Source organism: Hyaena hyaena, unplaced genomic scaffold (assembly GCF_003009895.1).
Source record: "Hyaena hyaena isolate Hyena2069 unplaced genomic scaffold, ASM300989v1 scaffold_12, whole genome shotgun sequence".
Taxonomy (NCBI): Eukaryota; Metazoa; Chordata; class Mammalia; order Carnivora; family Hyaenidae; genus Hyaena; species Hyaena hyaena.
This window is the reverse complement of record NW_024080644.1, coordinates 2,366,451-2,492,319: the sequence shown is the minus strand read 5'-3', so window position 1 is coordinate 2,492,319 and position 125,869 is coordinate 2,366,451. Positions and strand designations below refer to the sequence as shown.

The window sequence follows — 125,869 nt, the reverse complement described above, 5'->3', positions numbered from 1 at the left end:
GTGGTCTCTCCTGTGTCTGGCTTCTTCCCCTGGGCGTAATGTTGTGGTTTTTTTTTAAATGTTTATTTATTTAGAGAGCATACGCATGCATGCATGAGCCAGGGAGTGACACAGAGAGAGGAATTCCCAAAATGCAGGGCTCCAACTCACGGGCCGTGAGATCATGACCTGAGCTGAAATCAAGAGTTGGACACTTAACTGAATGAGCCACCCAGAGGCCCCTGGGCATGTTTTTAAGGTTTGTTTATGTCACAGCATGTGTCCACAGTTTCTTTTTATTGTTGAATAATATTCCTTGTATGGATATACCACATTTTGTCTATCCATTCACAATTTGGGCTATTAAGAACAATGCTGCCAAAAACACCATAAAAAAGTCAAAAGACAAATGATAAACAAGGAGAAAATACTTGCAACACACACCACAGATAAAGTACTAATATGTCTAATACATAAAGAATTTTCCAAATTTGAGGTGAAATTCCAAAATTCCAGTTTAGAAATGAGCCAAAGACGTGAATAAACAATTCACCCCAAAAGATACTAAAATGACCCGTAAACATATGAAAAGAAATTCACTAATAAGAGTGCAAATTACAAATGTTATTGAGAACAGTGACTAGGATGGCTTAAAAAAAAAAAAAAGACAGGTAATTACAAGTGTTGGCAAGGATGTGCAGAAACGAACCCTTGTGCACTGCCGGTGGGACTATAAAATGTTGCAGCCTGTTTGGAAAACAATCTAGCAGTTCCTCAAAAGATTAAAGAGTTACCATAAGACCCAGCAATTCCAGTGCTAGGTATCCCACAAGACATGAAAACATACACCCACACAAAAGCTTGTACACAAACTTTCACAGCGGCATTATTCATAACAGCCAAAAGTAGAAACAACCCAAACGTCCATCCCTTGATGGATAAACAAAACGTAGTCAATGCACACAGTGGAACAGCCTTCTGCCATAAAAAGGAGTGGAGTATCAACTATATGCCTCAACATGGATGAACCAAAACAATATGCTAAGTGAAAGAAGCCAGACATAAAAGTCACATTGTATGTTTCCATTTATACAAAATGTCCAGAATAGGCAACTTCTTAGAGTCAGAACGTTTACAGGTTGTCTGGGGCTTCAGGGAAGGAAGAATGAGGGGTGACTTACTACTAGGTATGTGGTAGGGTGCCCTCCCTAAGGAAAGAAAAAAAAACCCTCAAGGTTAACCTGGCTATATATGCGTACTTGACAACATCCCTTACAACCCTGTAACATGAGACCGCTTAATCAGACTACATTTTTGTGTTACCACATACAGGGAACAACAACAACAACAAAAAAGTATATAAAAAACTATGCCACGTGGCGTTCGGGGCTCTGTTCTTTGGTTATGAACCCAACTAAGTGGTGCCGGCCGGAATAAAGTTGCTTCCCGGAAAGAAAAGCCTCCGCGTCATGACTGTGCAAGAATCCTGCTACATTATTTGGGGGCTCTTGTCTGGGATTCGGAGACTGTGCATTTCCACCTCCTTTGCCCCCAGGGTTGCAAACCTCAGGGCACCGGGAGAGGCAGCCTTGCCTGGTGACAGCAGACCGCTTGATCCGCAGGAGACAAGGGTGTGCTGGGGCGAGGACCCCATGTGCGCCAGCAGAACCCGTGAGGCCCAGGAACCAGCTCAGGGAGTGCCCATCAGGCTGGTAAGAACTCGGGGTCGTTTTGGCAGACCTGCCTGTAAGGGGCAGAAGGGGAGCCTGATCACCTCTCAGAGCTGCCCTAGTAGTTCCACAAAGGATGAGGAACAAAGCTGCAACTATAAGGCATTGGGTGCTGCGCGGCAGGTTGAAGTCGCCACGTGACTGTGTGTGGGGCCTTGTCTCTTGTTCATTTCCTCGATCAACGACTATGATAATTAGAGCCAACTGTCTCTGGTTATTCTACCTCAGAACAGGGACAACTTTAAGGAATATTCACAAGCAGCTGCCAAAACTCCTTTGTGTTGGGCAAATTCCCTGTCTTCTCTGGACTGACACTGAACTGCCTAATTCTACTGGTGGAAAACAAAACAAAAGAAACCTGCAGTCTGTTCCTCTGCCTGAGCTGACAAGATTTACAATAGGGAATTCTTTCTCTGCCTTCTGCTGGCACCTCCTCTCTTCTGCCTTCCCTTCCCTCTGGTTTCTGTACCACCTGGGGGTGGGGGCTGCATAACTGGCCCCTCAAGGCCTCAGGCACAATCAGCTCCTCATCCCACCCTAGATGTTGAGGAACGAAGACCACCAACATCAGATTTCCCCACCAATGTTCCCAGTAAAAATTAACCATGGGGAACAAATGGTCTTATGTGGACTAAAGTAAAACATATTCAGTGTTTAAGCTAATTTGGTTTGAGATAGACAATATTTATCAACACCAAAAAAATTTTATTCTACCTAGATTTGCTGAAGGTCAAATAAGCTCATGGTCTCTCTGTTCCAATTTGTTAACAAAAGGATGACTTAAAGTGATGGTTAATTTTGTCTGTCTCAAAGTTTTCATGGGTGATTGTCAAGATAGCTTTCAAAGTCTTTGGGAACCTAAAACGTCAAAGTTTTGCTTGCATGATATGTTGAGATTGAATTCATTGGATATCTAATGAGATAAGAGGCTAAAGCACTAATTACTAGATGTAGGTTTGTGCTCTGACTTGCTGCAGAAAAAAAAACTAAGGATATTTGGAACTGTTGAAAAACATGCTTTGTGCTTAATGGATTCATAAGTTTGCCATCTAAAAAAAATTCTGATGTAACAGAGTTCACAATTGGTTACTACTTAGTTTTCACTGGAGACTAAGGTTTCTAAGAGTTAAAATTCTGCTACATGTAGTTAAAACTGATAAAAATAAGAAAAGCAACTCTGTATGTAGAAAAGTAGGAGATATATAAGAAAGATGTAAGAAATGGAAATATATTTTTGTTGAAGGTAAAAGAAAGTAGTTTTGTCCTAAATGAGACTGGTTATTTGGAGACAAATGGCTTGGGACAAAATCTAAACGCAAAGAAAAGTTGTAGAAGGTTCATGAAGGAAAATCTTTAAAAAGAAATTTTATGTGTGGTCAGAACAGACTAAGGTTAAAATAAATGGATTTTTTAAAGTACACAGGGTTAAGATGAAAATTCCTCCTCCTTTGGTCCAAAGGCTGGGAAAGTGCTGGCAATACCCTTAGTGCCAGCCTCCAAAATCCTCCACATTTGTGTTGTTCCTGTTTAGCAGAGGAATGGATGCCTCTGCCATGTGAGGGGTGGGTGATATATAAAGGGCTTTTAGTAAGATAAATGGGAGCCATTTTACTAAGCTTAGCCCACTGTATGCCGAAAATGGATACCCACGTGGCCAAAACATATTTATGTAGGTGCTATTGAAAAAGTCAGGGGAATAGGCCTTGACTTTGGTTCTTTAACCCCCTCCCTCAATGGCCAATGATCAAGATGTAAGTTACTGTTGGGCCAAAATAAAATTAGTGCATCCTACGACAACCAAGAAAATCTTGCTCGGTCACAGTCCATACCCCCAAGGTCCTACAGGCGGGAAATGGAGGGGTTAAAAAAAAAAATCAAGATATATGTAAGTGATGTAAGGTGGATTCTAATTTAATGACAGCCCTTTCTAAAGTCCAGCAGTCAGGAGTGGAAACAATTAAGGGCCCCTTACCTGTGTCCAAAACAGACCTAGAGAAGGAGGAAGAGAAGTCTTCACCTCGGCCTCTTCCTTCTCAGGTCCTCAATCTATATATTAAAAAAAAAAAAATTCTGCTTCCTGCTACCCACTGTATCCAGGCCCTTCCTGTAATGTAACAGGCATGTCTCCCTTACAAGGAGCCAGAATGCCAGGAAAAAAACAAAAACAAAAAAACAACCTTTACATTACAAGACATACAAAAAGAGATCTAGGTAAATTTTCTGATTGGGTAAGTATTTAAAGACTTTTCAGAATATTACATATGTTTTTGAGTTGACCTGGAAAGATATAATGCTTCTGTTAAATCAGAATCTTAATGAGACATGTTTTGAAAAAAAAATTAAGGAAATCTAAGATTTAGCCCTTAAATTATGCTAAATTAGCCACCATTTTACAAATATAAAATGGGAGTCCAATGGCCTTCCTGGAGAGGCTGAAGGAGGCTCTCATTAAATATATGGCTATCTCCCCTGACATCCCTAAGGCTGAGATAATTTTAAAGGGCAAATTTGTCACTCAATCAGCCCTAGATATCCAGAGAAAATGCAAAAAAAAATCTGAGGCCTTAGTTTTGGCCTTACATTCTATGTCAGACCGGACTTCTCAAGGTCTTGGCACCAAGTCCATTTCGATGGCCATTCAGAGCACTATAAAGAGAACGTCCTCAAAGGGGACAACCAAAATGAAAACCCCATAAGCCACACCCCTGATATGGAAACAATCACTGGAGATCTGAATGCCCACAGGGACCTCTATCTGTGAGGGCTCAGATAACCCATGTCCCTGGATGTCCCCGGAAGGGACTAACCAGGCCCTGGGACTCTACACGTTGGCTCTCTTTTTTAAATTTTTTTTTTTTAATGTTTTATTTATTTCTAGGAGAGAGAGAGAGAGAGACAGCGTGAGCAGGGGAGGGTCAGAGAGAGAGGGAGTCACAGACTGAAATAGGCTCCAGGCTCTGAGCTGGCAGTCAGCACAGAGCCCGACGCGGGGCTCGAACCCACGAACCGCGAGATCATGACCTAAGCGAAAGTCGGACGCTTAACCAACTAAGCCACCCAGGCGCCCCTACACGTTGGCTCTCTTAAACCAACTGTCTATCAGAAACCCAGAGCCTCGGGTAACTCTAAAATATAGAGGGAAAACTGGTTGATTTCCTTCCTGACACCAGAGCTATCTTTTCTATCCTCCTTTCCACTCCAGGCCAACTATCCAAATGCAGCATGACTATTAGAGGCACCTCTGGAAAACGTCTAACTAAATTTTTCTCTCAGCCCCTGGGATACATACAGAAAAAACTAATGTTTTCCTCATTCTTTCTTGATAATACCAGAGAGCCTTACTCCTTTGCTAGGAAGGGACATTATAACTAAATTAGAGACAATGGTGCTACTAACTCCAGGACAGATGAACAATTATGTGAGTTTTTGGACATTACTGGATATTGTAAGCTGTAGATACGAGGGTTCAGGAAAATAGTTTGCTGCTAGATCAATTATTAAAGGCGACTCAATCCCACCTACTCCCCCTGCCCCAAATAAATAAACAAACAGGGGTCTGACTTCTAGACACTGTCTCCAGCCCTTGGAATGGTTACAAACAGAGCAGGGCAATTACTATTACCAAGCTCACAGAGCTAATAGATTATTAAAACACAGCATCAGGCCTTTCATTTAAGGAGAGACAAAACTTATCAAATGGCCCAAAGGATGTTTACTAGAAAAAATTTGTCAAGGACAGTTCTGCAAGCAGTATCAGGCTGTGAAGTATGTCTTAAAAATAATCCTTTCAACCACAAACTTGCTCTCCCAGATAATCAAGGAACTGGAGACTATCCAGGAAAGACTAATAATTAGGTCTCACTCAGATGCCAAGGTCAAAAAAAAAAATTCCAACACCTGTTAGTATGGGTTAATACTTTTACTAATTGGGTAAAGGCCTTCCCTTACAAGACAGAAAAGGCACAAAAAGTAATAAAAATTCTGCTTTATAAAATAATACCCAGGTTTGGCTTACCTAAAAATTTACAAATCATAATGGTAAATGGCTGTCTTGACTCTTTCTCTAGTAGACGACTGGCTCTTGGAAAAGTTTTACACATCAAAATAAAGCAGACTGTCTGCTTATACTTAGCAAAACTCTAAATAATACCTCACAAGCATTAGATGCTTAAAAAAAATTATTTTTTAGTTAAGTTAGGGCCAAACTCTTGAAAACAGAGCCACCATTGATTACTTACTGCTCATGCTTCTCCATCACCTGGGTTATGAGAGATTCCCTGACATATGTTGTTTACAAAGTCAGGGTCTCTCCCAGATTGTTTGACAGGTTTGGAAACTGTAGACATTATCCATCTTGTTGGTCAGTAACGTCTTTACTTTGTGTATTTCTCTTTGTGTCTGCTAATGTTTATGCTGCCTCATGCCCGCCAGCCTTCCTGTAAAACCATACCGTGAGCCACTCAACTGATCCTGGGGTAGCCTCTAACTGCTGTACCCCCACACCGTCCCTTATCAGCTTGAAGAAGCCAGGAAGGTCATCATCCCTATTCCCTAACAGCAGTTACAGGCCCTCTTCCAGGGAGAAATAAATAGGGAAAGGGCTAACATTAGGCAGGGAGAGAAAAGGGACCAGGGAGGCAGACTGCAGCTGCAAGTGGGAGGCTAAAGAAGCAGATGGGGTTCTCCCCTTACGAAATCCTTTATGGGCACCCTCCGCCATTATCAAGGGCATAAAGCGGGGATCTAAATGAGACAATCTAACCCTAAAACAACAGATGTGGGCCCTTGGCTTCACCCTAACCGCCTTTCACCACTGGGTCAGGGAAACTGTAAATCTGACCACAAACGCTCATCCCTTTAAACCAGGAGATGCAATATAGATAAAGGAGTAAAGTGTCCAACCCCTAAAACCCCTCTGGAGGGGACTGTTCACTAACATTTTGTCCACCCCTACTGCAGTAAAGGTAGCTGAAGTGGGTCCCTGGATTCACTACTGCAGAGTGAAGCCAGCATCTCGAAACTGAGAGTGCATTCCTGATCCATCAACGCCGTGCAAGCTGAGCATACAGAAGAAGCAATCCGCACCTCCAGAGGCTCCGGGAGACTGCAGCCCTGCTTTAGTCACTCCGGAAGCTGACTGATCTATGTACAGCAGAAGCTTGAGGAATCTACAGTCCAGTGAAACAAAAGACTATCCTTATTTTCTATATATTTCTTTACTGTGATGCACTGCCATGCCTTGTTTCTCACTATTATTGTGATTCTTTGCCTTGGATTGGCCGAGGCCGCCCAGGCCGGCTGTAAATGTGGGGAGAGGTTTCTGTGAACACTCACCTTCCTTTTGTGGACAGGATGCTTCGTTGGTACCAACATGGGGAAGCAATGGCCATAAGAGACCAAAAAATTAGATCCCCACAAACCTTACAGTAAGACAAAATACCTCATTCCTACTATCAGGGTTTGGCTTCTCAAAAACTCAATTATTGGGGAAAAAAATGTCTTGCCTCGTGGGGAAAAAGTTTATTGTCTCTGTTAAAAACTTAACATGCCTATGCCAAAGATTTTATAACTCAACTGCCCAGAAAACCCAATGGTGGGGGACCCCAGATCACCTTGAGCCAGATCCCCAACCATTGTCTAACTTCTCTCATCTCTGAGAGGCCTGAGACAATGTCAACACAGCCATCAAATGGCAGATCCCAGGTGGACTGTATTAGATATGTGGAAAGACAGCCTATACAATACTTCCCTCAGGCTGGTCAGGGTCATGTGTGCTGGAAACTATTCGTCCATCTTTCTTCCTGCTCCCGCTTGCCAGGGGGGAACATTTGGGAGTCCCAGTGTATGGGGACAGGGAGACTCAAAGGAAGCAGCATGCCTTACAAATTGACAATTAAAGAGATAATAAATGGCCTCCCGAGCATATAATCCAATATTATGGCCCTGCCACCTGGGCAGAGGACAGGTCCTGGGTCCTATTTACTCCCATTTGCATGCCAACCTGGATAATTAGACTACAGACAGTTGTAGAAATGATAACCAATGAAACTGCCAGAGCTCTTCACTTACCAGCCAAGAAGCAGACCAAAATGTACAATGCCATCTATCAACACTGGTTGGCCTTAGATTACATGCTTGCTTCTAGAGAGGTGTTTGTGGAAAATTTAACCTGAGCAACTGCTGCCTACAGATAGATGAGGAGGAAAAAGTCCTAGAGGAGATCACAGATCAAATAAAAAAAGGTTACTCATGTCCTAGTCCAGACCTGGAACGGGTGGAACCCTGGGGAGTTATGTGGAGGATGGGTAACTCTCAGGGAATTCATAAACCCTCATGGGAATTATCCGCCTAATTTTAGGAGGGTGCTTAATCTTACCCTGCTTAGCTCCCCTGGTTGTATGGTCTGACTCCAGTCTCATTAAGGCCATAATTCAATTTTAAAAAAAGATGGCCATTCATGTAATGATGTTATAAAAATATAAACCTCTAAACCAAGATGATGCTCTTTGACCCTAAATAAAGGGGTCTGAGCATCAAAGGGGGCAATGTGGTAGGGTCCCCTCCCTAAGAAAAAAAACCTCTCAAGGTAACTTGGCTATTAGGAGTACAGGACAACATCCCTCACAACCTTGTAACATGAGACCACTTAATCAGATTACATGTTTGTGTATTACCATCTATGGGAGACAAAAATTAAATTAAAAACTATGCCACGTGGCATTCAGGGCTCAGTTCTTTGGGTACGAGTCCAACTGAGCGATGCTGGCTGGAATAAAGTTGCTTTTTGGAAAGAAAAGCCTCAGAGTCACAACTCTCTGCATGAGAATCCTGCTACAGGTACAAGGTTACTTTTGGGGGTGATGAAAATGTTCTAGAATGGACTGTGGTGATGGAGGCACAGCTCTGTGAATATTCTGAGAACCAATGAATTGTGTACCCTAAATGGGTGAATTATACAATATGTGAATTATACCTCGATATGGCTGTTATAAAAAAAAAAAAAAAACCTACCAGGAGATACCATTTCTCTACTGTCACATCAGCAAACATTCTAAAGTTTCATAACATGCTCTGTTGACAAGGCCGTGGGGTAACACACACTCCTGTACATTGTGAGAATGCAAAATGGAAGGCAAATTTGGCCATACCTAACAAAATTAAATTTATATTCACCCTCTGACCCAGCAGTAACATTTCTAGGGCCTTGCTCTTTTTTTTAAGTTAGTTTATAGATGTATGTATATATGTAATCTCTACACCGAATGTGGGGCTCGAACTCACAACCCCAGGACCAACAGTACATACTCTTCCAACTGAGCCATCCAGATGCCCCTCTAGGGCCTTACTCTTAAATACGCCTATAACAACAAGAAAATACACATGCACAAGGATATTCATGATTACTCATAAGAAACTACCTAAGCATCTAAATGAAGGATACTGGCTACATAAACTATGACACATCCACATAATGGAATACTTCGTAGCTGCAAACAAAACAAAACAAGATATGGGGGGGGGGGGGCATGCCTAAGTAGCTCAGTTGGTTAAGTGTCTAACTTCAACTCAAGTCATGATCTCATGATTCACAACTTTGGCCGTATTGGGCTCTGTGCTGACAGCTCAGAGCCTGGAGCCTGCTTCAGATTCTGTGTCTCCCTCTCTCTCTGCCCCTCCCCCACTCATGCTCTGTTTCTCTCTCTCTCTCTCTCTCAAAAATAAACATTAAAAAAATTTTTTAAAAAGATATTGGAAGATCTCTATGAGGATGATATGGTCATTTCCAAGAAAAAAAGGTAAAAAAGAATAGTCTGTTCCCATTTGTGTAAGAAAGGAGAAATAAGTGAAAATGTACTTTATCTGCTTATTTTTGCAAAAGGAAACACAGGAAGGAAGAACCAGGAAAAAAAAAAAAAAGAAATTAATTACAAGTGGGGTGTGTGTGTGTGTGTGTGTGGTGGGGCAGACAGCATGGAATAAGTCCGGAAGGGAACAGCCTTTGCAGGGTGTATCATTTTGTGTAGTTTAATGCTGGGGTCAGAGGGGACAGCTTTTGAAGGGCTGTCTTTGTCCAAATATGGACCAACTGGGGCATCAAAATTAAGATGACAGTAAGGATCCTAATCCACTGAATAAAACAGGAATCCAGGAGCCCCTATTAGTAATAGATAGGTAAGTATACACATGGGGGAAGACGGGAGGTTCTTCTTTACAGTACTCCTGACATATATAAGGAAGAACTGCTAGGACTGGAAAATCTTCACCTTGCTTCCATTATAGTAAATACTGATTTGGATGTGACTCATCCATAGATGCTAAGTCTCTGGGAGAAAAAGTCTGATAAGGAGCAGGATACTTAACATACTCTTGGGGGTATCCATTTGCTGACCGCTTTAATTAGCTGCGAGGGACAAAGTTGTAACTACAGCGGGGAACCTGGCCAGTGCTTTGACCAGGTGATCAAAATGAACATTACAGTGATGGGCAGACGCACACGTGCTTCTGGGTGCGATGCTCGCGGAAGGATGCAGATCATGGACAGTGGCTGAGAAAGTGTAATCTTTCTGAATCTATGAGGAAACATCCAGCAAGCCCCGACTGAGAGAAAGCTCTATAAAATCTCTGGCCTGTGATCTTCAAAAATACCCATGTCATGGGGCACCTGGGTGGCTCAGTCAGTTAAGCGTCCGACTTCAGCTCAGGTCATGATCTCACGGTTTGTGGGTTCGAGCCCCATGTCGGGCTCTGTGCTGACAGCTAGCTTAGAGCCTGGAGCCTGTTTCAGATTCTGTACCTCCCTCTCTCTCTGCCCCTCCCCTGCTCACACTGTCTCTCTCTCTCTCTCTCTCTCAGAAATAAATAAAACATTAAAAAATTTTTAAAAATACCCATGTCATAAAAAGTGAACAAAGGCAGAGGAACTGTTCCAGATAAAAGAGGAGCATGAAGCGCCCCCTGCAACACTGGACTGGATCCTGCACTGAAGAAAAAATGCTATAAAGGACATTACTGGGACAGCTGACAAAACTGAAATATGGACTAAAGTCATATAAAGTATTGTATACAATGTTACATCAGTGATTACTGCGGTTACATGAGAGAATCTATTTTTCTCTCAAATGATTCAGATAAAATACATAGTGATGTGTGTTTGGACATACATATGTAATGTAACACACATACACACACACACACACACACACACCCCAGAAAGAAAATGATTAAGAAAAAAAAAACCTTTCCATGTTTGTTTTAAGATTTCATTTTTAAGTAACCTCTACACTCAACATGGGACTCGAACCTATAACCCTGAGATCAAGAGTTGCACACTCCACTGGCCAGACCAGCCAGGTGCCCCAACCATGGGAAAGTTTTAAATTGGCTGGAGTGGTCTGTGCTGTGTCAGCCTGGGTTAGCCAGAACCCCGTTTCCCAGAACCACCTTTCCCAGATGGCGCCACATCAGAGACTGGACACACACAAGTAAAACAGGACTCTCCAAAGGCATTCGGGGCTAAATGCAGTGCAAGAGGCAGAGGTGTTGGCGACTCGAGCTTGTTCTATTCTCTGCTCCGTGGCCAGCTCTTCTTCCTAACTGCGGGTCTTACTGACCAGCAGTGGCCCCCTCCCCGGGCCCATCACCAGACTCCTGGCTGCAGCACCTCCGAGGCCGCAGCCCCGAGGCCTGTCCGCCAGCCTCCCCTTTGGTGTCCCAGGCCCTGCTTTGGCAGCTGAATGGGCCTGACTCCCCACAGCCGGTAGACCGGTTGGTGACTCCTTGCCCTCCAAGTCCCCCTTTCAGACACAGTCACCTCCCCAGCTCCTTCCATGGCTTTGTTCTATTGTCTATAATAAATCCCTTCTCCCTCCCGGTGGCCCTGCCTCCCTGACAGGCCTGCCATTGCTGAGTCAGAATAAAGGCTATATGAGAGTCCTCTGTATTCTTAAAACATTCTGGTAAATGTGAAATACTTTCAGAATGAAGTTTTCAAAACTCAAAGTTCTACGTTTTGGTTAAATTTAAATATTGGATGATCCACTCACTTAAAGGTTAAAAAAAAAAAAAGGTTTTCTGGGGCCAAGACTCAGTAGGAGAAGTAGGTAGAGCTACTTCTGACGACAGGACCCTCCAATGAGGCCCTGGCAAGAGAGTGGGTGGAGGGCAGCTTTGCAGCCTTCTGCTCCGTTCGCCATGGACTTGACGGCAGGACACGTGAATAGGCAGAAATCAGACAAAAGATTATAAGGCAGCAGCATTTCGCTGGGAGTTGGAACTCCCCCTCCTGCCACGTGACTGCACCAAGGGACCCAGACCAGGCTATGACGAGCTTTATAGCCAGAGAAAATGAGACGCAGCACACTTAACTGATGTTCTCACAGCTACTGAAAGATGCACCCACCCAGCCTTCAGCCACTGTATTCACATGAGGAAAAAAGAGTGCATGGAAAGGCGAAAGATTAGAATCAGGGCCACAGATGGCTCTAAAATTACTTTCAGCGGTAACTGAAAATAGCAGAGTCAATATATCCACCTATTGTTTTATTCATCCAGCATAGGCAGTATGCTATTTATTCCCTTCGGTAGAATTTAAGAGCAAATACTCCAAGGAGATCAGCATAGATGTGGCAAAAAAATTTTTTTTCATACAATACCCAAGTCCTAAATGTTCGGTTTTCGCAGCCATAACTCATGAATAGTCATATGCTTTGTAAACGTTGGCCAGCATTCCAGGGCAACTTTAATGAAATACATTTCTGACTTCTGTTTTAAAGCAGAAGACAGAAAATCGTTTTAAAAAAAGAATGCTGCCACCATTAGAGTAATACCGAATTCAGGCAAGAATCGGCAATGGATGCTAAAATTAGTAGCTTAAGTATTTGATGAGAAAATAGATATTTACATAGTCTCAAAGTACCTCCCCACAAATTACTTATTACAAAAGGGAAAATACTGACTTTACAGTGAAGAAACCTGGCAAAGACTGCCTTACTGTTACTAACAACCAGACACACAGACATCACATGCCTCCTCATGTGACACACCGGCGATGGAACATCCCCTTTGTGGGGTTCCTGCCCAAAACGAACACCCTGAAGATGGGCATGAAGAAACATCAAATGAACCCATATTGACAAGACATTCTAGCAAACAGCTGGTCCGTACTCTTCTAAAATGTCAGGTCATGAATGGCAAAGAGAGGCAGAAGAAGGTGAACTGTTCTAGATGAAAGGAGGTAAAAGAGACACCACGATGAAATGCACGGTGTCATCCTGGTCTGGATCTGGGACTAGAAAAACAAACCTGTGAACAGGACATTACTAGGACAATGAACAAGGTGTGAATGAGGACCGCAGATTATAGGATTATATTGTTAAACGTCCTGGTTTTGATGGGTGTGTTGGGGTAATGCAGAAGAAAGCCATGAGTGTCCGTGTGCTTAGGAAATACACACTGACATTCTTAAGAAATACCCTCAGAGGCAGAGAACACTTCACAAGGACTGTTGCAAAATGTTAGAATTGGTAAATCTGGGTGAAGGATTGGGGAGGGGGGGTGTTCTTTTGACCCTTCTTGCTTTGTTACGCTTGCTTTAAGCTGTTTTAGCTTTTCTGTGAGTTTGAAATTATTTCAAACTAAAAAGTTAAAAAGAATAGGTAAATTAAAAAGGCATGCTCTCTATGGGCCCCTGCACTGGAACTCACCGAAGGGTCGTGTGGTGCGAGGGCTGTTAACATCGGGCAGGATCTCACGGGCCCTATGAGCTGGATTCTTGGTTAGAGGAGGGAACTGGGCAAAGGTTTGAATCCACCTTTGTATTTGGTTGTCTTCTCCCATTGTTTTCCTCTGAAAGAGGATAGTGAACTGACGGACCATGTTCATGTTAGTGTCTCCAGGCTGAGTCACACAGTAGACCCTGACAGCTTTATGCTGGGAGAGGCAGCACGACAGGAGAAACGCCACTTCCAATAATATCAATGGTAAAGAGGTAGTATTCAAAATAATGATAAACCTTCAGCTGTTTAGTCTCATCTATTAAAACACAGTGCAATACACAACAGGGCTCACTTACCTGTGGGGAAAGGTAGCCACTGGTCAACATGAATAGTAATGGCACCCCGGCGGACTTAAGGGTTAACTTGCTTCAAGTTAGCACACTCCTTGCTTGCTGACCTAAGGTCTTTGATCTGCAACGGAACTGATTTACTTTCTTTGAGATTTGCAACTAGTGGCCTTGGGAAATGAAGGGACGGAACTTTCCCAGGCCATAGAGGCCAGCAAGTCTGTCTGAGGCTGCCTCGGCTTTCTGATTAGCCCAGCAATTTTTTAGCAAAATGTTTTCTTTTTGTAAGGTCACACAAATGACTTTACTGACCTCCCTTTGTGCATCTGTAGACCTTGCCCTCCTTTGCAGAAAGGACAGGGTATTCTTGCACAAGCCCCCGCATACCAAGGAACCAGATCTTGCACAACCTCCCGCGCATGCCAAGGAACCAGAACTTCTTGCACAGCCCGCCCTCCTGCCTCCCGGGTACCAAGGAACTAGGACTTCTTGCACAACCTTCAAGCAAGATAACTCTGTAGCTGGCATCATCGGGTCTGCACGTAATCACGAATGTCACAGACCACCGCATTCCCTTTAAACTGATTAAACCCCCTTAAAAATCTCTAGGCCAGGCAGAAACCTCAGAGTCGGCTCTTGGAGAGAGTCCACCTTCTCCCCAGGTGGCAGGCCACCCGAATAAAGCTATTCCTTTCCAGTCAACGCTTGTCTCTTGAGTATTGGCCTTTCACGCGGCAGGAAGCCGAACGTGGGTCCGGTAACATTATTTATGTTTGCTAGTCCTAAAATTGTTTTGTCACCATCTTTGCTTCAGCCAGGAAGAAGTCTCTGTAGTTGTGCTCACTCCTAGCCCTGTATCTTTCTCCAGTTTCCCTTCAAGTGCTCACCAAGCTCCATCACTATGTCTTGCCCTCCGCCTGGGCCATTCTGGTAATTGTAACAACCAACACATAGAGCTACCAGGCCCAATCCTTATACAAACACTAGATTTAGGCTGCACCTACCAGCTGGAATGTTCCAGGAAAGCCACACATTCCACACATTGCATGTACCTCCATTTCTCTAGCTGTAAAACTGAAACGCAGACCCGGTCTTGTTCAATGTGTTTTGGGCCATATCCGGTCAGCACACTAAAAAGGCTGATGGGGAGAAAACAGTTTCTTTGGTGATATTTTCCCTGGCCTGAGGGAACTCACAACATGGCAGGAAAGACAGAAACACATCCGATGTTAAAGTGATTTGTGCAGAGGACTCATGTGGTTTATTGCAACCATGGCAAATGACAGCCAACCCCCAATGATGTGGATGCAGACCCCACCCTCATGACATGATCTCTTAAGGCTTCACACCTATTTGTAAAACAAGGGGGTTGGAGCGGATGACAATAAGACAAATTCACTGAGGACTTACTATATACCAGGTCCCGTACTAAGCCCTGAACAAGGATTAACACAAAAAAATCTCACAATAGAGGTACCTCCTTCTGTGAGGTAGGTACCTCTATCCTCATTTTACAGATAAACTGTGAGATCCTTTCGACTCCAATGTTCTATAATTCTGTAATTACAAGTTAATATAATAAACAGTGTTTTCCAAAGGCAGCCACAATATTTCCCACCCCACATGCTCTTTAAGTTTATTTATTTTGAGAGAGACAGAGACAGTGCCAGCAGGGGAGGGGCAGAGGCGGGGGCGGAGAATCCCTAGCAGGCTCTTCGATATCAGTGCAGAGCCCGATGTAGGGCTTCAACTCACAAACTGTGAGATCATGACCTGAGCAGAAACCAAGAGTTGGTTGCTTAACTGACTGAGCCACCCAGGTGCCCCTCACACACTCTTCTTAAAGTGTGACTTTGGCACTCGCACTCCTGCCTTTGAGAGGTGGGTCTATGTACTCTCTCATTGAATTTGGGTGGGCTTATAATTGGAGAAGCGATGTTATGTGACTTTGGAGGCTAGTCACAAAAGCCAATATAGCTTATGTTAGTTTTCTATTGCAGCACAACAGATTACCACAAACTTGGTGGCTTAAAACAATTCCGACTTATTAGCTGGGTCTGTAGGTCAGAATTCTAGGCACAGCATGGCTGGGTTCTCTGCTCGTGGTCTCACAAAGCTGAACTGAAGGTGTTGGCTGCACTGAGTTCTCAGAGGGTCTGGGGAAAATCCACTTCCAGGCTTACTCAGGTTGGTGGTAGAATTCAATTCTTTATGAGGATTGAGGTCTGCCTCTCTTTGCTGGCTGTCAGCTGGGGCTGTAGCTCCTAAAGGCTACCCCAATTCCTTGCTAATATGGCCACGTCCACCCTCAAAGCCAGCTGTAGATAATCTCCCTCATATTAAATCCCTCCCACACTTCAAATCCCTTGACATCCTTGGTCTCCACCTTCTAAAATGGACCCAGATTTAAATGGCTCAAGTGATTACTTGAGGCCCACTCGTAGAATCTCCCAATCTTAAGGTCAACTGACTTGGGGACTTACTTACACCTACAAAATCCCTTCTGTCATATAATCATGGGAGTGAAATCTAATCATATTCATAGGTTCCACCCAATCCAATGGGGGATATGCCAGGGCGAGGGTTACTGGGGGTAAAATTCTGCCTACCACAGAGCTTCTATTTGATTCTCCTGTTAACGCTTATTTTTGGAGCTCAGCCACATACTGTGAGGAAGTACAAGCAGCTTGTGGGAAGGAACTGAGGCCTCCCAGCCAACAACCAGTATCAAATTGCCAGTCACATTAGTGAGCCATTTTGAAAGTGCATCTTCCAGCCCCAAACTGAGCTGCCCCAGCTGGTGATGCATGGAGCAGTAGATTGTCCTTAGGGAGTCCCACCCAAACTGCAAATTTGGGAGTAAAATAAAGGACTGCTGTTGTTCTAAGCCACTAGCTCTGGGGTGATTTGTCACACAGCAACAGGTAATCAAGAACAAAGTAACAACCCAAGTGACATGATCTGCAAGTACTGAAAGTTTCTTTTGTGGACAAGGGGTGTGGTACCTTACATTTCTTTCAGGACACGGGAGCATCTGAAGGTGTAGGCCTAGAATGGCACTCAATTTGTGGTTGCCGGATTTGTTAATTCAGACTTACTCTGAACTAATTTACACTAGAATTCCAGTCATCCATATTTGGAAGCACAACATTTTAAAAAGGTTATCTAAAAATGATGCTGTGTTTTCCTTTTGAGCAATGGCTATACTATATAAGCTATATTTACAAAATACTTGGGGTATAAATAAACATAATGAATGTACTAATTTTTAAACGTACCATGGTCTTGTTTATAAATCGTTAAAGTATTAATATTTCAAAGTATATTTAATTGTCAAGTTATTTTTAATTGGAAAAAATAGAAAACACTTGTAAGATAATCATCAGTTGTGTCATTAAGAATTTTCCTCAATGGATATAAACTATCAGGTGAAAGACTGTTGAAGTAGAATTTCCACACCCTCTCAGAGAGGCTCCCCCTGTATTTGCTGATTTCAGAGGGGAGAAACCTGGCGGACAACCAGTTAACCAGATAATCAAACTTAACATCACGAAGGACACAACGTCACATGTGCAGCATTCTTGACCCAAAATGTTTAACCTAAATCTAATTATGAGAAATCCTATAACTGCAAATTAAGGATATTCTGAAAAACCGCTGCCTTGTAGTCTTCAAAAATGTCACTGTCATGAAAGACAAAAAACAAACAAAAACCCCAAAACCGCTAGGGAACTCCTCTAGACTAAGGGAGATTAATCTAAAAGAGGTAACTGAATGTGAATCTTGACTGGATCCTAGATCTCCCCCCCCCCACCGCCCCAACATGAAAGAAAAAAAAAAACAGCCATAAAACTCTAAAACTTAAATATGCACGGCATATTAAATAGTACCGTACCTAATGTTAAGTATCTGAGTGGACTGTTGTACTGTGGTTAAGTAGGAGAATATCCTTGTTAGGAGCCAGATGCTGAAAGATTTAGGGGTGAAATGTCACTGTATCTGCAATGCTCAGGCAAACCGTATCAGGGCTAAAATTGTGGACTTGCTTGAAGGACTGTGCAGCAACATCAAATCACCACTGTCCACAGACTGGGCAGAACAAGCAAAGTTTCCCCCTGGAAGGTTGAAGGGAAGCCCACAGCTGGACGGCCACTCACCTTGCTGGGTGCCACGTGGAGCCCAGAGAGGTTTACGATAGTCTCACCCCAACGGCGAGCAAAGACGAGGCCGCGGTCTCACGTTCGCCGGAGGCACAGGCGCATGCACACACATACACACGAGCATGCACGCCCCGCACACTTCCCGGCCGTCCTGTTTGGGGACGACAGCGAGGCTCCATCTCCAAATGCTACGTGGGAGCATCACGTGCTCGTCAGACATACTTTACGGCAGTCACGCGAAGGCACAGGGGTGTGGCCCCTTTAAGACCTCCCGCCCTTAAAGGCACCTGCGACAGCTGCACGAGCACTTTATGGCAGCCACGCGAAGGCACGAAGCCCGTGGCCGACGCTGCGTGGGGCGGGGTCTGCGTCCACGTCATTGGCTGGTTGGCTTTTATTTCGTTGGTGCCCCCCACGGCTCGGCAATCATGGCGACGGTGGCGGCACTGTGGCGGAGAGCGAGAGACTACATGAAGACCAAGGAGTTCCGGGATTACCTGACCAGCACTCACTTCTGGGGTCCCGTAGCCAACTGGGGCCTGCCGCTGGCCGCCTTTAAGGACATGCGAGCACCGCCCGACATCATCAGTGGCCGCATGACGACGGCGCTTATCTTGTACTCGATGGCCTTCATGCGTTTCGCCTACCGCGTACAGCCTCGAAACTTGCTGCTGTTGGCGTGCCACGGCACCAACGTCGTGGCGCAGAGTGTGCAGGGGGGCCGCTTGATGATCCACCGCCTCGGCGGTCACGTCGCCACCGGCACTGCCGCAGACGATGATGCCACCGCCGCCACCGCCGCCACCACCACCGTTCCCACCTGCGACCATGCGTGTACTTGCGACTTTGAGGACGACAGCTGCTGCTAGGCCGCCTCCAGCTCCAACACGTCGTCCTCCAAACCTGGCTGAGTGGACCGATCGAGTTTTTGCAGCTTGCAAGCCCTGAACTGTTACTCTTCCTGAAGAAAAGACCAGTGAAAAGTTTGGTTTTGACTCCAATAAAACAGTGCGAATCTGATTTAAACCTGCAGTTTGGTTAATTAAAGTAGAAATTAGCAAAGACCCGAAGCTGTTGAGTGTTTATTTCGTAACCTGGAAATACAGTGTTCTTTAGGGGAGGGTAGATTGGCTGGTGTTTCTCATCACAGGACCTGCTCGCACCTCGAGGGGTAGTTTTTACAGGAGAGGAAGACTGAATGAAAGCTTTCTCGGGATGTTACTTGTTTTGGGTGTCTAGGCGAAGTAACGGCACCTAGTAGCGTACATGATTTTTAAAACTTGGTACAGGCATTAATCTCTTACAGCAAACATAAGTCGGGGGCTATGTCTACGGAGGGAAATACTTCAAAGTGTCAAAGTGGGTTTAAATGAATTCAGTGAAACCCAGTTTAGACTTTTAAAAGGAGTGCTTATTAAGAGAACCTAGACTCTCTTGGCGACTGGAGGACAATGATAGACTCTACCATAGAAACAGGATATAGAACTCTGAGGTCTGTTGCTGTCAACCCTGGATTTTAGGTAACTAGAAAATAAGAATGACAAAATCATAATCCTTTCCTCTTCATGCCTAAAAATGGGGTAAATGGCAGCTGGTAAAACTGGTAAGCCTATTGCCCTGTGCTGAATGCTAGCTAGGGGTGGGGGTGGGGGTCAGTGGTCAACAGTATTAGCCCAGTGTTCCCCTAGGAATCCCATGGGTGCTAAGGACTTGTCCAACCAGGTTGCATGAAGCAGGGAAAGAGAAGGGTGGGGTTGTGGGTGTGAGGCCATTACCTCTGCAGCAGAGGCTACCCACTAGGATTTGACCCCGAATCTCTGGCCTCTGGAGGATGCAGGAAGTTCCAGAGTGGTCTGCTACGTGAAGACTACTTAAGCCCTACTTGGGGAGCCTGGGTGGCTCAGTCAGTTAAGCGTCCGACTTCGGCTGAGGTCATAATCTCATGGTTCGTGGGTTCGAGCCCTGCATCGGGCTCTGTGCTGACAGCTCAGAGCCTGGAGCCTGCTTCGGATTCTGTGTCTCTCCCTCTCTCTGCCCCTCCCCTACTCATGCTCTGTTTCTCTCTGTCTCAGTAATAAACATTTTTTTAAATAATAAAAAACCAACCCCCCCCATACTTTTGTTAAAGATTTCAAATGCAAAGAAATTGAAGATAACTCTCTGAAAGTTTCTGAAGACATAAGGTCTTGGACAAGACAGGCACACTAGTGAAACTCTGGAAGATTCCCCTTTATCTTCTTTTTAAAAATTATTATTTTTATTCTAGACAGTGCAAGCTGGGGAGAGGGGCAGAGGGAGAGAGAGAATCTTAAGCAGGCTCTATGCTCAGCACGGAGCCTGACACAGGGCTCGATCCCACGACCCCGAGATCATGACTTGAGATCATATCAAAGAGTCTGACACTCAACTGACTGAGCCACCCAGGCACCCCCGCCCCCTTTATCTTCTGTGGCATCTAAGCAGTAGTCCTTTTTCTAGGCAGTTTCTGCATTTCATGTTCTGCATTCAGGAGGAGATCAAAGTGTGGAAAACTATTGTGTATCAGTTATCTATTCCTTTGTAACAAATCACCCCAAAACTTAGCTTAAAACAACACATACTATCTCACCATTTCTGACGGTCAGGGACCTGGGAGTGGCTTAGCTTTGTGCTTCTGGCTCGGGGTCTCTCAGCTGTCAGCTGGGGCTGCGGTCTCTGGACTTGCCTTGGGCTGGCGGATCCATTTCCAAGTTCACTCACACAGTTGTTTGCAGGTTTCATTCAGTTCCTTGGCATAAGGGCCACAGGGCTGCTCATGACATGGCTGCTCACGACAGGGCTGCCCTCCACGTACCCCAAGAGAAAGCCCAAGATAGCCATAGTCTTCTGTAACATAATCTGGGAAGTGACACACAGGCACTTCAGCTGTGTCCTATTGGCCCATCTCTGGTACATTGTGGGAGGAAAATACAAGTGTGGGAATACCAGGAGACAGGGATCTTGGGGGCCATCTTGGAGGCTAGCTACCACGTATGGTTCTGAAATAAAACTTCTCATGCCTTTCTGAAACTCAGTGGAAGGTAATAAAGCATGTTAGGTCATCACCCATCTTCCCCCAAAGATGTCACAAAATGCTCAGTTTACAGTTTTGTGGTCGTAACTCACATGCACATATCAGAGAGCATGGGTTTGAGAGGTAGGAAGGAAGTCTCTGGAATATAGTATTATAGTATCTTAGATAGTTCAGACTATAATGGAATAATAAAAACCAGTTCTTAAAGTTTTGAAGTGAGTCATAACCTTTTACCAAGATTTTTATTAAAACTTTAAAGGAATTTTCCCCTTCACTACTACCTGAGTAGGAATTCATTATTTTTAGATCTGTCTTACAACAATGTATTTTGTAATTTGAGTATATTTCAATAAAAGGCAGGTAGGTTTCTAATTAACCTGGTAAGGGAAACATAGGTAATAATCTCTACTGATAATTTCCTATCATTTTACAGCATTTATAATTTAGAGGGCAAAATGATTAGAGAAAAAATCCAAAAGACTGCAATGCCTCCTACTCTAAAGCAATGCTCCACTTATAGGGTCTAATTTGTAGTATGCCCACCTAAGAGGTCTAACCCTCTGTTGCCTAGGATGTTCATGTTTAAAGCCATATAAGTGATTGATACTTGAATTAAAATGAGCATTTCAGGGCACCTGGGTGGCTCAGTCGGTTGAGTGTCCAACTCTTGATTTCAGCTCAGATCTTGATCTCAGGGTTGTGAGTTCAAACCCCACATTGGGCTCCAGGCTGGGCATGAAGCCTACTTAAAAAAACTTTTTTAAAACAAAATTTTTAATCGTTAGGGTAACAATCATTTCATAAACCTTCCCTAACTCAAACGATCCTTTCTGGCCCTGGCAATTTAACCTGTCTACAGATCTCTTCCACTACTTTATGAAGCCAATAACATTTTCTGAATTGGCAGAGCTATTTTTCCAGAAGTTTTTGTTACTGACACACAGGTTATTTCCCAGAATTCGGGTTTTATACTGAGTTTCATAAGTAATGTCTTTCCCCTTAGGTCCTCCGAGTTCTCTGGCAAAGCACGAGCTAAAATCCAAAGAACTACCTTACCTTTGCAACCATAATGCTGAAACTATTTCTCTCCTGATTCTTTCCACATATTGTGTCTCAGGGAGAGGCTGAGAGAGCAAATCATTTTGCTGGATGAAAACCAGGCACTCCGAGACGAAACAGCCCAGTGTGGAAAGAAGAGCATTTCCTGGGCTTTTCTGGACCCTGATGCCTCACAGGTGCCCCCAGAGGTGGAGCTGGCCCCCACAAAAATGGAGGCTACAACACATCCCGGGAAATGTGACACATAAGTCATGGCAGTTTGAATTAATGTTGTTCATGCCTCTTTATTATCTTGAAACGAAAAACTGTAATTAAAAACCTCCAAAATACCAGGAGCGCATGTTTGTTCTAAAAATTTCATGCGGGGGTATGTGAAGAACAGGAAGGCCGGATTTCCTCTAACCACCCCACTCAACCCCAATTCCTTTCACAGAGCTAAAACAGCAAAAGAGCTTGGCAAAAATACACAACTTCCAAGACCTTTTATTGAAAGATACAAATAGTTTAACAGCAGGCCACGCATTGTTAAACATTCTGCTTTTCAATTGAGTAGGTGTTTGAGAGCATTCCATATTACTGCATTGCAGCGTTAGTTTATACTTCTTAGCAAACTGCATAATGCTCGGTGGCATGGATGTGCATGGGATTTAACCCGTCATCTCGATGGATGGCTGCCGATTCGACTGCGAGCGCCCTTTTGGGCACACCCTGTGCTGTGTGCACAGATCCGGAGAGAGGCCTACAGGTTGATGTCCCTGTACACGCCACATTTGCTTTAACGCTCTCTCTGGGCGTGTCTCCTTTCTTCAATTTCAGTGTAATTAAATGTTGTCAGTATAATGTTTTTCTGAACAGTATCTTCAATTTATCAGAGCAGATGATAAATCCAGAGAGGGCAGCATGTATACCATCGTCCACACCCTAGGAATCCTCACATTTGCATCGATTCCAGGGCCTGGCTGGTGGCTGACACATGATAAATGTTGGAGAGAGAAGGAAAAGCTAACTAGATACAAGGGACATGAAATGAAAGTGTTCATAACCCTAAGTTCCTAAAGTTAGAAATCAGGTCTTAAATTGGTTAGTGACTCAAGATTTAATTTGATCCCGACTCTTGTACCTTGTATCTAGAAGCTAGGAAATGTTTCAGCCAATTTCTTAGTTTGAGGATAGTTGTGAGATGAATGAGAATTCTTACTTTACTGCTGAAGTCTTCTAAAGGAGCTGCATGAAATGAAGGGAGAAAGAAAATGTATGATTCAAGACTAAGCAGTAAGTTACAGGCAACATTTGCATTCATCCAGCGTTTACAGCATTATTTTACATGCATCTTAACGTAAAAATATACCAAATACACCCTACCCTCTGCCCATTGTCTACAAACCACATCCTTTTTTAAAAAAAATGTTTATTTATTTTGAGAGAGAGAGAAAACGCTAGCAAGGGAGGGGTAGAAAGAGAGAATTTCAAGCAGGCTCCACACTATCAGCTGTCAGCGTTAATGGTAATAACATTCATGGGGGCTAGGCTCTGTGCACTTGCGATATAAATGAGTGAAAAGAGTGGACTGCCACAGCGGTTGACTTTCCCAGGAGTGCTATAACAGGCCAGCAACTATGAAGCTTTCCCCGGCACTCCCGTTTGTGATGCTGGCTTGGCCCTCTGCCTGCTTTGGTCAATCAAGTCACACTGTGTTCTCCGGTCCCCACCCCACCGACCAGCCTGGGCACACCTCCCTGCCCTAGTGCCCGGGGCTTCCAGAAATGGATAGCAATAGTTCTGTACTGAATTGTAAATGGCTAGAAAATGGCCTTTCGGGCAATCTGTTTTCTTGCCTTCTTCCAAAAAGGAAGGATTTACATCTCAACATTTACAGCACAGCCCGCCCTTTGGGCATCCTTGTAAGTACGACTTTCAGGAAGGGGTGCGGGGACAGGGCTTGTGTGCCAGCTGGCAGAGAACTCTTTGTGGCCCTTCGCACAGGCCTGGCCAAATAGCCTTTACTGTGTTAAGCAGCTTAAGTTTAGGACCAGAAAAGAATAGCAAAAACCCTCCCCCCAAACCAATAAACCAAAACAAAACGAAAGGGAAAAAAAAAAACCAACCCTGGGTGAGAACAAGTTTTGGCACAACAGTATCTAACATTTTTTGGTCAGTTACAGATAACACAACACCAAGCTTATGAATATTAAAAAAATATTCCCAAAGAGTCAAAGGAAAGCCCATGAAAAGACAACAAAAATTCCTTTTTGTTTGGGTGGGGTACTCCGGTAAGGTTCTCCTTTAGGGCTGAGATTGAAGCCGCGCTGACGTTCACATAACATGCTTGGTTTTTGTCAAAGGGCAGCCTAAAACAAGAGAAAATGTTTAATTTTCTTTTATTTGAAGGGAAAAATGTAAAACACCAAAGACAGTTATTTTAACGGGTTTTTCTTACGGAAACTAACAAGTTGCTAGTAATGCCATAGGGAAGAGCTAGGCGTCCCTGGCGTCCTTTTAGGGCCGATGTGCTTTTTGATTATGTTAGAAAGTTGATTTACTTAAGACTAGACCAATGACCTCAGGTATGTTTGTCTAAACACAGCTGACAGGGAGATTATGTTGAATTACTTCACAGATGTCAGAACCATCAGTTAGAAAGAGCGCAAAGCTCAGTTGTCCTTTCTTTCAAATAATAAGGACACAGGGAAACTTCGGGTTAGACTCAATTATGAGAGAGATGCCTTTCCTGCAGGTGTCTGTGCCCCAGGTTCCTGTGAATCTGGTTTTTGATGCTGGAGATGGAGGCTGTCTAGCTTCTGCATATCTTCTGTAAGACCATTTCTAAGATCCTCGTTGTTTCTCAGAAATTCTTTCACCACTTCCAGTCGATTTAAGATCTGCAGGAGGAAACCACACAATGGATGGCTTAGAAAATTTTATAGCAGGCTTGTAATTCTGATGAAAAACTTACTAGCCCCAAGACGGGCTCCTGCTTAGGGGTCCACCATAGCCGGTTCTAGCGCCACATAAAGGGGTGTCTACTTCTCTCCTTACATTGTTTGTTTATTGGTTTTTTTTTTTTTGTTTTTTGCTTTTAGGGGTCAACATCCAAAATATATAAAGAACTTGTACAACTCAATAGCAAAAACCCCCAAATAACCCAAATAAAAGAAGGTTATTGTTAATATGTTTAAAATTTTTTTAATGGTTTTATTTATTTCTGAGAGAGAGAGAGAGAGAGAGACAGCGTGAGCAGGGGAGGGTCAGAGAGAGAGGGAGACACAGAATCTGAAGCAGGCTCTAGGCTCTGAGCTAGCTGTCAGCACAGAGCCTGACGTGGGGCTCGAACCCACGAACCGTGAGATCATGACCTGAGCTGAAGTCGGACGCTCAACTGACTGAGCCACCCAGGCGCCCCTCTTAATATGTTTTAAATGTCTGAATAGACATTTTTCCAAAGACGATATATGATTGGCCAATAAGTACACAAAAAGGTGCTCAACATCACTAATCATCAGGGAAACGCAAGACAAAACCACAGTGAAATCTCACCACGTGCCTGTCAGAGTGGCCATCATCAAAAGAAAAGAGGTAACAGATGCTGGTGAAGATGTGGTAAAAAAGGACCTCTTGGGCACTGCTGGTGGGAATATAAACTGGTGCAGCCACTATGGAGAAAAGTATGGAGGTTCCTCAAAAAAATTAAACATAGAATTACCATGAGATCCAGCAATTCTACTTCTGGGAATATACCTGAAGGAAATGAAAACACCATGTGGAAGAGAGATCTGCAGCCCTATGTTCACGAGGAGCATTATTTACAATTGCCAAGATGTGGAAACAGCCTAAGTAGCCATCGATAGATGAATGGATAAAGAAGTTGTGGTGTATATATTATTCAGCCATAAAAAAAGAAGAAAATCCCACATTTGTGACAATGTGGATGGACCTTCAGGGCATTACGCTAAATGAAGGAAGTCAGAGAAAAGACAAATATTGTATGATTTCCTTTATACATGGAATCTTAAAAAAAAAAAAAAAAAAAGCCCCAAAAAGCAAACTCAAAGAACAAGAGATCAGAATTGTAGTTACCAGAGGTAGGGGGTGGGGAGGGGAGGGTGTGGGAGGGAGTGAATAAAAATGTACAAACTTTAGTTACCAGATAAAAAGTACTAGGGATGGAATGTACAACACGATGATGACTGCAGCGAACACTGCTGGGTGATATACAGGAGAGTTGTTACAAGAGTAAATCCTAAGCGTTTGTACCACCAGGAGTTTTTTTCTTATTTATTTTATGTCTGTATGAGCAGATGGATATTAACTAAACTTACTGTGGTAAACATTTTATAATATATGTGGGTCAAATCATCATGCTGTATACCTTAAACTGCATGTCAATTACATCTCAATAAAAATGGGGAACATTTTTAATTTTTTGCTTTAAAACTTCCTGCATTTGAAACAAAACACAACTTCCTGCATTTGTAGGAAAGGTCTATATATCTGTCTCTATGTCTATATGTGTATGTACACACACACACACACACACACACACACACACAGGCACACATGTATATATACTGTGTATTAAAACAAAATGAAGCCCTTTCATCTGGGATTTATACCTCCACGTTTATTACTATTGAATATATGTATACATTTGGTATTATTAAATATTTATAAAATATATGTACGTTTAATAGTAATAAGTACATGTGCAAAGTTCAAAACGAACACAGGAGAACAAGGTAGAAAGTCAGTCTTCCCCACCCTGTCCCCAGTCACCCAGCTTCTATCTTCAGAGGGGACCACAACAAAGTTTCTCGTGTTTCTTCCAGAGCCACTGTATGCACTTACATGTGAGCATATGTATATACGTGTATATATACACAGTTAAAAAATTTTTTTCACAGTAGTTATGACTGACACATACACGTTTTAAAAAACACAAATGGCAGCATACTAGACATTGTCCCTCAACTGAGCTTTTTTCTATGGCAGGTTACAAAGAGTGGCCTCACTATTTTTTTAATGGCTAAATGGTATTTCAGTTATGGATGTTTCATATTTTAACATATTATTTCAAGTCTTCTGCTAGGAGCAATAATGCTGTAGTAACTAGCCTGGTACATGTGTCATTTTGCACGAGTGACAGGCTATTTGTAGGATCTGTTTTTAGAAGTGGAATGTGGCTTTAATTTTGAGAGTTTTCTTTTACTGTTAATAGATTTTGCCCAAACTACCATGTATACAGGTTATGGTGCTGATTTAAACTCCCACCAGTAATGTGTACTTCCTGACATTTAAACTAATAAAAGTATCTCAGAATAGTACAATGGAAGTGTTTTCACTGGGCTCATCCCCAGGATCCCCTAACCAGTCACTGTGCTTCATGCAAAGATGAGAGTCACTCATATTTTGGGGGCACGGGGAATTTTATTAAAGGGGGACCCACAACTCCAAGCTAAGTCAAAATGACCTAAAGCTGATGAAGAAAAGCAATGGAGTACCTTACCCCTAGCAGAGTGGTGGTTCTTACACTTTACAGAGAATTCATAATTGATTCTGACGCAGTAGGTGTGGGGTATAAGCTAAGCGGGCACTCAGGTTATTGTGATGGAGGTACATGAAACAGCCAGATGCTGGATGGTGGCGGGATGGGAGGGAGGAGGAAAACTGGCTGTGGCTTGCGGCTAGGATGAACAGGGAGCAGGGAGGGCCAGCGAGGAGCTGAAGATGGCCAGAGGTCTCCAGACAGGTTAGTTAAGTACACGGGGACAAGCGGCTTATTACACAGCTGGAAACAAGTCTACCGCTCCTCAAAGTTACCTGGGCTTTAAATAATAAATCTAGAAGCTGCAAAAATGTGAAAGAAAGATTGTACCAATGATACTACTCATAGCACACGCTTGTAACTGTGGGTACTGCACTGTTAGCTCTTACTGCCTGTGCTTGGTGCTGGGTTCCCATCAGATGCCCATGACCTCGCTGGCTGGGTCTGCGTACTGCACACGCACCAAGATGGAGTGGAGGGCCTCCCTCCCCCTGTCCGGAGACCTTCTCACTGGATGACTTGGACACTGTGATCCTTTTGCTGTGACATCTCGGCCCTCTGTGCCCTTGAAATGTACTTAAGAGGGGTGATTATTTTAGTTTGGTGGGGTTGGGGGGGGCTGCAGAGAGACACAGTAAAAAAAAATTTTTAAAGAATAGGGAAGACTTATACACATGTATATGTAAAAGGAGAAGAGGAAATAGAGATGGAAAAACTGAAAGTACTAGAAAAATCATGGAATGTAGTCAGACAAACTTGGATTTTGAAGCCCACCTTTACCACTTAACCAGCTGCATAACTTTGGGCAAGACACTTGACCTCTCTGAGCTCACTTCCCCGTATGCAAATGAAAGATGAGGATACCAACACCACCTAGGATTCTTGTGAGGACTAGAAATAATCTACTCTGGGGCGCCTGGGTAGATCAGTCGCTTAAGCATTTGACTGCGGCTCAGGTCACGATCTTGAGGTTCGTGAGTTTGAGCCCGGCAACAGGCTCTGTGCTGACAGCTCCGAGCATGGAGCCTGCTTAGGAGTCTGTGTCCTCCTCTCTCTCTGCCCCTCCCCCACTCTTTTTCTCTCTCTCTCTCTCTCTCACTCAAAAATAAACATTTAAAAAATTTTTTTAAATAAAAAAGAAATAATCTACTCCAAGCACTTAGCATTGTGTCTGGTACATTCATTCCACAAATATTTATTGAGAGCCAGTCTACTATGTGCCATGCGCTGCTCTAGGCAAAACATGCTTAGCACCCCCATTCTTCTGCTTAATCCCAAACTCTTGGACTTGTCTTTGATGCCTCTCATGCCCCAGTGTGTGCACCTTCTCACCATACCATGTGTATACCTCAACCCCGGTCTGAACCTGGTAGGTGCAGCAGCCTCCTCATGGGTCTCCCTGCTCCTGTCCCACAGCTGCCATCTCAGGAGTAAGAGCCTACGTCCTTCTTCTGATGGCTCACTGGCCAATATGACCTGCTTCCTTCGCCTTACTTTCTCTTACCTCCTCACGCGCTTTTCTTTCCTACCCGCACCCCAGCCGTCCTGCTCACCTTGCTGTCCCCGCTGCCTGAAGGCTCTCCCGGCACATGTGCACATGTGCACGTGGCTAATCCTCACCTCCTCCAGGGGGCCACCCTGACTACCTGACTGTAACCTGATACTCATCCCCATTCTGCTACTCCTTGTCCCCCCTTCTGTGCTCGACACAATACTTCTAAAGCTGAGAAGCTCCGTTTGTTTACTACATTGACTGTTTACTGTCTCCCCTTACAGGGATCTTTGTTTTGTTCACTGATGCACACCAAGCTTCTAGAACTGTGCCTGGTACATAGTAGGTACATGCTCCGTAAATATTTTCTGGAATATAATAAATGAAGGGTCATTTCGATCCTTTATCTGACTGAGTCAGGTACATTCTGTCACTGCCTCTTCTGCTTAAGTTGCTCCAGGGGTCTCTGTGCAGATGGTTCTCTCACCAGGTGAGAATGTGCAAATTCCTTACATGTTTTTTTAGCCACTTACTGTGCTTGACATGTTTTAGCTGAATTGAAAAAAATTTTTTTAACATTTATTTATTTTTGAGAGGGGGAGGGGAAGGGGGAGGGACAGAGAGAGGGACACAGAGGATCTGAAGCAGGCTATGTGCTGTGAGTGCAGAGCCCCATGTGGGGCTGGAACCCATGAACCAGGAGATCATGACCCTGAGCTGAAATCAACCACTGGCCGCTTAACCGACTCGGCTAAGTCACCACTCAGGTGTCCCACTTTAGCTGAATTTTTAAACCTCCGGGATCCTAACAGAGCACTGAGGGCTGGCAGGGCTACGTGAAGGGCTCTAGGATGGCAGCCGGATTCTGCTGCAGATGGGCTGGTGGTGGACACACTCCACACGTGTCCAGAGGGCCCCGAACAGCTGCTGCTCCCCTTTGGCTCTGAAGTGGAATGTATTTTACACTCACAGTTACATGGGCACAGTGTATTTTTAATGGGAACCCCTTCATAAAAAGGGCTGCAATCAAGAGTCAGACGCTTAACTGACTGAGCCACTCGGGCACCCATTTCTAACAGTATTTTAAAATAAAGTAAGATATGGGGTGCCTGGGTGGCACAGTCGGTTAAGCATTGGACTTCGGCTCAGGTCATGATCTCACAGTTTGTGAGTTTGAGCCCCGCATCAGGCTCTGTGCTGACAGCTCACAGCCTGGAGCCTGCTTCGGATTCTGTCTCCCTCTCTCTCTGCCTCTCCCCCAGTCATGCCCTGTTTCTCTCTGTCTCAATAAGAAATAAACATAAAAAGAAAATTAAAAAAAAAATAAAGATAAAACACCCGGATTTGGAAAATACAAGACTTAACTGTCCTCTTCATCATTGTAAACACCTATGGTGTGTCAGGGTGGGAGCATCCAAAAAGCAGTGGTACCCAGTCCCTCTGTTAAAGGAGCTCAGCAAGCTGAATGAAGCATCTAGGTCAAGGTCAGAATGATTAACACAGGCATATGGACCAGTAAGGGGCACAGCTTAATGAATGAAATACTTTATAGATAAACACTCTTTCTGTGTTTAGAGAGGCAACCAGCAAAACTACTTTCCTTGGACAAGGTACAATGGGGAGGCAAAATGATTTGTCCAAGATCTCCTGGTGATCTAGAATTTTAATCCAGCAAGTACTGGAATACGTCCGAACTTTACCAGAACACTGTTTGCTCTTTTATACCTTGCATGTAACAAAGGGGATTCATTTCTCCTGTATTCCCTATCAGGACTTCTGGCCATCATTAGCCTGCAGGGACCTAAACTGGAATCCTTGTGGATTCTTTGACCGCCTCCTTCCCCACCTCCTTCTAGCCCCGTGCCACACTCCAAGTAATGTAAGCAGCCACTAAGCCATCCGCTCTGCCCAAGCAATGCCTCCAGAATGCGGCCCCTCTGCCACACCTCAAGTTTCTGTCCTTTCTCCAACCTCACGTGCCTGTGACACTGTCCTGCTAGTCTCCAACCACCATGAGTTAACTTTCTAAAAGCCATATTGGATCCACTGATTAACTCTGTCTTAAAAACAGCCCTCGGCTCCCTACTGCTTTTTGGGAATAAGGTCCAAGCCCCTTGGAACAGCAAAACAAGCCTTTCAAAATACGGCTCCAAGCTACCTGGCTGCCCTGGCATCTGACTACATCTTCTACGCTGGCCTTGCCACTGTTCAGGCCCAAGTTATTCTTCGGTATCTCTGCAAGTGCCGTTCCTCCTGCCAAGAACGCCCTTCCGCTCTTGCCAGTTTGCCAAACGCTTACGTGATCCTCCTCAACTGCACCTTCTCAGCAAAGTCTTTTTTTGCGATGCCCCCCCCCCCCACCCCATCGACCTGCAGAAAGTCCCTGGGGCCTTTTGTTCAGAACCCTGTTGTTGCCCTTCCTGTGTGGTACCACTGTGTGCATATAGCAGGCACTCAGATGTCTGCTGTCTGAGGGAAGATATTTGTTTAAAGGTAATAGTAGTCTGGGTCAAAAGAATATGCATTTCTGGAAATGATCGCACTTATAAATCAGAAACATAACTGGCAATATATTAAAACAAGCTGCTCTTTTTCCCTGGCACCTTTCTTTGGTCTACACACACAGAGAAGAGGATACTTCTTTTTTTCTTACCTCTTCAGGCAACACATCTTGTTCTTGGGCTTGAAGATAGATCTCTTGAAGTTTCTCCTTTAGTAATTCCATTTCTATTTCATTTACTTGGCTCTCACTCAGGTAAACTCCTGTTTCATATTCACATCCATCTCGCTGATCTTCTGCGGGGATGTGAACAGCCCAGTCAGATGTCAACAGCTGTTTGGATCACCAAGCAAATATATGAATGATGGAATGGAAAAGAGGTTTCACTGGATTGCTCGAAGAATTTATAACTAAGCCTCTTTGACTGGATCCATTTTAATAATATCTTGTGACCACAGAAAAGCTTCTCAAGCCCAGCACAATTCCGCAGTTTGTATCAACGTTTCCCCCCCCGCCCCCCTGCTTACATTCTAGAATTTCATTGAAATCTAATAAACTTCAAATTCTGAGTGAGTGACTGGAGTTGCCTTTTTTCCCTTCGTGTTTTTTTTTTTTTTTTTTTTTAATGTTCCATTTATTTATTTTCAGAGAGAGAGACTGGGCATGCATGGAGGGGGCACAGAGACAAGGGGAGACAGAATCCCAAGCAGGCTCCAGTTGACTGAGCCTGACGTGGGGTTTGATCCCACCAAGTGCAAGATCATGACCTGAGCTAAAATCAAGAATCGGACATTTAACCGACTGAGCCATCCAGGGCCCCCCTCCCCTTAGTTCTTTATGTCAGAAGTGTTCAGTCTGATTATTACCTGTTCTATTCTGGAGTAGGCTGTGACAATCTCTGGGATATTCTTGAATTCATTCAGAAAATTTCGGATCTTCATCTGGAAATCTCGAAGCCACAGAGAAGACACTTTCATCTCTGAAGAATGCATAATCTCATTACGACACTTAATCACCTACAGAAAGGCAAAAAAAAAAAAAAAAGATAGAAGGTTTCAAAGTCAAATGACAGGGTAAACGGAGATTCTGGAGTTCCAAAGAAAAACTGCAGAAAGACTTTGTTAATTATGAAATCCACAAGGTCTCAGGGAGATGTTCAACTGCCTGCTGCTTGGAGTAACTGGAGGAAGAACTATAAACGAGCCTACAACTATTGTTGGCTCTTGAAATCTTGTTACTGGCCAGTTATCTCTTACACAACCTTCCAAATCTCTAAACTTAAAACCACCTGCCAGGGGCGCCTGGGTGGCTCAGTCGGTTGAGTGGCCGACTTGGGCTCGGGTTGTGATCTTGAGGTTGATGAGTTCAAGGCCCACATTGGGCTCACTGCTGTCAGTGCAGAGGCCGCTTCAGATCCCCTGTCTCCCTCTCTCTCTGCCCTTCTCCCATGCTCTTTCTCTCTCTCTCAAAAAAAAAAAAAAAAAAGGGATCAACTTTTGCCTATATTGTATGACAAACAATTCTGTCTCATTATATATTAATATACAATTCACATAAGGTCTTCCACATTCTTAGGTAAAAGATACGAAGGGGTCGACTTTGTACTGTGACAGTTTTTGCCTCTGCTGATACCACGAAAGATTCTCAGTCCTTTCAGCTACTAGCACGCCAGCAAAACACACGTCCATTCTCTCTGCATGTTATATATAATCCAGGCATGCTGTATACTCTTTTCAACGACCCTCAGACTAACCAATGTGTGAGAGCTGTTCTCTGGTGAAACAGAGAAAGTCTAAATCCCTCAGAGGAGATCTGACAAACAGAGTGATCTATTTGGACACTGCTTGTCTGCTAGGGTTTCTATTTTCTTCAGTTCTGTGTAACTTGACCTTGCAATTGTCTGGCCAAGAGATTCAGAAGGGCAGGATTCAAATGCTGGCATAGGACTGACAGAGTGATGCACTGCTGTCTGTTTTTTAAAGGTTTTATTTTTTCAAGCAATCTTTACAACCAACGTGGGGCTCAAACCTACAACTCTGAGATCAAGAGTTGCGCGCTCCACTGACTGAGCTGGCCAGGTGCCGGTCCTATTTATTTTTATATGGAAAAATTACCCAGCTTCTGTTGATGGCAGACCAGGGGAGAGAAACTGGTGGCTCATCTATTTTAGCAGTGAACAGCAAGAGATCAAGGTGTCGGGAAACCCTCATGGAGGGAGAACTCAGGGGTCAGTCTCCTACCTGCATTCGCATGGGGGTTCTCGGACACACAGAAGATGCATGTGACCGGAGCCCCACTAGCCCACTTAGTGATGCCCACCTTGAACCAAAGTCTAACCTTCCCTGCATGTCACTGTTCTGGGGAGAGACCGTGTGCTACGTGTGCGTGTGCACAGCTATTTGAGCACCACAGGGTGTCTTTCTCAGCTGCTCTTCACAGCACCGACCCAACTGACTCTCACTGGATGGTTTTATTTTATTATTTTTTTAAAATGTTTATTTATTTTGAGAGGGAGAGAGAATGAGCCGGGGGAGGGGGGGTGGCGTAGAGAGAGAGTGGGATAGAGGATCTGAAGCGGGCTCTGAGCTGTCGGCACCTGAGCCTGACATGGGGCTCGAACCCACAAACAGCGAGATCATGACCTGAGCTGAAGTCGGACTCTTAACCGACTGAGCCACCCAGGCAGCCCTCACTGGATGGTTTTACATCTGACAGTTCTTACCTCTGTGACTTTCTTTCGATCAATCATGAAGTGATCACAGGAGTTGATGAGGCTTAAAAGGGCAATGGCATCACATTCCTCAGGGCCTGTTTTGTCTGCCAGTCCTCGGGGCATGAAGGCCTAGAGTAGGGGAGGCACAAAAGACACCTGAGTCTCCTCCAACCCTAGGAACTGGTGGGCAAATGTTACTTGCCTGTTTCCCAAATGTTGATTGGGATGCTCTTACTGAGGTTTCAAGGGAGCCTCGTGAGTCCAAAACACAGGCTGGGAAACTGTCAGAGCTAAGCCTTGGCCAAGCACAATAACCGAAGGATTGCTCTATCTATCCCTCTGCTATCAGAAATACTTCAACACTTGGCATAGCTGGTTTTCTGTCTTTTCCTAAAGGTGGATAAGCAGGAAGCATAGGTAGAAAGCAGCTTTTTCTTTTCCCTCTTTTCCTTCCTGAAGTTTCAGTGGCTGAGTTGTTAAAGAAGACTTAAAATTTAGAAGTGATAGTTATTCCCAAGTGGGCACTTTAAGCTGACTTGAGAAAAGTTCAGTGTGGTAGCATCAAGTTAAAAGCCTGGGCTTTGCACTGTGATAGAGCCGGGTTCACATTTCAGCTCAGCCACCTGCCAACGTGGGTGACCCCGGGTGAGTTACTTACCCTCAGAGTCCTCATCAGTAAGTAGGGGATAATTGTCCTCATTTACCTCGAAGGATGTTGCGAGAATTATACGAATTAACGCAGGTGAAGGGCGGTGTCCGGCACACGGTAAACCAACAGGCCATAAACGCTGGCAATTAACCCACCTAGGGGTTACAGATGGGATCCTAGGGTTTGAGATACTAGATCTATCAGAAGGGCCTTGCTCTAGTGTGATCTTGCCTTCTGTAGGATTTTATGGCTCGGACCCCCAAAATGGTATCACAGCAAGGCTTGGGCCTATATCTCTCCTGCAACATTCCAAATTTACATCTGAATGCAACAATTTTACCAAGCTCAGCAGCTCATGAGTACATTCCTGCCAAGGGACTAGAAAAGATGACATAAGCAAATTTACTTGCAATAAGAACTCTAAATAAAGAGACCTATTTTCTTGAGAACAGACACATTTCAGCAGGAAGGCAACCACCATGTTTCCTACACTGTTGCTCATAACGGTATCACAGAAAGGGCTTGCGGTCAGTGCCAACACTCCACGGAGAGTCAGGGCTATGTTCCTGATGGTGGTGGAATCCTCCATTGAAGCCTCACACAATTAAGAACTTTGTGGGGCGCCTGGGTGGCTCAGTTAAATGTCTGACTTTGGGACACCAGGGTGGCTCAGTCGGTTAAGGGTCTGACTTCGGCTCAGGTTATGATCTCACAGTTTGTGAGTTCGAGCTCCACATCGGGCTCTGTGCTGACAGCTCGGAGCCTGGAGCCTGCTGCGGATTCTGTGTCTCATTCGCTCTCTGCCCCTCCCCAACTTGTGCTCTGTCTCTCAAAAATAAATAAACGTAAAAAAAATTTTTAAAAATGTCTGACTTCCGCTCAGGTCATGATCTCACAGTTCATGAGTTCCAGCCCTGTGTCTTGGTCTGTGCTGACAGTTCAGTCTAGAGCCTGCTTCAGACTGTTCTGCCCACCTCCCACCCCTCTGCTCATGCTCCTTCTCAAAAATGAACAAACATTTTAAAAAGGTACCGTAGCTAGTACCATCACTGTCTTTTCATGTCTTAACAGCCACTGACTTGCTGATCCTCTGAAAGTCTATGGTGGATGCTACAATGCTAACAAAGAAGTTAACTTATCACAGCCAAAGCAGTGAAATGAAATTAAAAAAAAAAAACAAACCACCCCCACTACCACCACCAAAAAACACTTCAGCTCCTGCTGGGATGACAGTTCCAAATTTAAGAGAGGTCTTACTTAGGTGCCTCAAACCAGCCATAGTTTTTCTTTTCCATTACAAGGACTGTCCTGTCTGGCATTTTCTCACCAATCTAAACCTGTCTTTCCCACGTTAACATTTTATTCTAGTACTTATTTCCTTTCTTCAGAATTAGGAGCCGACAGGGAGGCTCTCCTGCCTCCTCACCACTGAAAGGAGTTTCTTAAAATGGTGTTGCATGCCGCCCTGTTCCAGATGTCAAAGGCACGTGGCAGGAAACACCTGTTATTTGCCTCTCACTGTCTTCGACTGCGTGTTCAGTGAGTGTGGGGGAAACGAAGTTGGAGAAACAAACAGGGGCCAGATCGTGCTGTGCTTTACTGGCTCTGGAAAGGGGCTTGGAGTTTACTCTAAGGAGATCAGGAAATTTCCAGAGGGTTTTTGGCAAGGGAAGAAAATGAGCTAATTTACCCTTTAACAGCACACATCCTGCTGTGAGGAGAACCTACCAGAGGTGACCACATGTGACCACAGCAGCAGAGGTGATAAGGTGGGAGGCTGCAATCAGAGGCAACAATCTGTGTTGTCTCCACATTCTGGCTATTGTGAATCGTGCTGCTAGGAACACTCACACACAGGTTTTTGTGTGGATGTGTATTTTTAAAATTCATTCGGTATAAACCTAGAAGTGGAATTGCTAGGCAGGAGAGACGAGAGTTGTGACGTGGAGATGGAGAGAAGCATCCAAAACTATTGTGCAGGTATAAACAAGGGTGTGGAGAGGGAGAGATGAAGTGAGGGTGGTAGTAAGTAATTGCTGCTGGGGTGTGGCCATGGGGAGGGGGGTAGAGATGAAGAGTCCTGCTTGAGGAGGAAATACAAAGTGCCCAGGAGGGAACAGGAGAGGGGTTGAGCATGCAGTTGCATATGGGCAGGGCCGGGGGTACAAAGTGGGGAGGCATCAGCATAAGGGTAGTATTTAATGGTGAAGTCCGTGGGCCGGGGCAATATCGCCAGAGGAGGCCGAGGAGGGGAGGAGGAGCCAGGGAGAGAAGAGGAAACCCGTGGAGGAGAATGATGATACAGAGCCACGGTTTCAAGAGTGGCCAGGAGGGCCAAATGCCTGAGAGGTAAGAAAGGTGAGGCTGGAGAACTGGAAGTCAAGTGTGCCCAACAAGATGGATGCAGGGTGCTGGGAAGGGCAGAAGCCACGGTGGAATGGGTTGAGGAGTGACTGGGAGCAAAGGGAAGGACAACAGGCACAGAACCCTTTCTGAGAAGTTCTATTGGGCATGCGCATGGGAGGCAGAGAGACAGGGAGTGTGCTGGAGGGGACGGCTCAAGCGAAGTTTTTTTTTTTTTTAAATAGCTTTATTGAGATATAATCCACACACCATACAGTTCACCCATTTAAAGCGTACAGTTCTTTGCGCCAACGTGGATGGGTCTTGAGGGCCTTATGCTGAGTGAAATAAGTCAAACAGAGAAAGACAATTATTGTATGATCCCACTTCTACGTGGAATCTAAACCAAACCAAAGCAAAAACCCAAGCTCATAGATACAGAGAACAGATCGGTGGTTGTCAGAGGAGGGGGGTGGAGACAGGCAAAATGGGGGAAGAGGGTCGAAAGGTACTGACTGACTTCCAATTATAAAATACGCGGGTGCTGGGGACTGACTGTACCACGTGGTGCCTGCAGTTAATAACATTGTATTGTATTCGAAGGTCGCTGAAACAGCAGATCTTAAAAGTTCTCGTCGCTGAAACAGCAGATCTTAAAAGTTCTTATCACAAGAAAATAAATTTTGTGTAACTATGTATGGTGATGTGGCCAATCGCTCCATACTCCTGTGAAACCTTCACGTTACATATCTAAAACTGATACAATGTTCCATGTCAGTTTTGCCTCGATACAAAACACGTACAGTCCAGTGGGTTTTGGTATGTTCACAGGGTTGTGGAACCATCAACAGTCCATTTTGGAACATTTTCAGCACCCCAAAAAGAAGCCTCTACCTCCATTCACTATCCCCCCTCCCTGTTACCCCCAGGCCCTAGCAACCACTAATCTTTTCGTCTCCCCAGATCTGCCCATTCAATACAAATGGAATCCTACAACGTATACCTGGCTTCTTTCACTTCGCATGATGTTCTCAAGGTTCACTCAAAGTCCTAGCATGTACTGGTACTTCACTCCTTTTTATGGCTAAATAACACCTCATTGTATGGACAGGCCACGTTTTGCCTGTCCACCCGTCAGCTGATGGACATTTGTGTTGTCTCCACATTCTGGCTATCGTGAATCGTGCTGCTAGGAACACTCACACACAGGTTTTTGTGTGGATGTATATATTTTTTTTTTTAAAATTTTTTTTTAATGTTTTATTTATTTCTAGGAGAGAGAGAGACAGCGTGAGCAGGGGAGGGTCAGAGAGAGAGAGGGAGTGACAGACTGAAACAGGCTCCAGGCTCTGAGCTGGCAGTCAGCACAGAGCCNCTGAAACAGGCTCCAGGCTCTGAGCTGGCAGTCAGCACAGAGCCCGACGCGGGGCTCGAACCCACAAACCGCGAGATCATGACCTAAGCGAAAGTCGGACGCCTAACCGACTAAGCCACCCAGGCGCCCTGTGTGGATGTATATTTTTAAAATTCATTCGGTATAAACCTAGAAGGGGAATTGCTAGGTCATGTAGTAACCCTATGTTTAATCTTTTTCTTTCTTTCTCAAAAAAAAATTAAATAAACTGAGGCAGGTGGGAGGGGGACATGGTCTGACATATAAGTGGTGGGCCAAGGCAGTAAGAGATGCCTTTCCAACTCTGCAGAAGGAAGACGGTGCACATGAAGACAGGCTGGTATGTCTGGCAAAAAGATGGGGAAGCATGTATCTGGGGATATGCATCAACTCCAGGAAAACAGTCAGCAGCTGGGGGCGAGGGTGGAGGAGTGGAAGCTTGGAGAAGAAAAGGCAGTAGCAGCTGTCTCCAGAAACAGGAGCCCTATACACAGGGGTGGCCAGACCACTGGGACTCGTGATCAAGAACTAAAAGTAAAACCAGTCAGCTAACCTGGGGGCGCCTGGGTGGCTCAGGGGGTTAAGCGTCCAACTTCCAGTCAGGTCATGATTTTGTGGTTTGTGAGTTTGGGCCCCGTGTTGGGCTCTGTGGTGACAGCTTAGAGCCTGGAGCCCGCTTTGGATTCTGTGTCACCTTCTGTCTGCCCCCCACCCCTTCATGCTCTCTCTCTTAAAAAATAAGCATGAAAGAAAGAAAGAAGGAAAGAAGGAAAGAAAGAAAGAAAAGAAAAGAAAAGAAAAAAGAAAAGAAAAGAAAGAAAAGAAAAGAAAAGAAAAGAAAAGAAAAGAAAAGAAAAGAAAAGGAAAGAAAAGAAAAGAAAAGAAACCAGTCAGCTCCTTCATGAGATTCTTTTTCTGAGCACAAGCAGATTACGGTGTTATCAGCGTTGGGGGTGGGTCATGCAATTTCAGAGAGGAGAAAAGAGGAGGGTGTGGCTGAGGAGAGAACATAAATACTGGCGTTGGACTGGGAGGTTGGACGGGGAGGTCCGCTGGTGACAATAACAGAAAGGGGCGTGAACAGGTGGCACGGGCTTCAAGAGGATTCCAAGGGTATGAAAGCAGCAACAAAGACCAAACAGGTAAGGGACAGCCACAGTAAAGGGTAGAATTTTGGGTTTCTTTCTTTTCTGGGTAGAAGTAAAAGTTGGCAATTCTATGGCGGCAACAACAACAAAAAAAAAATGGGGAAGAGGGTGTAGATGCGGTGGGCTTATGGGTCCATGACAGCCATGAGCCTGGTGGCCACTGATCAAGTCCAGCTTCCTCATTTTTGAGGTTCGGGAACAGAGGCTGGACTACTGTCACACAACAGCAGCTGAGCTGGGACTCTGATCCTGGCTTCCCAGGCACCAAGCCTGTGCCTGGCTGCTAATTAATATGCAGACTGACTGCAAAAGTTAATTTGTGTTAGGAAGTGACTTTGCCCCACCCCTCTCCCTACTGGGCTTCTGACAAACATCAAAAAGTTTTTAAAAAATTCCCCAATTGTCTCAGCTAGTAAGTCATGGTGCCAAGATCTGAAAACAGGCTTAATAGTCTTCTATATGGCTGCGCACTTCACTGCCACCTCCTCAACGTTTTATTCCTTGGCTGGGCCTGTGCTCATGATGCTCGTTCTACATCTGGTGTCAGCATCTCTTATCGAAATTTACCCTATAGCTTTCCAAGCAGGGGTAGCAAACTCAAATGACTTATTAGCAGAAAGGGAGAAGAAAGCTGCTACTTCCCTAACCTAGGTTAGATCCAATAGACACTAGACTTTAGATCAAACACCCTTTCCTCTCTCCTTCTGCATCTGTTTATGAGGCTCTGGGCTTCAGGTGACCGGTTACCTGGTGGGTCACCTCCTATACTCCGGAGCAGGTGCTTACCTTGGCCACCTCCCACGCGTCGACGGGCCAGCGGCCCGGCCGGCAGTTTCCCCAGTGGACGTCTCCGTCTCTGTTGGTGTGGTGTTTCAAAATCTCCTGTTTCCACTCTGCGCATACCTGACACTGAGGCTGAAACTACAGGGGGCGGCGGTGAGAGGGGGCCCGGGACGGAGGGAGGGTGTTTTGGGCAAGTGAGCGCGGAGCACTGCGGTCGGCCCTGCCCCAGGGAGGGCTCGGGACACCGCGCACGGGGACTAGGACGGGGGATGGGGTGCGGTGCTCAAGGTCTCCGGCCCGGGGCTCACCTGGCGAGCGCGCGGGCTGCACCGAGAGCCGCTGCGGCAGGTGGCGCGGGGGCCCAGGTTGGGGGCGGCGGCGAGCAGGCCGCGGTGGAAGGCGACCACCTCGCGGGCGACAAAGCCCTGCAGGCAGCCGCGCAGCAGCAGCAGGCAGTGGCCCGCCTTCACCCAGTTCTTGTACTCAGCGCAGTTGAGGCGCGCTGCCAGCTCAGACAGCACCATGTCTTGCACTGGCCCAGGAGGCAGCGGGGCGGGGGGCGGGGCGGGGGGCGGGGCGGGCGGCAGTGCGCAGGCGCGGAAGCCTGGGACGGCGCAGGCGCGGAAGCCTGGGAAGGAGCCGTCGACGGCGACTGCGCAGTCGGCCTGGCCCCGCCTGGAGGCCGACCCCACGTGCACGGCGAAGGGAGGGGGTTGAGCTCATCGCGCAGCCTCCTTGATCCCCTGGGCGGAGCCTTCTGGCTTAAAGGGCCCGTACCCCACTCCAGTGTTAGGGGACAGCAGACGCCTAATTCTTTTGTCAAGTGCTGGCTCAGAGAGCCTGTACCTGAAACTTCCGCCCTCTAGTCTGTTTCCCCAAACTGAGGCCCTGCCCGTCCCCGATTCGACTCCCCCTCCTGATGTCCGTGCCTCTTTTATTGTAGAGACGTATAAGATGCTCAGGGTACACTTCTTGAATTACAGATGTTCCTTGTATGATACAATTCTATTTATTATTTAGTTCCTACGCCCACACATTGGCTGTGGTAAATAAGGGTATTGGTGCAATGTGACCGCCGGCTGCGTGTACCACGCATCTACCACGCTCCTGCAGTGTGCCAAGGTGACACAGAGTTCAAAAACATCTGCCATTGGGCCGTCTAGCAGAGGCAAACAGGGACAACGCATGCCCTGGATCCTGGAGGGCTGCACTTCCCTGAGCCGGATAAGGGCTTCTTCCACTATGGTCTTGAAGCATCCAGCATAGATGATCTAGTACTCTCAGTTATAATTAGTGCTTCTTACATAAGGCAGTCTTAGTTAAGTTCCAAATAAGTGCAATGAGGGTCAGAAGGCAATGGGCTGTCAACCCCATATGACAAGAGGTCTTTTGAGTTTTAGTTGCTTTTTAGTGAGCTTCTTGAACTTGGAAAAGTGTTAAAATTGTGTGGAGTCAAACGGGTCCGGAAAAGAGCCTAAACAAAATTCTTCCCTGACTTTATGGTTGAAAGCAAAGTGGCACGGTGTGTAGGAGTGCTAGCTCTTGACTCAAAACTGCCCCCTTTTAGCTGTTTGATCTTAAGCAAACTTAATTTTATCTCAGCAAATTACTTCATTTCTCTGGGCCTCAGTTTACCCGTCTATAAAAGGAGGTTATTAATACCTACCCCACTGAGTTGATGGATTAAATACACATTGAAATACTTAGGCCAGTGCCTAACAATAGTAGCTCTCAGTGAATATTTTATAATGATCTAAATTGTGCCTTTCCATCAATCAGTCATATTCCTGGGCAAGGTATTTGAACAAATCATTTGGCCACTTGGAAGTGGAGGCGACTTCCAGAAGATTGTGACATCTGGTCTCCTTGGGTTGTGCAGCACAATGCTGGCTGGACTCTCATGTTCTCTTAATAACCTTGATACTAAATCCATCCTAAGTAACGCCAAATCATTCCCTTAGACATACTGTCCACTCCCATCAAACCAAATCAAAGAGAAAATTCCACAAGAAATAATGAAATACACATGAACATTTTCTCTTTCCCTTAAGTTTCTGGTAAATTATTAAGATTCTCTGTATATCAAGAACACAAGGGGGGGCGGGGGCGGCGCCTGAGTGGCTCAGTTGGTTGTGTCTGACTTTGGCTAAGGTCATGATCTCATAGCTCGTGACTTTGAGCCCAGCATCAGGCTCTCTGCTGTCAGTGTGGAGCCCATTTTGGATCTTCTGTCTCTCTTCCTCTCTGCCCGTCCCTTGCTCTCTCAAAAATAAACAAACATTAAAAAAAAAAAAGAACACTTGGATAATAAATATTAAAGTAAAATGTAATAGGTAGTACTTGGAAGGGAAAAATTATGAAAGGAACTTTTTATGTAGAAACTGGATTCCAAATTTAGGGTAGCAAAATTATACTTCTTGAAGTTATCAAATTAATCATGGTCCAAATAACGACTAACAGACTGTCAGTATCCTGTGGCTGAATGAGTTACTGTATTAACTGCAACACCGTTATTAGTGGGATTTACATTCCAATCATGTATATTTTAGTTTCTGCAGTAGCTCAGGGTAAACTTTCAAACATTAAGGTTCAGCCCCTGTTATTAATAACTTGATATTTTGTGTTGAATTTTTTGCTTTCTTCCTAATTCTGAAAGTTCTGTGCATTCCAAAACAGCATTTCAGCAAATGAGAAATAGGTGGCTAATGAGGACCAATTTCTTCTTTCGAGATCAAACTAATACTAAACCAGGGTATTATCCAAAATATCCCTGTGAAAATTAACTAGAGAGAGTTGGTAGTTCTCTGAAACTTGTATAAATTTATTACCAAAATTACTAAAATGACACTGAAAACACCTTAAAGACCCAAACCACCTATCAGAAAAAAAGCACTACAGGCATCCAGTCCCTTTGACTGAACCTGGGTAATAAAAGAGGCAAAGGACATGGTTTGTCATGAAACCTAAGATTTGAATACTAGCGTTTTCAAGCTTTAATAAAGTATATACTGATTCCAAGTCCCAAGCATATCAAAATTTGTATTCATGGGATTACTCTTAAGCAGCAGAAGCAAATTCTGCTCACTGAATCCTATCTTTTGATTTGCACAAGGCATTCAGAGATGAGTTATAATCAGGAAAAAAGTGTTCACTGAATGCATCATTTTTAAAAATACAGTTAACATCTTGAAACCACTTAAAAGGGAGAATACCTCAGAAGCTTACTCTACTTGTAAAATCGGAGACAATATTATCCTGCAGATAAAAATACATTTCTTGTATATACATGTAGATTTCTACATGAAAGAAAGGACTCAGCTACAAATAGAAAAGTGCTGACCCTTGATAAAGACATTGTTGATTGCCAAACCGATGTGATTCCCATTGTAAGGAGAACTGAAAACTGAATGATAAAAGTTAAAGGAAGGATAAAGTTCAGTCACCTGTTCCTGAATAGCGGCAGAGCTGGGCAAGAAGGAGGGGATAAAGGTAGAAATAAGACACAGAAGAAAGGCAAAGAAGGCCTCAATTCTGACCAGAAGTGAATGGAGAATCAAGCAAAGTTGAGAATAGATAATGCTATAGCTGCAGTGAGATGCTTGAAACTAGAATTTGGTAGGTGATAGCTAACAGAAGCTCAAATCATCTTAAAGGGGAATTAGAACATCTAAAATTTATTGGAGGGCCAATGTTACAGTGACCAGATAATTCAGTGCAGTATTATCATATAAAAAATCTTTACCAAATTAACATTTAAGTCACCAGAAGACCTTTGCTTCTGATCACATTCTCTGAAGCTTAAAAAGGTCCCCGACTGACTGGGAGGGAGCATAGTGCTCCAAAAAGAAACTCTGCTGAGATGTGTCAGCACCAGAAACTCCACCTGACCCTGGATGGGCAGTGGATCTTGGATTCTTCAAAGTGGGGGGACTGTGCCAGGTTTCTTTCAAGCAAAACATTTTATTTTGGTGACAATGACTTAAAGATTGTGTACAATAACCCCAATTTTGGTGGAGAAGAAATGGGGGACAGGTTAAGCAAGATAAAGAAATGTCACAGAAATTTCATGCAAGGGTGGAACATCCAAGTTCTAGGTTTCCTAATTAATGCGGTCTGCAGAAGCATCCTGCAAACTAAATTTGCCCAACAGAAAAAAGTTCCTTTATCTTCAATGGATGAGAATGACTGCAGTAATTTGGGAACCTTGATCCATATGAACTACTCACTGTCTCTTCTCAAAGACTGGTTCCTTCTTTTTTACCCAAATCCTACACTGAAAGACAACTAAGGTGCAAAATGGTCACCACCGGTCAAGTTAGGAATGGTTGAAGAAAATAATTAACCTTGAAACAAAGAAGCAGATGTTTTGGGTCAAATTCCAGACACGTATCATTAAAAATTAACTACTGGCCCCACCAGGTGAAAGATGAAGGGAGGCCCTGAGAAGTCTATAGGGCTGATATACACACAAGTGAGTGTCACTGTTGTTTTGTTTTAAACCTAGTTTTATTAAATATTGCTTCTTTGGGATGTGTTTATAACAACTCCCAGAACATTTTCATGTAAGGATTCAAAGCGGGCATATTAAAATACAGCTTCAATATAAAGTTTATCACAGTTTTACAGTATTCAAAAAAGACAGACCTGCCTTAAAAAACAAACAAAAACCAAAAAAAGGACTATTACACCCAAAACATAAGAAAACAATTAAATAAACAAGTTTGGCATTTCCATAACTTTATAGTATAAAACAGAATATTAAATCTATTACTGGCAAGCGGACACTGATGTTTTACCTAGTTTGAAATGTGTCCCATTTAAACACACTATACAAGTTCACTATACAAAAGATTGATGGTCTTTTTGATGAAAGAAGTGCACCCTGAAAAATTTTGCCAGTTTAGAATATTTATCTCTAAAAGTCAAAAAAGTCCTTTTTCTTTTTAAACTGAAGGCTAAATTCAGATTTGTTTTTTTTGTTTGTTTGTTTTTTTGTTTTTTTTTGCTGTTTTGTCTCATTTGTCAGCCTTCCTGGTTTTAAAAACAATAGTGTCTATGGACGCCCACCAGGGGGCAGTGTAAGATTAGCCATTAAATCACGAACAGCTGCAAATATTGTGCATTCACCTGCAACAGAGAAAAATGGTCATTAGCTATTCGCAATACAGGAAAGATGATGTCAACACACCGGTGGGGGTAGGGATAATTAAACTCAGCAAGAACTTTAAGGGTCAAAATAAAAGACTAGATGTTAACTGCACAGATTATAGGGGACTAAGCTTTAAGCGTGTTAAGTATCAAATGATGCTTGGTTCGGGTTTTTGTTTTCCTTGTGGAGAAATTTTGGGTAAGTCCCAGTTAGGTATGAACTTAAGAAGATAGGCCTAGAGTTTCTCCATAGAAACACTGGAGCACTGGATAAGCCTTAACGGTTGGGTTTCGAGGCTGCGGACAGTCTGTTTATGCATTTTGAATCTAATGCAAAGATCTAGTTTGTATTTGTGCATCAGTTACAACATCTAAAATGTCCTTCTAATGTTGCTTCAAAGGCCAGATTAAAATGTCTATGACAGCACTGTCCAATAGAACTTTCTGTACTAATGGAAGTATTTTAGATGTGCACTATGGCTAGTATGACTGAGGAACTGAATCTTAACCTTTAATTTTAATCAGCTTAAATTTAAATAGCCACATGTGGCCAGTAGTGACAGTTATACTGGACAGTGCAGTTCTATAACATATATTGGAGTTTTCTCAAATTTAACGGAAATGATAACTTCTGGAGTTCAACATTAAAATCAATGAAAAAAAGTGATTTTTCATAAAAGCACCTCACTGGGAGGGGAGGAAGTGATGGGTTTCAGGGGGGAGGGGGACTGAAGTATGACACACCAACAATCCAAAAACAAGACTTGTTTGGGGGTGGAGGGGGAGGCTAATGATTCATCCTTTTGATTTCCCCTTTGCTCAAAGAAACCAAAGACCCTGCCTCTTACTTCTTGTGAACATGACACATACTTAGACATAATCAACTGAAACCAGCTGTAAATAATATAAACCAAAAGCTGGCTCCCTGTCTTGGAGCATGGCCTGGCGCTACAGTGGTTGCAAAGTGAGAGAACCAGGGACCCCAACTGAATAATGAATAGCCTTCTGGCAAAGGGCGGGATGTGCAGTGACCCTGTGCAAGTTACTGCACACTTCTTTCCAACCAGTACAGAAAGAAAACGAAACCCAAGGTTTGTCCAGTCTAAGGTAGAAATTAAAAAAAAAAAAAAAAGAAAAAAAAAAAAGAAAAGGAAAAAGGAAAACACTCCCCAAACATCCCAACAATTCCTCAAATAAAAGGAAAAGTTATATCCTTCTTTTTCCTTTTTAAAAACACATTTTCATTATTGACAGGCAGAAAAACTTGTTTGATCCCAATAGGATCAAAACATTCCTTCCTCTTAATTGTAAATTCCGCAAGACATAATAATGATAATCATCTGCTGGTGAAGGAATGGCGTTATCATCAAAGTTCTACTGGACTGCTACTTTGAAAATTCTTTTAGCTTTAAACTTTGATTCTTAAGGACCTATTTTTAGCTGAAAGAAGAGATAAGTCAAAGGATGAAAGCAGAAAATTGTAAGAAGTAGAAGAAGTATTACAACAAAAGAAGCGTACCCTTCTCTACTGCCCAGTGCATTCCTTATAAACTATGCTTGAGTGAAAACTTGCTGATGTATTCAATACGGAGAAATAAACGGCTACAAATAGAATTTCTCCCGTGATTCCGGCCTCTAGTAAAATTTTGACACTGTGGTACCTAAAAATGTTTCAGAGAACAACTTTCCCTCATTTAAAAACATTAATTCTATTATTGTACTATTCTGAACAGAAAGCTACAAAGGACGTCCTTAATATTAGAAATAGGCAAATTTAAATGTAAATTTAATTTCCTTAAAATCATAAACAAGCAAAATGGAAGAAACGTTCTCTTTGCTGAACTTTATGTGTTGTAACCAAAAATTTAGCACTGCCAGGTGTGTGTTAAGTGTAGGCTACTATGGTATTGAAGGGACCTTGTTTGTCTGCCAGAAACATTCAGGTTTCCTTGAAAATGTTGTTTGAGAGCTTCCTTGTGCACTTGGTGAAAAGCTTCACTTGCACCCGCCTGACACTTATATAAGAAGCCCAAAAAGCAGTGATGCCATTTGTATCAGCTTTTATTCTTCACAAAACATTTAGAAGATACAGAACTTTGAATGGTAATATTCTATTCATGACTGAACCATGAAGTATGAGAAACCGACATGCATTTCAACTGGTGATGTACAGAGTGGCAGGTTTCGATGGGAGTAGGGCAGGAATTCACGGCCATGAAAAGTCTATCCTCCTAACCTAGGGCTCTATGGCAATGTGTGCTATGAACACGAGCTTCTGGCATTAGCAGCTGGGTCAGTCCCAATAGTAAATCACTAACGAAAATGAAGTCCAGGCAGCAGAGACATGGACAAAAATGAAGAACCAGTGAGAAAGGAAGAAAGCGACAGGCAGACATTAAGAGGGCCACAGCAATCAGCACTCTAGTACTTGGAATGGGGGTGGGGTGGGGTAAGAGGGAGTGGAGGGGAGGAGGAGGAATCTCTCAAAAGAACTCTTATAACATATATGCAATACAATAGCATGTACTGGTCATGTACCTTGTCGCGGTGGGTTCATCTCTGCAAACCTCTTCAGAATGTTGCTGACCATCATGGGCGCAGCAACAGAAGAGTTCTGCTGTCTGGGAATGTCTGCCTGCTGGGTGGTGCCTGAGGCCATGTCATAAATGATTGGAACTATAATACTAACAGGCTCTTGGGGAGGGACCGATGTTTTCTGAGTGAGTTGAAGCTAAAGACACACAACATATACAAAGAGAATAAAAACATAGTAAGCAAAAACATTTGCCTAAATTTATCAAAGGTACTATCATGCACTCTATCAGATTAAGATCCCTCAGGCAAAAGAAAATGAAGTATGGCAAGAAAAGTGATAAGTGAATATTATGGTTAAGATACAAGTGTGCCACACAATTATCTGGTTCAATAAATTTCTGTTCTTATTAAATGAACCAGGATTACATCAGGTCTAAATGATAATTAAGGAATCTGAGCCTGTGTTTGGCAGCGATGGGTAATCCTGCAAAGTTGTTCTATTATCCTCACATGGCGTTTGCCTCAGGGGCTCTCGTGCACGCACGCATGTGCCAGGTGGTACTTACAAAAAACAGCATTTTGGATTTCAGCACCACAGCGGGTGTCCCGGGAGGCGCAATGGGTGGTGCGCTGGGAGGGATAGTCAAACAAAACTGCACGTTCCATTTTAGCTGTGTTGCCTGGTCAGGAAACTGTTTTGAAAAGAAATCATGATCAAATCACATGAACATTTAAAATTATATTCTAGTACAGGAGCCTGAAAGGTTAGCATTTTATCTTCTACTTCATTATGAACAGGACATAAAAATGATGGCAGCCTGTATTATTTCAAATATGTATGAAGTTCCTAAATGAAAAGTCAACTCCAGATTTCTGGGACGTGTTCCCCTTTTCTTCCCTCCCACTCCATTAAATCCCGAGGTCTGTGGGTTCTGCTTCCTTGGTGGCTCTGACATCTGTTCCCACCTCTCTATTTTTACTGATGCCACCCACCAAGCACCAGGGTTCGTGACTTCTCCTGTGGCCCCTAATGGTCCCTGCTGGTGGCTGCTTCTTCCAGTTCTTCCTCCTACTGTCAGGCAAATGTCCTAGAGCATGGTTCTCATCGAGCTCACAACTGAATAGTGACATGCAGTGACACATGCTATTCCCTTGCCCTCCCAGGAACAAGACCTGGCATTCAAGGAGGTCCTTCTTAACTGGTGCCAACCTAGACTTTCCAGTCTCATTTCTGACTCCTTTCCTAAAACAAACTCGTCAAACTGTGTTAAATAATTTTAAATTGTATTCAGTGGTATTTTTTTTTAGCCACATGAATACTTATTCCTTTAAGAACACAAATGGGTATCTTTGTGACATAAATGATTCCTATAGGCTATCAGAAAGAACAGAAGCCAAGTGTTGAGACTATTAGCAAAAGAACACTGCTATCTCAATATTAACAGTAAAACATCAACTGGGAAAAGGAGTACAGTATTTGAAATTACCTAAAGCAATACTAGAAACATCTGAATGAAAGTCTTATAAGCTTAGAAAAATATAATCAGGTGCCACCTGGATTCCAGCTATATAATGATATACTTTCACAGGAAAGAAGTGGAATTAATCTCCCCAGGGAAGATAAGTTTTTTTTAAAAAATGATATTAGGGCAATTGGGAGCACCAGCAAAAGCTAGAGCCACACCTCACATTTGACACTAAGATACAGTTCATTTTATTTAAAACAATTTTTTTAATGTTTATTCATTTTTGAGAGAGAGAGAGAGAGAGAGACAGAGAGAGTGGGGGTGGGCAAAGACGGAGACACAGAATCTGAAGAGGCTCCAAGTTGTCAGCATGGAGCCCGATGCGGGGCTCGAACCCACAAACCGTGAGATCATGGCCTGAGCCGAAGTCGGGTGCTTAACTGACTAAGACACCCAGGTTCCCCAACACTAAGATACATTTTAAATGGATCAAAAATTTAAATAATTTAAAAAATGAATCTATAACAGTATTAAAAGAAGCCATGGGAGCATCATCTCAGTATCCAGGAGCAGGAAGAGTGTATTAAATGTATTTGCTTTTATTAAAGGTACAACCCCAGTTGCCTGTGGGGAGGGAGACTGGATGGCTAGATAGAGATAGATGGGAAATTTTCCACTGTACCATCTTGATCTAAGTTCAAAAGATACAGAAAGACTGTATTACTTATTCAAAGATAGTAAAATTCAAGTTAAAAATTAAGAAGAGTTTAAGAGAAAAGCAGAGGTACATACATAAATAAGTAAAAACCAATAAACACTGCTCCCACCAACTCCAACCTCTTCAGACAGATCTTGTTATACATAAGTATGTATTTCTCTGTAACTTACCAGCTCTAGCTTCATAATATGCACACAGTCCCTGAGGATGTGTGTAGGAGCTCCTAACAGCTTGGTGAAGGCTATTAAAGTATTGGCTTTGAATGGCGGTCCTGCAACCTACAGGGATAAATAAAGCAAGTTACTCTGCATTCTACTTTGATTCTTCTGTTGAGTACGCAGGCAGACTTTCAAGATGTGAGTTCAGTTCCAGACCACAATAAAGCAAATATTGCAATAAAGCTAAGTCAAATGAATCTTCTGGTTTCCCAGCACATATAAAAGTTATGTTTACACCATAGTGTAGTCTGTTAAGTGTGCAACGGCATTATGTCTAAAGAGGGTACGTATCTTAATTAAAAAATACTTTATTACTAAAACACGCTAAGCATCTCTGAACTTTCAGGGAGTAATAATCACTGATCACCGTAACAAATAATGAAGTCTGGAATATTGCAAGAATTACCAAAATGTGACAGAGAGACATGAGGTAACCAAATGCTGTTGGGAAAATGGCCCCAATAGACTTGCCCAGTGCAGGATTGCCACATATGTTCAATTTGTAAAACAAAAACAAAAACAAAACAGTATCTGCGAAGTGCAATGAGGCAAAGTGCAAAAAAAAGAGGTATGCCTGTATTAAAATTACGCGTTAATAAACACATACTCTTGTTTCAAAGAATTTCTCCAAAACTTGAAGTTCATCAGGTTTCCACTGTCCTGCATTTTCAGGTGTCACTTTTAGCTGAAGTGTCTGGTTGGTTTTGGGACTAAGGGCTACTCTGCATTTCAGCGCATCAGTTTTAAACATGATCACTCCGGGTTCGTTGGAATTTATCAGCTGCAGCTGTAAAACATGAAGGGCGCATCAAGTGAACATGTGAGACAGCATGTAAGACAAAGAGGAAATGAAAATGCTGAGAACGGTTTCAAAGAAAAAACAAGGAAGTTGATACCCGTTCCCAAACAAAAACATCTAGGCAATGAGCACCATTAGCTGCTAACATCAAGAAGAAACTGTACGTGACGTATCTCTTGATGGAAGAACAAAACACAACCTATGGAACAGTTTTTTAAAATAAACACAAACTTGAGCCTGAACTCAGTAGTTATATCTGCGGGATGGACCAAGATCACAGAAATATGAGGGACAAAAGAACACGTAAAATAATTCCAAAGGGATGCAATATTAGATTTGGACTGGGACCTTATACTGGCCCAGGGGTTGGCAATTTTTTCTGTAAAGTAACAGAGAATACTCACCTTAGGCTATATGGTCTCTGTTGCAACCACTCAATGATGCCATCGTAGCTGAATTTACAGACAGTGTGTAGATTAATGGGTATGACTGCGTTCCAGTAAAACCTTATTTACAAAAACAGGTGGCAGATAGGACTTGGCCCCTGGGCCAGTACTTTACTGACCTCTGCTCTAGCTTAATATATTGATTATGCAGATGAGCAAAATGAAGTTCAAAGAGCTGAAAGTGTACAAGGCTTATCAAGTGGCAGAGGTAAGAGGCAGAGAGGATTATAGGTCTCATAATAGCCATTTTTTAAAATACTAATTATGTACTTATTAAGTATTTATTTAAATACTTATGTTAAAACCTTGATTTTTTAAAAAATCTGAACATAAAGGTTGCAAAGTACCTTGGTGCCATCCGTGGAGTGGATTATTTTAAATGTTCACCATTCTACTTCATTAACACATACATAAATAGTTGCCAGTAACTAAAATGTACTGAAAAATACCAAGACATTATGCTAAGGGCTTTCTATGAAATATCTCAAATTCCCACAATTGTTAAGAGGCAGGTAAATACCATTATCTACTCTTATCAAAAAGGGGAAGAGATTTGCCTAAGCTTGTACTAGCATGTGGCATGGCCAAGCGGTCAACCCTGAACTATCTTGGAAGGGTATCACCACAGGACAGAAGGTTTTTCTATAAAAATTTTAAATCAATTCAATTGTCCATGTATTGCAAAAGGAGTTTTCAACCTTGTGATCATAAATAATTTTATTTCAGTGGAGAAGCCAATTCCAGAGGGCAAACAGTCGCTTGTACGCTATCCTCTGCAGAGCCAGATCCTCGGTGCGTTTGTCCTGTGGTATTGTGGGGACCTTGTGGGACCTATCTATAGGTCCATGTTAGGTACAGCACAGCAAACTATAAAATGCAGGAATATGTCACTTTAAGAATGGAAAAGAAAATCATGGAGTGCATTTTTAATGCTACAGTGGAGTGAAAAGCAGTTGTTTAAAATTTTTTTTAATGTTTTATTTATTTCTGAGAGAGAGAGAGAGAGAGAGTGAGCAGGGGAGGGTCAGAGAGAGAGGGAGTCACAGAATCTGAAGCAAGCTCCAGGCTCTGAGCTGGCTGCCAGCACAGAGCTCGATGCAGGGCCTGAATCCACGAACCGTGAGATCATGACCTGAGCCGAAGTTGGACGCTTAACCGACTGAGACACCCAGATGCCCCGAAAAGCACAGTTCTAACAAGCTAGTTAAAGGAGGTGAAGGATTATGGATTTCATTCAGATCCTGTTCTGTGGGGCAGCTTAGCACCCGCCTTCGACAACCACCACTTCTGAGTTCACTAGGTACCCGTACCGTTTCTTGTTGAATAATTCTTTGAAGGTGTCGTCTCATGATGACCGATCCAAGGAATCTCTCAAGTGGAGAACAAAGGTAACTACCTGCCAGGCCAGGCACAAGGCCTGGTGTTGGAGAGGGCAGCAGTAAAATGTTCAAGGCACTGTGAGTGAGGATGGTAGGTATGGAGGCTGCCCAGGAGCGCTGAGGTAGTTTACGAGGTGGAGGCATGTTTGTTGGCAAAGTTTGGGAACCTTTTGGGAAGGAAAACATACCATTTCATTTACAAATATATACTGTCTCGTTCTACTTTGCTTTTATTATAAATCTTTGATATTTCAAAGCAATCCATACTGTTCATTACTCCTTGTGTTGTAACAATCATGTTAGCTTTTTGCTGGCAAAATGGCCAGAATTATTCTCCCCGTAGCTAGGGACCTTGCAAAGTGGCTTTGTAGCAAGTCTTTCAAGGGATGGAGTCTACTTCTCTACCTGGAATCTGGGCTAGCCTTGTGACTTGTTGTCACTTACGAATGCAGAAGTGACATGGTGCCAGCGGCAAACCTAGGGTTTCACTCATGTTTTTGAAACCATGTCTACTCACTAGGTGAACAAGCCTGTGTTCGAGTATGAGACCACATGGAAGAGGAAGCCACACCAGCTGGGACCATTTTAGGCCAGCCAGGCCCCAGCCAACCCAGGAGCTGACCACAGAATCATGAGTGAGCAAAACAGAGCCTGGAAAACTTGCCCAGCTTGGCTTAGCCCAAATTGCCAAGCGACACAATGGTGAGTTAATATAAAATTGTTTTAAGTCATTAAATGTTACACGCAGCAAAGCTAACTAACACGTGTACAATTCTGTTCTGTGTTAACTTGCATAACCTTGTCAGTTAACTTTAGGTGTCTTTTAAGGTCTCGTAGCTAAGTTAGTAAACAGAACAAAGGGGCTCACCTCACCAGACTTCTGGAGGAGAGATTTCTCTGAACTTTGCAAACTGACTATTGTTAACTAATTTACTAAGTGGATAAAAGTTTTAAGTTATTAAATATCTCCATTTAACAAGTAGGTCACGGCTTTCAAATGTGAGGATGGAAAAAAATAGGTCATTTGGAGGTTAAACTAAAAACTAACACAAAAATGACACTCACTTGTTCCAGCTCGAGGGGAATGAGAAGCATCTGGAACCGGAGAATGTAGTGATGGGTTGGCTGGTGACATTCCAGGCATGCGCGTTGCTGGCGAGGGGCCAGACACTTGAGGAGACCCTGGCCAGTTCCCGGCTCGTCCACTTGGTGACACCATAGTGTATGGAGAACTAGGGTCCAGGGTTCCTGTAAATAAGTAAACAGATGGCTTTCAAAACCTATATTTTAATAACTAAAAAGTACTTGACAGCACTGAAACACTCGACACCTTACAAGGTGATCATTTTATTTTTTCTTTCGCTATTTCACTGAAGTATGATGCTTCTTAACATGATACAAAATTAGAAAAATACAGACTGAGGCAGGATAAAATTTATACCTTCACCCGAGCTTCAATGTGGACAATGTGTTAACAACCTACTATTTTCAAAGTTTATTTGTAAACATGGCTGAAAATGCTGAGCAAGAAAATCTCAAAGCTCACTTAAGGGCAGAAACCTACTTTTCAAGTAACTCTGACAAATTATGTTTTCTTTCTACTCAAGGCTGAGGACAGGGAAATTTTCCATTTTCTTTATGGAACATTTCCCATTTTCTTTAGGCTACACTGAGAAATGAACCAAGAATCAAGTTTTGAAAGCAGCAACTTCCTGAACAATTTAATATTTAAATTTTATCCTGCAGACACTTTTAACATATTATATGGAGAAAATACTTTTACCATGTATCAGAGGAGAGTAAATGGTCCCAACTTCCAGTCTTATAGTTAAGAAAAAAACACAAGAATATATAGGCATGCATAAAATGAGAAATACCAAAGACCCATGGGGGGGGGGGGAGGTTCAATTTCATTAATAATCCAAGAAATTTTCACCTATCAAAATGACCAAGATTTCTGAAAATCATAACACCCTGTGTTGGCAATGATGCAGGAAAATAGACACTCTTGTTTGCTGCTAGAGGAAATTGATATAGCCCTTCAGGTGAGCAATTTACAATATGTTTCAAAAGGTTTAGAATTTCTCAAACCCTTTGAGACAGCAATTCCACTTCTAGGAACTAACCTAAGGAAATAGGTGAGCAGAGATGGTACCATTTTTAGTTGTTAAAAAAAAAAAAAAAGGAACATTCTAAACATATGATAGGACAGTTAAATTATGGTATGCTAAGACAAGGGAATACTATGAAGCCATTTAGTATGATGATGTAGAGTTTTTACTGACAGAAATGTTCCTACAAATATTAATAGTAGAGAAAAAACCACAGATGCTACATAGCTGTAAAAACTGAGGAAATTCTTCATGTTGTGATTTGGCATGGCATTAGGATAAAATAAATGAAAAAAATAAGGCACTGAAGTGTGCTATCATGAGTGTGAAAAGGAAGGGGAGAGAACACTTACAGGTATCTGCATGTGCAGGCATAAAACATCTCTGCAAGAACACATGAGAAATTAATAACACTAAATGCCTCTGGGAAGAGGAAGTAGGTGGTTGGTGGCATAGAAACCCTTCACTGGCTCCCTCTTGTATTCTTTATTTAAACCAATTCAAAATAGAATATTTTTAGTTAAAAAGTTAGAAAATCCAAGTCTCAATACATATGGTACAGTCCCAACTGTGGGGGGAGGTGTCTGAGGGGAGAGACGAGCAGACAGGTGGAGAGCAGCAGAGATGCAAGCAGGCAGGCAAGCAGGGGGTGCGTGACGGGAAGAGAAAGGCAGGGCAAGGGAGAGAGAGACAGAGGGTTCCAAGCAGACAAGCCAACTGGTAGATCTCTGAGTGGTGGGATTAGGACAAATTCATTCTTTTGCGATTTCCCCAATAAACAGAGTGCTACTTTTGCAATAAGAAAATAATTTATTTAACAAAAAAAAGACTTTCACGTCAAATTCTTACGCTATTGCGATTTCCATGTACAGACTCACCATGTGGACTAGCAAAACTGGCCCCTGGTCCTATTGAGATTCCATGCGAGGATGGGGGAGGAGTTGGAACAAATGACGCTGGTGAAGGGGCTCTCAAAGCCCCACTGGGGGAGCTGGCGGCATGCAGATTCCCTAATGAAGGAAAATAATTATAGATAATCTTGCAGGACACATATTATGTCCTGGCCGATGACCTCAAGTTAAGACTCTCTCCACAGACTAAAGAAGTTAGTAGTAAAGCTCCCACAAATAGCATAAAGAAAATCTGGAATGATTTTGTTATTGAAGGAGAGAGAGAGAGAGAGACAGAGAGATTGAGAGATTCCACGGGGCCCAAATTCTAGCCCTTATATTGACTGAGTTCTACAAAAATATCCAGTGTACTTTTTTTATTTGCTCATTCATTCAGCATGTGGGCATGAATGTCAATTTCACGCCAAGCACTGCTGTAGGCACTGGGGATGCAGCAGTTAACAAGAGACAAAAATTCCTGCCCTCAAGGAGCTTATATTCTAGTAAATGAGAAAGATAAATGTGTCAGATAGTGGTAAGTACTATGAAGAAAACCAAGGCAAGGAAAGGGGGCAATTTCATACAGTGGTGGAGGTGGGTGATATTTTTAATATAAAGCGACCGGAGAAGACCGCTCTGAGAAGGGGGCATGTGGGCCTTGCCACAAAGAAACTAAAAGGTAAGGCATGAAGATACCCAGGGGGTAAGGATTCCAGGTGAAAAGAAGACCTAGTATGGAGGCCTCAGAGGCAGGAGCATAAATACCAGGGAGGTGGCTGGTGTGGCTGGATCAGTGGGAGCATGGGGGCAGTGGGAGGAGATGAGGACAGAGAGGTGGCGGCAAGGTGTGTCCCCAGATCACATGGGGGCTTCTAGGCCATTCTAAGGACCTAGGGTTTACCCTCAATGAGATGGGAAACCACTGCGAAGTCTGGAGCAAAGGAGTCATTAACTGGCTTCTGTTTCCGGAGGCTCACTCTAGGCGTTGCGTGGAAAACAAAACTGTAGGGCAGGGGCAGGGAAACCAGTTAGAGGCCACAGTCACAATCCGAGTGAAAGACGGTTAATGGCTTGGGTGAGGGCGGAGGCTGAGGAAGTGAAGAGCGGTTAGAGTCTGGATAAATTCTGAGTACAGAGCAGACAGTGTCTGGTAACTGCTCAAGTGGGTGCGCGAGGAAGAGGGGTCCGGCTCTAACAGCTCTGGCCAAGCGGCGAGAAGGAAGGGGCTGCCATTTCCGGAGATGAAGTGAGGGCGGGTGTTAGGAGTTCAAGTCTCAGCCACTGTCTACACATCTACAAGGACATGCTGACTAGACAGCTGGGAAACACAGGACTTGAGCTCAGGGATGAGGTCTAGATGGCAGATATTAAAAAACTGAGAGCCAGGAGCTTAAAGATGGGATTTACCACAAGACTAGTTTCAACTGAGGATCAGGAAAGGGGGAACTGTGCTACCAAAACTATGAATAAATGCCAACACTGAAATACTCGCTACATTACCATAACTATCCTCAGTACCAGCAGGTTTGAAACTCTCTACTGTGTGAGAAAATTTCGTATTTTTTATGTTCCACACATAACATAGTGCCTTACATTCAGTAAATATGTTCATCAAGTCGATTAACCTTTAAGTGTCATATTTAGATAGTTAGCTGTGGGTTTGCTGTGGGGATTAAATGGATGACGCGCTTAGAACATGGCCTGGCACACAGCAAGCACTATATACCTGACTGCTACTGGAATTACTTCAAAGTAGTTACTTCTACTTCCTTTTATGTCCAACCTCACTCATCTCCTAGAAACACACTCCCCCTTAGGTTCTATGCTCATGTCTCCTGTTTTTCTCCTTGCTCCCTAGCAGCATCTTCTCAGGCTCTTGCCCTTGGGAAGCAGCTGTCAGTACTCGTCAGGGTCTGCGCTCGCTCACCCACCCAACTCAGCCTTTGGTGACCTTAGATGACAGGACAGTAATGTGCAAATCCTCATCTGTAGTCCCAGCACCTCTGATGCGCAGGTAAGGGACGATCTACCCAAGAAATGTGATACCCATTTTCCTTGCTGGCTGACGAGCTGGAGAATGGGGCCAGTGTCTGGCTCACTGCCAAATCCCCAGCACCACACAGCATTGGCACAGGGCAAGAGCTTAAGCTACACTAACAGCCTGTTCGCTTACACATAAAAATTCGGCGTCCTCAAACAGTTTTACAGCATACTTCATGAGGCTGCCAACGGAGCCATTTTGTTTGGACGAGCAGGCTGTGCCCTCCTCTGAGGGGCAGGGCGTGTCTCATATATACCAGGCCTTGGCCAACTTGTTCTGTAAGGGCACAGTAGGAAAGCAGCCCCCAACACTGCACGAATGGGTGTGGCTGGGTTCCGACAAAACTACAAAAACAGGTGGTGGGCAGGACTTGGCCCACGGGCCTTCGTTTGTCGGCCTCTGACCTAGATCATGCTGTGATTATCACTTTTTGGAGCTGTGCCGGGAGCCTGGCTCTGGGTGACAATGCCTCTACTTAATTCAAACCTTTTGAAGTGCTCCTGAATCATGAACACAGATTTCACAATTCTACCATAAGAAATGAATGGCAAATATTTAGCCAGAGATAAGGAGTTGTTTTTGAGGTCTAGGCTACATGTCTGGTGTGCATGCATGTATATGTGTGTATTCTGGAAGTGAAAGTTGAACATGACAAGAGCATAGGTTAACACCTTACCTGGAGACTGTGTGTGCATCATAGAGGGAGACTGATTAACTGTGCTGTGGTAAGATGTAGGGGGCGAAGTAAGAGGATAAGCGCCTGATGACCCTGGCTGTTTGGGAAATGGCTGAAAAGAAAACAAGTGAATGTTGGTCAAATGGCCACCCAACTGTAGTATACAGAATGTACCGTATACAGCATACAGCTCAAGGGCTAACATTTACACATTTCATTGGCTACAAGACAGGAAACATGATATGAAAATGTGCAAAATACACATTAATAATTCAAAATTTAAAAAACTCTGACTTTCAAAATGTTTAAAAAACAGCAACAATCTCACTCCTGACCTTGTAATGCCCTTGCTTATATCCCTCGAGATGTTTTTTGCTCATTTTATCTACTATACCATTGATTTATCTATATCAGTGATCTACCATTTCACCAATTCTAAGATTTTCTTTCCCCCACAGTTTAACATCTCTGAAATCAGGCTGTGTCTTTCAATTCATGGCATGGCACAACTTAAGTGGCAGCGTTGTTTCTGGCAATTCATAAAAAATGGTGCAACTCCCATTTGGTGGAGATTTAAAGGCAGTGAAACAGGTAGTTCAACCTGATCTCTACTCACCTTACCTTCATCTCCAGCAAAGAAAAGCCTAGGACCACATAATCCTTCCTAATCTGGTTTTTTATTTGAGTTATAAATCACATATAGTCAAGTACACGCATCCTAACAAATTCACGGTCTGATGAATTTTTACAACTGTAGATCAAGACACTGAAGAACGCTCCCAGTGCCCCAGAGGCCTCCCTCACATACCTCCCAAGTCTTTATCATCTCTCCAAAGATAAGCACTATTCTGATCTCTGTCACTCAGGCTTGATTTTGCCTGTTTTCACATCAATACTGAATGTACTTAATATTGTCTGCAAAACACCATGTCAACATTATGTTCTTTTGTTCAACATTATGTGAACAAAATTCATCATGTTGTTGCATATACCAATAAGGCATTTTTTTTTTTCATTTCTGTAAGGTATTCCATTGTATGAGTGTATCCCAATTTATTCACTCATTCTGTTGCTTGATATTTGGGTAGCTTATAATTTTTAGATAAATCAGCCTGCTATGAACATTCTTGTGTTTTCTGAGGCATCTCTGTTGTTCATACCACCTAAGAGTAGAATTGTTAAGTCAGAGGTACGCGTAATGTTCACATTTAGCATCCTGGAGCACTGCTAATCACCACTGCAAGGTAGTTGTACCATTTTACGCACCCTCTACTAGTAAATGAGTTTCTGTTGCTACTAATAGCAAATGTTGGCAAGAATTGTCAATTTTCTCCTCCAAGCCACTTTTGCGGGTATGGATTTAAGCTGTACTTCTGGGATGCCGAATGATGTTGAACACCTTCTCTGTGCTTACTGGCCATTTGGATATCATCCTCTTTGTGATCACATGAGTGATCACCTCACAACATTGTAAGTCTGAGGTGAGAGCTAGTTCTGGTACTCTTTATTCACTAGCCATCACTAGAAGCCTCCTTCTCTCCCTCTGTCACTATTTTTTCATATGGATGTCCTGGACATCTTGGGCCTACCAAGGGCCTCCTTGACTTTCAACAGAGAAGCCCAGACAGCTGTAGAAGCTGTGAAGTTAGGCGAATGTGATACGATTTGGAATTTCAGCTAGACATCACCTGTTGCTGGGGTGGTGGCTGGAGCTGTGAGATTAAAGAATCCATCATATCTCCTCCTATGGGAGAAGGGGGATTATCGTCCTCATTTACAGACCTTCTTCGAGCATCCTGATTGCTGTCAACAAACATATTCAGGAATGTCTATGGATATAAACAGGTAGAATTCAGATTATTTTACCTACCTTTAGTAAGATATGTTTAATCATTCAGATTATTTTAACAGAAACAAATATACCATGCCCATCTCTGAAAAGTAAGTTTGATACATGGCCACTTCCAGGACAAACTGGAAAACATATTGATAATTTTGAAAGGGGGGAGAAACTGAGGAAATTGATTAACCACAGCAACAGAAACAACGTCTAAGTTAAAAATCATGTCAATTAAGAAGTACTATGCAAGTACAAAGTTGAAGAAAGAAGTATATACCCTGGTACATCCTCATACCAGGCCAAAGTATTTTCTTGTTAAGTTCTAAACCAGAAACGCAAGAAAAAAGAGAAATTGTATGCTGGCCATATCAATCACTTCAGTGACTCTGTGAAATTTCCTATTTGGTGAGAGTTCTCTACTTTCTAGGCTAGAAAATATGACAGAGGAAAACTGAATACAGAAGCCAAGCCATCCTTCCTCTTTTTATCTTATCGCAACTGAAATCTTGAACCACCAAGAGTGGGACAATCTTGTTTCATGGTATATGGCATCAAAATTTAAGCAAGGCTACCAGAGCTTGCGTCTCAAGCATTCTCTTCCTTTTAATTCTCTCTCCACCTTCCCAATCTTCCAAAACATAGATCAAAAGCTTATCAGGATCACTAGAAAGCTTTCAAAAGTGTATCGTCTGATTTCTAATAAAAGATGATGGATTGACAATACACACTTTATCGTTTCCCAGTAACCCGCTGAAACTCCTAAACATTTTTTTAAAGCAGTAAGTCACAAAGCCAGAATGGGAGAAGAGAAAAATAGCAATGAATTCTGGAGGCTGCAGAGCAGATGGCTGAGTGGTAACTGAACTGTCTGATGTGAGGAAGTTGTATCCTAAAGCGAGCAGTGGGGAAAGCCAAGAAGCAAAGCTATTTCCGTCCAGATCCCCAAGACACGTAGGAACCGGCAGCACTAGACACCTCTGGAAAGGGGGATGAAAAGTGAGACTAAAAATAGGACTGCCTGAAAGTCTCTTTAGGAGACATGAAAGCCTCCCAGAGCCTCTGTCAGCCTCACTCAGCGAGGCTGACCTCTACCACTCTGGTGGAGAGTCTCTGACTAGGGGGGTCCCAGCACCAATTTGAGAGGAGTGCCATATTAAAAATGGAGACTCAGGGCGCCTGGTGGGCTCAGTCGGAAGAGCATGTGACTCTTGATCTCAGAGTCGTGAGTTTGAGCCCCACACTGGGGGTGGAGATTACTTTAAAAAAAACAATGAAGACTAAAGCTTACATACTGAATGTTGAAAATAGTAGTCTCCTTCTCTTATTTGACTTGCCAGAAACTGGGGCCCAGATGCACACCATCTATGGAGAGACCTGAATCCTCCTCTCTTGGCACTCACACTGGCCCAACAAAAAGACCTAAATCTATTGACACTGGGAGTTAGCCAAAGAAATGGCCCAAGCAGATCATCCTGCAGTGAAGACCACAGTCAGCAAGTCTCACTGTTAAATAAGAACAGCAAGGAGGCGCCTGGGTGGCTCATTCGGTTAAACATCTGGCTCAATTTCGGCTCAGGTCATGGTCTCATGGTTTGTATGATAGAGCCCTGTGTTGGGCTCTGCGCTGACAGCACAGAGCCTGCTTGGGATTCTCTCCCTCCCTCTCCCTCTGCCCCTCCCATGCTTGCAAACGCATGCTCTCTCTCAAAAATAAACATTAAAACAAACAAACAAGAGCAGTGAGTTAGGAATCACTAATATGAAAGAGATCAGAACAACAAAAAAGCAAGGTGGATGAAATGCGAAGTATGTAGGAAGAAAAAAGGTTAAGACTAAGATAGCCATTTACAACAATATACCATAAAATGAACATTTAATGAATATTTAGAAAACAACAGAGAACTCCTAGAAATTTGTAAAAACATTACAAAAAAAATTATCAAAAATAGAAAGCTTGAGGGGCACCCGGGTGGCTCAGTTGGTTAAGTGTCCGACTTCGGCTCAGGTCATAATCTCACAGTTTGTGGGTTCGAGCCCTGCGTCAGGCTCTGTGCTGACAGCTCAGAGCCTGGAGCCTGCTTCAGATTCTGTGTCTCCTTCTCTCTCTGCCCCTCCCCCGCTCATGCTCTGTCTCACTCTCAAAAATAAATAAATGAAAAAAAAAAATAGAAAGCTTGAAAGGAAAACATGAGGAAATCTCCCAGAAATAAAGAGATTAAAAACAGAAAAGATAAGAAAATTAGAGGAAAAGTCCAGGATACCAATCAGAACAGTAGGGGTTCCAGAAAGAGCAAACAAAGAAAACAAAGAAGAATTGAAAAATCATACAAGGAAATTCCCAGAGCAAAAGGATGTTAAGCTTCCAGAGTGAAAGAGTACACTTAGTTACATAAGATTCAAGAACTGGAACGAGATTAAACACCTCAATGGTCACAACGGTAGTTATAAGACAATGGAGCAATGTCTTTAAAATTCTTACAGAAAATGATTATAATCTCAAATTCCACACTTAACCATTCTCTCAATTAGATGAGGGTAAACTAAAGATGTTTTTAGGCACACAAGGTCTCAAATTAACCTCCTACATACCTTCTCCTAGGAAACCACGTAGGAGGTATTCTACGAAAACAATGGCGTAAACCAAGAAAAAGACCTGTGGTCCAAGCCACAAGGCATGCAACACGAGGGAAGTAAAGGACTCACTCTCTCTCCCTCTTTGCCATCCTTCTACAGATTCCTAAATCAAAACTGCAATAGGTCTGGAGCACTACCATTCCAGACTAGAGGTCAGAGGATTATAGAAGAGACTTCAAGATGAAACCAGTAGGTATGATATATGAATGTGCCGAGGGGAGAGTTACATACATGGGAGAGACTCTAAGGTTGAGTTAGTGATAAGTACAGAGAAAGTGAAGCCAAAAAAAAAAAAAAAAAAAAAAAAGTAAATAATTCCCAGGAAAATAAAATGTTGAACAAGAAAAGTAATCATAGTAAGGCTTGGTGGATAGTGTTTACATATTTATAATAATGACAACACTGAAAAACTATCTGATCAAAATTGCTGCCTAACCACATTGCAAGGATAGAAGGAAAAACAGAAGGTATACTGGGAGCAGCCTGGAAGGAAGAAGGAGCATATACAAATTAAAAAAGAATGAAATCCTCATCTTCCATTGTGAGAATCAGATAATGCCCTCAACCAAGAGGTCCACGAACAGCAATGTAAGCAGGTCATTTAGCGATAGGGATATAAATACCAAGAGAATCACCACAGACGAGCTGAAAACAGAGCAGGAAAATGCAAGAGTTGGTTGCAAGGGACAAGTTTTCAAAACAAGCCATTTGGAACTATTTGACTCTAAACTAGAAGCACATACAACTGAGCTACTATACAGGAATCTGCAGAGATTGTGGCCCAGGATCATATGTTTAAAAAAAACCCTCGTGGCTGAACCGATGAATCAAACCTCAATAATCAAGGATAAAGACACTGTTGAAGTTCCTTAAAGTTCCCACTAGCAAATAGGACTCTGCAGTATCCTCCACCTCATTCATTACAAGGAGAGGAGAGTTTATCATTTCATGCACATCGGCATGACACCTCATGAGAACTTCCCGCTCCTTCAGAACGAAGTTGCAGAGATGATGAACACAGCTGCTTATTAAATTTAAGCAGGAGCTTGCTGCTCCTCCCCATTATCTCGCCTTCCCAGGAACTGTTTTAGAGAGATCTAGGTTTACTCATGCTACAATACTGAGGTCAGTTACCTTTAGTCCGGGTGCAGGATAAAAACCTTCAACTAACTTGCTATTATCAAAAAGACTATAGGCACCATCCCGTATTGCCACCACGCCTCGGCTCCGGCAGTAAATATCAATGCAGTACATGTTCCTGAAGGCCAGTCTGATGTGGGTGGATGACTGCGGCAGGATGGAGAAGCACTGGTAAGCAGTGTTGGTCCTCTGGGTCAAGCCCAACATCGGCACAGTGGGAAGTTTGTTGATGGCATTTAACGGAGCCTGAGTATCAAAGAGTACCTAAAAGAGATACATACAATGAGAGCCACCAGTTTCCATACAAATGCTAAAGCCTCAGAATCTCTTCCAGCCATAAATGAGACAGTGCCTTTCTGCCACGTTCCATGCAACTTTCCCTTGAAGAGAATGCAAACTAGATCGTTGCGCCCACTTTGAATCAAAAGAAAATTCCCCAAGAAGAATGTAATATATAAAGGACAAAAATACACATCCTTGTCACTGACGACAAGCTAATAAGCCCGCATGATGTTCTGAGGAGTCTTACATGAGACACTATCACTGACTCTTATCTTTACACAGAAAGTAAATTTAATTACCTGTAATAACTGAACCACATTAGGTGTTTTGTTGAACATTTCTTGAAGCTGATGGAGAATGGTATTGTGACAGTTACTGCAACCTGAGTTTGGACCAACAGTTCCCAAAGAAATGTGAAATTTCTGATGTATGGAATTCCACTGGATACTAATCTAAATAGAAAAGATTACATGATTCAGAAACTGAGAAAGTAACAGAATCAAGGAGAAGAAAAAACAATGTTTCAACAGTATAAAGCAAAATGCCAAAGATCTACATGAGGTTCGTTTTGGAAAGCCAGCCAGAAGGCTGGACTCTATAAACTCCAGATGTACTGGTGCAATGGACCAGTACATTTGCAGAGTACATATTAGCCCATTTCCACTAAATAAAACAGAAAGAGAAGATCCTAAAGAAAACAATTTGGATCAAATTTTATTTAAAAACCATCACTGGTGTTTCTTATCTAGGACTGAAGAAAAGTCATCCTCTGGGTGAGCACTGTCATAAAGGGAAGGAAGCCACCTCCAACACAGATGCCTTCAGTTAATAGATTTTAAAACACTCAAGTAATTTCTGATATTACTTGATGTAGAAGAGTCCAGAAAGAAGCCAGCTGGCTGAATTTTTAATGTTAAATTTCTAGAACTTTACATATGGGGTGGGAAGAAAATAATGAAAGAAGAAATCACAGGGAATACATTCCAGACTGAGACAGGATCAAACGATGTCGACAGTCATGTGACCAAAAGCACACGCATACTGTATTGTTCAAAACCATTCATAATCTTTCGTTAAAGTAATCATGTTGCTAACCAGATTTGAAATCTGTGAAGAAAAAAAATACAAACACCAAAAGTACACTACCTTCTGCAAAACTCATCAAGATTATATACCCTGTCAAAGAGGGCATAATTTTTGCTTTCGATTTTAAAGACTTAAGCATTATAGTATACTAAATATCATCAAAGTACTTAAAATTTATCGTTTTATCCCTAATTTTTACTTGAATTCTCAATTATTTCAAGGCAGTTTTCATAATTTTTGAATTCTTGCTTTTTAGAGGACTTAGGAGAGGAACTTCAGTTTTAGTAAGTTCACAGACTTACTGAGCTTCCCTTGGTGGTCCCATAACACAAGATAAGTTTTCGGTAATTATAAACACGGACTTCTGAGAAAATATTTAGATGTGCAGGTATGTCTAGAGAGAAAGGAAGCAAAAGGGAGATTATGATGACATGCAAAACTTTACACATTTGAAAAAGAAGGCTTTGTGGCAGTATTATATGCCCAGACAGCCTCTGAGAGCTCTAAGTATGTAATTTCTTGAAAAAGGAATTAAAAATTTTTTAAATGGAAAGCAACAGCATAGATAGTGGGCTTCTGTTTCCATTAGGACATAAGGGGCGCAGGGCAGGGGCGGAGGTAAGTGAAGCAGTATACAGCACAATGGTTAGAGGGCTCCAGTTCCAGCTCTACCCTTCACTAGCTATGTGACCTTCAGCAAGGTCAGTCTCTGCGACTTTTTTTCTTCATTTGTGAAATGAGGAATAATAAATTACCTACCTCACGGGGCATGACTGCGAGGATTACATGGGTTAACACAAGCAAACTGTTTATTACCTCATATGGCGCATAGTAAACTCTCGTTAAAAACTACTTATTATTATAATACAGCATAGCTAGAGGTAAAAATTTCTGGATATGTAAGAAACTGAGCCATGGTGGTCTCTGGGGGAAGCAAATAAAAGCCTGACGTAAGAGGGAAACTTACTTTTCATTAGATAGTCTCCTGAAAAAAAATTTTTTTTTTTTTTTTTTACAATGTGCACCTTTTATTTCTTCTGTTAAAAAAGGGAAGATTATCACATGTACCTGGTAGAGAACGTGCAAATTCCAACACACACTCATATAATCGTGCAATGCTATTCCAGTCGTTAAGGAACATTTCAACAACTTTTCTACCACCAACTGGTTCGGACAACAGGTTTTCATATGTCAGATAAACATGTCGGGATGGCCCTACAGGGTTAAAAAAAAAAAAAGAGTATTGATACCTATCAACATGAAAAAAAAACCCCCACCAAAAACAGAAACACACAAAGACAAAGTGTGTGAAGCATCTCACCTTGCTCCCTGGTAGAAGTGCCATTAAGTGGACAATTTGCAAACACTAACTCCGCCACCCACGTGCGGTTATTTCTACCTTGTAATCGGAAAGTGCAATCGAGGAGAGAGCGGTCCAGAGCCTTTTGGGTTTCCTCATTCACACCCTTACAGGGAGGAATTCTGGCGACGAAAGATAGCACATGAAGTGTACTTGGCATCACAGAAAGACAAAAGCACAATCTATACAACAGGCAGTTCAAACTCTACTATTGCAGTTCAAACTCCACTACTAGGCACCTTCTGCAAAAGAAGGAAGCGATCCATAGCAATTCACGGCAATGAATAGCACTTAACCCGTTTCCATTCACATCAACATAGAGTAGGACCTCTTCTTTAACAAAGTGTCTGAGTGTTTTAACAAAGTGTCTGTCTTCATCCTTAATCTTATTAGAAATACCACAACTCTTCAGAGTGAAAATTAAGAATGTTGGCTTTCTATGAAACCTACCTAAAACATCCTCAAAGAAAACTTAAGGGGAACCAAACACTAGTAAAACCCCTCTTCAAGAGGCAGAACAATACAGTGGAAAGAACATGGGCTTTGGAGTTAGGGACCTGCATTCTACTTCTGACTCGGCCACATTTAACCTCTCTGAATTTGTTTCCCCAAATACAAAATGGAGATAATTACCTTGTGGGTCACTGATCTTAAAACATGACACAACATACATAAAGTGCTTATGGCAACTGATGCAGTCAGTATTCGTATTTGTTAGTTCTCCTTTGTAGTAAAACCAAGTCTCACTCACTGACTGCCAAGACAAAACGCCAGGTTCATTATCTGCCCCCTCCTCTCCTCCTCTCTAGAGGGAACACTCATGTGCTGGAGCTCTGCATGTATCAACTCATTTAACATATTGTTACTTACATATATCTCATATAGAAGAGGAATGTATCAGTTTTGGTGTTGTAAAATACCTACCTACCTGTTTTCTTCTTGCCGCTTTATGGACATTTTCACTGGTCTTTCAGTAACAGATAAAATAACGAGATAATAGATTTTTTTACTTACACATTATCCTTTATAGGTAAGGTGAGTTAATTCTCAGACTTGGTATAAAGATTATCTAAGTCAAAAAACAACTGGAAATATGGAATCTGATTCAGGCCTCTTATTGAGAGGGTTTCTCAACCTCAGCAAAATCAACATTTTAGGCTGGATAATTTTTTGTTGTGTAGCCTTGGCCTCTCCCTACCAGATGCCAGTAGTACTTCTCACTTAATATCAAAAAATACCTCCAAATATTGCCAAGTAGCCACTGGAGGGCGAAATCACCCTGGCGTGGAGAACAACTTGCCCAGAATTAACAATTTAAGACAGCAAGAGAGACAGAGATTACACATGATAAAAAATAAACTAGTAGGGGAGAGAACAGCTACACAGGTTGCACAAAAACAGAATTAACGTAGTACTAAAATTCTCTCAATGACTTAAAAATTCCACCACAGCTCATCTTAAACGTACAGTAATGTTTTCAAAAGTTATTCTTTCATACTACATACCTTTATCATTCGCTACCATAAAGATTTTGTCCAGTGTTACTTGGGGTAACTACAGTTATTACACACGATGCATATATGCCTTTCATGAAAATCTCACAGATATACTGAGGACTTTTGCCTCTCTTTACCCCTGAAAACCTAACCCCAACCCACAGGAGTTATAAAGCAGCCAATTCAAATAGATTTTTAAATCTTGATTTTAAAAATGTAAATGCAGTACATGATCTTCCTTTCACATAAATAGGTGTTTCACGAAATCCATCTGCTTAGAAAATGAACACAAAGAAGCCAGCATGTTTTCAAGTAAGAAAAGTAAGACTCCTTTCAATTTATGCTCTTAGGGACAGCAAGACCCTGACAATGCATTCTATGTCACCTTCTTCATCTGTGATACAGACAGAATTGGCTCTACTTCAAGGAACCTATAACCTTTCACTTGCTTTTAAGGTTACAAATGTAACAGAATAAAAATAAACTACAATTATGCCTTTAATCCTCCCCCATGTGAGGGGGAGGAGGGGAAGGTCCCCACAAGGAAACCTGACAAAACTATTACAACTCAAAATTCACCATTCACTATTATATTCACCAAAAATTAAGAAGGGAGAGGTTTTTCCTGGACAATGAGTTAACCTTATCTGACAATTTCTACGAACCCAAAAAAGTTTTTTTTTTAACCTAAACAGCTAACCCTGGCTGATTTTTCTCCTAGGATTCTGTGTATGGAAAAAATGTAGGAACTAGGCTCTGGTCTTTCCGGGCAGGTGTGCATGAGCACCGCCATGTGCCATGTGTCAGTTCTCTTCTGAGGGGTTTTACAAACGTCCGTGACCACACCATGGCCCTGCGGTGCACAAGCAGGGAAGTCACTGAAGGTGCTAGTAAAAAAAAGCGCCATGGTGCCTACAAGGAAAATGAAGAGGGTTTATAAAAGGCTGTCCCTGCATATGCAAAAGGCCTAAGTCATACCACTGATGTAAGCTAAGTCCCTAAACTCGCAAAAATGAGCTGTGCCTATGCATTATCTGCATAAGCTACGACGGACAAGACGAAAAAACCTTGTGGGTGTGGACAGTATACCAGCACCAACCACTGACCGGTACTGTAATGTTAGTTCAGGAGAAGGTGCGGGGTTGGCTCAAGAGCTCAAAACTAGGCACCAGGAGCGCGCTGCTTTGAGATCTGTGTCACCTGTGCTGTCGGATCAAGGCTCTTTGGAATCTACACGAGACAACATGTCCATGAACACTAGCAATCTAAGGTGTTCACCATGATACTTTCACAGATACGTCAGGGAGGCCTGCTCAACAGATTTTCAAAAAGATAAGTTGCACAAGAACAGAACATGTTTTTTACAAAGAGGAGAAAAATGTGCTCAATTTTAAGGCTTTGAAGTATCAACAGCTCATATACTCATTTAATATTAATATATCTAGGACTAAAGGCTTAGGATTTTCTAACGATTAAATGCATTAAAGCAATTGTATACTAATTAGACCTATGGCAGATTTTAATTTCATAAAATGATGTTTAGACATCTATTGCTATACCCTACCCCCATAGTAGACAGCAGGCACCAGACAGACCAGACCAATATCTTCAATTTATCCATCTATTTTTTTAAGTTTTAAATAAAATAATAGCCAGGATATTATAAAGACTTTAAAAATTATTTAAAAACGAAGCTTAAAAAATAGGAAGTTCTTCCTTCCTAAGTAGGACAATATTATGGGTTCTCTTGAATTCAAGAAGAAAGGGGGCTGAAATGTCTTTGTAAATATGCGGAGAACAAGATATTTTAAGACTTGCAAAACATGAAAAATATAACTAAGAGAGTAGAACACAAATGGTAACATTATCTATTTATCTGCAGTTGCCAAGAAGAGTGAAAAGATTAAAAAAACAAAAACAAAAAACCAACCCCCTATACTTTAGGCAGAAGTAATTCAAGACCAAAAGCCATTAAAAGTATTACATTTTCCTGATTTCCTTGACAAGACCAGCTCTCTCTCCTGAGAACTTTCTGTAGAGAGGGTGTTTACACAGCCAGGAAGGGAAAGCTATTCCTTTTAACTCCATCTCAAGTAAGCACCATGACACACGGGTGGAGAACATGCTATTTGCTAGCCCTTCCCATCTTCCACAGAAACCAACTGATTCCTAAGTAAATAAAAATTAAAGACCCACTGGCTCAAACTGCAGAGTGGCCATATCTTGGCAGACGGAGACATTTGACAAGTAAAAACTGCTGCTGTGATTATTAAGCAACAACTGAGAAACAATGTAAATCCACCCCCACCCCCCCCCCGCCCAGATAAAACTTTTCTGCCAAAAATGCTGATCTCTTAAATGGCACGCTAGCTTTTTAAGTCCATCCTGGTCACCTTATGTAGCACACGCACCATGTCAGCTTTCCTTCTAAGCATCCTTTGGCCTCCTGTCCTCTTTAGAACCAAGCCGTCTGTCCAACTCCCTCGTATACCCTTTCCTGATCTATTTTAATATTCCAGCTCAATTACTATCACCTTCATGATGACTCATCTACTTCTCTTGCCTAGGCCTGTCACTTGAACTTGATACACAGTCCTGTCTGGCCAAAGGAATGTGTCGGCACATCAAACCTAGCAAAGCCTCGTCAAACTCATATCTTAGGAATCCCTTATCTCAGAAAACCCCACAATCATCCATCACATGCCTAAGATGAAACGAACAGGCCTGTCATCTTCTCTTTCTTACCTTCAACATAATCTCATCACCAACCCTTGAATATTCCATCCCGAGACCTTGCAGAACCTTCCCAGGTCTAAGCTACCAACAACTCTGGCGCGAACCACTTCAGTGACTGGTTTCACTACTCAGTCTTGTTCCCCTCCAATTGATTAATCTCTATATGGCTTTCACAATGAGCTTTCAAAAACACCTATCTAATGATGTCAGCTGCTGCTTAAAATCGCCATTAGGACAAAGTCTACATTCCTTAAGGACACTTCCAAAGCCCTCTAGGATCTGGCTCCAGCCTCATGTCTCTCAACTCCTGTCACTCTGACCTCCTTTCAGTTCCGGGATGCAGAGCTTTCTTTCTCTTGCCTCCAAGACTCCACATCAGTAGTTACCCTTTCTAGTTAGGAATGCCCACTCCCCCCATCAGCTCCCTCTCCTCTAGCTAATTCTCACCTCTCCTTCAGTGTGAGTACTCCTCAGGGCTACCCTTTCTGGCTTCCAAACCAGCTCAGATCCTCCTGCTACATGAACCCATGGCATCCTAAAGGGCCCTATCAGAATTCAAGCCTGATACACCATTGCATTAATGGTGAAAACATCCATGAAATGAGTGAAAGGAAATGCAGAGGAAAGACATCCTCCTATACCAAGTGGTGCTGGATCTCCACCCGGCAGGTGAAAGAGAATCTTCCCCCAGACCTCAGTAATTCCGTGCAGAAATCCGTGACGTGCACAAGTTGGGAACTCTGCTTTACGCGGTCTTACGGTAGGAGAGGAGCAGCTCTAGCAGATGTGACTCTAATGCGTGGCCCCGAGTGAGACACAGGACAGGGACTTACTTAAGTAAGCGTATTGCGTGGCTGAAGCCATCACCTTCCATTTGCACTCCCTGATGGGGAATCTCCAGATTGGACAACTGGTAAGAGAGAAGTAGTTAGATAAGACCAGCAATTTTACAAAGGAAACTTCCTTTCCTAAGTACTACCATCCACTCTCATGGCATTTCTTCTAGCACTACTTTGTTCCAAAGTTGCAACGTATTAGGCATGTGCACTGTCCTCCATCATCTGATTTCCTGGGCAACTATATCAAGTCCAGTGAAACTCAAACATGACCCAGAGCTTCTAGTTAAAAAAAAACAAAAACAACAACAACAAAAACAAAAAAAAACTTCCAGGTGGCAAATCTTCAGAATTCTGGAGATTGATTTACTTTGGCAGTGAGCCGAAAGTAATCCAGAATCAATCCTGGTGGGTGGTTCCAAATAATGCAACTGTAAAATAAGACTGGTTTGCTTGTGTAATTCAATTATGTTTGTTCAAAACAAGGTCTGAGGCCTAGTCACATCTCACTTTTAATCACAAACAATAGGTTTTAGTTTATAACATTCCTGGAATACATTTTTAACAATTAAACCGTTTCCTAGGTGAAACCCAAGAAGAGAAAGATTTCCAATTTATGCATTTACCCAATGAGGTATCTTTCCCAACTGGAGGATTCAGAAAGTGAGTTGAAAAGACAAAAGCAGGGATAGCGCCTGAGGCCCCGTGAGTGGAACTGCAGGTTATAAAGGTATGCCAAAAAGTCATCTGATCTACCAAAGAGAAGACTGCCTTTGGCACGTATTCCCGGGTGTTTTATGGCAGGCTATTTATTTACACCCACCTTGTTCCAGAAAGGACTTAAAGCAGCTCTAAGTATTTGACTGAGCCCTGCTTTGGGCCTGGGAAGGGCACAGGTTTAAGAAAAATAGCTGCTGACCAAATAGACCACAGGAGTTCAAATTCAAAAGAAAGCAACGTGCGGGCAGACTCAAAAACATGGTCTCTATCCTATGGATCAGTGATATAAACATCCCTTGTAAGATTAGATTTATTCACATCTCCGTATAAATTACTTTAAGCAGAAAATGTGCTTGCTTTTATCTTCAACATGGCTTTTTTATTGACAAAAGAAAAACTAGGTTGCTTAAGAGTTTGAGTTCAACAAAGTACTACAGAATGTTCTTACACGTCCTACATGTGCAATAGGTATAGACAGAGAAGGGGAACAGAGAGGACATAGGTCTATAGGCATTAATCTTTGTGGGCATTACAAAGGCACATTTATTTTGCAATTGTGAGCCTCTAGGTGGGGAGGGAGAGCAGGCAGGAAGAGAGACATCACATTGCCCCCGGGGAACCATGTAGCCTCCCTTCCCACGATGAAGGTAGTAGTACATGGATGACATTCATGTAATCAATCCAACAGGGCACAATAAAAAAGTCCAAGAAGATAGGAAGCATGGAGCCTGTCTGTACAGTTTAGGAGCTATGGCCAGTACCCAGACAAGACATTTATCAAGCTCACAGTTCTCGGAGCTAGGACATCAAGGACGTGAGCCTCTATTTTAGGTAACTGTTTATGGGCCTCGATTTCTCTGGGCTATTCCTGCTCTTCATAGTTTTACACCTTACCCTCTGCCTTCAGATCCTGAAGCTCGATAAAGCAGGGGTCAGCATACAACAGCTCATGGGCCAAATCCAGCCCACTGCCTGTTTTATATAAAGTTTTACTGAAATAAAACTTTTTTATTTTTTAAGTAAAGTTTTACTGAAATAAAAGTTTACTGAAACATAGCCACACTCATCTGTTTGAACATCAACTATGGCTGGCTCACACAACAACAGCAGATCTGAGTGGCCATAAGAGACCATATGACCCCCAACACCTAAAATACTTACTATCTGGCCCTTTATAGAAAAAGTTTGGTGAATCTGCAATAACGTGGATGGAACTAGAGCGTATTATGCTGAGTGAAATGTCAGTCAGAGAAAGATAAATATCATATGATTTCACTCACATGTGGAATTTAAGAAACACAACAGATGAACATGAGGAAAGAGAAGAAAAAATAAGAAAAAGAGAGAGGGAGGCAAACCATAAGAGACTCTTAAATATAGAGAACAAACTGAGGGTTGCTGGAGGGGAGGTCGGTGAGGGGATGGGCTAAAATGGGCGATGAGTACTAAGGAGGACATTTGTTGGAATGAGCACTGGGTGTCATAGAAGTGATGGATTACTAAATTCTACTTCTGAAATCAGTATTACACCACATGTTAACTAACCCAGATTTGAATAAAATTTTTAAAAAAGAAGGGAAAAAAGAGTAAAAAGAAAAGAGAAAGTTTGGCAATTCCTGCTCTAAAGCATAAAAGTGTTCAACAAGTCTTCCCAAGATTACCATCATCATCAGTTTAACAGAAAATAATTCACTTCCACGTTGCCAGGTCTCTTCTACTTTTTTTATATCCTTCGTTGTTTCATTCATCAACTTTTTTTCTTTTAAAAAATTTTTTAGTTTTAATTGTGGTAGAAGTCTCCACTTTGTTCACAGTAATTTACAGAGAGAAGGGGTCTTACAAAAAGTAAAACTTTAAAAAAGAGGGAAATCATTAACATTGTGGTGTATCCCTTTATTTTTGTTTTTTATTTTATTTATTTATTTTTTACAAATAGTTTATTGTCAAGTTGGTTCCCATATAACACCCAGTGCTCATCCCCACAAGTGCCCTCCTCCATGCCCATCTCCCCCCTCCCCCCTGTGGTGTATCCCTTTAAAGGGATGCCAATCCTTGGCCAAAGCCCTTCTTGAAAATATAAAAAGCCAGGTTCTGTTACCTCCCTTTCCTCTCATGTTTGGGGATCATGCTGGATATAACAATTGCATATTCTTGAAAGATACTAATTATATATAAGTGTATTCCTTATCCCATGTGACAAGAGCAAAAATTGGGTTTAATATTCTTTTTGGCCTGTTTCCTCAAAAGGAACCTGGGTTTATTAGTGTGTAAGCAGTGTGTATGGCTTCACCAACTCAAAAATAAGCACCCCATTATCAACTAACTACTGCAAAGAGATAATGCTGCTACTGAGAGGCATATAAGATGTTAATTTTCAAAAGATATCTCTCTTTTTTTTTCCAAACTGTGAAGAATTTACTTTCCATTTCCATAAAGAGCAGAATGCCCACAATTTAGAATCAGAATGACAAAATAATGTAAGTCATGTTTCACAGGTATACCATGAGATGCTATGATTTCAACCCCATCCCTCCCCAAATGAACAAGATCACAGCTATTCTGGTTCTCTTAATGGAATCTATGTAGCTGTAGCAAGGCATTCTAGAAATTACGCTCTCATATACTCAAAACTGTTCCATAAAATTACCTCCAACCGAAGTCCTACGAATGGCATATTTGTATCACACATAGCAACAAAGTGAGCTAGAACTTTATTGAAGGCACACATTTCTCCTGATCGTTTGGTTTTCTTGGGTTCTACTGGACACAGATCATCAGACAACTAGAATTTAAGTAAAGAACACAGGAGGTAAAAAAAAAAAAAAAAATACAGGTGATGCAATTAGTTAAGGCAGTTAAAACGACTATAGCTCAAGATTAATCAAATTTTATTCATTCAGCAAATATTTACTGAGCAAATATTTCGACCTAAATACTGGAAATTTAAGTAACTGTGTATTTAGCCAACTTTCTTGTGGAAATGGTATATAATTATCAATTAAAAGAAAGGCATTTTCAAGAAAACGTAGACAATTGTTACTTAAGCCTTACTGCCACCCAGTCTCTTAAAAACCATTATCTAATTTTTATTTCTTAAACCCTAATTATCTCCCATATTAAAAATGGTTGAAGAATGCAACAAAATTAATACACAAATTCTGTGCTCATTTCTGTATGTGCTCATACCTTGCGCTTGGTACTGGTTTTAGGAGGTTTCCCAGATTTTGTGCGAAAAACCAGCTCCTGGACGTTTTCCTTGAACTGCTGCAGCAGGAGCGCCATGACAGGGGCGTCCTCACGCTCCGCAGTGTTCACAGACATGAAGTAGTACTTGTATGACAGCTGTGTGGGCTTATTGGGAACCTCCAACATCTCCACAACCTAAAAGGGCCCAAATGAGACTCAGAGAATTAATTAAGTGTGGTAGGTAGATTTTCCGCCTTATAGCAAGGAGGGCTCAAAATTGTAAATCTGACATAGATGGTCTTTCTTCTCTAAATAAGGACAAATCAGAATGCTCAACAAAAAAGGCATTCCTGTTAAATATATACTTTGTTTTCTAAAAAACAGAGCAGACTGAAAAACAAGAAAAGCAAAGCCATCATAAACTATAGCAAATGGAACATTTAGACTACTACAGCATTAACTGTTCTTGATATTCATATCTGAGCTTAAAACACTGTATGCTTAAGTCCAGCAGGTTTGCAAAGTTTTCTAGAACGGTATCTATTTACTGATTTTTTAAAGTTTATTTATTTATTTTGAGAGAGAGCAAGAGACAGAATAAGTGGGGGAGGGGCAGCGAGAGAGGGAGAGAGAATTCCAAGCAGGCTCTGTGCCTACAGCATATGGGGCTGGATCCCAAGAACTGTGAGATCATGACATGAGCCGAAGTCCATAGTTGGACGCTTAACCAACTAAGCAATCCAGGCACCCCTAGAATTGTATCATTTTAAATTGCCCTGTTTCCCTTAACCGTTAAAACAGCCTAAGAATTCCACTATTACAGCAGAGAAAAATGACAACTAACTCTCACAGCTGGAAGCATGTAAAAATAAACCCTGATTTTCAACTAAAAAATAGGTCACTGTGAGGATAAAGACACCATCACCACAAATAGTCAACATGGTGGGGGGGAGAGGAGGGTGCCTGGGTGGCTCACTTGGTTAAGTGTCTGGTTAGCCATTCTGATAGATGTGTAGTGGTATTTTATTGTTATCTTAATTTACGTTGTCCTAATAACTGATGATATCAAATATCTTTTCATCTATTTGCCATCCCTGTATCTTTGGTGAAGCACCCATTTTACTTTTAATTCTCCTATTTCCTCTGGTGCATCAGTGTGATATGAGGTGTTAGCCTAAGAATTTCCTTAAGTGTGAGGGGAGGTATAGGGAGAGGGAGAGAAGGGAGGTGGGAAGAGAGGAAAGTATATGTTGGTCAGAGCAGTGGTCCAATGGCATTTCTCTCTCTCCCTCAAGTATTTAGGGGACTTTTCTTAAATTTTAGGTAGACATTGAAAATAGTAAGCTGGTAAAGTGGGTAAGAGCAAGGTCTCTAGAGCCAAACTGGGATCAAAGCATGAGTCCATCACTTCTCAGCTCTGAGGACCTTGGGCAAGTAACCTAACTATTTTGTGCCTCAGTTTTTCCATCAGGAAAATGAAGATAATAATCCCTTCTCTACGGAGTTATTAGGAGGACTGTGTTAACATTTGTCAAATACTCAGCCCACTACCTGGTGTATAGTAAGCTCTATATGAGTGTTGACTATTTTTTTTTAAAAGTTTCTTTATTCCTGAGAGAGTGAGAGAGAGACAGAGTGGGAGCAGGAGAGGTACAGAGAGGGAGCCACAGAATCTGAAGCAGGCTCTAGGCTCTGAGCTGTCAGCAGTTGTGGGAGTTTTTTATAAAGCTAAACATACACTGAGCATATAACCTAGCCCAACAATCCTATTAGTTACTTATCCAAAAGAAGTGAAAACTTAAAATCACAAAGAAACCTGCATACAAATGCCTACAGCAGCTTTATAATTGCCCCACTCTGGAAATAACCCAGATGTCCTATCACCAGAGAGTGGCTAAACAAACCATCCATACTATGGAATACTACTCCAATTAAAGGGATATATTTTTTTAAAGTTTACTTACTTATTTTGAGAGACAGAGAGACAAACAGAAGGAGGGAGAGAGAATCCCAAGCAGGCTCCGCGCTGTAAGTGCAGAGCCTGACACAGGGCTCAAACTCACAAACCACAAGATTGTGACCTGAGTCAAAACCAAGAGTCAGATGTGTCAGATGCTTAACTGACTGAGCCACCCAGGTGCCTCAATTAAAGGAACGAACTATAATACACACCACAAAATGGGTGGAAATCAAAGGCATTATGCTGAGTGAAAGAAACTAGATTGACAGGCAAACCCATAAAGACAGAATACAGGTCAGTAGTGACCAGTTGAGAGTGAGAGGAGGGTTTGATTATAGAGGAGCAACACGAGGGCATTTTTGGGGTAATGGATCTGTTCTGTGTTCTGCTGAGATGGACATTACAATAGTGTATGCATTTATTCCAACTCAGACACAAAATAAATTTTTCCTGTATGTAGATTATATCTTAATAAAGCTGACAAAAGTAAAATGGCAGAAAGACATCTAAAGGCAGCAAGCCTTGGGGCGCTTGGATGGCTCAGTAGGTTAAGCATCCGACTTTGGCTTAGATCATTATCTCACAGTTCGTGAGTCTGAGACCCACATGGGGCTCTGCGCTGACAGCTCAGAGCCTGGAGCCTGCTTCGGATTCTGTGTCTCCCTGTCTCTCTGTCCCTCCCCCACTCACGTTCTGTCTCTCTCACTCTCTCTCAAAAATAAACATTAAAAAAAAAAGTTAAAGGTAGTAAGCCTTTCCTCTGTATTTCTTAATGTCCACAGTCATTTCCACTACTATGAATATTATCATCCCTAAGTGAGAAATAAGGATGAAGAGTAATGTGCATTCAGTTTTGGTCTGAACCATGTGAAACAGCTTACTGCTTTTTAATATATCATTAGTCACTGAAACTAAGGTCTGGCTTTGGTGATACTAAGATCAGAAATACTAGGGGCGCCTGGGTGGCTTAGTCGGTTAAGCATCCGACTTTTGCTTAGGTCGTGATCTCGTGGTTCGTGGGTTCGAGCCCCGCGTCGGGCTCTGTGCTGACTGCCAGCTCAGAGCCTGGAGCCTGTTTCAGAGTCTGTGACTCCCTCTCTCTCTGACCCTCCCCTGCTCACGCTGTCTCTCTCTCTCCTAGAAATAAATAAAACATTAAAAAAATTAAAAAAAAAAAAAGAAAGAAACACTAAAACCATTTTGTCTGTGGCTAAGTATAAGGATCTTTGGGTATTCATGGGTTTGATTATTATACATATATTCTGAATATCATGTAGACCAGACAGCTCACCAAGAACGGAAACAACAATCATTTGTCATGTATTAAATCCAGTTCTACAACTGGGGTTTTAAATTCAGAAAAAAGTGAAATTCACATCCCTGACAGACTTGGGGCTCTACTCTACATAAATAACACTAAGTATAGATATGTCAGGCTACACAAGGAATCTTTTTTTTAGTATTATCTTTTTAAAAATTTTATTTGTTAAATTTTTTAATGTTTACCTATTTTTTAGAGAAACAGAGCACAAGCGGGGGAGGGGCAGAGAAACAGCAGGGAAGGGGCAGAGAGAAATGGAGACAGAATCTGAAGCAGGCTCCAGGCTCTGAGCACAGAGCCTGATGCGGGGATCAAACTCACAAACTGTGAGATCATGACCTGAGCCGAAGTTGGACAATTAACTGACCGAGCCACCCAGGCAACCCTTAAGATAGTATCTTTTAAAAGCACAGCTCAAGACCTCAAATAATTCACTCCTATGGGTACTTGGGTGGCTCGGTCAGTTAAGTGTCCAACTGTGGCTCAGGTCATGGTCTCACAGATCATGGGTTCAAGGCCTACACTGGCCTTTGTGCTGATAGCTCAGGGCCTGAAACCTGCTTCAGATTCTGTCTCCGTCTCTCTCTCTCTGCCCACCCCCCAGCTGGCTCGCTCGCTCTCTCTCAAATATAAACATCAAAAAATAAAATAAAATAAAATAAATTCAATCCTTTTGCCTTCCACCAACAATCTTGAATTAAGTTTTTCAAACATTTTAGATTCTTTGCCAAAAATATCTACTTGGTACACACAGAAACTTCTACAAGCAGAGAAATATTTAGGGTGAGTTCATATTTCAAATTCTTGCAAATTTTAACCAATTCAAAGATCTCAAAGAAACTAACTAGAAAACACCCAGAAAAAGTGAGAAAAGAGTAAGAAAAGATCCTACTGTGCCCTGAAAGGTATATACATCAAAAGGATGAGAATATAGAGCTACTTCACTTCAGCCAGCCCATATTTTAAAAGGGTGCATTATGCAAGTTAACACTCGATTAAACCCAATCAAGTTTATCTGACACCAAAAGATCTCCAAATCTTCACAGTAGTTGCTTCCAAAGTTCTTCTTATATAGACAAGATGCTTCATGCGAAGCAGAAATTAGGCCTCACTACAGGAAAGATCCAAGGGTGAGGGATGGAGGCACATCTATATTCCCCAACCCCGTCTGATCACTGTATCATTTCTTACACATATGATTTTCCTCTCTCCCCAATCCCTACCACCTAGGTTGGGAATCACTAAACTTAAATATCCAATAAAATATATTTGTAAATTAAGTTAAGCAATAAATCATTTGAGATACTAATAGAATTAACTGAACTTGATCACCCAAATCCCCCCTTTGCATACTTACAATGTAGTACTGTGGAAGACGGGTGAGTTTAATGAACAGCTTATTCTTAGAAAGCTTTCCAATAGGATGGGTTGAGTAATTGGACAGCTGCAATGTTTCACTGGCTAACGTAGGCAAATGTTTTATAGACTGTTTGCAACGCTGTTGTCCAAGCCAAAACCTTAATTGAAAGGAGATAATTCACATTACAAAAGCATAGATTCTTCTGTGTGCAACTGATTTGTAAATCGATTAATGAAGACCACTAAAAAATAACAATCTGAAATTTAACTGAACCAGTAAAAAGACATAACCATAATGATGAATCATTTCTCCACTTTTACATTGGTCTGTTAGTTCTAGTTCTTTTTCTTTGTTTTTAGAGAGAGAGTTAAGAGCGGGGAACAGGGGCAGAGGGAGAGAGAATCTCACCATGCAGGGCTTGATCCCACAACTCTGGGATCATAACCAGAGCCGAAATCTAGAACCGGACACTCAACTGACTGAGTCACTCAAGCGCCCCTGTTAGTTTTAGTTCTAGTTTAAGGAACTGAAACCGCAATGTGAATGATTTTGATTAGTTATAAGGAAAAATTAACTAGTATTAAGGCTGGGACACTATACAAGTTTATTATAGAAGAGATTTCGTAGGGTTTGTTAAGACAGTAATAACTAACCTCAACACCTTTCACAAAATGCCTTTAGTGTTTACAAAACAGAGTAGAACAATAAATAGGTATATAAAGGTGCCTAATTTTCTTTAAAAAAATTTTTTTAATGTTTATTTTTGAGAGAGAGAGAGAGAGAGAGAGAGAGCGCGCACAAGCTGGGGAAGGGCAGAGAGAGACAGAGACACAGAATCCGAAGCAGGATCCAGGCTCTGAGCTGTCAGCACAGAACTCAATCAATGTGGAGCTCGAACTCATGAACCGTGATGGTATGACCTGAGCCGAACGAAGTTGGACACTTAACTGACTGAGCCACCCAGGAGCCCCAAAGGTGCCTAATTTTTCTAGTATCACTGGAGATATACAGTCCTAGTTCTTACACTGTGTATGTATAAAGTGATGGGTATATGTAGCAGGTGCCAAGAAGTATTAATTACCTCCTTTCCCTCCCCTCTCAGTTCAGCCACCAGATTTCAGTTCGAAGCTTTTTATAATATTCCTTTCACCTATTTCATTAGCTGTCCTTGAGGCTAGATACTGTGTGTGTGTATGTAAAATATGTGAAAACAGGATAAAATAACTGGTTCACAAACTCTCACTGATTCACAATGAAGTAACTACAGAAAATAAAATGAATTTAGAAACTTCTCACAGCAACATAACAATTATCACAACATCCCGGCTCACAATCAGTAGGCTGGCCTTGCTGAACAGGGTACAGACCCGTGTGGGTGCTGCTGCACTGGTGAGGGGAGCTGCATGTGGCACAGATGCTGTGCTAGTCACATGCAGTGAAACCACGTCCTAACATACGATGTTTGAAGGGTGGTTTGTCAACTACTACCCAAAGATGTAGAAGATCTAGAAACTTTTTTCCTACTGAAAAACAACTTAAATTATCTTCAATGTCACAAGATCAAATGCTAGAACTGGCCAAAAATTAAGAAATGAAGAAAAACTTTGAAAATACAATACTTGCTTCATTTTAGGTAAAAGTTAAAAATTAATATTCTGAACTTGCTAAACTGCTTTCAAATCTCTACTTCCAGTCCCATCAGCAAGTGGGACTACGAGACTGGTATCTCTATAAGTTTTTAAAAGAGAAACAAAATGGGGCGCCTGGGTGGCTTAGTCGGTCGAGCGTCCGACTTTCGCTTGGGTCATGATCTCGCGGTTCGTGGGTTCAAGCCCCGCGTCGGGCTCTGTCTGTGCTGACTGCCAGCTCAGAGCCTGGAGCCTGTTTCAGTCTGTGACTCCCTCTCTCTCTGACCCTCCCCTGCTCACGCTGTCTCTCTCTCTCTCCTAGAAATAAAACATTAAAAAAAAAAATTTTTAAAAGACAAACAAAAACAGTTAAGATACACATTATCTCCTGTGATGGGCATCATCATCTATCCAACTTAGGTAAGTTACAACAAGCAAGAAATAAGCTCATTTGTCACCTTAAAAATTCTAAATACAGTATGTAAATTCTAAATACATATAAACGTATATTCATATGAATTCTAAATCCAACATACTCTTTTCAAAGCACACATGGAATGGCCATTTTACTTGACCTTTTATCTTGTTACGATTTCATGGAACAAAAAAATCTGAGTATAAGAGTGAATTTTCTATATTAACTACCTATGTATACTTCCAATGAAAAATGTGTAGAGATTTTTTTCCCTTTATTTTTATACTATTTGTTCTGATATTTACTGAGATGCAATTCTGTCTGCTGATATAATTAAAAAATTAGGGCTTTTTTTTTTTTTAAGTTTATTTATTTATTTTGAGAGAGACAGAGACCGAGCAGGGCAGGGGCAGAGAGAGAGGGAGAGAGAGAATCCCAAGCAAGCTCTGTGTGTCAGCATAGGCTTGATCCCACAAACTGAGATCATGACCAGAGCCAAAATCAAGAGTTGGATATTCAACTGACTGAGCCACCCAGGTGCCCCAGGGCTTATGTTTTATACATGTTTTTCCATTTCCTTTTTCTAGAATTTGTTTTCATTGCACATTAGAAGAAAGGTGATCACATGAACAGATACTCCAAATCATTTGTTGTGAGAAAACTGTAAATTAAAATTTATCACAATGCAATACCTCATCACACTTACTAGGCTGGCTATAGTCAAAAACAGTAACAAGTTTCAGCAAGGAGGCAGGGAAATGGAAACCTCAAATACTGCTGATGTGATTTTAAAATGGTACAGCTGCTCTGGAAAGTAGTTTGGCAGTTTCTTTAAAAAGTTAAACATAGGGGCGCCTGGGTGGCTTAGTCGGTTAAGCATCTGACTTTCGCTTGGGTCATGATCTCACGGATCGTGGGTTCGAGCCCCGCGTCGGGCTCTGTGCTGACTGCCAGTTCAGAGCCTGGAGCCTGTTTCAGTCTGTGACTCCCTCTCTCTCTGACCCTCCCCTGCTCACGCTCTCTTTCTCTCTCCTAAAAATAAATAAAACATTTAAAAAAAAAAAGTTAAACATAAATTTACTGTGCAACCCAGCAATTCTACACTTAGAGGAATGAAAATGTAAGTCCACACATAGACTTACACATGAATATTCATAGCAGCATTACTCATAATAGCCTCAAAGTGAAACAACCCAAGTGCCCTTCAATTTATGAATAAACAAAATGATATATATATATATATCCACATAATGGAATATTATTCAGCCATAAAAAGGAATTAAGCATCGATAACTGCTACAACATGGATAAGCCTCAAAACATTATGCTAAGTGAAAGCAGCCAGTCACAAAAGACCACACACTTTATGATTCCATTTTTACGAAATGTCCACACACACACACACACACAAAGAAATCTGTAAGAACAGAAAGTAGATTCATAGTTGCTAGGGGCTGAAGCTGGGAATGAGGATTAACTGTAAATGAACACCTGTCTGAGGTGATGAAAATGTTCCAAATGTTCTAAAACTGGATTATGCTTATGGCAGCAAAGCTCAGTAAATTTACTACAAGTCATTGAATTATACCTTTAAAATCGGTGAATTTTATGATATGTAAATTATACCTCAATAAAGTTATTTCAAAAAATTAATGTCCCATGATATTAGCAATAAGCTGGTCATTCACCAAAGATTATTTGAGAAGCACGATTATAAGTGATAACCAGGGGGACCTTTCTTATAAATTATGTGTTTAAGTAGAGAGACACATTTGATAAGTTTAAGGCTTTGGGGACTTAGCTTTCTGGTTTTAGGTTATATTTCCGCTAGCTGGAACTGCCAGATAAACCACCTCAAGTTATGCATGCTGTGAATTATTAGGCATTTAAGTATTTAAACCTTATTTGTTTAGCCAGAATGCATAAAAATGCACCAAACAATGCCAAAGCACTAAAAATTTTGGAATTTATTAGAGCATTATTCCTTACTCAGAGTATGGAGTATCACTTTTCATATACAGTTAAACTAAACAGCTATTCAAAAGGAGGCTCATATAATATCATCTATCTGTTGGCACTAAAAATCACATCTTGTTAATGAAAACATTACTTGACTATAGTGAACTCTTCAAATATTTATACAACTCAAACTGGCAAAAGGAGAAGGGGTAGGCTAGATCACAGAGAACAGTCTAGCCCTCTCCCCTTCATCTGCCAGTTTGGGTTTTGATCTCCAAATTTATTTTTATCCCATGGAATTTTGTTTTATTAATTTTATTTATTTTTATTTAAAAAAATTTTAATGTTTATTTTTTAAGGAGAGACAGAGTGAGCGGGGAAAGAGCAGAGAGAGAGAGAGAGAGAGAGAGAGAGACAGAGACACGCGCGCGCGCGCGCACACACACACACACACACACACACACACACACACACAGAATCCGAAGCAGGCTCCAGGCTCTGAGTTGTCAGCACAGAGCCTGATGTGGGACTCAAACTCACAAACCATGAGATCACGACCTGAGCCGAAGCTGGACGCTCAATCGACTGAGCCACCCAGGCGTCCGTTTTATTAATTTTAAAATAGAGTTTGTTAGAGTTGCCATAATGGCTTCTCTGTGTACCAGGGTGGCAATGAAACCTCATAGAATGGGCTCTAGCTCCATTTTCAATTTTATTTAGTTTGACAGTTTGAAGCATTCAAAAGACTTTGAGACAGTACTGAATGACAGTATCAGAGAAGGAGAAACAACAATTCTGAATTGTCAGCTGGTAGATGCATACTATGAAGTTTATCCTGGGTAAGAACAAATAAGACTCGGGCACCTGGGTGGCTCAGTCAGTAGGTTATGTGTCCGACTTCGACTCAGGTCATGATCTCACAGTTCGTGGGTTCGAGCCCCGCATCGGGCTCTGTGCTGACAGCTCAGAGCCTAGAGCCTGCTTCAGATTCTGTGTCTCCCTCTCTCTCTGACCCTCCCCTGCTCACACTGTCTCTCTCTCTGTCTCAGATATAAATAAAACATTAAAAAAAAAAAAGTCAAAAAAAAAAAAGCACAAATAAGACTCTACTACAGAGAATATAAGATTCAATTCAAAGGAGTGAAAGTTAAGGCTCATGCCCTTCCTACCTGTATTTGCCCTAGAGGGGAACTAGATACAAAACATTGCTATCTTGGCCCTATTCCAAGAGAATTTTGACTCCAAGTACCAAAAGATGCTCAAGTTTCATGTCATAAACATTAAGGACAGTAACTGATCAAGAGTAATGATGGGAGAAGAAAATACATCATGTCAAAATAACTTTCCATTTTTAGTCTTGAGCTAAATAAATAAGCTTACTTAAGTTGTTGAATCCAAGGAATAATTCGTTTCATATCATCGTTCACAGACTTCTCCATGTCATCCAGCGTGACCTGGTCTATAGAATATAGCACATGGTTAATTCGTTGCTTACATGAGGCACAATATTTAGGTAGTCCAAAACTTAAGTGAAAATTATTGTTTTAGGCAAAAGTAATGTTATTTTTGAGTCAGAGAAAAACGAAATGCATCATTAGACATAAACTGACCTAATTTGTTTTCCCTCTTTAATATTTAGGGAGAGTTACAGTTAAGACAACTAATCAATAATAGCAAATGTCCACTAGCAGGAAGAACAAGTAGCAAATACATGAATTCATTCTTTGCCTGCATTTCAATTCCCAAAACTCTAAGCCTAGTTAATTAATATTTTTTACTTGCATGTATTTCAAACTCATAGTATTACCAAACTTAGAACCTTAAAAATGTAAAAACTATCAAACTCCATTAAAGTATTTATTAAACACAAATGATTTCTGGCATAAGCAAGAGCTACTGGGTGAAGTTCAGCTTCCTAAATGTCACCCAGAATTTTTAATGACACCAAAAAATGCTAGCAATAGCATGTTTTGAACAGAAGCAAAATATAAAATGATTTCAGCTAAAGAAAAAAAAGGATAAGAAAATTAGAACAGCATTGCTATGGGTTAAATTCCCCTCCTCCCTCGCAAATTCGTATGTTGAAGCCCTATTCCTAATGTGATGATGGTATTTAGAGGTGGGGCCTCTGGAAGGGAATTAGGTTTAAATGGGTCATGAGGGTGGCACCATCTTGATGGGATTAGTGCCTTTCAGAGTCACCAGAGCACTTACTCTCTCTCCTTTTCTGCCATGTGATGACAGAGAGAAGGCCTGGGTCTACAAGCCAGGAACAGAGCCCTCACCATAACCTGACCTGGGCGGCCACCTGATGTTACACTTCCAAACTCTAAAGCTATGATAAAATTTCTATTGTTTAAACAACCCATTCTGTGGTCCTTTGTTACAGTAGCCTGAGCTAAAACAAGCATATATCCACTAAAACAAGAATGACTGCCAACAGGTAACTTTTTTTGGCTTCTGTTTTACCATGGTCAGCTTATTTAGGAGTATGTACGGTGTAAATAGTCAAGAAAACAGTTAAATTCTGAAGAATGAACAACAGCTAGCTTATGGTCTGGAACCACAGTTAAAAGGTAATTCATAGTGTGCCACTTATAAGCCATCATAAATGTGATGTGATTCAAAGTAATGAAGCCGGTTTTCCATGAACAATTCATAGAAAAAGCTATCTTTTTTTTTTTTAAGTTTTTTTATTATTTATTTATTTATTTATTTATTTTTGAGAGAGGGGGAGAGGGAGAGGGAGAGAGGGAGAGAGGGAGAGAGGGAGAGGGAGAGAGGGAGAGAGACACACATACAGACTCTGAGGCAGGCTCTAGGCTCTGAGCTGTCAGCACAGAACCTGATGCAGGACCTGAACTCATGGACCATGAGATCATGACCTGAGTTGAAGTCAGATACTTAACTAACTGAGCCACCCAGACACCCCTAAGTTTATTTATTTTTTTAGTAATCTCTACACCCAACATGTGAGGCTCAAACTCATGATCCCAGGATCAAGAGTCAAATGCTCTTCTGACTGAGCCAGCCAGGCGCCCTGAAAAATTTATCTTTACAGCTCTACAAAACAAGCAGAAAATCATTTATTTTCACCAATCTAGCTTAATATTAATTTCAAATGGAAAATGTGCTAATATATTCAAGAACACTGTTCTGTTAGCAACACAAAAACACTATGTTCCAAGTAGTTCATTGATTCAGAATACCAACTTGGTAACAGAACATATTAAATCAAACTTTAATTTCTACTGTGTTTAAGTCAGGAAAAAAAAAATCCTTTCCTCCAGGAGTCTGTACCCTAAGTCATCTTTTAGATGTTTATACTGTCATCTGTATATGTTCTTTAGCCATGAATGCCATTAGAATCCCTTGCAGTCATTTCCATGTCACCCAACTATTAGCGGTAAAACAGTTCATCTAAAAACCATCAGCCATCACCATTATTACTTTTATATAAGAGAAACAACATAAATGTACTTCATATTGGGAAGTTTAACTTCTGGTACGAGAAAATCCAAGGCAGGGTTAAAACTGGCCCCAAAGAATGGACATCGGCCAGAGTTATTCCTTCCACATCTACTTTCCGTACTGCTGATACCACCCCTTCCCAATACCTAATGGTAGAAAAATTTTATTTTGCTTTCGTTAAAGTATTTTTCCTTATACTGAGTGACTGTGTCATAGGGTAACTTACCAAGTCCATAAAGCATCAATTGAAACATTCCAGAATGCAAGTCTACAAAAATGTGTAGACACTCCGAGTTACCGCAGGGCTCCAAGATGGGAACGACAAGAGCTGGAAGTGCAGTCTCTATGGAAGCTGAACAGTTAAGAATGAAAAAGTGTATTTCTATCTGAGTATTTTTAGAAAAAATCATTTCTCAGTGAGTAGAAACAAACTATCAAACAATCCTGAATGTTAGAGGAAAAACATGATTTTGCAAAACTGGAATAGTACTATTATGTCAGTAGCTCAAAAGAAAAAATGTATTCCTCAAGGTGACTTGAAACGAACATACTCCTCTCAACCACTACAGCAAAAAAAAATAAATAAATAAAAAAATAAATAAAAAAAATCCAAGTTTCCTTAAAAAGGGTTGAAATAGCTAATGAAAATATTAACTTCATCACTGAGCTGAGTTCTAGTTTTACTTTCCACTCAGTAATTACTAATAAGTTAGTTTTTAAGGATTTTCTTTTTGTATAGTGAGAAGAAAATGGTTTGGTAAACAGAATAAATTTCATTGATGGCCTATATATTTTCAATGCCATTCTTCACAAAGAGAGGTTTTCTGGCAATTAGGGCCCATGTGTTTAAGAAAACCACTTGAAAACCATTAAACATTATTGTTTATCAGGAAGAAAATTTTTTTCAAGTTACTTATGTACCTCATTCTCAAGTCACAGATGAAATAAGAACATAAGCAATTGTTAAACACAAATTCCCAAAGCTGCCAATATACTGGTTCTCGAGTTTCACCAGGCCCAATTAACTCTTCCCTTAATCCCACAAGCTGGCACAACAAAATCCAGTAAAGGAGCAAAGCATTCACTGAAAGCACACCCCGTGCTGATCAGACGGAGAAATATGCTCTTCTAGTTACCAAGGTCCTCTAATGCTACAGCACAGAAGAAAAGGCAGGCAGTGAGGAGAGTAGTTATGTAGGCCCAGCCTTTCACCACGTGCGACTTCTCTGTGCTACTTTGTTAAACAAGAACAATAACATCTTCCTGTCCATGCCTTGGGTCCTTAGGAGGAAGAAATGACAAGTTTGTAAAGGTGCTTTAAAAAGCCAAGTGTTCAACAATGTACATTATCTATACCCCTTTTATGAATCAAAGAAACAAACCAAACCCTCTTTATTAGGAACCTGCACAATAATGAAAATGGGCGAAGTTATCATTGGTGCTATCTATACAAAGAAATTATCAAACAAGTTAATAAAGCAAACAAAACTGCAGGAGACATTTAATCAGGTAAAAACAAACTGATCTGTGAAGAAGTGTTGTGAACATACAGAGTCAGCAGAGCTCTCACCTAAAACATACACACACGAAAAGGTACAAATTCCTTTTACGGTATCTTATAACTCAGAGCAGTGGGACAAATTAGTTCAAACGATGTTTTGCTGAATTCACCAGGTTAATACAATAAACAGTGCTTACAGACCTGAAGCAGGGTTGCTGGTTTTTAACAACTATCTGGACTGTTAATAATTCCTAATGGAGTAGGAACGTATTCTTAGTGTAGTAATGGTGTAAAACGAATTCTGACAATTGGGATAACAATTATCATTTCAACCTAATTATCAAAATTGAGTATTATTGAAAAGACAGGGCATTAGAGAAGAATATAGAAAGCTCAGTCCAAAAAAGAGAAAATACTTTGATGTGTATCTCTAATGACTGCCAATGTCCACGTTTTTCTTTGCAGAAAATAAATCAGGCCCTAAGCATTTAAAGGCAACTGGCTTGAAGGTATCCAAGATGGTAAAACTTACAAATAAAATATAGAAGAGAGAATTAAAGGCTGTGCAAGATGACAGGTTGGTACACTGCTTTTTCCTGCAACAGAAATATATATAAATCTCTTCTCTGATTTCTCCCTATTTATTTATTATTTTTTTAATGTTCTTTTAATTTATTTCTGAGAGAGAGAGAGAGAGAGAGAGACAGCCTGAGCAGGGGAGGGTCAGAGAGAGAGGGAGACACAGAATCCAAAGCAGACTCCAGGCTCTGAGCTGGCTGTCAGCACAGAGCCCGATGGGGGGCTTGAACCCACAAGCTGTGAGATCATGACCTGAGCCGAAGTCGGACGCTTAACCGACTGAGCCACCCAGGCACCCCTCTCCCTATTTATTGAGGAGAAGATGAGGAATGGACCAATACACAATAATAACGTAAAGGGTGAAGACTAAGGAGAAGCAACTAAAGTCCAGGTAGGAATAGCTGCGTGTGTTTCTCAGCTTCCGAACTGCCCTGGATACCTTGATTCTGGCTCTGACAGAGCACCACACAAGGGAGACTCTCTTGGCTTCCAGGAGACAGGAATGCTGCAAGTGAGGCCACCTGGGGCAAGTGACCTTAAGTGCCTTGCACTGCCTTTTTTGACCTTCTCTCTACTACTACTCTCCCTTGTGACATTCCCACCCCCGTGAAACCACATGCTACCATCTAGACCGTCCAAACCTACTGTCTGTATATTCCCCTAGCCCTCCCTTGAAATGCTCCCTTGTCAAACCTACTCACCCCTTTGGCTTACTCCAGTGAGGAACTAGAAGAAAAGCCAGGTGACAATTAAGGGTGATTGCACCAAGGGATTCCAAGAACTGCCCTAGGTCCCATAAAGGATTCGACTAAAGCATGCTTTCCCTTCACAAAAGGGATCAAGTAAGACTACGTGAAGAATACAAATGCGTGAAGGTGAATTTTAAAAACAAGCTAAAGCATATGTAATAAAATGGTGGGTCAGCAGCCCCCTTCCTATAATGGCCCTCATATCCAGAACTTCTGATTAAAACAGGTCTGAGGGGCCCAACCCCACACACAAGCACCTACCTCTCCTCTAAAACATAGTCTCCAAAGCACCCTTCTCTCACACCCGGAACTCTACCGACACCTAGAACTTGAAAACCAATGCTGGAGCACACTCCCACTAGAGTCAGAGATCTAGGAAGAACCTGGACTAACATTCTTGAGTTATAGATGAGAATGGAGCCCAAAGAGTGTTACTTGTTCAAGAGCATGCAGCTCCACTCAGACCTCCTGGCTGCCCAACCGCGAGATCTCTGCAAAATGGCGCTAAAGAAAGATCTTTGCAACTTACATTAAGAAGACACAAAACCATTCTTCCATAAACACCTGGTCACTCTATTTTTCAAAGTAATTTAAATATCCCCTGGGCAACCATACTGAGTTTTTACTTACTAATAAGCCTTGTTTACAGATGACACGAAATTAAACCACAGCCTATTAAAAGATCACAAACCCTGATTTTCTGCAATCCCAACAAATGAATTTTAGCATTTTACTATTTTGAAAAATTAGAAGTAAAAAACAATTGGTACTTAACAGTGTTATGAACAAAAAGGATATTTCAACAGGACACCAAGACATCTAAACAGGAAAACTTTATTTTTGTCAACGAACGTTACTGGAACTGCATATCCCCATACATAAGAACGCAGTTGGAGCGCTACCTCACACCACATACAAACATTAACTCAAAAAGGAATCTAAATGTAAGAGCTAAAACTACAAAACAGAAGACAGAAGATGTTTAAGAACCTTTAGGGAGACTCAAATCAAAACCACCAAGAGATACCAGTTCACACCCACCAGGATGGCTAGAAACAAAAAGACAGGGCAGTAACAGGTCTTAGTAAATATTCAAAGAAACTGGAACCCTCAAACACTACTGATGATGGATTATCAGGTGGTGTTAAACATGTAAAAAGATAAAACACAGAGTTACCATATGACCCAGCCCTTCCACTACTAGGTACATGGCCAAGAGAAATGAAAACAGGTCCACACAAAAAACCTGTACAAGAATGTCCATAGCAGTGTTATTCATCATGGGGGGAATAAAAGTGGAAGCAACCCCATCAACGATGAACGGATAAATAAAATGTGGTATATCCATACAATGGACTATTTGACAATAAAAAATACCAAAGCATGCTTTAACATGCACAAACCTCAAAAACATTATGCTAACAACAATATGCAGAACACCACACATTCTACGATTGCATTTATCTGAAATGTCCAGAACAGGCAATTCTATAGAGACAGAAAGTAGATTAGTGGTTGCCAGGATCTGAGGGGAGGGATGAATAGGGGAGTGATTGCTAATGGATGGAGTTTCTTTGGGGGATGATTAAAATGTTCTAAAATTAGATGGTAGAGATAGCTGTACAACTTTTGAGTATATTTAAAAAAAAAAAAAAACACTGAGTAAATTGTTTGCGAATTATACCTCAAAACTATTATTAAAAAAGAACAAACTGGGAGGGTGGTTGGTTATGTGTACTTTCTAACCCCAATGAAAGTGTTTTTTTTTTTTTTTTTGTAAAGTTTTGATTATACTTTCTAATCAGAAATTTTAGGCCTGTATTTAACATCTTTGCTTGAGGGATTAAAGAGGGGGTAGGGGGATGAGGACTTCCATGTAACTTATTATTAAATTCAAATCATCAAGACTTGATAAATCTAATGTTAAGTCCTGCTGGGGCTAGTGAACATGCACCATCGAAACAGATTTAACCACTGCATTCATTCATCAGAGGTCTAGCATACTTTGTATTTAAGACCTGCATCTATACTTTTGTAAAGTTAAGCTGCCCTTCACCTTAGTCCTTAGTCCATCTCAGACCCTCTTTTACACCTCTGTTCTTTCACTTTCTTTGAATGACTATGCATTCTGAATACAAACTTATTTTCCTGTCTGTCTTCTCTTTAGGCAGTATTTTTAGCTAATTCGTCAAAGTGGTACTGAAGAAGCTACTTTTTTAAGTATAATGGATTGAGCCAGGCTCTGTGGTAGTGCAAGACAGTACTTTAACTACCAAAGTTATTAAAGACATATTTTTATGCCACTTCACTTACATGATCTCACTTAATTAAAGGCTGTTCACTGTGGGCACAAGGTCATCACAACCAAAAACTGGGGTAGAGACAGTGTATGCTCATTATGATACTGTGAAACTATTTCTAGAATGAAAGCACTTACTTTCTAAATGACTGTCCCCCAAAACTCTAAACGCACTTACAAAGTGAACTTAGAAGATTTTTCGCTATGTGTGTATATCTATGGTTCTTATTTGAGTCCTGCTAATGCACTAACAATTAAATAAAAATCTTTAAAACGACAAGGGATAAATTCTGCTTCACTCAAAGAGGCATATTTTATAAATAACATTATAAGTATCTGCAAAGCTACCTTATTCTTAGAAGATGACCTAAAAGAAATTAAGATTCATATTAAAATGTTAAAATAACTTCCATTTCAATAGGAAAAAAAGTTTTAAGGAGGTTCAATATGCATACATTTAAAAAATAATGCCAAGCTAAATAATTAAGAAAATTAAAGAAAATATGGATACGCTTGGTAGATCACAAGTTAAAATGCAGAAATGCCCAACCCCACAACAAAACCAGGAAAAAAGTCATATTAAGAAAGACGTTTCATAAAATAAAAGTGGACACTAACATAAACAAAAGAAAGGCAGAAACGCCAGTTTAAAAGAACCTACAGTTTTCGTTGGCATTGAAGCCTCTCAGAATGGCCTTCAGCTCCTGGAGCTTCTGATGAGCTCGTGCATGGACGCTGTCAATTAGGAGCTTTTCTATCGATAAGTGATCAATCTGCATAAATAAGAACAAGAGAATCGTATGTGCAATTTAAACGTTTTCACTTTCAAAGCCTGAGAGTAGATTATTGTGCCTCAAGACAGTTCCTTTTAGAATCACACTGATTTGAGTGTTAACCAGTAAAAAAAAGCAAACTTAAAGGTAAAAAGATAAACTTAGATGGTATTGGTAGCTTAAAGACTATAGCTAACATTTTGGCAATTACAACTCAAGATAGGACATGTACTGGTTATCAGTGATTAAATGTCAAGCCTTAAAAATAAAATGGTGATATATGGAAACCAACTTGACAATAAACTATTTGTAAATAAATAAATAAATAAAATGATATGAACTATATTTAAAAATGTGAAAGAACATCTTCAGAATTATACCTAACATTAAAAACAAAAACACACAAATGTGGGGCGCCTGGGTGGCTAAGTCGGTTAAGTGTCCAACTCTTGATTTTGGCTCAGGTCATGATCTCATGGTTCCTTAGACTGCGCTGATAGGGCGGAGGCCACTTGGGATTCTCTCTCCCCCTCTCTCTCTGCCCCTCCCCCACTTGCACACATGTACTCTGAAAATAAATTTTAAAAAAATGCAAAAGCATAACATTCACTTAAAACAAGTTTAATAAAAGGTTTTAGGAACAATCAGGTATTTTATCTTTTTATTACTAACTTTTATTTCTTTTTGAGAGAGAGAGTTGAGAGAGAGAGAGAGTATGAGCATGGGAGGAACAGAGAGAGGGGAAAGAAAACACAGAATGTGAAGCAGGCTCCAGGCTCCGAACCGTCAGCACAGAGCCTGACACAGGGCTCAAACCCACGAACCGTGAGATCTTGACCTGAGCCAAAGTCGGCACTCAACCGACTGAGCCACCCAGGTGCCTCCTTTATTATTTTTTAAGTAGGCTCTCGGATTTGTCCAGTGCAGAGTCAAACATGGGGCCTGTCCTCATGACCCCAAAATCAAGACTCAAGCGGAGATCGAGAGTAGGACACTTAACTGAGCCACCCAGGTGCCCCACCAGGTATTTTAAAGAATGTGTGTTAAAAGTTTAAGCATAAAGTATAAGAAAGTTATATATATTCATTTGATCAAACCAATATTAAAATACATTGAGATCTCTTACCTTCATGGCTCTTTCTACTAATTTGGAATCAGAAGCTGGTAAAGGAGGATCATGAAAAATCTGTAAAGGCTTAGAGACATCATTTTCATCAATTTTAATTGTAACTTTGTGAACAGATGCTGTCCCTGTTTTTCTCCCAAGAACCTGTTGACTAAAGAGAAAAGAAATACTAATAATTATTTTCAATACAGCCTGTTAATTTTTTGAATAAAACAGGAACAGTCTATTGTATACCTTAGCCAGAGGCTAGAATATGACAGGCCCTCAATGTTTGTGGAGGGAATAATTTAATATTGAGAAGACAGCTATTCTATAATCCAACACAATATTTGATTTACATACTTTTTAAAAAACAGACACAGAATTTTAAAAAAAATACATGCGGGGGAACTTGGTCGCTAAGTCAGTTAAGCTTCCAACTTTGGCTCAGGTCATGATCTCACAGTTCGTGAGTTCAAGCCCCACATCGAGCTCTGTGCTAACAGCTCAGAGCTTGAAGCCTCCTTGGATTCTGCATCTCCCTCTCTCTCCCAGTCCCTCCCCTGCTCATGCTGTTTCTTTTGCTCTCAAAAATAAACATTAAAATTTTTTTTAATAAATAAAAAATAAAAACAAAACACATGCACACAAAAAAAATCCCAAAACAACCCGTCTTCTATGTGGTGTCTATTTACCTCTGATTCCTTTACAGAAAATGGGAATCAAGCAAAGTTCAAACAAGGAATTGAGGATTATAAACAGCCTAATACAGCCCCCAAACTCTCCCTCAACAAAGATACTAAAAGGCACAATTCAAAATGTAAAACTGTGATAAGCAAATGTGTTTTAAAAACATACCCGACAATCTTAGTGGTCTTTCAGCAATCTGGTATAAGCCCGAAGTAATCTAACTTTTTAAGAATAGCAAGTCTTAGTACAAACAGACGTCTACGTATTTAAAACATACCATGTTCTAAGAAAGGGGTCAATTACAGATGCCCTATGTGGTTTATATGATACCACGAGACCTTACCATATAAACCCATGTTGCTAGAGGTACACGGCTATTGGTATATAGTAAATCAGATGTAGGAGGGAAAAAGAGAAACATAAAGGGTATTTACATCACAGCATGAACTTGCTAGAATCAATTTCACTTACTTCCAAACTGAGAGGGAGAGGCACTTGCCGGCATGGTACCGTTCCACCTGCACAAGGTCTCCCCACCGCTCTCGGATTAACATTAGAGTTTGGGAATGTAGCACTTCTAACTGAAGCGACAAGCAGAAAGAATCTGATGGAGCTTGTTAAGCAAACTTAATATCATTACAAGGGCCAGTGAACTACAAGCAAAGTTCATTTAATAAAAGCTCTATTCCCCAAAAGCTGGCTATGAAAGAAATTTCTGGAATTCGATTTCTTCAATGACATACACTAAAAGGTGTGATGATTTTTGGCACAATTTTAGAAAATGGCTTTATAGTTAAATTTTCAATCAACGTAAACAAACTGTAAGGCCCAGGTTGCCCACGAGTTCATCATGGTTTAGAGAATATGAATAGATGAAATGGCACTATTTTTTTTCCCTCTAGACAGCATTATTTCTTACTCATTTTTGTTTTTACCTGCAAAGTGAACAGTAAAATTTAAAACTTAGTCTATTATAGATGTATCACTATTCTACACACTCAACAGTTCCTCAGCCCCATTTCTATTCCAAAAAAGGAAAAGTTCAGGATGGAGGGTAAATGGAAATATGGAGAGGACAGGGACACACAAATTCCTTATAAACAGAGGTCTCAAATTTCAAAAGGATACGTAGGCAGTTGTACATGTCCTGAAGAGGTTTTTCATCAGCAAAGAGTCTAGACTGCACCAGCTGATGGATAAAGTTGATTTGCATACTATGAACCAAGGCTCGCCCATCTTCCATTGGCAGGAGAAAAAAAGGCGGTAAACCAGAAAAGTGTATTGATCGTATCACAGTACCAACTAAGGAAGAGTACACTAATAATAAATTAAAAAAAAAAAAAACCACACAATTGAAGTTATCCATGGAAATCAGAGAACATTATACTTGAGAAAACACTAAAATCTCCATGGATCAGTAGGTAGGTACGATTATCATAACATCTGCTTCAAATTACAGAATAAATTGCTAAATGTTTAGTACTCTGCAAGAATGTTTCAATAATATAAAAACACCAAATGTTTGAATACTTGTGATTTAAACCAGTATTTATGATTTACCTCCCGTTTCCTTATCCTCAACTAGAATTTCTAGCTTGAGAAGACGCCATGGTACATCCGGATCATCTCCCATCACGGTCAAGGTGGCTTCAAATTCTCCCTCAACTCGAAACTTCACCCGGCCATTTGCTTTTAGAAGAAGAAGAAGAAGAAAAAGAAGAAATCTATTTTGCTAGAAAATAACCAGCTTCCTGATAACCTAGAACGTTCGGTTTTGCTTAAAAGAAATTTTAAATTGCTTGAAAATTCTCTTAGAAGTGTCTAAAGAACTCAGTGCCTTCCTGCATAAGCAATAGCCAAACGCAGTGAACGCTTCTAACGTCAACTGATGATTTTCTCTTGAGGTGTAACTCTGGGGCTTCATCTGTCCTCCAGTCCCAGGTGATCTCCCTGCTCCTAGCTTCATATACCACCATTTTATCTCCAGGTACTAAGATTTTATCCTCCAGTACGAAAGAGAAACGATTGGTTGACAAGTCACTGATTTGAATACCACCTGAATTGCAGACCAAACCCTCAAAATGAGTTCTTTGAATGAAACCCCAAAAGCTGTTTGAAAAAAATTCTGACAAGTCAATTCTTAAAAAAGATAAACTTCAAGTACATACCAACAGTAAGATTGGCTAACTGAGGAGGAAGATCTGTGGTCACAAGCCGATGTCTAAGAATCTGATTGAGCTGGTGAAGTGTGGCTTGTTTCTCAATCTTGGTAATTGGGTCTGGAGGAATAATTTTATCCTACAAAAAAAAAATTCAGTGATTTTATAACAATGTACAAGGAGACACAACTCTTACCTGCACCTGTCTTAACATAATATTTTCAGACGTCACCCAAGAGGATCTCAACACTCATTTCTGCAATCTACATCCAGTAATAGTGACATGCCCCTTAACTATCATGCATCAGAGTGCCACCCAGCTGAGATGGTAATGCAACACGATCTTCATGCTCTATTTATGAAACCAAGTTCATGTCACTAGATGACTTTCACTTCTTAAAAGTATAAAATACAATAGAACCAAGTCAGTAAATAATTACCACATTACTTAAAAAAAAAAAAATTCCAAAGAACAACTAGCATCCGGTCTTTCCACATCTGAAATAGATCTAAGTTAACTTGCACTTGTTTACTCCCCCCACCCTGTAACACACACACATACACACACACACACACACACACACACACACACACACCTATTTTGACAGCTATTCGCATTCTGGTCTCAATGTATTTCAAAAGACCACAATTCTAATTATAGAGAAAAAAGTGAATTACAGGAACTCTTGACTTTAAAAATATAGAACAGGGGTACCTGAGTGGCTCAGTCAGTTAAACATCCAACTCTTGATTTCAGCTCAGGTCATGATCTCATGGTTTGTGAGCCCCACCTCCAACTCTACATGGACAGCTTGGAGCCTACTTGGGATTCTCTCTTTCTCTCTCTCCCCTATTCTCTCCCACTCTCTCTCTCAAAAATGAATAAACTTAAAAATGCGTATATAGAACAACTGTTCTGCTGAACAATTTATTGTGCTGAATAATAACACAATAGACTCCAATGCCAAAGTCATTAACTTTTAAGAACAGGAGTGGTAAGCAACACACTTACCCTAATGCAGGTGGGCAGTCGTGGGTAAGATCCAGTAGTCAGTACATCAATGGCATACGGGATGGCAAAACTAGGCAGGCGTGCATGGACTAGGGCATCTCTAGCTAATGAGGCCAGGCGATCAGCAGTGTCCACAAACAGAATGGCTTGCTGATCTAAAAAGCTTGAAATCATCTTTAAAGTAAAGGGTAAATGTATTAAGCTTCATTGAGAGCTAGCTGCTTTGCACTTCAAGTATCATTTATTCATTACAAAGTAAACTCTGAGGGATATTAATAGAAGTTTTCTATATTTCAAAATATTTCTTCAAAAAACTTCCCAGTAATGTGAAGAAATATTTAATACATTTGTATTTGACATTAAAACCAATAACTTTCACTTTAAGTAAAAGGTTTTCCAATTTGTTTCTCCATCCTTAACATTAAACATACATATCAGAAATTATGAAAAATAAATAGAATAAAATGCTTTTTACTCTTACAGACTTCTAGAGTTGGCTGGTAATGAAGTAGTTAAAAGCATGGCCTCTTGGGACCCAAACTGCCTTAGTCTCAATTTTAACTCTGCAATTATCCCTATAACCTTAGGCAAGTTACTTAGCCTCTCTGTGCTTCAGTTTTTCCAACTGTGAAATAAAGATAATGATTTCCAACCTCACAAGGTTGTTCTGAGGAGCAAGAGTTACTGCACACAAAACCTTCAGACCAGTGCCTAGAACATATAAAATACTTATCTATTGAACGAGATCTAGGCCAGCTTCACACCCCAAACAGAAATCCTTTCCATCAATTCTCCATTGAATGCATTTCTGAACTAGTAGAGCTCATCATGGAGCTCAAAACTACTTCCTTGAAACTTTTCTATTCTGGAGCAGTAATGTCTCTCATGTCCTTCCAACAGAGGAAAGCCCACCCTATCTTCAAGCTAAACATTCCAAGTCACTTCAATTTAGTCTTTACATCTCCAAATGTTTATCTTACCACCCTTGTTCTGCTGCCTTGGAAATGCTCCAATTTATCAGTGGCCAACTTAAAACATTGTATCCAGAATTAATACCACATCAAACCCACAGCTGATACCAGCACACAATGCCCTATACTTTGTCAGTATTTCCATACTTATTTTATTATCTAATCTTCACAACTCCAGGAAATAGACAAAACCAGATAATTCCTATCAGTTTAGAGATGAGAAAATTGAGACTTAGGTTAAGACAAGGGCGCCTGGATGGCTTAGTCAGTTAAGTGGCCAACTCTTGATTTTGGCTCACATCACGATCTCACAGTTCGTGAGATCGAGCCTCAAGTGGGGCTCTGCACTGACAGCGCGGAGCCTACTTGGGATTCTCTCTCATTCCCCCCTCTCTTTGTCCCTCCCCAGCTCATGAGCATATGTACACAGGCTTGCTCTCTCTCTCAAAATAAACATTTAAAACAAAAAGGCCCATGCCCCAAAATAGACAGCCAACAGTGAGAGACACTGGAATCAAAAAATGTTTCTTCTAACTCTTCAACGGCCCAGAAATGCTACCTTCCATAATGACTAAAATGGATTTCTATCAGTGCCACCAATATTAACTTATTAGCAGCCACTAGAGTGCTAACACACAGCAAGCTGAGAGTCCACTAAAAGGCCTTGATCTTTTTGTACATGAATCTCTACCAAGCAAGGTCTCCTTTTTCCATCCTGAAACTAAAGCAGGACTGTAATCTGATTTTAACACACTAAAACCATTTTGGGGGCGCCTGGGTGGCTCAGTTGGTTAAGCATCCAACTTCGGCTCAGGTCATGATCTCATGGTTCGTGGGTTTGAGCCCCACGTCGGGCTCTGTGCTGACAGCCAGCTCAGAGCCTGGAGCCTGTTTCAGATTCTGTATCTTCCTCTCTCTTTGACCCTCCCCTGCTCACGCTCTCTCTCTCTCTCTCTCTCTCAGAAATAAATAAAACATTAAAAAAAATTTTTTTTTAAAAACCATTTTGAATCCTACTCCTCTCAACTTCTGAGCTGCCTTTTACTCAGAGTTAGATCATCCCAAGTCTCTAATCAGGACACTGTAAAAATGTTTATCAGACCAAAGCCAAGGCTAAAGAATACCAAAGACCTACCTCTGGGAAGACATGCATCAACCCTAGTGGGGGTACCACAGTTCACCCAGCCCACATGGCTCCACCTTAAACGTGGGTAATTAATGAAACACTCTCCAAACTACTTTGGCTCGATTCAAAATACACTAGCTTCAGTTAAACTCCACTGACTCAGAAATCTAATGAATAAACAGAAAATTTTAGTTTTAAGCAACTTATTAGTGAAACTATATAGGTCCCTAATGATCCTCATGTTTTTTTTAAAGCACTCATGTGCCAGCTGTTACATGATTAATAACACTCTCCTTTCAAATTTAACTGAGCACTAAGTAGACATTTCTCTAAGAAAAATATATAAATGGCCAAAAGCACATGAAAAATATTCAACATTACTGGTCAAGAGAGAAATGAAAATCAAAACCACAATGAGATACCACTTTCACACCTACTAAGGTGGCTAAAATCAAAATGTCAGACAATAACAAGTGTCAGCATGGAAAAACTAGAACCCTCATATATGGATGGTGGGAATGTAAAATGGTACAGCCATTTTGGAAAACCAGCCGGCAGTTCCTCAAGTGATTAAACATAGTCACCATATGACCCAACCATTCCACTCCTAGGTTATACCCAAGAGAAATGAAAACATAGGTCCACACAGAAACTTGTACATGAATGTTTACAGCAACATTATTCCTAATAGCCAAAATCTAGAAACACCCTAAATGTCCATAAACTGATAAACAAAAGGTAGCAGATCCATACAATTCAACTATAAAAAGGAATGAAGTACTACGACATGAATGAATCTTGGAAACATCATGCTAAGTGAAACAAGCCAGTCACACAAGACTCCATTATCATGATCCCATTTATACAAAATGTTCAGAGTAGGCATATCTATAGACAGCAGATGAGTGGTTGCTTAGGACTGGGGTGGGGGGCACGTGGGGTGACAGTGAAAGGGTACGTGTTTTCTTTTTGAGATGATGAAAACATTCTACAATTGACTGTGATGGTGGCACATATCTGAATATACTAAAAACCATTGAATTGGACACTTTAGATGGGTGGATTATATGGCATGTGAATTATATCTCAATAAAACTGTCTCTCAAAAAGCCCTAGGGAACAGGATTATTTTCTCTTTTTCTTACATAAAACATTATCCAGACTGTTTCACCATTAGAATTCTACAAACTATGTATTTACACACTCAGCTACACACTTAATGTGTCTGGTATGGCTAAAGATTATCTATTAAGATAAACGAAACTAGTTAAATAATCATTAGGTTGAGAAAAGAAGAGTTAAAACATGAATAATCTTCTAATTCTTCAGTTGATGGACCTTACATCTGACAAAACACATCTGTATCCACATTCACAAAACAAAAATACCAAAGGTTTGTAGAAGTTCAATATGAGACTTCATTCAGAATGTGATTTATTTGAACAGTCAACTCAAAAAACTAATAGAAGAATGCTCTACTTTGAACCAAAGATGAAGATGAATTACAATATGGCTCAATATTAAAACCAAGTGTTTTGGATTTTCCTTGACATTATGTTACTGAAACACAACTCAGTAGTATTAAACGGGTCACTGATATACCCATGATATAACTAGGGATTTAACACCAGATTTGAAAAATTGAACACTTGGATTTGATCTACTTCAGTGACACCTAACTTTTCACTGTAAGTTTAAACATATTTAAGAAAAGACTGCCCCAAATTAAGTGATTACTGAGAAGACACCCCAGGCTTTTCAGAAATAGTATACCATTCTTCTTCATTTCAGCCAAACTAGATTTACTACATTTGGTGTCCAAATTTCCAGAACAATGAATTATAAAACTTTCTGAAAAATAAGCTTGGAATGAGTCTTGTTTATTAGTAAGATCAAAACTATTCTTCACATGATGCTTTACGGTGTCTGAAAGACCCTCTGAATATAAACTTTAACTTCCCTTTGGTACCAAGAGACAACTGATGAATAAAAAATAATGTCCCCCCCATGAGGAATATAAACAGTACCAAATATTGTCCCTCTAAATAAACCTTTGATTGATGTTATATAGAAAGATGACAGCTTACTCCTACAGACAAAAGATATGTGACTAGAACGTGTCTTGGTAGAATTCTTCCAGTCTGATCACTAGCTTAGTTGGTAGAGATCGAATCAAGCATCGACTTCAATGAAGATTGGGTTTTATATTTAACTTAAAACAATTATTCTTCTAGAATTTAAAATTCACAACTTCTACACAGCCCCTTTTCTCCTTTCACTTTAGCAACTTTCACACAAGCTTGGGGTCTAACGATAAAGGAACCTAGTAAGGGCAATGAATGCAGTGGCTACAATGGAGGTGAGAAGTCAAGAAATCACGTGCAGAAAGACAACTGTGCTGTAGATTCCTTTCTGAAGTGGGATTTTATGAAATAGGTAAACTCTGATAGATTTGCAAATATAAAATTACTCTAAAAATATTCTCGACTTAGCTTGTCAGAGTGCTAAAAAGAAACTTATTATGGTACCTCTCTACTTAGTGGGTAGCTGCTAATTTTAATTTATCCAAGAAGTCTAGTAAACTTTAAGAGAATTTAAAAATGACTCAAATAAAACTTAACCAATGTAAAGTTTTTTCTGCCTTTATCTATTAAAGCTGATAAAAAATTTTTTTAATGTTTTTACATAATTGAATGGAAAAATAAAGAATATGAGCATCAGTATCAAGCGCACTTAGAGAACCTACCCGCTTCCGAAATAAAACTGACAGTGGCTAGGTTACTTGGCCTTATAGAGCGGACATCAATTAAAGTGAGTAAATGCTCTCATTATTTTAGGACTTTACTCATTTTATGAGAATTACCCTACCCTCTCCAGTATGAAAGGGTACTCTTTCCATTCTCCTAACTAGAAATGACCAAAGGAAAACAGAAGGGAATAACTGGGGAGGTACCATCCTCCCCAAGCTAGGAGCTCAACAGGCTAACAGAAGACCCCTACTGATGTTTTTCCTCTACACTTCTTGAATACAGCTTAAAACTTTTTCTTTTTTTTTTGGTGGGGGGAGGCACAAATTTTAGCATCTTTGGTACATCTCACTGCATGTCACTCTTCTGAATTCAAAAGAGTGATGTAACAGTCAAAAGACTATGGGCTTTGGGACGCCTGGGTGGTTCCGTTAAATGTCTGACTTCAGCTCAGGTCATGATCTCATGACCTGTGGGTTTGAGCCCTGTGTTGGGCTCTGTGCTGACAGCTCGCAGACTAGGGCCTGCTTCAGATTCTCTCTCTCTCTCTCTCTCTAAAATAAATAAACATTTAAAAATATTTTTTTAGGGGCACCTGGGTGGCTTAGTCGGTTAAGCGTCCGACTTTCGCTTAGGTCATGATCTCGCGGTTCGTGGGTTCGGGCCCGGCGTCGGGCTCTGTGCTGACTGCCAGCTCAGAGCCTGGAGCCTGTTTCAGTCTGTGACTCCCTCTCTCTCTGACCCTGCCCTGCTCACGCTGGCTGTCTCTCTCTCTCTCTCTCTCTCTCTCTCTCCTAGAAATAAATAAAACATTAAAAAAAATTTTTTTTAAAGGCTACGAGCTTCTTGAGGGCAGGGGCTATGCCTCACTTGGGTGTCATCCACCATACCCTATACCTGTGTTTACTTTATAAAGGTATGGAGAATGAATGTGTATACTAAGGGTATGAAGAGCCAACAGATAATAAATGCTGTCACCAGCTCTGTGACCCTGACTGAAGCCAGTAAGCTTCTAAAAACCTTATTCCCTTATCTGTAAAACAAGAAGAAGATACTGACTCTGCCAAACTCAGAGGGTTTTCAAGAATTAATAGGCAAAATTCAAGGAAGAACTTTGCAGACTCTAAGGGAGTATGCAAATGTAAAGCTGTTTTCCCCCTTCAGTTCAAGTCTTGTCTTTAATGTCTTCTAATGTCTCCAGATACGGCCTGCTCTTTTCTAGCCAGGTAATCAAATACTAAGTTTCTACAGAAATATATTACACATTTTCATAAAGAAATAGGATTACTCACTTAAGTAATGTCTCTCAAACAAATCAGCAGATAATCTAAAATCAGACGCTATATCTATTATAAATTAATATTCCAAAAAGTTATTTAATATAAAAAAACAATCAAAAGTTTAACTCACCGCACATTTTTCCACCTTGCCAGCGTTATTAGCCCATTTTACTAAAGCTAATAATCGAACAAAGAGTTGACGTGTCCGGCTAGCAAACTGCACTATTTCTATTTTCCTATAAAACAAAACAATTCTTAATGAACCAACATAGTTGAAAAGAATATTTAACAATTTATTTCATCTGAACTAAAGTATGACTCAATCTTTGTTTATAACCATTACAACAAAATGAGCCACCTAAAATATTTATCTCTATATGAATTATTGTCACATTTTGTACACTGCCTGCATTTTTAATTTTCTACCTCGGAGGAATGAATCTAATAGAATGTTTTAGCAATGAATCAGAGTTACATTTTAAAAATGAATTGTGCAGGACAATAAAAGTTGCTCACTAAAATATATAAAAGTACAATATAGAAGTTACCCAGGTTACAGAGGAAATCAAATTAGAAGTTAGGAATTTCAGAACTGAGGTTATGAGATATGAAATGACAACCTTTTTAGTATAAGAAAGGAACTGAAATAGATCTTTCTCAAAACTTGAAACTGTCTTACTTCTACAAAAGCAAGGAAGGGTCCATTTCTGATCTTGCAAAAGCATGATTTAAAAAGCTGAATAATGAAAGAACTACCCAACTCTTTACCAAACTAATTTCAATGACAAACTTAGATATTAAATTATCAAAACAAAGGAAAGGACACATGTCATTAAGGACTTACTTAAGGAAAGTTGACTACTAAAAATAACAGATAGATGGTCAGTCCATATCTATTTTTATGCTATACCCACTACAATGCTTTTTCTCCCAATACTCATCAGTATTTTTATCATCTCCTCATAAAGCCTTAAAAGCTTTACGTTGTCCATCAGTGGGTGAGCTAGACCTCTCAATTTCCTGTCAGCTATAAGACTGAAAATCCTTTCATAGTTTAAGATACTGAAAAAAAAAATTCAACAGGCCAGGACTGATGACAGACCCAGCAGGACATCAGCTTCCTTCCAAGTGGACTCTGACCTATATTAGTCTCAGTACAGCTGTTCAATGACCTGCAGATCCAACCCACATCTTTGCATCTCACCAAGAGCAACATCATGAGGCAATGCACCCAAAAAGTTTCTGTTGAAGAATAATCCTGACAACTATAGAGTCTAACTCCTAGTGAGAGCATGTGTATGGAGCCCACCAACAACGTGAAAGGCTTAAGATTCAGCCAGCAATAGGATCAGTGGTAGTATAAAGAGAAGAATCAAGGCCCCAGATACAATTATGACTCTTTGCCAGTGTCTGTGAAGGATCTTAAAGAGATAAAATGACCAGAGCATCACAGGCACGACCGGAACACAGCAGAAATATTCAATGTACATTAAGACCTGGCAGCCACCTCCGTGCTAGGAGACTCTGTACCATCATTCTAACTCGGCAACAGCTTACAGAGCAGGTGAGGTCGCTCTCCTAGAGCAAGCATATCTGTATATTATTAACTTGCTTTCCCAAATGAGCTCCTGTACTGGAAAGCAAACACCCAGCTTTGTAAATATAACGTGATTTTTTTTGGCACCACGCAATCTCAGGTGATAAGCCACATAAGACTGTTTTCCAAGGCCCCATTTCCCTTCCTACCGCAGAGTGGACAGAAGAAATCCAGATTCTCATTTCTTTTCTTTAAAACTGACCAGCTAAACCATAAAAAAGGTATGCTTCAACTGTCTCCACAACTCTGCCTTTTCAATCTAACCGCATCAGAAAGAGCTGGTAGTGGGGATGGAACATAGTCACTAATAAATCCTCCCTAGTGACTTGGTCTTTAGAAAAAAAAAAATCAAGGAGCATTAGTGCCAAAGATACAGTCAAGTAGTCTATACTATAGCCACAATTTAAATCTCCATCACAGGATTATCTTGAAACCTTAATCTATCTTGTTCCCTTGGCCTATGGAAACATTGGTGTTTAGTTATGTCTTAAGCCCCAAACTCCAACTCAATCAAAATGATCTCAACTGTAAAGCAGCAACAGCAGTAGGCAAATGTCAATTCTCTAAAGATATCTGGCATCATAGTAGCAAATGGTAAACTAGCAGCCAACTTTCTAAAGTGAATCTGTTCCTCAGCTTCTTTATTAAGTTCTAAGCTTTCTACATCTTTCTACTCCCCTCAGGTACTTGACCTGGTCAGTGACTCAACAAAGGTTTCTAGAACACAAAGTCCAGAGCTGGTCTCATACCAAGAATTGTCAAGGATGAGGAAATCACATTTCCCAGGGCTCCCTAAACAAATGGAATGAAACATCACCCTGGATTCTCTGGGCCTAGGTTTCCAATCCACAGTCCTGCCATGCTCCCCGCCCCAACACACACTTTCTCTCTCTCTCTCATAGATGTAACAACACAGAAACAGATTTAAAATTTTTTTCATACTTACCTTTCCACATCAGATTTCCTTGGTAGTCTAAGGACAAAACACAAAAGAAATTGACTAAATATATGCATACATTCATCAAAATATGATAATAGTCTTTATTTTTACTCTATTATATATTTTAGTGTTTCAGAAGAACTGGATAAATAGCCACTACAGGTTTGTGTGGCTACCTACTTTTTTTTTTAATGAGTTTCCAGCAATATGGCTACAAGGGGGGAAAAAAACATCAAAGGAACGCTCCTCTCCAGTCAAAATGCTCCAAAAGGTATTACATGAACCTCAAACATTTAAAAAGCTCAAGTCTTACATTAAGCACACTGCCATATCACAGCCAAGGAAAATACTCTTTTAAAACCAAAATAGTCACGGATGCAGAACACTACTTGCCAGCCCCCCTGTATCCAATGGAACCTTGCTTCCAAGTAATCACCTCTCCATGTTTTTTGTTAGGGTGGGCAAAACTGGGAGCTAAGTACACAAAAGGACCAGTGTCAGCCAAGGGTTCTATAGCAATTATGATGTTGCATCGTGGTTAGCTGTAAATGATTAATGATGATTAATTTTTTTGATTTTTTAAAAAAATATTTTTTAACATTTATTTTTGAGACAGAGAGAGACAGAGCACGAGCTGGGGAGGAGCACAGAGAGAGAGGGAGACACAGAATCTGAAAAAGGCTCCAGGTTCTGAGCTGTCAGCACAGAGCCTGATGCCAGGCTTGAATCCATGGACTGCGAGATCATGACCTGAGCCGAAGTCAGATGCTTAACCGACTGAGCCACCCAGGCGCCCCATGTAAATGATTACTTTTAAACAACTCCAGTGAGGTTTGGTTTGTTTTTGTTAGTTTTCTGGTACAACAGCCAACAACCAATGTCACCATTTTCCCTGTTAAATTATACCATCTAACACTCTCACATCCACTGATGGTTACAAAGGTCCCTATGTGCCTCATGAATCACATTCTAGAAACCTCTCTCCCATGGCCCAAGATTCAATGGCCTGAGCAACTCTAAAACCTCCTCTACATCTAATCACTTCTTCAAGAACACATACCCAACTACTTAGATCCTCTCCCAGCCCCACCCAAAGGCCACAGGTGCAGAAACAATAAAACCAGAGATTCAAGGCACAAGGAGGGGAAACTATTAAAATGGGTTCTGGCTTGTAGATACCTACAATTCTGAGAGTAGACAGTGACATAGAAGTTGAAGTTATGATCCTGTGATAAAGGAAACTGGGTAGAAGCTGGAAGAGCCAGCAGATCAGATGAAGCAGACATTAAGGCCTTACAAGACTTAAAGTAAAAACAACTACTGGTAAGTTCCTCTACATGTGAAAGCTCCTGAGAACACTCCCGGAGGAGTCACAACCCTCAGCCTCAAGGGAGGCAAAGAATGAGAGCCATGGATGCTTGTGTGTGCTTAAGAGACTGAGAGAAACAAAAGAGGGGAGGCTTTGTGGGTAGAAAGAACAGGAAACACTGTTCTAGGTCTTTCCACCTGGCCCGGACACCCTAAAAGGGTCACCTCATTTCAGAGGTGGTATCATTTCGGGGACAAAGATTAGGCTTTGTTGCCTGCACCCACCCGCCAATTCCTCCTAACCCAATTCCTCCTAATCTATTTAAAATTGCTTTATGAATAATGAATCCACCATTTGGGGCAAAAGCGCTAAAACGCAAATTTTTGGAAGTCACAGAAACTTATTTACACCGAAGTGTGATAAGACAAGTTTACATGACTGAGATCTTAGCATTTTTAAATTTTAATTAAAACAGGTTAAAAAAAAAAAAAGAAAAAAGAAAAGTAGAACCTACATCCCTAAAAAGTCAAGGCAGAGTATAAACTCTTAGATGAGAGCATGTAAGGAGGTTGGGGTAGGCTAGGAGAGGGGAAAAAAACCAGAAATCCATAGCCAAAAACAAACCACTGAAATTGTGAAGGCGGTCCTTTTTACTTTCAATAGTTCACAGACAAGCATCAAATGCGGCAGAAATAAGATTCTTATAAAGTATACCTAGAACACTAGCTTTACATCCATACATTAATTCTGACAGCTTCCACCTGGAACAAGGGAACTACAAGATTTAGCAACTCCAAGGCAAGTTCCCAAACTAATTTTGGCTTGCACAAAAGAAAAAAGAGTTATCTCACCATACCTGCGTATTAAAATTTTTTTTAATGTTTTATTTATTTCTAGGAGAGAGAGAGAGAGAGAGACAGCATGAGCAGGGTAGGGTCAGAGAGAGAGGGAGTCACAGACTGAAACAGGCTCCAGGCTCTGAGCTGGCAGCCAGCACAGAGCCCGACGCGGGGCTCGAACCCACAAACCGCAGGATCATGACCTAAGTGAAAGTCAGACGCTTAACCAACTAAGCCACCCAGGCGCCCCCATACCTGCGTATTAAAAACAACAGTGTATTTTCCTGTTAAATACTCCATGGTCTGCAATGACAATTCTATAATTTCATTTGTTGATGTATTAAATGAGTAAATACTTTATCCCCGAGTATGTGCCAGGCACTGTTCTAGGCCCAGGGAATATAGCAAACAAATCAAAACCCCCATCCTCATGGAGCCTCCAGTAGGGAAGACATACAATAAACTAAGAGTACCCAGTAGCAATTAAGAGAAAAACAAAGCAGTGAGTTAAGAATGGACAGCAGGGGCTGAGTGCTTTTCATGTGGGATCAGAGAAAGTCTGACAGGTTCTATCTGAATGAAGACCTAAAGGAAAGAGGAAAGCAAACCACACAGATTTCTGGGATAGGAGCAAAGGCTCTAAGGTGGGAGTGTGCCTGGCACTATGAAAAAACATCAAGAAGGGCAATGTGGCTGAAACAGAGTAAGGGAAGAGGAGCATATTAGGAAATGAGGATAAAGAGGTAAGGCAGAGAAGGCACAGACCACATACCCTCGTTTGCCCAAGACAGTCCTGGCTCCAACATCATTATTAACAGCACCACCTTTCATGCTCAAAAGTGTCCTGATTTGGACCATAACTTTTATGGTCACTCCATATTCAGGGGACTATAAAACCTTTTTACTGTAAGTGAGATAGATGGAGAACTGCTGGAGAGTTGTGAGCAGAGCAGTTTTAGAAGGATCATGCTATCTTACAGAAGACAAAAACTGTAAAGGGGCAAGGTAGTAGTAGAGATAATCAGCTGGCAGACTGCTGCAGTTAACAGGGGCAAAGGATTCACACTTGATGGAAATGTTGTGGTCAGATTCTGAAGTCAGAGATGATCAGTACTTACTGATGTACTAGGTGTGGGATTGGAAGAAGAGCCAAGAGTTACCCCAAACTTTTGGCCTAAGCAACAACAGGAAGAATGGAGATACTCTTTATCGAGACAGGAAAGGTGTGGGGCAGGTCAAGTGGAAACAGGAGTTTGGGTCTGGACTTGGTACCCTGAAATATCCATTAGGTATTTAAATGTAGGCGTTTCGGGGCGCCTGGGTGGCTTAGTCGGTTGAGCATCCGACTTTCATTTAGGTCATGATCTCGCGGTTCGTGGGTTCGAGCCCCGCGTCGGGCTCTGTGCTGNCCCTCCCCTGGCCACGCTTGCGCTTGCTCTCTCTCAGTTAAAACAGAAAAAGGGGCGCCTGGGTGGCTTAGTCGGTTAAGCGTCCGACTTTCGCTTAGGTCATGATCTCGCGGTTCGTGGGTTCGAGCCCCGCGTCGGGCTCTGTGCTGACCGCCAGCTCAGAGCCTGGAGCCTGTTTCAGTCTGTGACTCCCTCTCTCTCTGACCCTCCCCTGCTCACGCTCTCTCTCTCTCTCTCCTAGAAATAAATAATAATAATAAATAAATGTAGGCGTTTGGATATAGAGTCTGGAGTCCAGAGGAGAGGTCTCTGCTAGAGACAGAAGTATGGGAATCATCATCATATAAAGGATGCAGGATTAAAACTATGTACTTATTCAACAGCAGTAAAACAGATGTTTCTCTCTTCATAACTAAGCCATAAAATAGCAAGAACACAGTATAGTTCAAAGAATTTCTACAAGTCCCTATGAAAACACAGATTATACAAAGTACGCAACCACTGATAGGAGTTTTCAACATTTTTGCATAGCTATACATTGGATAGGTGACCTTTTACATATATGACATTTTCTCATGGATACTCTAAAATTTTTATGAAATTAACCAGCAATTGGTTCAGAGAGGTTATTACTACAATAACACCTCATCATGACAGCTATTTTAAGTTTCTCATTAGGCAGGGGTAGTCTTTCTGTTTTCCATTCAATAAAGTACAACATATCCAAGTTGAGAATGACGGTTTGCAAGAATAAGGGAAACCTATTCTAACTCTTTCAGTCACCTGCAAACAAATATTTTAAGTCTCCAGTAACAAATTAATGTTCCACTTGAAAACGCAATCTAACAACAGATCACAGATAAAAGCTACATTAATTAAAATCTTTTAAATTCTTACTTTTTCTGAACGTGAACTTAAAAATGTAAAACAGTAATTAAAGTACATATACCCGCAATTCTATAAAGCCTTTTCTTCTTCACACCCTAAAAGTCATTAGTGTATTCTGATCCTATTCTGAAGGGATTAACATCCTAATTATGCCCCAAGGCCTTTCATTGGTAGTGATCTATAAACTCCCTTCATACTCCAGAAGACATTAACAGAAGACCACTTACATCTTTTACTTACACTAAACGCGTTAAGACTTAGAACACTCTCAAACATTACAGGAAAAAAAAAAACACCTTGGAATCCAAAATTTGGGATTATCTTATACACATCTCCTGAGTTCAAACTTGGTCAGAAGCAATTACAACCTACATTTAAAATGTACCGTCAAGACGCTGTAAAACAGATTTCCTGTCTTTGGGAATTCGAATATTATGTATTCCTAAACCCTAATCTTGGGCTTTCAGGTAAAAAGCTTCCTACCAAGAAATTAATAGGGTTCTGTTGGCAACTCGAGCAAAAATCCCAAAGATGAGATTTTCAGTGCAAGTCTAACATGCATAATTAACAAGTGTCCGTTGCTTCATCTCCAGAAAGACCCAAATGCAAAGCTTTTCCTCCATCTCCCTGAGCCCCAAGAGTCCAAAAATTCTAGACTAAGTAGCCCAGAGGAAAGGAGAAAACAGCAGCCCCTTGGGGAGAGGGAGGTGCGAGCCTATCCAAGCCGGCTGGGCGGGAAAGGGGGGGGCTGGGGAGCAGGCATGGGTTTCGCGGCACTTACAGGTCCGTCAACACCATGAGCTCCGAGTAGGCCCGGTGCAGCAGAAATTCGATAAGGGTGCTCAGCCGGTAGCCGGGGCTGGCCGCAGCTGCAGCTGCCGCCGCCACGGCGGCTCCGGGAGGAGGAGGCGCCGGGGCTGAGGCGGGACCGCCGCTGCCCCCGCCACCGGGCGGGACCAGCTGGTGGTTCTCCAGTTGCACTGGGGCCATGGCGGCGCAGGGCCGGGCTTGGCGCAGCGGCACAAGATGAAGCCCTCGAGCTTCCCGGGCGCTCGGTCACCGCGCCGAAGTGGGCGCGGGCAGAGTCGCCGCCGCCTACCGCCAGGCCGCCTCAGAACAGGAAGCCGTGAGCCGGCCGCGGAGGCCCGCCCCCATGTAGCAATGAGCCCGCCGGCCCCAGGGACAGGAGCGAGGGGCGGGGGGGGGGGAGGGGGGAGGAGGGGAGGGCGGGGAAGCGGGGCGGCCTCCGCAGAGAAGCTGCGCCTCCGCAACCGATCAGAAGCGGCTTTGCCAAGCAGCCGCAGCGTCCATGTTGACGGCCCAAAGCGGAAGTCGCTAGGCAGAGCGGAAGGGGAACCTGCAGGGGGACTTCCGACAGCAACCTGTGCCTTTTCTCCCGGCTGTCTGGTGCCGTGACGCTGGGGGGCGCGTGGGAGTGGGGCGGGGCCGGCGCGCGCGGGGGGGGGGGAAGCGGAAGCGGTGGCAGCGCGTCGCCGGAAGCTGGTGGGGGGGCGGAGCCAGGGACGTCACCGAGAACGTCAGTAGTTGCCCCGCCCTTGCCCTCGCCGCTCTCCGGTGTTTAAAAGGCTCCAATGTACCCTGAGGTATTTATCAGCGCTCCCCAGTGCGGCGCGAACGCGGCTGGGGAGGCTCCTTCCCAAGGTGTTCGTGAGTTGTGGTTCTGGAATCGCGAAGAAATCGTTGCGGCTGCGCTCTGGTGGCTTCTCAGCTCTTTGCTCCTCCCACAGTCTGCTCATGCGCCTTTCGTGGGATAGAAAACGTTTCCGTCATTTTTTTTTTTTTAACTGTGGGAAAAGATGTGAGAAAATAGGATGGGGATAAGAGCAGGGCTGCTGGCAGAATAACTTCACTTTCATGGAGTTGGATGTATGCCGATCTCGTTACCGACCCCCAAATCCCGGGAGTTTCTATTACAGAAACAGCCCTTAAATCCTCCACCCCTGTCTCTTACTCGCTTCTTTCTTGTCCCTGCCCTTGCAGTAGACGCCTTGCCCTCCCAGGGTTTTCAGTTCTTCGCCTATGTTCTGCCTCCACTTTTCCCCTTTAAAATCCACGTTTAATACTTTGCTACCTGGTTTAAAACAGTGATTCTCAACCTAGCCTGCAAGGTGGAATCACGGGGCGGGGGCGGGGGCGGGGCTTGAAACAATACTTAAGCCACGCTGAGACAAATGGCTTTAGATGGTTTGATGTGAGGTCTCGGCTTCCGGGTTTTTAAAAACTTCCTAGGTGACTCTGATGTGCAACTAAGGTAGAAATCCATTGTCAAAAAGCGTCAATTACTGCCACCCTTTTTTCAGACATCTTTTTGCAGATTCCTATCTGTAACTCTTAGGTGTAAGAGATGCCCTTGCTGTTCTTTAAGGTTAAAATAATCTTACTCTTGTCCACTTGTGTAATTCTCAGTCCTTCTTGAAGGCCACTTACCTGTCTTCTAAAGGTGTAACCTTTGGAGTATAGTCGCTTGCTCCCTCTTTGGGACATTAAAACACACTTACACGCAATATCATGCTACTTATCAAAACACGTTAGTATTACTTAACACCCCTTGCTGGAGGGCAGAGTCTATCATTCCTCTCGATGCAAGCTACTTTAGGGAACAAATTTTTATGTTAGCTAGAATGGTACCATTTGAGTTGTTTTATTGAAGATTTTCCCCCTTTCTTGAAAACTACTGACTTGAGTTAAAAACAAACACACCTGGTGATCACACACACAGGAAAGATAGGTGATTGTACAAGATAGTCTTTAAGGTCTTTTCTAACTCTCAGATCTGATTCTGTGTGATGTAGATAGGATTTTAACTCTGCCTTATTGTACAAAACATGGTTATTTTTACACCATGTCTTTTGGTATACCGTTCTATTTGGCAGTAAGGTTCTACCTAGAGACCGCACAATCAGCATGCAAATAAAAGGAAAAAAATTAATTGGATGAAAAAATTGTTTTAGGATAGAGAAAATTTCACCCACCTCCATCAGATCAAAATCTTTGGAAATTTCTGTGAGTTTCAATAGATACCTTTAAAAATTGAAAAGTACCTGTTAAAAAGGATATTCTAAAGGAAAATAGGGCAAAAATCTAGGAATACAACTGTGAAACGTGCTGTGTTTGAATTGTTGGTGATCAGGGAAGTAATATAAATGAAAGCTCCTGAAAGAGGTGATACCCCCCACCCCAAGCTGATAATGTAGCCACTAAACAAATACAGGAAGTGCTAGTAGAAAAAATGAATGGGGAAGAAGAAAAAAATGTTAGCATGTTTGGCTCAGTTACTGAAGGAATGACTCACATCCAGATCACTTTTGGAAATCCTATAATTTATAATTTTAAAACCTACAGTACAGTGTTTGGCACTGTAGTATATATACATAATTCTTTCACATATTTCTAATTGTTCCTCTATTTGGTCATCACCAGATTCTGTCACACTTCAGATAGTTTCAGAACCAGCAGCTTGATACTTCCTTGGCTCTTCTATTGGTTTAAACACTTGAAATCTTTCATGAAACCAATCTGATTTTAATAAAAAATTGATTGCGAAACATGGAAAAATAAAATGACATTTCCTTTTAAGCCCTCTTGCTGGAAAAATGAAATTGTGATCAGTATAGTTTCATTTTGAAACATACGGCTGCCCCTCAGACACCAATGAGCAGGAAAGGAATTGAAAAGTAATTTTTTTTTCCTTTTTGTGAGATGCTGCAATTAATTCCTCTAAAACAGAGCAAAAGCGGTAACTGCAATCATTCAATAGCTCCTCTGTTCACGGTGAAGTTGAGGGAAGGCACTCACAATACTGAGTATGGTCTGACCAACCTAGAAAAAAATGAGAACACTTTAGTTGTTTTGCCTGTAAAAGAAAACCCAAACTTCTTACTGTGGTGATCCTTACCTGCTTCTCCACTGCTATCTCCTGTCACTCTTTCCTTCATTCACCACACCTGTAACCACGCTGGGTCTAGGACACGCTGTTCCTACGGTATTAGGTCTTGTCCACTGTTCCAGATATGGCAAACGCTTGTTTCCCATCTCTTCACATGTGGCTGGCTTCTCATCCTTCCAGTGTCAACTTAAATGAGGGAATCCTCAGGGAGGCCTCCCTTGGCTATTTGATATTATGAATGTATAAGGGATTTAATTGCAGCCCTGTAGAAGCCAAACCATACGATCTACTGTCTCAGTAGATGAATGGATAAGTACATTACTGTATTTCCATGTAACTGTTCAAATGAAGGAATTAGTCCTACACGTACCAATATGGATTCATCTCAAAAACAATACTGAATGAAAACAACCAACTTTTTTTATACCATTTCTATTTTCATTTTTTTATTCTTTAAAATTTAATTTTAATTCTGGTATAGTTAACATACACTGTTATATTATTTTCAGATGTACAATATAGTGATCCAACAATTCTATACATCACCCTGTGCTAGTCATGACAAGTGAAGTCCTTAATCCCCATCACTTATTTTATCCATTACCTCACCCACCTCCCCTCTGGTAACCATCAGCTTGTTCTCTATACTTAAGAGGCTGCTTCTTGCTTTGTCTCTCTCTTTCTTTTTTTTCCTTCACTCATTTGTTTTGTTTCTTATTTCTGTCCATTTTTGAAGCACACAAAATAACTCATTTCATATATTGTAGTAAAAAATGTCATTGAGAGTGATAGCACTTTCAGGATGTTAGTTACTTCTAGGAAGGGGTAAGAGATGAGGTGGTGCTTTATTGATTATTAGCTATTAGTTATATCTAGTGGGTTTACTGAAGAAAACCCTGAAGGGAATGTGACAATATTAATGTCTATTAAATCTGGGGAGAGAGAGATGATTGTAAATATGTTCTGTACTTTTCAATATTTTTATAAAGATTTTATAATTAAAAAATTTTTTTGATGTTTATTTAGTTTTGAGAGAGAGTGCGAGTGGGGGAGGGGCAGAGAGAGAGAGGGACACAGAGAATCCAAAGCAGGCTCTGTACTGGGTCAGTCCATGTCATCTCAAATGGCAAGACCTTATTCTCTTTTATGACTGGGTGATATTCCATTGTATATATACTACATCTTATTTGTTCATTCATTTATCAGCAGACACTTAGGTTGCTTCCATATCTTTGTTGCTGTAAATAATGCTTCAGTGAAAGCCAGCGAGGGAGGGATAGGTGAACTAGGTAAAGGGGATTAAGAGGTACAACTTTCCAGTTATAGTTAAGTCACAGATGAAAAGTACCACATAATATAGTCAATAATATTATAATAGTATATGAAGACAGATGGTGACTACACTTGCCGTAGTCATCACTATGTTGTACCCCTGAAATTAATATAACATTGTATGTCAACTATACTTCAATAAAACATTTTTTAAAATAAAGGCTAGGGAGCTGGGAAATACAGTCTTCTTATGTGCGTAGGAAGAAAATGATTTGGTGAACAAAGAATATTGCTTTTTACCACAAGATTAAAGTAGTCTTCTCTCTCTCTTTTTTTTCTATAGAGCATGGCCTCTGGAATCAGACCACTTAGATTAAAGTTCTAGCTTGACCACTTGCCATTTGAATGCTCTCCAGCAAGTTATTTCACTCTTCTGGGTCTCAGTTTCCTCATCTGTAATAATAGTATTTACCTCAGAGGATGATTGTGAAGAACTAAATATTTGCAAACAGTAAGTGATCTATATATATTAACTATTACCATCATCATCACTTAGGAGTAATAATTCTTATATTTGGTTTTTCACCTAATAACCTATGAACCTACTGTCTTTCCCTGCCCTCACATGGCTCTCGCTCTGATGTCCCTAACACCTAGCATAGTGCCGTAGCTACCTGGTTTTAATGAATGAATGGGACAGGTATATTCCTTCATCTATACAGTATAGTTCTATTATATTGCATCAATTTATTTGGGATTAAGGTTGACTTACGTATATTTACATGTGAAAATGAAGTGTCCAGGCTTTCTACCAAAACACTTCAGAAAAAAAACTTGGTGGGGGTGCCTGGGTGGCTTAGTCGGTTAGGCGTCCGACTTTCACTTAGGTCATGATCTCGCGGTTTGTGGGTTCAAGCCCCGCATCGGGCTCTGTGCTGACTGCCAGCTCAGAGCCTGGAAGCTGTTTCAGAGTCTGTGACTTCCTCTCTCTCTGACCCTCCCCTGCTCATGCTGTCTCTCTCTCTCTGACTCTGTCTCTCTCTCCCAGAAATAAATAAAATATTAAAAAAAATTAAAAAAAAAAACTTGGTGGAGGTAGATGAACTACGATGGGCAACAGGTTAACAATTATTAAAGTTGATGATGGGTACATGGAAGTTCCTTATACTCTGTTCTTTCTCCTTTTTTCGGTATGCATGAGAATATATATAATAAAAAGTTTTTAAAAATTAAAAATGGGTAGGGGCGCCTGGGTGGCTCAGTCGGGTAAGCGTCCAACTTTGGCTCAGGTCATGATCTCACAGTTTGTGGGTTTGAGCTCCGCATCGGGCTCTGTGCTGACAGCTCAGAGCCTGGAGCCTGCTTCGCATTCTGTGTCTCCCTTTCTCTCTGCCCATTCCCCGCTCGCACTTGGTCTCTCTCTCTCTCAAAAATAAATAAACTTGGGGCGCCTGGGTGGCTTAGTCGGTTGAGCGTCCAACTTTCGCTTGGGTCATGATCTTGCGGTTCATGGGTTCGAGCCCCGCGTCGGGCTCTGTGCTGACTGCCAGCTCAGAGCCTGGAGCCTGTTTCAGAGTCTGTGTCTCCCTCTCTCTGACCCTCCCCTGCTCACGCTGTCTCTCTCTCTCTCTCTCCTAGAAATAAAATAAAAATTAAAAAAAAAATTAAATAAATAAATAAATAAATAAATAAACTTAAAAGTGTCTGACTTCGGCTCAGGTCATGATCTCACGGTTTTTGAGTTTGAGCCCCACATAGGACTCTGTGCTAACAGCCAGCTCAGAGCCTGTAGCCTATTTCAGATTCTGTATCTCTCTCTCTCTGACCCTCCCCTGCTCACACTGTCTCTCTCTCTCTCTCAGAAATAAATAACACATTAAAAAAAAAAAAGAAATGAATGTGTCAAATATTTTTACAAATTTGGTTTTAGGCCTTGAAATAAGAATGTTTGCAAGGAGCTCTAAAAAAATCTTACCCAGATTTATAATCTTAAAAATTTCTAGCTGTGCTAAAATTCAGTATCTTTTTTTTTTCACCTCACAGTTATTTTTTAAAAAATTTTGTGGTGAGAACATTTAAGATCTACTCTCTTAGCAAGTTTCAAATATATAGCACATGTTAACTGTAGTCACCATGCTGTATATTAGATCCCCAGAACTTATTCACTTTATAACTGGAAGTTTATACCATTTGACTGTCTCCCCATTTCCCCCACACCCAGCCCCTGGCAACCACCAATCTACTCTTTGTTTCTATGAGTTTTGCCTTTTTGGGTTCCCACATGTAAGTACAATCATACAGTATTTGTCTTTCCGTGTCTGACTTACTTTACTTAGCATATTGCCATCAAAATTTTAATCCAAATGGCAGTGTTTCCTTCTTTTTTATGACTGATTAATATTCCTCTGTTTGTGTGTTTGTGTGTATGTATACATAGATAGATGGATATTACATTTTTTTTAATCCAGTCACTTATTGCCAGACCCTTAGGTTGTTTCTGTGTCTTGACTATTATGAATAATGCTGCAGTGAACATGGGGGGTGCAGAGACCTCTTTGTAAAATTCATTATCTTTTAAATAAATGATTTCTAATGGGTGAACAAAGGAAGAAAAGAATTGTAAGAACTATATTTAGACTATAGTTATTACCTTCATCACTAAGAGATAAAAATCTTATCTTGCCTTCTTCTATCTTCATTAGGGAAGAACGCCAACCTGGAAGATTGCCAGGTGTTGGTGCCATCCATAGGTGGCATCCATAGGTGCCGAAAGTAGACCATGTGATCAGAGTAAAAGTCAGCAGAGCAAATAGCAGGGACATCGGCATGATAGCTCTGCTTCTCATGTCCCCAAGTCCCATGGAATGATGTGATGGGCCCAGATGGAGACCCTGTGTTCAATGAGTTGCATCATGGGTGAGAAACCCAGGGCCAAGGGCTCAACACCTTAATTCTCATCAGTTAAATTGAGAGTTTATTTGGAGGTTCCCACAGGGGACCATGCTAGTCTTATACCCCTGACCGAAGAACAGTCCTCCTCTATCAGGGAAGCTTGTCCTCTTCAACCAAGTGCACAGTTTCAGGAGGGATGCACATGGAGCAGTGAGGGAGGAAGGGGACACCCACCTAGCCAGCCAGATTAGCCAAATCAACCCTGGCAATCACTGAGGTGACAGATGTCGCAGCCAGATCACCCTCACATCGTCATCAGTCAGACTGAAACAAGATTACACTGGTGCACACGTGAGAAGGGAGCTGAGGTGTCAGGCATGGCTGAGCAGTCCTGCTTTCATTAGGGCATTGGGCAGAGCTGAATAGTGCTGCCATCCCAAGGGTGTCCAACACAGGGGAATAATTCCAATCTGGCCATGCCCACAGGAGTTTTTCTGTTTTCCTAGCACAGGGATGAGATGACAAACCCAGCAGAAGGGTCATAGTGTCAACTGCAGCTGCCGCTTGACTCATGTGAACCATGTGATTATTTTGTGATGCTGCAGTACTGGATGAAGGGGACAAAGAAAGCGTTAAATGTTCCCGCCCTTCCCCTGCACACACCTCACAGTGATGCAGGTGTTCCATAGTTAGGTACCAGGGATTTTGCTCTCTTTCCATGGCCGAGTAGTTCATTTGTTCTAAGTCAGTAGCTACCATGTCTCTCTTCATTCAGCTGACTCCCACCTCCATGCAGACGTTCTTCCATTTCAGATGTGCACCACGATGGAACTTGGTAGAACCAAGAGTTCCCCCACTATCAAGCAGGCCACTGTAGGGATACTCCACGGCTCATGAATTTCACCAACTGACTCTTATCCTCGTGGTCAGCAGTCTTCCACCCCCAACAACTGAAACCAAGTGGTAGCAGAAGCAACAGATGCAATCACCTTCCCTCTGTGGTCCAGCTGCCACCTTAAGATGAAGCCAGTCAGCCTTCCCGAGCACTAGTACCAGAGGGGGAAAATGATGAGGAGTGACTAGAGATTGTCCGGGTGGAATCACGAACACAGAGTCCCAGACTCCTGTTGCTCCCACCCTTTCAGTCCTGACCTTACCTATGGGACTTTTCCAAAGGAGATGCTCCCTTGGAAGCCTGATAGGCCATATGGCTCCACTCAGTCTCACCCAGGTGTGGACTCATGAGTGTCTGCATGGGCCACACGACTGTGCTATTGGCTTGTAGCAATGTCTTTTCAGAGTTCACAGCCCCACAGGGGGGCCTTTATTACCAGGTGCCTGACCTGAGAGGTAGAGTATTAGCCACAGCCCGAGAGTCAGTTGAACATATAACATGGATGGTCCTTAGCAGTACTGCCTAAGGCAAGGGTGATGCCTGTCAGGTTGGCCCATTGTACTGACGGTCCTTACCACAATTTTTCTTCCAGACCCGTTGGGGCCAGACAGGTGCTGCCACCTGGGACACATCATCAGCTTTTAGTTTGGCTGAGCCATCAGTAAACCAAGCCTACGCACCCTTAGGGACACTCTGAAAGTGGGGTCCCTAGGTAGGTGGAGGCTGGCCCCGTGAGTGATCTAAGAGGGGGATCTATGATGGCCCCTAAACCTGTGGCCCCAATATCTTCATGTGAGGAGGACACACCTGTGGGACTAGGCATGCTATTCTCATGAAGTGAGAAAAGACTGTTGTGCCTTTCCAACTCTGTTAGCATTGAGTGGACCCAACCTAAGAGAATATCTAGGTGCAGTGTTACCTGGAAGTACTGGCTAAGATACTCAGGCTCCCCAAATGCCTGCCCAATAGCAGACATTTGCAAATGGAATGTCGTGGGTAGGTGCCAGGGTGGCAGCAAGTCCAGAGCCCCAGGGGATGCCTCCAAGCAGAAGTAGCCCTCCTTCACCAGAGGTATATGACAAGGGTCCGAAAAGCCAGACTCAGATGGTTACAGTTAATTGCCTTCCTCATATTACTTCATTTCCATTTCTGGCCAATTGAGTGCATGGCTGTGAATGAGCTCTGGCATTCAAGTGAGTCATAATTTTTATCCTGCTTCCTTGCCCTCCCTTCACCTCATTGTACCCTCATTAGAGAATGGTCTGCCCTAGGGGTGGAGAAATTTCAACCCCCATCCTTAGTCCCCCTTTCTCCTTAAAGGCAGTGAAATCAGAATACATAGTTCATGGTCAAGTGGTAAAGGTGCTGAACGAGGAATTTGTTTTAAGGCAACCACTTGTCTTCTTAGTTCCTCCAGTAGAGAGAATGATTTCTGTGGAGGGATCTGGTTTCACAGAGGCACTCTCAGTTCCAAATGGGTGGATGACAAACTGGCTGCTGCCCCTCCCCCCGTAGCTCAATATCCAGACCAAATCTCTTTGGTCCTCACCCTCTCCGTCTCGTCTCTGCTTAGCCCCCGCTTGAACAGCCATATCCACATTGCCTTATGAGTCCCTTTGGAGGGAGTTTGATATTTCCTTCCTTAGTTTTGTCTTGCATTGCAGTTTTTGCCTTGTTCGGGTTGCCCATCTTTATCCCAGGCATTTTTTTGGCTCAGTGTCATCAGCGCCCACACAGAGGGCCTCCGAGTGCTACAAAGATAGTGGAGTCTTCCACCTGTGGGGGGCAGACCACAACATCCTTCCAGCCATTCTCTGAAGTGAGAGGCTCATCACGGGGCATGGGGGGGGCAGCTTTCATTCTGTCCATTTTGTAGTCAATCTGGAGCACCTACAGAACTTGGGCTTTGAATAGCTTCTTCGATGGTATTCCGTGGCATTTTTAAAAATCAGCTTTGGGGAAACCTTTCTGGTTTGGCTACAATGTCCTCATTGAAACAGAAATTCACAGGTGCCTGGGTGGCTCAGTCGGTTGAACGTCCCACTTGGGCTCAGGTCATGATCTCGCGGTTCATGGATTCGAGTCCCATATCGGGCTCTGTGCTGACAGCTTGGAGCCTGGACCCTGCTTCAGATTATGTGTCTCCCTTTCTCTCTGCAAACCCCTCCCCAACCCCCTGCCCCCACTCGCACTCTGTCTCTCTCTCCAAAAGTAAATAAACAGTAAAAAAATTTTTTTAAATTCAAAGTAACAAGCCTTGTTGAGGGCATAATTCCATCCCAATGACATAGCAGCTTGAAGCATGTGAGACAGAGTAGCTGCTGCCATTCATCCTTGCTCCCTCAACACACAGACATACCAGCCAGGTCTTTAACAGCTCTCCAGTCTGTCAGCCAAAGCTGTCCCGGGTGTCCCTCATCACAGTGGGTCGATTAAAAACAGTTTGTTGGACTACAGGCTTGTCCCTGGTGATCTTAGGCTGATTAGGGTAGGATTATTTGGAGTTTTTACCCAGGTATGATCGAGCCCCTTGCTGCCCTTCACTTGGTAATAATGTGCACATCTGCAGCCCCTTGCATCTTACCCACCTGAGGCATCTCTATACCTGAGAACATGGAGTTTGCACTGAGTCTGGACCCTGATGATCTCTTTGGCTCTTTGGTGTCAGATTTGTTACTCTGTTCTGGGATTTTAGAGTTCTGATCAGACTTTGGTGTCCTCTGATGAAATATGTCTTTTAACACGATCCTCTGTATTCTACATGTCCATCATCTTGTATGTTGTCTGAGAACTTACGAGAGATTGGCCTTGGGAGCGATCTTTGTAAATATTCTGCCCTCCGGGAGGCTGCTGATTTATCCAGTCAGCAGTTGAAGTGATTTAACATTAGAGTTAAGGTCCCAAGTCATTCATTCATAAGTGATATTTCAGGTAATGTCTCATGGGGTTGTTGGCTAATGAACATACTGACTTGTGGCATAACTTCACTGAGGACAATTTAGAATTGAAATGGTCACTTTAGGCAACTTTGACATGAATAAGATTGTTCATCTGAGAGGGGCTTTAGAACAAAAAGAAAAAAAACTTATGAGTAGACTGCCTCGTCTAAAAAAGAGAAATCCCACACACACATACACACAAAAACAAAAAAGAGAAATCACATTATTTTTCCATACATCAAGTATTAATAAGCACTGAATTTTTCATGTATGACTTGATAAAATTACCAAGGCCCCAAGTTATTGGTTAAAACACTTGCAGACTTTTGTAGGTAGGTGTGTATAACTGTATGTCAGTTTGGGCGTTTAGCTTTTGCAGTGATAATTTCATTCTGAAACTGGTTCCTTCTCTCCTTTTACAGTTTTTCTTTTTTTCTTTGCCTTATTTGGGAAATTTTAAAGATAATCAGAAAAAATATTTAGTTATTAGGTGCATATTCTAGGAATGTCTAGTACAGATAGTCATAAATGTCTATGAGAAAGAAACAAACATAATAAACTGTTTCTTTCACTTTAGAAAACATGACAAACTTAAATACTGGCCTTGACTTACAAGGTAAGAAGAATGCCTTCTTTTGGTTTTAATTTGTGAAATTAATGCAAGTCAGTGTTCTACATTCATATAAAGGTGTATTAAGGAGTGATGTCACTGAACATTGCAGAGGAGGGAACTCCAGGGCTGAATCCTTCCACAGAAGCAACTAATGAGCTGGCAAAAACTATCATAATCAGCTTTTGCAAAACACTGGAATCTAGTCAAATAGTTATAACTACCAGAGGAAGGCTTGGTGAAGACAACAGCCGCTGCGCTGTGGGAAGAGAACATAGTGGCATTTTAAATTGCCCATTTATGATTCCCCACACCCTAGATTAGGAGCAACCATGAGGACAGCTGTCCATACTCTTGGTGCAGGTTGCCAGGGCCTAAGAGAGCACTGTGGACCTTATCCTCAAATAATTGTGCGCGTGGGTTTAGAATTTCCGGGTAGCTCTCTAAAGGACCTGCACAGTGTTTACCTTTGTTCCTGTCAACTCAGAGCATTCCTGGACCTGGGGCACCTTCCCAAGCAGCTTTGGCCAAAAGCATTTAAAGGCCCACATATTGGCTATAGCAGCCTGGGAACAAGGGCAACAGTCAGGACAACAAATAGACCATAAAGTCTAGGAAGGAAGAGATTGGGAAAGGAGATATGGGGAGAAATAAGGACTTTTAGAAGCTCCTGCATATACCTGGGAATCAGGAAAGCCACATGTGTGCCCAGGGCTGGATACATGCTCAAAAAAAATAAAACAACTGAGGAGACCCTAAGCTTTTACCTCCAGCTGGTCTTCAGGCTCCATACAATCAGGATGTGAAGGCTAAAGTAGAGTAGCAGATGGCCTGGCCAGGCATTGGAGAAGTGCTCCCACAATGAGCCAATCTTGGAAGACTGGAAGAGTAATTTATGTTTTTCTTGTTCCTTTCTTCTTCCC

The 125,869-nt window shown here is 41.7% G+C and overlaps 4 protein-coding genes and 2 long non-coding RNA genes across 8 annotated transcripts; 4 read left to right on the top strand and 2 right to left on the bottom strand.

Annotated features, from left to right (window-relative positions):
* Positions 1–18,358: 18,358 nt before the first annotated feature.
* On the top strand, positions 18,359–18,987 carry MPC1L (mitochondrial pyruvate carrier 1 like). Its single transcript, XM_039256571.1, has one exon. The coding sequence runs from the start codon at positions 18,359–18,361 to the stop codon at positions 18,797–18,799; it is 441 nt and encodes a 146-aa protein (XP_039112502.1). The 3' UTR covers positions 18,800–18,987.
* A 468-nt stretch (positions 18,988–19,455) lies between these two features.
* On the top strand, positions 19,456–22,370 carry LOC120248316. Its single transcript, XR_005532554.1, has 2 exons — positions 19,456–19,533; positions 22,100–22,370. It is a non-coding gene; the product is annotated as an uncharacterized LOC120248316 (long non-coding RNA).
* A 1,102-nt stretch (positions 22,371–23,472) lies between these two features.
* CUNHXorf38 (chromosome unknown CXorf38 homolog) lies at positions 23,473–41,145 on the bottom strand. 2 transcript variants are annotated; one of them, XM_039256602.1, is made up of 7 exons: positions 40,910–41,145; positions 40,605–40,739; positions 34,295–34,414; positions 32,439–32,588; positions 31,726–31,905; positions 24,770–24,920; positions 23,473–24,389 (listed from the first exon to the last, which is right to left on the bottom strand). In XM_039256602.1, the coding sequence occupies exons 1-7, from the start codon at positions 41,123–41,125 to the stop codon at positions 24,355–24,357; spliced, it is 987 nt and encodes a 328-aa protein (XP_039112533.1). In that variant the 5' UTR covers positions 41,126–41,145; the 3' UTR covers positions 23,473–24,354. The 2 variants fall into 2 exon arrangements, with proteins under 2 accessions (XP_039112533.1, XP_039112539.1); XM_039256608.1 differs by lacking the exon at positions 23,473–24,389 and having other exon boundaries at positions 24,403–24,920.
* LOC120248312 lies at positions 39,568–97,811 on the top strand. The gene is made up of 4 exons (XR_005532552.1): positions 39,568–39,812; positions 53,831–54,012; positions 90,425–90,536; positions 97,740–97,811. It is a non-coding gene; the product is annotated as an uncharacterized LOC120248312 (long non-coding RNA).
* MED14 (mediator complex subunit 14) lies at positions 45,094–113,605 on the bottom strand. Of its 2 annotated transcripts, XM_039256580.1 has the most exons (31): positions 113,213–113,604; positions 107,993–108,019; positions 105,580–105,685; positions 99,326–99,499; positions 98,323–98,452; positions 97,715–97,843; positions 97,283–97,390; positions 96,626–96,758; positions 95,486–95,636; positions 94,248–94,359; positions 88,685–88,810; positions 86,368–86,446; positions 80,983–81,142; positions 76,345–76,539; positions 75,806–75,940; positions 72,436–72,512; positions 67,332–67,492; positions 67,079–67,225; positions 66,313–66,404; positions 65,224–65,376; positions 64,637–64,906; positions 60,717–60,857; positions 59,029–59,140; positions 56,300–56,431; positions 54,376–54,558; positions 53,242–53,477; positions 51,294–51,473; positions 50,639–50,746; positions 48,851–48,976; positions 48,288–48,480; positions 45,094–45,728 (listed from the first exon to the last, which is right to left on the bottom strand). In XM_039256580.1, exons 1-31 carry the CDS (start codon positions 113,419–113,421, stop codon positions 45,655–45,657), a joined length of 4,359 nt encoding a protein of 1,452 aa, XP_039112511.1. In that variant the 5' UTR covers positions 113,422–113,604; the 3' UTR covers positions 45,094–45,654. The 2 variants fall into 2 exon arrangements, with proteins under 2 accessions (XP_039112511.1, XP_039112520.1); XM_039256589.1 differs by lacking the exon at positions 56,300–56,431 and having other exon boundaries at positions 113,213–113,605.
* On the top strand, positions 113,458–113,847 carry LOC120248026 (putative uncharacterized protein MED14OS). Its single transcript, XM_039256197.1, has one exon. The coding sequence runs from the start codon at positions 113,458–113,460 to the stop codon at positions 113,845–113,847; it is 390 nt and encodes a 129-aa protein (XP_039112128.1).
* Positions 113,848–125,869: the final 12,022 nt, after the last annotated feature.

Bases quoted from the DNA above. Each gene is read 5' to 3' on its own strand.
- CUNHXorf38 (XM_039256602.1), bottom strand. From the start codon at position 41,125: ATGGTGCTGTCTGAGCTGGCAGCGCGCCTCAACTGCGCTGAGTACAAG. The intron at 40,740-40,909 runs GTGAGCCCCGGG...CGCCCCCTGTAG, and splicing joins GCAGCCCGCGCGCTCGCCAG to TTTCAGCCTCAGTGTCAGGT. The intron at 24,921-31,725 runs GTAAGAAAAAAA...TTCCTCCTGCAG, and splicing joins AAGATGTGTTGCCTGAAGAG to ATCTTAAATCGACTGGAAGT.
- MPC1L (XM_039256571.1), top strand. From the start codon at position 18,359: ATGGCGACGGTGGCGGCACTGTGGCGGAGAGCGAGAGACTACATGAAG.
- MED14 (XM_039256580.1), bottom strand. From the start codon at position 113,421: ATGGCCCCAGTGCAACTGGAGAACCACCAGCTGGTCCCGCCCGGTGGC. The intron at 96,759-97,282 runs GTATCCTTTTGA...AAGCTCCATCAG, and splicing joins GGACATGTACAACTGCCTAC to ATTCTTTCTGCTTGTCGCTT. The intron at 72,513-75,805 runs GTAATTTTATGG...CTCTCTTACCAG, and splicing joins TCGTAGGACTTCGGTTGGAG to TTGTCCAATCTGGAGATTCC.
- LOC120248026 (XM_039256197.1), top strand. From the start codon at position 113,458: ATGAAGCCCTCGAGCTTCCCGGGCGCTCGGTCACCGCGCCGAAGTGGG.